This window comes from Salvelinus namaycush, chromosome 11 (genome assembly GCF_016432855.1).
Source record: "Salvelinus namaycush isolate Seneca chromosome 11, SaNama_1.0, whole genome shotgun sequence".
Taxonomy (NCBI): domain Eukaryota; kingdom Metazoa; phylum Chordata; class Actinopteri; order Salmoniformes; family Salmonidae; genus Salvelinus; species Salvelinus namaycush.
The window spans coordinates 22,009,406-22,144,843 of record NC_052317.1 but is presented as its reverse complement, the minus strand read 5'-3'; the positions used below and the strand labels follow the sequence as shown (position 1 = coordinate 22,144,843).

Here is a 135,438-nt window from a genome sequence, read left to right as displayed (position 1 = left end):
AGAGTCGATAGCTCCGCAAAAGGTCAAACTGTCCTCGAAAATGTCTTCTGCCACAAACAGTGGCATTGTAACACCTTGTGACTGGTGGCACCTTGGATGAGAGCCAGCCATTGTGATTCAGAATCACTGAGGGTGCGACCCAAATTGTGCCCTATTCCTTATGTAGTGCACTACTAGGCCCTGGTCAAAAATAGTGCACCACATAGGGAATAGGTTTGCCATTTGGGACGCATTCGCTGAAACACGGATGTCACATAAGTGGAGGCTTAGTATTAGGAAATGGGCTGTCAGGTTTGGCACTCTTACTGACACATTGTTTCTGACCCGATGTAACCTGGAGAAAGGAGCAAGAAGGAAGAGGGGATGGAGAGAGAGAGGGATGGAGAGAGAGGATGAAGAGAGGGGGATGGAGAGAGGGGGATGGCGAGAAAGGGATGGAGAGAGGGGGATGGAGAGAGAGGGATGGAGAGAGGGAGAGGGGATGTAGAGAGGGGGATAGAGAGAGGGGATGGAGAGAGGGAGAGGGGATGCAGAGAGGGGGACAGAGAGAGAGGGGGATGGAGAGAGGGGGATTGAGAGAGAGGATGGAGAGAGGGGGGTGGAGAGAGGGATAGAGAGAGGGAGAGGGGATTGAGAGAGGGGGATGGCGAGAGAGGGATGGAGAGAGGTGATGGAGAGAGAGGGATGGAGAGAGGGGGACGGAGAGATGGGGATGGAGAGAGGGATGAAGAGAGAGGGGGATGGAGAGAGGGGATGGCGAGAGGGGGATGGAGAGAGTGGATGGAGAGAGGGGGATGGAGAGAGAGGGGATTGAGAGAGGGGGATGGAGAGATGGAGAGGGGATGCAGAGAGGGGATGGAGAGAGGGCACGTTGCGGAAACACTCCTGTCAACACGGCTGTGGTAAAATCAAAGTGACTCGGTGTGGTCAAATTGATTTATTCTCGTTGGTCTCAGTGATATAAAGGACTAGTATGATATAAATAGTCAGATCTCCTACCTATTTTGAACAAATGTGTTGGTTGCTTCAGGGGTATGAACACCATACAGTTAGTGCATCTAAAATGGCACCCTATTCCCTACACTTCTTTTGACCAGAACACTAAGTATATAGGGAAGAGGGTGCCATTTGGGATGCACACAGTTTACAGTTTTTCTTATTGCTTTGGTACTATTTTCACAAGTATGTGGTAAAATTTCACAACTCTTAGTACAAAACTCAAAACAGATAATCAAAACTGCAGTTTTTTCAAAACTTTAAGCACATTTTCAATTGACTTAGTACAACACAAAAAATCACACACAAAAAATTACTTTTTAATCAAATCTAATCAATGTTTCATCTAGAAATACCTTTCATGTGAAGTAATTGCCTTTCACAATGCAATGTTCACAATACTTACAATACAAGGGGCCCGTCAGAGAGGTGGGCATGGGCCCCGTCAAAGAGGTCAAAGAGCTGGGCATGAGCCCCGTCAAAGAGGTCAAAGAGCACTGTATCGAAGTGTTAGAGGCATCACTACAGATCCGGGTTCGATCCCAGGCTGTGTCGCAGCCGGCCACGACCAGGAGACCCAAATGGCCCAGTGTCTTCTAGGTTAGGGGAGGGTTTGGCCGGGCCGGGATGTCCTTCTCCCATCGCGCTCTAGCGACTCCTTGTGGTGGACCGGGCGCATGCACGCTGACTTCGGTCACCAGTTGTACAGTGTTTCCTCTGACACATTGGTGCGGCTGGTTTCTGGATTAAGTGAGCACTGTGTCAAGAAGTAGTGTGGCTTGGCAGGGTCGTGTTTCGGAGGATGCATGGCTCTCGACTTCCACCTCTCCGTACGGGAGTTGCATCGATGGGACAAGACTGTACCTACCAATTGGATATTACGAAATTGGGGAGAAAGAGTAGAAAAAAAATATTAATAACAATTTCAAAGAGGTGGACATCAGAGAGAGGGAGGCAGACGGCAGGGAACTGTTGTGTCTAATGAAGTCCGGGACATACCATGTCAGAGGCTGACAGATTAGTTCACCCCAATTTGAAAAGATCAACTTTCAATTTGATCATGAGAACTTTTCGCCAAGAAAACTGTTAAGTCTGCAGGATATGCAATATGCTTTACCATTACATTTACAGTAAAGGACATATTACAATGTATGTAAATTCACAAGTCATGTTACAGTCTTCTTACAGTATGAACATATTTCCCTGGTGCCTTTTGAGAGAAACAACAACCAGGTGAAACAACTGCAGGTCGAGTATGTTCAGGTACAGCACTATATACTATATCACTGTTACTGTTTGATGCACATGTTACTTGACACTATCATATTGGAACTGTACTGTAAAAATAACTAACCAAAATATATTTTTAGAGGGTGATGCTGCTTAATGCTACTGTGAACCATCACAAGTATATCTTTGTTGATATACTTCAACCTGCGGGCTTCAACCTGGCCAAAACTCGGCGCCGTGGGCAGAACCTCAATGGCCAACTGGCAACCGTCCAAGTGCCTGTGTAACGGATGTGAAATGGCTAGCTAGTTAGCGGTGGTGCGCGCTAGCAGCCTTTCAGTCGGTTACGTCACTTGCTCTGAAACCTAGAAGTAGTGGTTCCCCTTGCTCTGCAAGGGCCGCGGCTTTTGTGGAGCGATGGGTAACGACGCTTCGTGGGTGTCAGTTGTTGATGTGTGCAGAGGGTCCCTGGTTCGCGCCCGTGTCGGGGCGAGGGGACGGTCTAAAGTTATACTGTTACACCTGGACAACGTGGGGGAAACATCTCCATGTGCGCAGCTATCTCTGAAGATGGTGTGGTAGGACGTAGGCTGTTACTTGGACCCTACAATGCTGCACACCTCATTGTGTTTCTCAATTAAATTGAGCAGACCTGTCAAGGTGAAGGGGTCATATATGTCATTGTGTGGGACAATGTATAATAATATCACACAACGTACTTTACACTTACCCCAACGTTTTATGAGTCCATGTTTGCTGTGCTGTTAGGAAAGGTGTTTCAGAAGACATCTTGGTCCTTTGTTGAATTTTCTTAGAATGTTTGTGGATCTGGATTTTATTGCCCTTTCGTATAATGGAGCAAAAAGTATTTCAGCTTGGACTTTTCCGGTTTGTTATAGAATACATGATATAGCCCTGGATCAAGATAGCAAGCTGAATGTGGCCATATCCTGCCCCTACTGGTCAAGCCTGGCACTTCAAAGGGACTTCTGGCCAGTGGGGTCAGCCAGGGTTCCTGGTCTGAAGGGCCCTGTCCAGTAAAAGGGGTTTGTACTGATGTGACGTGAAATTGCTTTGTCCTCTGTATTAATCTACTGCTTCTCTCAGTGATCCTATCCCTCCTCAGTTGACTCTGTGAGTAATCACTTAGTGTGAGGAGAACTCCAAAAGCATTACATTCAGATCACAGTCACTGTCTTAGGTGGTCTGTCAATGAGCAATAGAAAGAAGTGAGCATATCAATCTGCTCCTCTTTCAGAGGAGGGATTGTATCCAATCGTTTTTAGAAAATAGGGTGGAAAATGCTAGTGTTGACGAGAAAACATTTTTTTTTTTGAATTCATGGCTTTTAGGAAAGTTAGATGCACATTTTCATGGAATGTCAGAGATGTTTAAATGAAATATCTGTCAACTTAAATTGTCAACATCACAAGACATAATTAGCTCTAAAAGGTTTTGAGTCATTAACTTTGTCCGTGAAAAATCATTGGAACAATTTAAGGTTATGCTGGGTAATAGAGGATTTCTATCAGATGATAAAGTATGGACAATATTGAGAAATGGAGAATTACAAATAGTATTTTCTGGAAGACAATAACAGCATTTTTCCTTGCATATCTTAACATTGTTTATAACTTTAGATTACTATCATATAAATGTATCATGCAGGCCATGTCTAGCAGAATCTGGAAGTATTGGTGGTTAACAATTCTTCACAAACAGTCATGGGGGTTTGGCAACAATTCAGCAATTATTATGTCCCCGGGAGCCATATACCACACATTTTAGCCATTAGAATAAAGGTTCTCAGCTAGTAGGACCCCATCAAGGCTGGCTGACCCTATATAGTGCACTACTACTGCTCAGGGCCAATAGGGCTCTGGTCAAAAGTAGTGCACTATATAGGGAACATGGTGCCATTTTGGGACAGTCATAGAGGGAACACCTCCCTCTTTTTGGCTTTGTGCTGTACTTGCTAATTGTCAGGACAACTCTCTGAAATGCCATTATGCACAAATGTAGCATTTCCTTGCCTGCCAGCCTACAATTCTAAGACTGTTGCCCATAAAGAATGCAAGAACCTACAGAACCTTAATTGTGAAAACCATGCAGGAATAAACATGTATTCTCATACAAATGAACACCTGTATCTCATCGCTTTTGCATATCAATGGAGGTGTGCATGTACTGTATGCATATATTTTCTTATCAGATGTACAAAGCACTGTTTCAGCTATAAGCGTTGCACATTTGATGGCAGTGATCGTGTACTGGGCCGTGCGTGTGTGTGTGCGGTGTGTGTTTGCTGCAAGCACCAGCTCTCTCTTAACACCACTATTTTAGACAGGCCAGTAATTGGTGTAACATTAAACAGACAATGGCAAATCTGCTGTCCTTCCCTCATTAAATAATTGTACTTCTAATTCAGTTGCCAACTTCAAGACTTGTTGACAGTATTCTGTGTGTCTTTTTAGAATATGTTTCATTATGAAGTAACAGCAGTTACATGAGAAGGCTTGGATTTATTATTTTTGTAGTTTTGATTGATATACAGAAAGTGTTCAGGGTATTGGCAGATGGACACAATGGAAAGTGGCCCAGAGGCTATGTTTTGTCCAGCCCCGAGACCCAGAGGCTATGTTTTGTCCAGCCCCGAGACCCAGAGGCTATGTTTTGTCCAGCCCCGAGACCCAGAGGCTATGTTTTGTCCAGCCCCGAGACCCAGAGGCTATGTTTTGTCCAGCCCCGAGACCCAGAGGCTATGTTTTGTCCAGCCCCGAGACCCAGAGGCTATGTTTTGTCCAGCCCCGAGACCCAGAGGCTATGTTTTGTCCAGCCCCGAGACCCAGAGGCTATGTTTTGTCCAGCCCCGAGACCCAGAGGCTATGTTTTGTCCAGCCCCGAGACCCAGAGGCTATGTTTTGTCCAGCCCCGAGACCCAGAGGCTATGTTTTGTCCAGCCCCGAGACCCAGAGGCTATGTTTTGTCCAGCCCCGAGACCCAGAGGCTATGTTTTGTCCAGCCCCGAGACCCAGAGGCTATGTTTTGTCCAGCCCCGAGACCCAGAGGCTATGTTTTGTCCAGCCCCGAGACCCAGAGGCTATGTTTTGTCCAGCCCCGAGACCCAGAGGCTATGTTTTGTCCAGCCCCGAGACCCAGAGGCTATGTTTTGTCCAGCCCCGAGACCCAGAGGCTATGTTTTGTCCAGCCCCGCAAAGCAAGAAGGCTCGGATTGAATTAAAAACCAAACTTTGTCATCGTCACTGTCTGAGTCACATTGACTAGAGAATTTATTTGGACCAAAATGTCCTGTAATGTCCTGGAAATAGTGAATAGACTCAATGTAACGGCTGTCCTCCTCCTCTTCGGATGAAGAGGAGGAGTAGGGATTGGACCAAAGCGCAGCGTGATAATTTGACATAATGATTTTATTTAAACAAACGACGAAACACGAAATAACACTTAAACAAACTACAAAATAACAAACAAACGTAGACTGACCTAAAACTTGTGAACTTACATATAACGAAGAACGCACGAACAGGTACAGACTACAAACAAACGATACAGTCCCGTGTGGTAACATATACGGACACAGGAGACAATCACCCACAAACAAACAGTGTGAACAGCCTACCTTTATATGGTTCTCAATCAGAGGAAACGTCAAACACCTGTCCCTGATTGAGAACCATATAAGGCTAATTACATCTGACCTAAACATAGAAACACAAAACATAGAATGCCCACCCCAACTCACGCCCTGACCAACTAAACACATACAAAATTAACAGAAAACAGGTCAGGAACGTGACAGAACCCCCCCCTCAAGGTGCGAACTCCGGACGCACCACCAAAAGTCTAGGGGAGGGTCTGGGTGGGCATCTGTCCACGGTGGTGGCTCAGGCTCTGGGCGTGGTCCCCATCCCACCATAGTCAATCCCCGCTTTCGTATCCCCCTCTCAATGACCACCCTCCAAATAACCCCACCTAAATTAAGGGGCATCACCGGGATAAGGAGCAGCACCGGGATAAGGGGCAGCTCCGGACTGAGGGACGGCAGCTCCGGACTGAGGGACGGCAGCTCCGGACTGAGGGACGGCAGCTCCGGACTGAGGGACGGCAGCTCCGGACTGAGGGACGGCAGCTCCGGACTGGATGGCGGATCCTGGCTGGCTGGCTCTGGCGGATCCTGGCTGGATGACGGCTCTGGCGGATCCTGGCTGGATGACGGCTCTGGCTGGTCACGGCTGGATGACGGCTCTGGCTGGTCACGGCTGGATGACGGCTCTGGCTGGTCACGGCTGGATGACGGCTCTGGCGGATCCTGGCTGGATGACGGCTCTGGCTGGTCATGGCTGGATGACGGCTCTGGCTGGTCATGGCTGGATGACGGCTCTGGCTGGTCATGGCTGGATGACGGCTCTGGCTGGTCATGGCTCGCTGACGGCTCTGGCTGGTCATGGCTCGCTGACGGCTCTGGCTGGTCATGGCTCGCTGACGGCTCTGGCTGGTCATGTCTGGCGGAAGGCTCTGGCTGATCCTGTCTGGCGGAAGGCTCTGGCTGATCCTGTCTGGCGGAAGGCTCTGGCTGATCCTGTCTGGCGGAAGGCTCTGGCTGATCCTGTCTGGCGGAAGGCTCTGGCTGATCCTGTCTGGCGGAAGGCTTTGGCTGCTCCTGTCTGGCGGAAGGCTTTGGCTGCTCCTGTCTGGCGGAAGGCTCTAGCGGCTCCTGTCTGGCGGAAGGCTCTAGCGGCTCCTGTCTGGCGGAAGGCTCTAGCGGCTCCTGTCTGGCGGAAGGCTCTGAAGGCTCATGGCAGACGGGCGGCTTTGCAGGCTCATGGCAGACGGGCGGCTTTGAAGGCTCAGTACCGACGGGCAGTTCATGCGACGCTTGGCAGACGGACAGTTCAGACGGCGTTGGGCAGACGGGCAGTTCAGGCGCCGCTTGGCAGACGGGCAGTTCAGGCGCCGCTGGGCAGACGGCAGACTCTGGCTGGCTGAGACGCACTGTAGGCCTGGTGCGTGGTGCCGGAACTGGAGGTACCGGGCTAAGGACACGCACCCTCAGGCTAGTGCGGGGAACAGGGCACACTGGACTCTCAAGGCATACTATAGGCCTGGTGCGTGGTACCGGCACTGGTGTTACCGGGCTGAGGGCACGCACATCAGGGCGAGTACGGGGAGAAGGAACAGTGCGTACAGGGCTCTGGATACGCACAGGAGGCTTGGTGCGTGGTGTAGGCACTGGTGGTACTGGGCTGGAGACACGCACCATAGGGCTAGTGCGTGGAGGAGGAACAGGGCTCTGGAGACGCACTGGAAGCCTGGTGCGTGGTGTAGGCACTGGTGGTACTGGGCTGGAGCGGGGAGGTGGCGCCGGAAATACCGGACCGTGCAGGCGTACTGGCTCCCTTGAGCACTGAGCCTGCCCAACCTTACCTGGTTGTATGCTCCCCGTCGCCCGACCAGTGCGGGGAGGTGGAATAACCCGCACCGGGCTATGTAGGCGAACCGGGGACACCATGCGTAAGGCTGGTGCCATGTAAGCCGGCCCGAGGAGACGTACTGGTGGCCAGATATGTAGGGCCGGCTTCATGACATCCGGCTCAATACTCAATCTAGCCCTGCCAGTGCGGGGAGGTGGAATAACCCGCACCGGGCTATGCACACTACAGGAGACACCATGCGCTCTACTGCGTAACACGGTATCTGCCCGTACTCTCGCTCTCCACGGTAAGTACAGGGAGTGGGCGCAGGTCTCCTACCTGACTTCGCCACTCTCCCTTTTAGCCCCCCCCCAATACATTTTTGGGGTTTACTCACAGGCTTCCTACCGCGTCGTCGTGCTGCCTCCATTCGCCGGTATCCCTCCTCGCACTGCGCCAGAGAATCCCAGGCGGGCTCCGGCACTCGCCCTGGGTTGATCGCCCACCTGTCGATCTCCTCCCACGTAGTGTAGCCCAGATCCTTCTCCTGCTTCCGAGCTAGCTCCTCGAAACGCCGCCTCTCTGCTTTCGCTGCCTCCAGCTCAGCTTTGGGGCGGCGATATTCTCCTGGTTGAGCCTAGGGTCCCTTTCCGTCCAATATTTCCTCCCAAGTCCACGAGTCCTGGTTCTTTGGCCGCTGCTGCTGGTTCCTCTCACGCTGCTTGCTCCATGGTAGGTGGGTGATTCTGTAACGGCTGTCCTCCTCCTCTTCGGATGAAGAGGAGGAGTAGGGATTGGACCAAAGCGCAGCGTGATAATTTGACATAATGATTTTATTTAAACAAACGACGAAACACGAAATAACACTTAAACAAACTACAAAATAACAAACGAACGTAGACTGACCTAAAACTTGTGAACTTACATATAACGAAGAACGCACGAACAGGTACAGACTACAAACAAACGATACAGTCCCGTGTGGTAACATATACGGACACAGGAGACAATCACCCACAAACAAACAGTGTGAACAGCCTACCTTTATATGGTTCTCAATCAGAGGAAACGTCAAACACCTGTCCCTGATTGAGAACCATATAAGGCTAATTACACCTGACCTAAACATAGAAACACAAAACATAGAATGCCCACCCCAACTCACGCCCTGACCAACTAAACACATACAAAATTAACAGAAAACAGGTCAGGAACGTGACACTCAAGAAATTGATAAGTCTGACACTCTCATGTTTCCTTATGTAGTGGATGGTCACTCTTGGCGTTGACGGTGGTATTGACAGTGATCTTGATGGTGATTTTTGAGTGCTTCTTGAGTACCTTGTGTTTCAGTGTGGAGGGTTGTGTATCTGTCGTTGCAACACTTCCACTCTGTCACAGTGGAGCACATGAGAATCAGGAGGTCAAAGGGAGATGGATGTAGCGGATGAATCGCTACCTAGAAATAGACCTACAAGACTTCCCTCTGGAAATGTTTCCCCATAGACTGTTTAGTCCAAAACAGTGTGATGACCCCTGGCAACGATGACGCATGCAGGGGCCTTTCTGTGAATGCCGTGAGCAAGGCAGAGCTTTGCCTTTAATATTCCCTACGTCATGGCAACCTCTAACGAGCGGAAATGTGACAAGATTTTCCTGTATGTGAGTTGCAATTACAATAAGGTGAGGTCAGCGGGAAGAATTCTGATTAATTTGAGATTTATTTCTGTGGGGCGAATGATGATTGGAAAAGGAAAAGAGGTCCCTACTTGATTTGAGGGTCACTGAGGAGGAGATCAGATGCCTCCATTCCACCACCTGAGACTTAATAGTGTATTACTCAGAGTGTGCATCCCAAATGGCACCTTATTCCCTATTCAGTACACTACTTTTGACCAGGACCCAAAAATGGCACCCTATTGCCTAGTAGTACACTATATCAAATCAAATCAAATGTAATTTTTCACATGCTTTGTAAACAACAAGTGTGGACTAATAGTGAAATGTTACTTACAGAACCTCCCCAACAATACAGAGAGAAAGATTAGCTGTGAGGTAATTGAGGTAATTACAATCTGCACATATAACTAGGAATAAAGTGACAGATGGTAAACAGTAGCAGCAGCGTATGTGATGAGTCAAAAAAAGTTTGTGCAAAAAGGGTCAATGCATATAATCTGGGTAGCAATTTGGTTAACTATTTAGCAGTCTTATGGCTTGAGTTTAAAAGCTGTTCAGGATCCTGTTGGTTCCAGACTTGGTGCATCGATACTGCTTGCTGTACAGTAGCAGAGAGAACAGTCTGTGACTTGGGTGGCTGGAGTCTCTGACAATTGTTAGGGCCTTCCTCTGACACTGCCTGATATAGAGGTCCTGGATGGCAGGGAGCTCAGCCCCAGTGATGTACTGGGCCGTACGCACTACCCTCTGTAGCGAATAGGGTGCCATTTGGGACACATCCCGAGCCTGTTGGACAGACAGAGTGACAATGCCAGCGAGGTCAACATCAGCATTCCCACTGATCAATAGAGTGACACACAACATGTGACCTTCCATGTCACTCTGTGTGTGTGTGTGTGTGTGTGTGTGTGTGTGTGTGTGTGTGTGTGTGTGTGTGCGTGTGTGCGTGTGTGCGTGCGTGCGTGCGTGCGTGCGTGCGTGCGTGCGTGCGTGCGTGCGTGCGTGCGTGTATACCAGAACATCGCCAGGAGGTCAGTGACAGAGAAATAAACAGTCTTCTCTCACCACTAACGTTAACTGTCAGGGTGCCTCCTGGCTACATCGTTAGCTGGTTCCACACTTAGGATTCGGCTCGGAGGGTACCAATCCCTGGTGAAGACGTGCACATCTATTTTTATGGACGTGGTCAAAAGTAGTGCACTACATAGGGAATAGGGTGCCTTTCGGGATTCACCCTATGTTTTCCCCTGACATTGCCACCGCCACCTTTGGAACTGCAATTATGAGCAACAAATAAATAAGAAAAGGGTATGAAACAAATATGAACCATAATCACAGCAATGGCTGGGCTTTGTAAGACTTACTGCAATTATCTTACATTTTGAGACATGTCACTTGACTTAGCTAATATTAAAGAATGTTCCGGAGAAATCATTTTTGTTATTACCCACCGTGTTGAGGTGCTGGTGGATAACTGTATGTAAGATAATTGCAGTAAGTCTTACAAAATTATTTATCCCCTTAGGTGTTTTTACTATTTTGTTGCATTACAACCTGTAATTTAAATTAATTTTTATTTGGATTTCATGTAATGGACATACATAAAATAGTCCAAATTGGTGAAGTGAAATTGAAAAAATAACTTGTTTAAAAAAAAAACTTTAAAAAATACTAAATAAAAGTGGTGCATGCATATGTATTCACTCCCTTTGCTATGAAGCCCCTAAATAAGATCTGGTGGAACCAATTACCCTCAGAAGTCACATAATTAGTTAAATAAAGTCCACCTGTGTGCAATCTAAGAGTCACATGATCTGTCACATGATCTCAATATATATACACCCATTCTGAAAGGCCCCAGTGTCTGCAACACCACTAAGCAAGTGGCACCACCAAGCAAGCGGAACCATGAAGACCAAGGAGCTCTCCAAACAGGTCAGGGACAAAGTTGTGGCGAAATACAGATCAGGGTTGGGTTATAAAAAAATATCCCAAACTTTGAACATCCCACGGAGCACCATTAAATCCATTATTAATTTTTTTTAAGAATATTGCACCACAACAAACCTGCCAAGAGAGGGCTGCCCACCAAAACTCACGGACCAGGCAAGGAGGGCATTAATCAGAGAGGCAACAAAGAGACCTAAGATAACTCTGAAGGAGCTGCAAAGCTCCACAGCGGAGATTGGAGTATCTGTCCATAGGACCACTTTAAACTGTACACTCCACAGAGCTGGGCTTTACGGAAGATTGTCCAGAAAAAAAGCCATTGCTTAAAGAAAAAAATAAGCAAACACGTTTGGTGTTCGGCAAAAGGCATGTGGGAGACTCCACAAACATATGGAAGTAGGGGTACTCTGGTCAGATGAGACTAAAACGCTATGTCTGTCACGTTCCTGACCTGTTTTCTGTTGTTTTGTATGTGTTTAGTTGGTCAGGACGTGAGCTGGGTGGGAATTCTATGTTGTGTGTCTAGTTTGTCTGTTTCTATGTCCAGCCTAATAGGGTTCTCAATCAGAGGCAGATGGTAGTCGTTGTCCCTGATTGAGAATCATATATAGGAGGCTTGTTTGGTGTTGGGATTTTGTGGGTGTTTGTTTCCTGTCTCTGTGTTTGTGTTCTGCACCAGATAGGACTGTCTCGACTTTCACATTTGTTGTTTTGTATTGTTGTAAGTGTTCACCGTTTATGTTCAAATTAAACATGTTGAACACTAACCGCGCTGCATTTTGGTCCTCTCCTTCATCCCAGGAAGAAAGTCGTTACAGAAACACCCACCAAACCCGGACCAAGCAGCGTGGCAACGGGCAGCAGCAGCGGTACCAGGAGGAATGGTCATGGGAGCAGATTATGAACGGAGAAGGACCCTGGGCTAAGGTTGGAAAGGATCACCTCCCATGGGAACAGCTGGAGGCAACCGGAGAGAGGAACTGGTGTTATGAAGGTACACGGCTAGCACGCAAACCCGCGAAGAAATCCCAAAAATTTCTTGGGGGGGGGGCTAAAGGGAAGTGTGGCGAAGCCGGGTTGGATACCTGAGCCAACTCCCCGGGCTTACCGTGGAGTGAGAGGGCGTCGTACTGGTCAGACACCGTGTTATGCGGTAAAGCGCACGGTGTCCCCAGTACGCGTGCTTAGCCCAGTGCGGGCTATTCCACCTTGCCGCACTGGGAGCGCTAGGTTGGGCATCGAGCCGGATGTCATGAAGCCGGCCCAACGTATCTGGCCTCCAGTACGTCTCCTCGGGCCGGCGTACATGGCACCAGCCTTACAGGTGGTGTCCCCGGTTCGCCTGCATAGCCCAGTGCGGGTTATTCCACCTCGCCGCACTGGCAGGGCTACGGGGACCATTCAACCTGGTAAGGTTGGAGAGGCTCGGTGCTCAAGAGCGCGTGTCCTCCTTCACGGTCCGGTATATCCGGCGCCACCTTCCCGCCCCAGACCCGTACCACCAGTGCCTACACCACGCACCAGGCTTCCAGTGCATCTCCAGAGCCCTGTTCCTCCTCCCCGCACTCGCCCTGAGGTGCGTGCCCTCAGCCCGGTACCTCCAGTTCCGGCACCACGCACCAGGCCTACTGTGCGCCTCAGCAGGTCAGAGTCGGCCGTCTGCTCAACGCCGCCTGCACTGCCTGTCTGCCCAGCGCCGTCTGAGCCATCCGTCTGCCCAGCGCCGTCTGAGCCATCCGTCTGCCCAGCGCCGTCTGAGCCATCCGTCTGCCCAGCGCCGTCTGAGCCATCCGTCTGCCCAGCGCCGTCTGAGCCATCCGTCTGCCCAGCGCCATCTGAGTCATCCGTCTGCCACGAGCCATTAGAGCCGCCCGTCTGTCCCGAGCCATTAGAGCCGTCCGTCAGTCAGGAGCCGCTAGAGCCGTCCGTCAGTCAGGAGCTGCCAGAGACGCCAGCCAGTCAGGAGCTGCCAGAGACGCCAGCCAGTCAGGAGCTGCCAGAGACGCCAGCCAGTCAGGAGCTGCCAGAGACGCCAGCCAGTCAGGAGCTGCCAGAGACGCCAGCCAGTCAGGAGCTGCCAGAGACGCCAGCCAGTCAGGAGCTGCCAGAGACGCCAGCCAGTCAGGAGCTGCCAGAGCTGCCTTACAGTCATGAGCTGCCCTACAGTCATGAGCTGCCCTACAGTCATGAGCTGCCCTACAGTCATGAGCTGCCCTACAGTCATGAGCTGCCCTACAGTCATGAGCTGCCCTCCAGTCATGAGCTGCCCTCCAGTCATGAGCTGCCCTCCAGTCATGAGCTGCCCTCCAGTCATGAGCTGCCCTACAGTCCGGAGCTGCCCTACAGTCCGGAGCTGCCACTCAGTCCGGAGCTGCCATTAGTCCGGAGTTGCCCCTCTGTCCTGAGCTACCTCTCTGTCCTGAGCTACCTCTCTGTCCTGAGCTACCTCTCTGTCCTGAGCTACCTCCTAAATCATGTGGGGGCCTTGGGGAGGATTCTTAGGCCAAGGTCGTGGGCGAGGGTCGCCACTCAAAGGACGCTAAGGAGGGGGACAAAGACAGTGGTGGAGTGGTGTCCTCGTCCTGCGCCGGAGCCGCCACCGCGGACAGATGCCCACCCAGACCCTCCCCTTGAGTTTTAGGGGTGCGCCCGGAGTTCGCACCTTGAGGGGGGGGTTCTGTCACGTTCCTGACCTGTTTTCTGTTGTTTTGTATGTGTTTAGTTGGTCAGGACGTGAGCTGGGTGGGAATTCTATGTTGTGTGTCTAGTTTGTCTGTTTCTATGTCCAGCCTAATAGGGTTCTCAATCAGAGGCAGATGGTAGTCGTTGTCCCTGATTGAGAATCATATATAGGAGGCTTGTTTGGTGTTGGGATTTTGTGGGTGTTTGTTTCCTGTCTCTGTGTTTGTGTTCTGCACCAGATAGGACTGTCTCGACTTTCACATTTGTTGTTTTGTATTGTTGTAAGTGTTCACCGTTTATGTTCAAATTAAACATGTTGAACACTAACCGCGCTGCATTTTGGTCCTCTCCTTCATCCCAGGAAGAAAGTCGTTACAATGTCTGGCACAAACCCAACACCTCTCATCACCCAGAGAATACCATCCCCACAGTGAAGCATGGTGGTGGCAGCATCATGCTGTGGGGATATTTTTAATCGGCAAGGACTGGGAAACTGGTCAGAATTGAAGGAATGATGGATGGCACTAAATACAGGGAAATTTCTTAAGGGAAACCTGTTTCAGTCTTCCTGAGATTTGAGACTGGGACGGAGGTTCACCTTCCAGCAGAACAAGGACCCTAAGCATACTTCTGAAGCAACACTCGAGTGGTTTAAGGGGAAACATTTAAACGTCTTGGAATAGCCTAGTCAAAGACCAGACCTCAATCCAATTGAGAATCTGTGGTATGACTTAAAGATTGCTGTACCCCAGGGAACCCATCCAACTTGAAGGAGCTGGAGCAGTTTTGCCTTGAAGAATGGGCAAAAATCCCAGTGGCTAGATGTGCCAAGCTTATAGAGACATACCCCAAGAGACTTGCAGCTGTAATTGCTGCAAAAGGTGGCTCTACAAAGTATTGACTTTGGGGGGGGTGAATAGTTATGCATGCTCAAGTTTTCTGTTTTTGTGTCTTATTTCTTGTTTGTTTCACAAGAAAAAATATTTTGCATCTTCAAAGTGGTAGGCATGTTGTGTAAATCAAATGATACAAACCCCCCCCCCAAAATGTATGTTAATTCCAGGTTGTAAGGCAACAAAATAGGAAAAATGTCAAGGGGGTGAATAATTTTGCAAGCCACTGTATGTCTTATGAAGGGACCTGTGCATCAATTTACCAACATCAGGAACCTGTGGTTGTGTTAATCTAAATTAGACTCCTGGCTTAAAGGTCAAGGTTAAAGGTCAAAGGTTGTAAGACAAGGGGTTTGGTTTAATACACCTTTCTGAGACGTCCTAATTTATCCATTGAAAAAAATAAACGTGTTTGAATGCAGAAAGAATGAATGTCTTAGATTGTTAAAACATTTATGATGCTCAGTAAAGTGGGTACTGCTTAGCATTATTTTACATATTGCTGTAGCCTACACTGAGAATACCAAACATCCGGAACACCTTCCTAATACTGAGTTGCACCCCATTTTTCCCTCAACAGCATCAATTTGTCAAGGCATGGACTCTACAAGGTGTCAAAAGCGTTCCACAGGGATGCTGGCCCATGTTGACTCCAATGCTTCCCACAGTTGTGTCAAGTTGGCTGGATGTCCATTGGGATGGACCATCCTTCTTTAACCTGTCTCCTCCCCTTCATTTACACCAGGGATTCCCAAAGGTTTCGGCCCGCGACCCCATTTTGATGTCTTAAAATTCTCATGACCCCAACCATGTGAAAAAAACATGTAATTAACAGCCAATGCTTACATTTTTAATTGGGGATATGGCAGTCAATTGCAAAACATTCAAACAGTATTTATGATTGTTTTCTCAACTCACCATCATATATTTGTACTGTGGGCCTATGACAGTCAATTGCAAATGAATTTGACATATTTTCTCTTATCGAACCACTACTAATGAGATGGTTGTGCTTGATGCATGTCGCATCAGAACTTCTCAAAGTCAGGGGGCGGGGTCGACAGTGTGCACCTCATCTCTCCTGTCACATCCAACCTGGATCCATATTTGTTTTTTATGCAGACGAAAGCACTGTATCAGTGTAGCATGAGTTTTAATGCTCGGAGGGAGACAGTACAGTATTCCCTTTGAGTCAGGAACCAAAACTCCTCCATAGTGACATTGTCTGCAGCATTAGGGGACAGCTCGATCAGCTGTTCAGGTTCACTTGCCGGCATGCCAACTAAGTCAGGATCACAGTCAAATGTATTTCACTGATTCGGTCACTCATCTGTATAATATTTTTGTATTTCCCCTGCATGCTTGCGTTCAGTTCGTTCAGGTTCCCAAATATGTCTGTTTACATAGGCAAGGAGACACATTTTCTTTTCATTAAACAGAAAGTCAACAAAGTCTGTTTTTTTTTACTTCCATTGCGAATGACAACAGTTCCTCTCTCAATTTGAAAAATCTTTCCAACACTCCCCCTCGATAACATTGTCATGCTCTGATCCCATATCTCAACACAGTGCATTTGGAAAGTATTCAGACCCCTTCCCTTTGTCCATCTTTTGTTACGTTACAGCCTTATTCTAAAATGGATTCAATTATTATTTTTCCTCATTAATCTAAACACAATACCCCGTAATGAAAAAGCGAAAACAGGTTTTTGCTAATTTATACAATTTAAAAACAGAAATACCTTATTTGCATAAGTATTCTAACCTTGATTGGAGTCCACCTGGGGAAATTCAATTGATCAGACATGATATAAGGTCCCACAGTTGGAAGTGCATGTCAGAGAAAAAAACAAGCCATGAGATAGAAACAATCCAAGGCAGGATTGTGTCGAGCACAGATCTGGTGATGGGTACCAAAAAATGTCTGCAGCATTGAAGGTCCCTAAGAACACAGTGGTCTCCATCATTCTTAAATGGAAACAGTTTGTAACCACCAAGACTCTTCCTAGAGCTGGCCACCAGGCCAAACTGAGCAATCGGGGGAGAAGGGCCTTGGTGAGGGAGGTGAACAAGAACCTGATGGTCACTCTGACAGAGCTCTAGAGTTCCTCTGTGGAGATGGTAGAACCTTCCAGAAGGACAACCATCTCTGCAGCACTCCACCAATCAGGCCTTTATGGTAGAGTGGCCAGACAGAAGCCACTCCTCAGTAAAAGGTACATGACAAAACGCTCAGAGTTTGCCAAAAGGCACCTAAAGGACTCTCAGACCATGAGAAACAAGATGATCTGATCTGATGAAACTACGATTGAACTCTTTGGCCTGAATGCCAAGCGTTGCGTCTGGAGGAAACCTGGCACCATCCCTACGGTGAAGCATGGTGGTGACAGCATCATGCTATGGGGATGTTTTTCAGTGGCAGGGACTGGGAGACTAGTCAGGATGGGGCAAAGGTTGACCTTCCAACAGGACAACGACCCTAAGCACACAGCCAAGACAACGCAGGAGGGCTTCGGGACAAGTCTCTGAATGTTCTTGAGTGGCCCAGCCAGAGCCCGGACTTGAACCCGATCGAACATCTCTGGAGAGACCTGAAAATAGCTGTGCAGTGACGTTCCCCATCCAACCTGACAGAGCTTGAGAGGATCTGCAGAGAAGAATGAGAGAAACTCCCCAAATACAGGTGTGCCAACCTTATAGCGTCATACTGAAGAAGACTCGAGGGTGTAATCGCTGCCGAAGGTGCTTCAACAAAGTACTGAGAAAAGGATCTGAAAACGTATGTAAATGTGATATTTCTGTTTATTTTAAAAAATTGGGCAAAAAAATGTTAACACCTGTTTTTGCTTTGTAATTATGGGGTATTGTGTGTAGATTGGTGATGGAAAAAACCCAATTGAATACATTTTAGAATAAAGCTGGTGCGTAACAAAATGTGGAAAAAGTCAAGGGGTCTGAATGCTTTCCGAATGCACTGTAGTTTTGCGAACAGTAGTTTACAATCGAAGTTACCTGTTGTTTATCTCCGAGTTCTGCTCTCAACTCTTTTGCCGCCAGTTGCTCTCTGTGTCTCTAATATAGAACAGTGTATGTATCATTCCGTACGTCCATATGGCAGAGGGAGACACATTCATAACATTCATACCCGAAACGTTTGACCCACGTTAAACAATTTAAAGGCAATGCTACCAAATACTAATTGAGTGTATGTTAACTTCTGACCCACTGGGAATGTGATGAAAGAAATAAAAGCTGAAATAAATCATTCTCTCTGCTATTATTCTGATATTTCACATTCTTAAAATAAAGTGGTGATCCTAACTGACCTAAGACAGGGAATTTTTACTAGGATTAAATGTCAGGAATTATGAAAAACGAAGTTTAAATGTATTTGGCTAAGGTGTATGTAAACTTCCGACTTCAACTGTATATATATATATATATAAACATTTTTTTACCAGGATTTTGGAAATTCTCCCGTTACCCTGTTTTCATATCAGGCAACCCCCACATGGGGTCTTGACCCCTAGTTTGGGAACCCCTGATCTACTCTGATTGAAGTGGATTTAACAAGTTACATCAATAAGGGACCATAGCTTTCACTTTGATTCACCTGGTCAGTCTAAGTCATGGAAAGAGCTTGTCTTCTTAATGTTTTATACGTTCTGTATATTCTCCTTTAATTTTACATTTCCCATCAGTAGTTTCAGATTCATTCTATATGTTGTTCTGAATACTTTAGTGTATATTATATGTATTCCATAGGGGAACTCTGTTAATACATGTGTATGGTGTATTCTGTATGGCAAAGTCTGTCCTCAGTTACAAGTGCACGAATGCCTGTATTGCATTTCAAGTGATGTCTTTGATCACCCAATCGTGGAGCTATTTAAGCTTGTGAGGTCCATTACAATTAGCATTATCAAATCAATGAGAGCGAGCTTGGGCGTTTTGTCATCATCAGTCACTCATTGGCCGATAAAGGTCAAAGAGTGGCAGGGATAAGGCAGCACACCACACACAGCATCAGACACAGGAGAGGGAAAGGGCAGAAAGCATTGATTTGTTTTTACCATCATTAAAATCTGATCATGAAATAAACGGACAAATTATTCATAGGCCGATTCATAAAGGCCTATTCATGCAATCACTATACCTTGTTTACCCTAAATAGCTATATTTATGCAAACATAGGATATGTCACAAATGGCTATGGGCCCTGGGTCACAAGAAGTGCACTAATTAGGGAATATAAGGTGCCGTTTTGGACGTAGTCTGGAAGTTCACCATACAGATGAGCTCCACTAATGACCTCTTCAGGGACTTAGGGGTTCATCCATTTTCCTACCAGCAGCTGTTGATGTATATGTATGTTTCGTCATTAACAACACAATTATGATTCCGACCGCATGTAAATTATTGAAATTAAAGCCACAAAAATAAAGTCTTCAATAAAACATTATGTATACTGCCTGTGGATAAATCGCACAACTGAAAAGTTGATGAGGAACATACAAAAGATGAATTGACCACAATATTTTCTATATTCTGACCATGCCCGTAAACATTGCATAAAATCAATATTTATTCACACATTATAGTACAAAGAAAAAAAAGGACACATTTCCATATATTGTTGAATCTCTCAATATCAAACAGGTGTTTTAAAAGCTGTTTGTTAATCTTGTGAGAGGATTAGAAATACCCAAATACATGTCTTATCTATGTTGTAATCATCACTAGGCTAGCTACACATACAGTGCCTTCGGGAAGTATTCAGACCCCTTGACTTTTTCCACATTTTGGTAGGTTACAGCCTAATTCTAAAATTGATGAAATTGTTTTTCCCCCCTCATCAATCTACACACAATACCCCATAATGACAAAGCAAAAACAGGATTTTATAATTTTTTTACATAAGCATTCAGACCCTTTACTCAGTACTTTGTTGAAGCACCTTTAGCAGCGATTACATCCTCGAGTCTTCTTGGGCATGATGCTAAAAGCTTGGCACACCTGTATTTGGGGAGTTTCTCCCATTCTTGCTGCACAGCTATTTTCAGGTCTCTCCAAAGATTTTAGATCGGGTTGAAGTCCGGGCTCTGGCTGGGCCACTCAAGGACATTCAGAGACTTGTCTCGAAGTCACTGCTGCGTTGTGTGCTTAGGGTCATTGTCCTGTCCTCTGGAGCAGGTTTTCATCAAGGATCTCTCTGTACTTTGCTCCGTTCATCTTTGCCTCGATCCTGACTAGTCTTCCAATCCCTGCCGCTGAAAAACATCCCCACAGCATGATGCTGCCACCACCATGGTTTACCGTAGGGATGGTGCCAGGTTTCCTCCAGAAGCGACGCTTGGCATTCAAGCCAAAGAGTTTCATCTTGGTTTCATCAGACCACGGAATCTTGTTTCTCATGGTCAGAGTCCTTTAGGTGCCCTTTGGCAAACTCCAAGCGGGCTGTCATGTGCCTTCCATCTGGCCACTCTACCACAAAGGCCTGATTGGTGGAGTGACCTCTCAGAGGTATGTGTGCGTGCATGCCTGTGTGCATCCTCCTCCTAACCCTGTCCGACAGGAATGCATTTCAAAGACTATAACCTCAATATACTGTCCCTATAAAATTCCTCCCATCATGGTTCATTCATTGGATAATTCTGGGAAAATGGGAACAGAACTGTATAATGAGCTTGCTCTGGAGATGGATTGGTAGAGCAACTTAACTCCATCTTGTATCTTGATGAGCTTTTGAAAATAGACCAATGTTACTTGTGATTCAGATTTTGCCAAAATGTGAATGAAGCTGACGGCATTGTTTTATTTTTGTAGTTATGAGAAAGTTCAAAGATCTCACTTAGAATATTCACTGTGGACCAAAGGCATGACCCCCTAAAACCGTGGGAGTGTAACAGACAAATCCCAGAGGATGTGTCCTGCATTCCCTTAAGTTATTTCAAATACATGTACAATAGACACACATTTGATTCCAAGATCATATGTTGGTGAATCATCATAACGCATCTTCTGTCTTTTTAGAGGCATTGAATTAAATTCACATCTTGATGAATTGGCTGAGTGGAGAAAGCAGAGATGATGAATTAGAAACACTCCTAGTCATTTACTGACTTAATTAGACAGCCATCGGACTGCTGAACACCTGAACCGGGACCGACCACCTGCACACCAACAATCTCCTCCCACTTGGCACAGATGTCATTCAACAACTATTCCACGTTGGTTCAACGTAATTTCATTGATTAAAACAGTGTGTGCCCAGTGGGCTTGCGCTGACACTTTGCACCTTAGCAAACATGCACTCGCTCACACATTCACTCACACATCCTCCTCCATATCCTCCCCTCCCTGGCACATGTGTAAATATCCTACTGTGCATTTATTTGAGTGACTTTCTTGAATTTAAATTCTGCTAAATGTACTCTATTTTTATTCCATTGAGCTTATTTATTTTCTTGTTATGTTGCGTTGTTGAGAGGTGAACCTGCAAGTAAGCATTTCATTGTACTGGTTACCATGTGTATCCTGTGCTTATGACGAATACACTTGCCTTGACTAATGATATTCCTGTCTATTTCCATTCCTGGACCCAGTGGAACATTTTGTTTGAACAACTGTTTGTATCTCTAGTCATTTTCCCAATTAATCTTTAATATGACTGTAACTGCTGAATCAATAGTCTGTAGTCAATAGTCATGGTAAATATTTTCTTAACTACATTTTTTAAAACTGCATTGTTGGTTAATTAAGGGCTTGTAAGTAAGCATTTCATGATATGGTCTACTACACCTGTTGTATTCAGCGCATGTGACAAATACAATTTTATATGATATATTTTATTTTATTTGATAGAACATGGATATCCAGATCCCGATCAAAAGAAGTATAGATAATAAGGTGTCGTTTGGGACGCACCCTGGACTTATTTATTGTAGGAAGAGAAACATTTAACAGCTCTAATTATGATCTTAGTGAAACTTGGCCCTTGAAGGGATGTATGACCTAATTTTTTTATAACATAATTCTTAGTGAAAAAGTGTGTTACATAGCCTGAGCTCAAATAATGTTTCTTATGTAAGCATGAAAACGGTTTGCCATGCTCTCCCACTTCTACAGTCCAGTGGACTGTTCATTCAAATGTCAACTTCATACACCTACACTTTGTGCATTATTGGCATAATGCCAGGGTTTTAGGCTGACCTAAACCCATAACCAGGCATGTGCACAGATAAAGCGCTAGGGGTTCTGGAGCACCTTCCCGTTTGCCCTCCTATTAAAAAAGTGCTCTTTTGAACTAATTAGGCAACTTTTATTTTTATTTTTAGTCTCAATTCTCTCTTGTAACGTTAAATGCATTGAATTGCCTATCAAACTAGATCATTTCTCAAGAACTTATTCATCTTGAAAAAAGTACCCTCCTCCTCCCTTCTTCCACCACAAGCACAGCAGTGCGCAGACGACTGGACAAGCATCAAATCAAACTTTATTTGTCACATGCGCCAAATACAACAGGTGTAGACATTACGGTGAAATGCTTACTTACAGCAGTGCATGCCCTTACAACAGAAATGCCCTTAACCAACAGTGCAGTTCAAGAAGAGTAAAGAAAATATTTACCAAATAAACTAAAGTAAAAAATAATATAAAGTAACACAATAAAATAACAATAAAGAGGCTATATACAGGGGGTACTCGTACAGAGTCAGTGTGCGGGGGTACAGGGGTGAAGTGACTATGCATAGATAATAAACAGCGAGTAGCAGCAGTGGTAGGGGTCCCTGACTGTTTTGTCTCACAGTTGGGGACAGGGAAAGGGGCAACTGCAGTTTGACTGTTTGTCAGTAAATACTATAGTAGTTAGCTATTTGATTAATTGTTCAGCAGTCTTATGTCTTGGGGGTAGAAGCTGTTGATGAGCGTTTTGGTCCCAGACTTGGCTCGAGGCGGTGAGTTGGAAATGAATAACACCAGTAGGTTACTTTGAATTGTTAGAATGTTTTGTCTCACAGTCAGGGACAGGGAAGTGGGCAACTGCAGGTTGACTGTTTGTCAGTAAATACTATAGTAGTTAGCCTGTTTTGACAGCATAGCCTAGCTAACTCGCTGTTTACCCTACATTAGCAATGATCAGCTGATATAGCCTAACCCCAGTAGCTGTTCTTCTAGCAAAGAAGTAGGCCTAGTGCTTTTTTCTAACTCTCTTTTATCTGTGGTTCTAGCTTTCTTAGGTGGTTTTCTTTGCAGTTTTTTTGCAGAAAAAAAACAAGAGTGAATTTGGCTATAGGAGCAGTTGGCTACAGGAGCGGCCTGGCCATACCTTTATAATGCCTTGGATGTTGCTCATCTCTTCTCTGTGTATGTGCAGTCAGGTAAACATACAGATGTGAACAGATTGAGACCTAGGCTATAAGGTCATATATTTCATTATATATGAATCAACTATATTTATAACCTACTCTTTAATAGGCGATAATATGATTCAGTGAAATACTTAGGTAATTGCTTTATTTTCTCCCTCAAACGCAACTTCTACCTCGTAATCTGTTCTGATATTTCAGGTTGTCCTGTGTGAAATGTTAATGATTCAATCCAAATAATTTCAGTTGGAAAAGGCCACAAGGGTCTGTATTCTATAAGTGCAAGCCACCCACCTCGCTTGCCAGCTTGGCAGGCTGGTAGGTGTACCTGGACCTTTGCCGTTGCATTGACCCCTGCCAAATCGAATCACCTGTTTTAAATATACTGAACAAAAATATCAAATCAAATCAAATGTATTTATATAGCCCTTCGTACATCAGCTGATATCTCAAAGTGCTGTACAGAAACCCAGCCTAAAACCCCAAACAGCAAGCAATGCAGGTGTAGAAGCACGGTGGCTAGGAAAAACTCCCTAGAAAGGCCAAAACCTAATATAAACGCAACATGCAACAATTTTAACAATTTTAACAATTTTAACAATTTTACTGAGTTACAGTTCATATAAGGAAATCAGTCAATTGAAATAAGTTCATTGTGCCCTAATCATTGGATTTCACATGACTGGGCAGGGGCGCAGCCATGGGTGGGCCTGGGAGGGCATAGGACATTCCTGCAGTCAGCATGCCAATTGCACGCTCCCTCAACTTGAGACATCTATAGCATTGTTTTGTGTGACAAAACTGCACATTTTAGATTGGCCTTTTATTGCCCCCACCACAAGGTTTGTGCACAAGCACAAGGTCTGTGTAAGGATCATGCTGTTTATCAGCTTCTTGATATGCCACACCTGTCAGGTGGATGGATTATCTTGGCAAAGGAGTAATGCTCACTAGCAGGGATGTAAACAAATTTGTGCACATAATTAAAGAGAAATTTGCTTTTTGTGCATATGGAACATTTTGGGATCTTTTATTTCTGCTCATGAAACATGTTGCATTTGTTCAGTATGTAATACTTTGCATCCACTTTGGAACAAACAGTATTGAGTCATTCAAAACGAATTCCTTGCTTTGTTATGGGTAAAAATCTGTATCAGAAATATGGTGGTGGTGGTGGTGATAATGGTGGTGGTGAAGATGATGATTGCATTTTACTATTAACCCTGTACCACTGTCCATATCATTCATTTTTTCATTCATTCAGGAGCAAGGCCACATCCATAGTTAGTTGAACAATGGCACTCTAGAAAACAACACATCCCAATTACTTTATGACTCATCTGATATTAACCCCATTGTGGGACCATTGTGGACTGAGGGATGCTCCCCATTCATATTCAGGTGTTGCCTTGACTTCTTTACATTAGCGCTTGCGCAGACCATCATGATTCATGTCAGAGCGCGATGATGGCCTCAGGTCTATGATATATAAGTCTTGTTTCGATGCTGTTTTGAAAACGCACTGTTGCAGGTTCATTGGAAGGCACAATTATTGTAGAAGAGATATCCTTTTCATAACAACTTCACAGAAACATCTTCTGTCACAGTTAAACTCAGGTATTTGACAACCACTTCATTTTTTTGTTTAATTTAAGGAAATAGTTGTGGTGTTGTGTGCAGATCATTTAATTATTGATGGAAATGTAGCCTATTTACCATAAAATGCAGTACTTAATACTTGTATACAGTATTAAATAATATTATTCGATGAGGTGGACATAGTTAACATAAAAGGGAATTGAAAAGTAATTAAATAACATATTATAGTTAAATAAGCAATTACAACATAAGCAACTGCTTTTATTTTTTTCAATGCAAATAAAATACATGTAAAATACAAAATCAGTCTTTGTGGCATATGAAAATACAAGTTTTTGTCAAAGGGACACTCCCAGCCTAGGCTACTTAACATGCATCTTCACTTTAATTAATTAAATAGTGATTATGCACATGATAAAAATGAGCCTACATTTAATTCTCAGATTCCTCCCAATCTCCTGAGATGAAGGTGAATGTCTTCGTTTTCGCCGTGGCTCTACTTGGTGCCTTCCAACCTCGCTATGAATGTAGAGCTATTGAAACCCCCCGGGCGGTCCATCCATCCCACAATCTACAGGCGGAGCTGCAACAGCAACTCCCTATTCTTCTGCGACTAGGAGAGGAGTACTTCATTCGGCTAGACAACTCCAATCAAAATTCGCTCCAGTCCTCCTCGCCGAACACAGCTCCTGGAGCTGCTGCGCCCTCAACAACGGTCAACAGGGCTTTACAACTTCAGCTCACGCAGCGCCTTCTACAAGGTAAAGTCGGTGACATCAATCGGTTTCTGAACAGCTACGCTAACCAGATGGGTGATTCCATGGAAATAGGAAAGAGGTCCGGGCCGGGCGAAGAGCCACCGATCTCTTTGGACCTGACGTTCCACCTGCTGAGGGAAGTTCTAGAAATGGCTCGAGCCGAGCAATTAGCACAGCAGGCAAATAGTAACCGAAAAATGATGGACATATTCGGGAAATGAAAGTGTTAGAAACACATTTGCCAAATAATTTGTTTACATCTTGCAAAGTGTACGGTACTATTCCATTTCTGTATTACTCTTTAATTGGTTAACGTTCGTTATTTTATTTATAATTTGTATTTATTTAAACGAGAGCTGTAAAATCGAGTTGTAATTCCCTGTATATTTATTACATTGTTTGATGAGAAGCAAACATAGCAAACATGCTGAAACTGAACAAATATCCTTTGTCTTAATTTATATTCAAGCATAACATGTTTTGTATATACTGTTAGTCACACATTCATCCTCTCTTTCTGAAATTCCCTCTCATTGTACAACTGGTTAAAGTTTGATAATAAAATACAATATGAGCAACCAATCACATTTGTTGTGCAAGAGAATGTCTAATATTTATATTTGTAATAAAAAAGTTGAAAAGTTACATTTATTGCTTGCTGTGTAGCCTAAATTGAGTGTATAAATTCATTCCGGCTGTTCTTCTGACTGGCGCGTAAATCTATTGCGCAAAGGTGTGCCAAATTACGCACAGTTTTCTCAAGTCAGAGATCAGCCCAATGACGTTTGTTTTCACAGTATGACGAATATACTGTAAGTGCTAGAGAGCATTTACAGATAAATTACGGTTATTCAACGGTAACAGAGTACTTATTTAAACCGTTCCTGCAGCAGGATGCTGACTCAATCAAAACAATGGAGTATTACAACAATTTCAGTATAGTCTTGAGGTAAGATGATAATCTACTTCTGGTTGTTCAGCCAAGAAAAGGAGAAGACGTGTTTGGGTCCATCTTTGTCATCTGTGTTTTGCTGACTTGATCCCGTATCAGAGGACATCTGTGAAAAACAGAGCAAAACCATTAGATGTCCCTTGTGTCACTGAACTATTGCGAAGCTACTCAAATTATAAATAGTAAATTGTTCAGAATGGGGTTTCTAAATGGGATCAAATTACTCGCAATGCATACTGAACAAGTAAAGTCTTATTTGGACAGAGTACATAGACATATTTCTGATATCTATAAAATGTCGGCATGTCCATGCAAATGAACTAAAACAAAGGAACAATTCTGACATTCTGAGTGGAAAATATTGTTTTTTTTCATAATCCAAAGCACTAATTTAACACAATTTTCATTAAGGAAATCAAATATTTTGTAGTCTAAAGAGCTACTATGAGATACGAAATACAAATTCGTATCTCAAATACGAATACAAATATATATTTATCTCACCACACAAATAGCCACCCACAACCACGCCCACATGATTTCCTGTATCAATCAACATGATGTCCTGAATTACCATAATCATACCAATACAATAACCTCAGAGTACACAATAGCAGACAGCAATTTGACCTGATAAAAGAACATTGCACGGAATTGAAGCTTCTCATGTTTTCAATCTAAAGGTAACCTTTTAAGTGTTATAGATTGACTGCTTAAGTATTAGTGAGTGCCCAAATGAAGAAACAAACATATCCGACACAAACGCTCAATAATTGTAGACTTCATCAGTCTCCAAAACTGATGCAGTACAATAAACAAAGCCGCAACTGTGACATAGACAAATACTTCCTGTGAAGAAACAAAACAACCCAGCTTTATTTATTCAGGATTATTAGTGTTCTTGTATGCAACATGAGGTGATGATTTTAGGTTATGCAGACACACACACACACACACACACACACACACACACACACACACACACACACACACACACACACACACACACACACACACACACACACACACACACACACACACGCACACGCACACGCACACACACACACAAAGACCCTTTATGATAATCGCCTCTATCAAGCAGTAGGCCATCCGAGCCAATTCTTTTCCCCTCTGGAATGAATACAAACTGTTCCAGGTGGCTTTTCACTTCTAATTTGAATCCACCTGATTATGTTGGTGTGAACTATATGCTCATTCAAATTAGCACTCCACATGTAAATGAACTCAATGGTGATGACATGTAACAGAGTGGCTGATAATTATCCCAATGAAAACAGCAGCCTCCCCCTCCCTACATCACCCCTCACACGCAGTGCCCCGGCAACCAGAGAGCAGGCAGGTGTCTCATCATTAAAGCCTCCTGCTGAGGTGAAAGCCACTTCTGTAACACAGGCCAGGTTCCATGCAGGCTAACTCAGAGCTGAGCAGAGCACAGCTGCTTTAAACAATGACTGGAATATTCTGATACAGACTGGTTATTGACTGGTTTCAACAACCATTTCTTCCTCGTACAGAGGGCAAGAGATTAAAGTCAAGCAATATTAATTTTAGATTTTCTTTAGCAGACACTCTTATCCAGAGCAATTAGGGTTAAGTGCTTTGCTCAAGGGCACATCGGCAGATTTGTTTACCTACTTGGCTCGGGGATTCAAACCAGTGACCTTTCGGTTACTGACCCAACGCTCTTAACCACTAGACTACCTGCCGCCCAATAACCATACGGTTAGTGAACTCAAATGTGACATCGACTGTCAGTGCCGAGGGGTTTACTTGAGAAATACACACTCTCTTTAAAGGCCCTTACAAGACGGCTGCTGGAATGGAGTTAGCCACGGCTCATGTATTGTTATTATTATATAATTTATTATGTTGAGACATTTACAGTAAATCTCCCGGCTAGGCTGTAGTTGTTTCACAAATGTTTCTCTCACCTGTGTCGGTGGCTCTGATGATGGGAAGTTGACCGGGGTTGTGTTTGGGAACTGGACTGGGGTTGTGGTTGAAGTTGGGAAGTGGACTGGGGTTGTGGCGCGGGCCTGTGCGCTGGCAGTTGGGGTTGGGTTTAAGGATGGGAATTGTACCAGGGTTGTTACATGGGCAGGGGCCTGTGGGGTGGCCAGTGTAGCGGTGTCGCCTAGGGTTTCAGTAGGTCTCTGAGGCAGGGGTGGGGGTGATGTCAGCTGGGGCTTTGGAGGGTTGGCCCCAACCGTTGCCGCCACTGCAGCAGTAGGAGACACCTCTGTACGGGTCACCCCTGTCACCCCACTCACTTCTACTTCCTCTTCTCCATCTTCAAACTCATCATCATCATCTTCATCATCTGAACAATAATTAGATTTCAAAACAAGATTTGTTTTTATTGTATAATTGGAAAGTGCTTCTACTGAGTTTTTATTTGATCTTGTTCTTGTTATTTACTGTATGTCATCAGTTAACACAGTCTCTATGGCACTGGAAGAAGTGATTTTGGTCACATTGTGAAAGAACATTGAAATGCCAAGGGAGGTGAAGAGAGTGTACCGGCGGTGGTGTACTCATAATACTCATTATACTCCCTACCTTTCACAAAGTCTATGGTGAGCAGTGCCCTCCTCTCCCGCTCAAAGTTGGCTGCGTAGTGATCCATGTTGTCATAGCCACGCTCCAATTTGTCCAGGTTGGAGATGTTAGTACCTGCAACGAGCCTGGTGGACAAAGAGAGATCAAAGGTACACTGTTCTACAGATCAGCCCTACAGACTAAAACTGGCAAACGTGTATGTGTACTCACTTTTGTAGAAGAGGCTTTGCAGTCTGTGGGAGCAAAGATGAGAAAGGAATAATGTTCTCAGAAAGCTCTGATGCGAAACATTAGAATACATTGCACAACATGTTTTCTGGGAAGAAATCTCAGAAGACATCTCAGAAGACAACATGTTTGTAATAGCATGTTAACACTTTTTATTTAGACATGGTATATAACTTTATATAATATTGATATGTCACTGATGCAGAATTTCAGATGCCTATTTTATGTGGTAGTAATTTGTTATCTTTGTAGATAAAGGCCATTCTTGTCCCTTCTGGACAAAAAAAAAGTGTGTCATCACCTGCAGGAAAGTAGCCATCTCTGACTCCTCCATTGTATGTATCCCTGTCTCCACGATCTTTGCCATGTTCTCCAGGTGCTCTCTATACTTCCTCATGAGGCTGTTTATATAGTCCAGTTTCTCCTGTTGCTCTGCGTTGATCTTCAGGGTCATGTCCCCTTTCCGCTCCTCCAGGATGGCATAAAGGTGATCAAAACTTTCACACACCTTGGATTTCTGCCTCCTGCCATTCTCCTGGAAGACAGCCATGATTGTACTGTAAGGTCAAGCCGACAGATAACTGGGTCATAGATATTGTCAGAAGTCAAAATTAGGGTGAATAAAAATAAACAATACATTTTTCCCATCAATATTATTGCAGTTTTATACAATGTGTAAATGCTGTTATAGATGAAACATAAGAAAGGAGAAAAGGTTGAAGGCTTCACCTCAACGGTCTTACAGGTCTCATCCAGTTGACTCATGATGCCTTGAATCCTGTCATTGTTCCCCACTAGCATGGCTATACAGTCAGTCAACTCAGTCTGGAACACACACACAGAGGAGGTTCATCATTATTTTACAAAGAAGGTCGTTGTATGTACAAACTATGATACTCTTCATTTTTTTTCTATCTAGAACCTAAAAGGGCTCTTCAGCTGTCCTCATAGCGGAACCATTTGAAGAACCATTTTTGGTTCCAGGTAGAACTCTTTTGGGTTCCATGTAGAACCCTATATGTAAAGGGTTCTACATGGAACTCAAAAGGGTTCTACCTAGATTCTAAATAGAAAAAACAGTGCTAAGAGTGTATACCTGTAAAGCATCGTTATTAAAAAGGAGATAGACAGTACATGTAAAATAAATAAGTTAACCTTTTGCTTATTGAACACAGTGTTGAGTGGGGCCACATCACAGTCTTTGTGGGCTCCGAACACCTTGCAGAGAGAGCAGGTGGGCACGCCACACGTCACACAGTAGATGTTTATCTTCTCCTCCTCATGCTCCTCACACATGGGCTGGTCACACCTGGCAGGCTCAGGCTCAGGCTTGCTGCTGCAGATTGAACCAGAGGGCTACAGTACAGGTTACAGTCATACTTAGGGGATCCCGTTTAATACACTCTTAGAAAAAAAAGAGTTCTACCTGGAACCAAAAAGGATTCTACCCGGAACCAAAAAGGGTTCTCCTATGGGGACAGCCGGCGAACCCTTTTGGAACCCTTTTTTCTAAGACTGTAACACTACACATTTGGTAAAGACTTCCCTGTGACCTTTTTAAAAACTCAACAGCCCTGGTTTAACCGAGTTAACCGGGGTTTGTGAGCGAGGAAGCTATACTGTTAAACAAGCAGAGTAACGTCCGTCACACTGGAAAGTCACAAAAACGATGTCTTTGAGACTCAAAGACTAAGTGTCTCTCTTTAAGCCATAATAATGTCACTTAAAAGTAAATAAAACAATGTAGTACAGACAGACTTTCTCCTTGTGGAATGTTGGCAAGTCAGAATAGCCATTACTTTGTCATTTATGTTTATTTGGCAACCAAGAGTATGTTAACATTTGGAATAACTGTTTTTAATAGCACACTTGTGTTATGTAAACCATGGTTAATTGATTACCACACTGTTGGTACCCAGAGCTGTGCTTTTCACACCGATTCAAACAACGTGTCCATGTGAAAATTGTATTAATTTTGTCGCTGCAATATACTCAATAACATGACATTGATTACGCAAAAATAGCAAGAGCAGATGACGTCTTTCCAGAGACTATCATTAATGTAGTTACAGTAAGTAAATTACATGTAGATACTGTAGATACATATTCTGTAGGGAATCTACAGTGTATATTTAGTGACAGAAGTTGTATTTTGAAAACATACACCGCCGTTCAAAAGTTTGGGGTCACTTAGAAATGTCCTTGTTTTGAAAGAAAAGCAAAAAAATGTGTCCATTAAAATAACATCAAATTGATCAGAAATACAGTGTAGACATTGTTAATGTTGTAATTGACTATTGTAGCTGGAAACGGCAGATTTTTTATGGAATATCTACATATGCGTACAGAGGCCCATTATCAGCAACCATCACTCCTGTGTTCCAATGGCACATTGTGTTAGCTAATCCAAGTTTATCATTTTAAAAGGCTAATTGATCATTAGAAAACCCTTTTGCAATTATGTTAGCGCAGCTGAAAACTGTTGTCCTGATTAAAGAAGCAATACAACTGGCCTTCTTTAGACTAGTTGAGTATCCCGGAGTCGCCGCTTCGCTGTTGAGAGTGAGACTGGTGTTTTGCGGGTACTATTTTTTCTTGGCAATTTCTTGGCAATTTCTCACATGGAATAGCCTTAATTTCTCAGAACAAGAATAGACTGACGAGTTTCAGAAGAAAGTTCTTTGTTTCTGGCCATTTTGAGCCTGTTATCGAACCCACAAATGCTGATGCTCCAGATACTCAACTAGTCTAAAGAAGGCCAGTTTTATTGCTTCTTTAATCAGGACAACAGTTGTCAGCTGTGCTAACATAATTGCAAAAGGTCAACTATTTTTGTGAAGTACTTGTGTGTCTATCCCTCCTAAAAGCAGAAGATATACTATATTGACGTTTAGAAAATGTAGTACGGCTCAAAGTGCAATAAAAATAGGCCTCTCTTAACTGACTGCTGCCTCACTGGCCTACATTATAAAAATAGTTCAAACTAACAGGCTACTTGTCCAGCCACCCATGAGTCAAACCTGATTTCACAATAGTGCTCTACAAAAACAAATATACACTGCATGTACAAAACATTAGGAACACCTTCCTAATATTGAGTTGCATCCTCTTTTGCCCTCAGAACAGCTTCGATTTGTTGGGGTGTGGACTCTACAAGGTGTTGAAAGCGTTCCACAGGGATGCTGGCCCATGTGGATTCCAATGCTTCCCACAGTTGTGTCAAGTTGGCTGGATGTCCTTTGGGTGGTAGACCCTTCTTGATACACCAGCAGTGTTGCAGTTCTTTTTGCAGATAGACTGTAGCTTCCATCAATGTAATTGTCTGCATCACTTCCAATCCCCAATACATTTGTTTGCACATACATACATACATACATACATACATACATACATACATACATACATACATACATACATACATACATACATACATACATACATACATACATACATACATACGTAAATACATACATATAGAGTTGAAGTCGGAAGTTTACATACAACTTAGCCAAATACATTTAAACTCAGTTTTAAAGCCCTGATCTCAATCCTATAGAAAATTTGTGGGCAGAACTGAAAAAGCGTGTGCGAGCAAGGAGGCCTACAAACCTGACTCAGTTACACCAGCTCTGTCAGGAGGAATGGGACAAAATTCACTCAACTTATTGTGGGAAGCTTGTGGAAGGCTACCCGAAACGTTTGACCCAAGTTAAACAATTTAAAGGCAATGCTACCAAATACTGATTGAGTCTATGTAAACTTCTGACCCATTGGGAATGTGATGAAAGATATAAAAGCTGAAATAAATCATTCTCTTTACTATTATTCTGACATTTCACATTCTTAAAATGAAGTGGTGATCCTAACTGACCTAAAACAGGGATTTTTTACTAGGATTAAATGTCAGGAATTGTGAAAAACTGAGTTTAAATGTTTTTGGCTAAGTTGTATGTAAACTTCCGACTTCAACTGTATATGGCACAGCTGTCAATTTTTTGGTCCTTAAATGAAACTGGTATGCTTTTTTATTTATCACAATTTTCTGTAACCAATTATGGTCTTTAATGCAGGGCCGACAGACAAGTTCCCTACTTTTTCCCCCTTCCACTTTCCTCTTCCATTTTTGCCCTAATGCTGCAATTAGTTAGTTGTAATTTTGGGTAGAGCAGACATTTCCATATGGTAGCTGCATGTGTGACTTAACTCCACCAGTCCTATTCATGATATCATTTACAAAATTGTTCCTTTAAAAAAAAAAAGTGAATAAAAAATGTATGCTTTTTAAAAAATATATTAGTATTAGTTTAACCACAATATTTGTTGTATTATTTGTTCAGTTTTTTTCTGGTGGATTAAACTGAAATTGACCATTCTTGATACACAGGGGAAACTGTTGAGCGTGAAAACCCCAGCAGCGTTGCAGTTCTTGACGCAAACCGGTGTGCCCGTCACCTACTACCTACCAGGCACTTAAAACATTTGTCTTGCCCATTCATCCTCTGAATAGCATACATACACAATCCATGTCTCAATTGTCTCAAGGCTTAAAAAACTATTCTTTAACCCGTCTCCTCCCCTTCATCTACACTTATTGAAGTGGATTTTAACAAGTGACATCAATAAGGGATCACAGTTTTCACCTGGATTCAGCTATGTCATGGAAAGAGCAGGTGTTCTTAATGTTTTGTGCATTCTGTATATTCTCCTTTCATTTTCCATTTCCCATCAGTAGTATTCATATTCATTCTATATGTTGTTTTGGATAATATGTAGTCTTCTTGATGTCCAGATTTGTTGGTGTGGTGGTTTGCTGTATGTCTAATGGGCCAGACATACATGGGACTACTACTGAGTGCCTTTGACTAGATTGTCTGCCGCAATCATTTTAAATAGGCATGCAGTGTCTAACCTTGAGGACTGCTGTATATATCAATGATATTCTGCCTGTCTTAGGCCCATTGTTTTAGACCCATTGTTTTAGGCCCATTTTTTAGACCCATTTTTTAGACCCATTGTCTTCTCTTATGAGGCCTTTATTTCCTCACCTTGAGGACTCCTGTTCCTGTTTGTACATATCAATGATATTCTCCACCAGCAGGTTCCTCTGGAGGCCATAGACACCATGCCTGTCCAGGACCACCTCATGTCTGCAGGATGGGCAGCGGAAACGCCCCCCTGAAGTCACAGTGGTTCCTCTGGTCGATAGATAAGGGTTTGAGGCCTACACAGATCAGGACAGCAGTAATGGCGTTAGATAAAGCCGGTCATGGATTTTTTTTAAATATAGGCCTAATGTTGTCTGATATAGGTTAGTAGTATTTGCATTGGTTACTGAACTTATGTGCTAGATGAATCGGGAAATGGCATGGGTCAAGAGGTATACATGTTGACAAAACACTTTTTGTTTATTTTCAACATTACCAAATAAGTGGTAATTAAACAGTGACAATTGAAGGATGAGCAATACCTTCACTACAATTTCAGAATGCTGTACATGTATATGAATGGTTTTTGACAGAGATAAACCTGTAACTTTACATAGCCCATCAAAAGACAGCAGTAAAGGTTAAAAGTGAATAGTTCAGCTGTATAATAACCAACCTACCTGGAAAATATCTTGAGCACATTTTCGACAAAGGTTGTGTTGACAAGGGAGAATGACCACCGGTTTGGTAAACATCTCCAAACAGATAGGGCAAATGAGCTGTTTCTCCAAGCTGTCCATGGTGCTGTTTTGCTTTGTGGAATGTGAATACCCCAGAGAGATACTCATTGCACAGTGGAAAAACAAAAACACTACTGGTCTTTAGGGATACCAACAAATGGTCCCCCAATGGTCCCCCAATCCCTAAAGAACTGACTTGGCAAATATCAAAGATGTCTACTCCTTTTGAACAATGCAGAGTCACTGGGCCTGCTCAGGCGCTCGTTGCGGTCCTCAAAGTTTCTTCTAACGGATCGCGTTGCTCCCTAGCTGGCAATCCACTGAGTGTCACAGGCTGTTTTTAGAAACCCCCACGTCAAGGGTTGTCATGCTTACTTGCCCATATATGAAAATGTCATGAGAAGGGTTAGGGAGTCCAGCTGTTACCACCTCTGAAACAGGAAGGGGTAGGCCCATACCTCCACTAAACAGAGTAGGCTGAAATAGCCGCTAGCCGCTGATCTTGCGTCAGTTTTGCATTTCCCCCTCTAATGGTTAAGGTTAGGATTGGGGGAGGGGGAAATGATCCTAGAGCTGTGTCTAGACTTCACCCCGGGTGGAGCCTTTCTAACAAACACAGGCAAGACTGTTGAATAGCGGTCTATAACTTCATTTTATGTTTAGAGTTGTCAATCTGAAAAAACTGCACTATAATGCAAGAATGCTTTTGTGGAAAACATGCAAGTTAGCCTACATCTACGAAATGATTGAAATCAATGTTAAAAGACTCCAGTCCACCTGCCAATGACAAACATGATCTATTGCGGAACACTGGTCGCCTAATTTTAAAAATAAATTAAGTAATTACACTACGCTGATACTGTAAGTAATACCGCAGTCCCACTGACTCAGAACCTTTCCTCAGGATGAAGACTTAAAACAAATATATACCACACTCATACCAAAATAATCAGATACCATTTCATGTTGACTGTATAGATAGATAAAATCATACATTTAATTTCGACCAAATACTTTAGTTGTGTTTTATACATACACGTAATCTTTCCACACTGAGCTGTCTGTAGTGTACTGTAGGTGACAAGTCAAACCAATGCACTCCAGAGTGTTTAGTTCAGTGAATGGAGATGGTGGATTGGTTTTCCAGGGGAACAATGGCATCAACTACATCCAATGAAAACCCCAAAACTGAAATCAAGAAAAGTGAATAAAAACAACCAAAAGCACTGACAATGCAATTGGGTTTGAGTGTGGGAACAGCCATTGACATAGAAATAGGCTGTGTAGTGTTTATGTAGTCTAGTGCCGCTACTGTTTATAGACATCCAAGTTCAGGTGTAGCTTCGGTGCCCATCCCCAATCAACTGTGTCTTCTCACTGGAATTAGTTGGCTGGTGCACAACCGGAGTGTCCACATCTAGGATTAGACAACAGTGTGAATAACGACACAGAAAATCCCTACAATATCAGATGATCAGCATAGATACATTTGTCCTTCTTATTGTGGTATTTTCTCTCATTCTGTTCAGGGATACACTGATGTTAAACTTTGCTATTTAACGGTATGTTTAGTTTGTTTGTTGTTTGCAGAAGATGTAAAGGTATGTTTAGAAATGATTTGTTCATCTATTATTTTCCTAAGAGGTTATAGGAAATGGTTCTGACTGGCGCAAGAAGGATGTATCGCATCAACACAAATCTAGCTCATCTACTTGTTGTTGAAACCGCGGAGACATTTACACATTGTACATAATTGCTCCTTCACTTCCCATAATTTATGAGTTGTCGAAAATAATTAGCTATTTATCTGGCTACACTGCTTCCCATACATTTTTGAACATGTCATAAACTAACATTCACAGTGAGAATTGTAATTTATAAACAGGGATTTTTTTCTCCATCAGCTTACCTAAATGGATGTTATATGAATATTGTGCTGTTGAAATCGTAGCGGCAAGGGTAGCTGTGAGTTTCTTAAGTCTGGTCACACATTGTTGTGTATGTGGGAGGTAGTCATGAACTTTCACTTCCCTCCATGTTGGTGTAAAGTAAGCTCACCTTACCATGTGGGCATTGGTCATCAGTTCCTTCTTGTGAAGTGTGTTAGTGGTGTGACGGGACCATCTGTCTACTGGTGCTTGCAAGCCGTACACTTTAACTATATGAGTTGTTGTTCCCTTTGCCTCTTGCCCTCCTCAAGTGTGAAATGCTTGTGTGTGTGAGCCTGTGTGTGCTTATGGGTGTATGTGTGTGTGTGTGTGTGCATGTGTGTGTGTTCCCTCACCAGTCTCCATGTCGTACTGGATCTCCTCCTCCAGGTCTTCAGGGGAAACATAGCTGTCTGTTCCCTCTGCGGGGTGCATGGGCTTCAGCTTCCCACAGCAGCAGTTACAGCAGCAGCACAGGCAGCAGCAGCAGTAGCACCCCGTTATCACGCCACACAGGGCAAAGAGACCCTGAACGGAGAGAGATATAGGTTAACACAACACAAACAAACCAACATGCCATCATGAACTAATGCACACACAGACATACACACAGACATACACACACACATGCAGGGACTCACAGCAAATCATCCAGGGACTCTTTATGATTGTGAAGGCTCACCTTAGCCCACCAGGTAGAGAGCATGAAGTAGGTGTTGACATTCTCCTCTCCAAACTGCTGGGCCACGTAAAGGCCAAGGGAGCCGTAGCTGTCATAGATGTTTCTCTTTGTGACGTCTGACAGAATGGAATTGGCGCTGTTGAGCTCCTTGAATTTCTCTGCCGTCTCTGGGTTGTCAGGGTTCTTGTCCGGGTGGTACCTCAGAGCTAATTTCCTGAAAGACATTCAAAAGTAAATCAATGAACACACAATAATATCAAAAATCAGGGTAGAAAATGGACAGCAGAACTTGGTGAACCTCTCGCTTGTGGTTTCAGAAACTGGATGAGAGATAATGTGCAAAGATAGAGGCTCTATGCCCGCTCTCTGGCTGGTATTTCATTGACATATCTAGACACACTTGTTTGTATAGGTTAGTTAATGTACCATTTGATCCACTGCCCCCATCTAGTGTCTGGTAGAAGACAACACAGAGGAGATGTGGTGTCTGATGAGGTGAGCGAACATGCTCTGAAAATGTATTTTTTTGTATTATAAACTACTTCAGAGATAGTGATGTTCATAAAAATGGCTAATTCATTCAAGATATAGTTCAGAGAATATAAAACATGAATATCATTAGGGGTTATTCGTGTCTGCATTTAATAATGGCATGTCAGCAACCATTTCCAACAAAATAGGTCATAGGGGCATAACACATACACTCCCCTGTGTATTTATTTGGACAGTGAAGATAACACTTTTAATTTGGCTCTATACTCCAGCATTTTTTATGAAGCGACATCACAGAATGTCAACTTTAATTTGAGGGTATGTTCGTACATATCGGTTTTACCGTTTAGAAATGAAAGAACTTTATGTATATAGACCCCAATTTGAAGTTGTCATAAGTATTTGGACAATTTCACTTACAGTGTACTACATTTAGTTAAAAGTGTAATATTTGGTTCCATATTCCTAGCACTGCAATGGAAAATGTGATTCATCCTGGTACAAGTGTCTACAGTATAACATAATTTCTTCCCAACATCTCATGTGGAATACAGTATATGATACATATACACTGAGTGTACAAAACATTAAGAACACCTTCCTAATATTCAGTTGCAACCCCCCTTTTGCCCTAAGAACAGCCTCAATTCGTTGGGGCATGGACTTTACAAGGTGTCGACAGCATTCCACAGGGAAGCTGGCCCATGTTGACTCCAATGATTCCCACAGTTGTGTCAAGTTGGCTGGATGTCCTTTGGGTGGTGGACCTTTCTTGATTCACACGGGAAACTGTTGAGCGTGAAAAACCCAGCAGCGTTGCAGTTATTGACACAAACCGGTGCGCTTGGCACCTACTACCAAAAAATGTTCAATGGTGCTTACATCTTTCTGTCTATTCACATTCACACAATCCATGTCTATTGTCTCAGGGCTTAAAAACCCTTCTTTAATCTGTCTCCTCCTCCTAATCTACATTGATTGAAGAGGATTTAACAAGTGACATCAATAAGGGATCATAGATTTCACCTGGATTCACCTGGTCAGTCTGTCATGGAAAGAACAGGTGTTCTTAATACTCAGTGTAGATGTGATAGTTTATTGGGTACACCCTAGGTTGGACCCCCTTTTGCCTCCAGAACAACCAGAATTCTTTGTGGGATGGAAAAGTTGCTCAATTGGTATCAAGGGACCTAACGTGTGCCAGGAATACATGAACCACACCATTACATCACCGCCACCAGCCTGTACCGTTGACACCAGGCAGGATGGGGCCATGGACTTATGCAACTTACACCAAATCCTGACTCTGCCATCAGCTTGACGCAACAGAAAATGAGATTCGTTGGACTAGGCAATGTTTTTCCACTCCTCAATTGTCCAGTGTTGGTGATCGAGTGCCCACTGGAGCTGCTTCTTTTTGTTTTTATCTGATAGGAGTGGATCCTAGTGTGTTCGTCTGCTGCAGTAGCCCATCTTCGACAAGGACCGACGAGTTGTGCGCTTCGAGATGCCGTTCTGCACACCACTGTTATTTGCCTGTTTGTGGCCTGCTTGTTGTCTTGCACGATTCTTGCCATTCTTCTTCGATCTCTCATCACCAAGCTGTATTCGCCCAACAGGACTGCCGCTGACTGGATGTTTTTTGTTTGTCTCACCATTCTCTGTAAACCCTAGACACTGTCGTGCGAGAAAAGCCCAGGAGGCCGGACGTTTCTGAGATAATGGAAGCAGCACGCCTGGCACCGATGATCATACCACGCTCAAAGTCGCTTAGGTCACTCATTTTGAGCATTTTAACGTTCAATCTTACAGAAACTGAATGCTTGTCTGCCTGTTTTGCATAGCAAGCCACAGCCATGTGACTCACTGTCTGTAGAAGCTAACCATTTTCGTGAACAGGGTGGTGTACCTAATACACTGGCCACTGAGTGTCGATGTCATAGTGATAGATTTAGATGTGATAGATATGATAGTGAAAGATAGTGATATGATAGTGATAGACATAGATGTGATAGATAGTGATTGTGGACTACAGGAAAAGGAGGGCCGAACGCGCCCCCATTCACATCGACGGGGCTGTAGTGGACCGGGTCGAGAGTTTCAAGTTTCTTGGCGTCCACATCACCAACAAACTATCATGGTCCAAACACACCAAGACAGTCGTGAAGAGGGAACAACAACACCTTTTCCCCCTCAGGAGACTGAAAAGATTTGGCATGGGTCCCCAGATCCTCAAAAAGTTCTACAGCTGCACCACCTGGTTGCATCACCACCTGGTATGGCAACTGCTCGGCATCCGACCAGAAGGCGCTACACAGGGTAATGAGTACGGCCCAGTACATCGCTGGGGCCAAGCTTCCTGCCATCCAGGACCTGTAAACTAGGCAGTGTCAGAGGAAGGCTCATAAAATTGTCAAAGACTACAGCCACCCTAGTCATAGACTGTTCTCTCTGCTACCGCACAGCAAGCGGTACCGGAGCGCCAAGTCTAGGTCCAAAAGGCTCCTTAACAGCTTCTACCCCCAAGCCATAAGACCGCTGAACAATTAATCAAATGGCCACCCGGACTATTTAATTACCCTAACCCCCATAGTCACTTTACCCCTACCTACATGTACAAATTACCTCGACTAATCTGTAACCCCGCACATTGACTCGGTACCGGTACCCTCTGTATATAGCCTCGTTATTGTTATTTTATTGTGTTACTTTTAATTTGATTCTTTACCTTTGTTTATTTAGTAAATATTTTCTTGACTCTATTTCTTGAACTGCATTGTTGGTTAAACGCTTGTAAGTAAGCATTTAATTTTAAGGTCGACACCTGTTGTATTCGACGCATGTGACAAATGTTATTTTATTTTCTTCTTAATGCTTTGTACAGTCAGTGTAGATGTGATATAGATAGATAGATAGATAGATAGATAGATAGATAGATAGATAGATAGATAGATAGATAGATAGATAGATAGATAGATAGATAGATAGATAGATAGATAGATAGATAGATAGATAGATAGATTGATTGATCATTGTGAACTGCTGGTGCCTTTGTTGTCAATTCCCACCTGTAGGACTTCTTGATGTCATCATGGTTACAGCCTTTCTCTAGCCCCAGAACTTGATACAGAGACTCCCCTGAGGTGGACAGAGAGCGCTGCCTTGGTTCAGACATCCTACAACCATTACCTGCTGGAGAAAGAGGGTCAATTAGATTCAAACCAATACAACTATTTAAAAAATACACTCAGTCAAACCATGGAACTCATATTTGACAGCAAAGAAATGCACAATCAAGAAATTATCATCCAAAGGCACAAAATAGATACCTGGCTTCCTTGTTCTAATAGTATGCTGCAGTAGCCATCTTATTTCGTTACAGTATTAAAGTCCTCAGTTAAAGTCCTCTGTCTACCTGGTGAGGTGTATGGTAATGATGGAGTTGCAGTGGACTGCTAGCTACTGTTTGTCAGACTAAACCTGAGACGCGGTGAAATAAAACATTCAGAAACTAGAGGGCTTGAGTTTCACAGGCCACCAATGGGCCTGCTATACACTCCTGTGTAGCCTTGATCAGGTTTCAGCCAACACAGTCTGCTGCTTGAATTGTGTGACTGAATGTAGGCATGACAACTCCTGGGTAGGGGTCTGAGAGAACAGAGGGCAAGATGCTGGAGAGGGCTCTTCTTTAGAATCACTATGACTAGGGACTGGGGGTCGAGAATCAATATGGAGAGATGACTTCATAGTTTCTGTATCTGGTTGATAAAACAAGAGGTTTATGTTGACATGAAGTTCACATGACAGGTTTACTTTTCAAGTTATCATCTCAAGTTGAACAGGTGTTTTGACCACCCAAAGATCACACCATCAAGTGATTATGTGTACAATGGTTATTTATGATGTAGTGAACAAATTTGTAACTCTTATTGAGGAAAAATATTGTGATTTCTGTTCAAAATGAAAATATTTTAAGGTAGGGCCTACATTCACAATATCATAGGAAATAGTGCCACATACAGTAGTTCATGGAAATGGGTAGGGGAGGATAGTTGTGAATACAACTTCTTTCCAGTTTGCAAAGGTTTGTTGTAGCTTACTGTCACTGTTTTATGTAATAGCATATTTTCATCGCAGGGTGGTGACAAACTCACAGGAATGTTTCGTGTATTGTTACAGTACTGCAGTCTGGAGGCACTGAAGAACTTGGATTTTTTAAAATTGTAATGCCATATAACGTTGTACATATAATGCAATGCCAGTTACATCTTAACAGCTTCTACCCCAAAACCATAAGACTGCTGAACAATTACTCAAATAGCTACCCAGACTATTTGCATTGACGCTGCTGCTACTCTCTGTTTATTATCTATGCATAGTCACTTTACCCCTCCCTACATGTACATATTACCTCAATTACCTGGACTAACCTGTAACCCCACACATTGACTCAGTCCTGGTACCCCAGTTGTTGTTATTGTTGTTTTATTGTGTAACTTATTTACTTTAGTTTATTTTGTACTTTTTTGTCTTAACTCTTATTTTTCTTAAAACTGCATTGTTTTTAAGGGCTTGTAAGTAAGCATTTCACGGTATTCTGCACATGTGACAAATAAGATGTGTTTTGATTTGATTTGACATATAAAGTATCAGATTTGATGAGAACACATATGGCTGATAAAGTGAACATATGGCAGGAGGAGTGAATAGTTAGTCCTTCCTGTTTTATGAACTGTCCTCTGACAGTTTGGGAGAAAAAAAACCCTGTCATTGATTCTGATTAGAGGTCACCTCTGCTAATCTCTGAGACATAATTGTTATTTGGACTCCTCCCTGTGGGATGACATGTGATGGTGGTGACTGAGCATTCAGTACAGACACACACAGACAGACAGACAGACAGACAGACAGACAGACAGACAGACAGACAGACAGACAGACAGACAGACAGACAGACAGACAGACAGACAGACAGACAGACAGACAGACAGACAGACAGACAGACAGACAGACAGACAGACAGACAGACACAGACAGACAGACACAAACAAACACACGAGTGTGGGCCTCCTGGGAAACACCCAGATGGAAGACTCACCTGTGCTGTATTAGTCGCTTCCTGGCTGGCTCCTCAAGGGTCCCGCTGACGAAAAGCATGTCTACGCTGGGACTAGTCTGTGGTGAAAACACTGTGTTGGGGAAGTCATTAATTGAAATGAATACCCTTTTACTTGGCCGTTGGAATAATAGGTGTAGTAAAGCTTCAGTTACAATCATAGAGAACATGAAATGATGTAGAAAAGTGTATTAGTGTAAACACATCTTACATCCATTTAAAGAATCCTTAAAAATGTGCAACAACATTTTGCTTGTGAAATGGAGTACCTACAAGGTTGGTGTTATTTTTCTCTTTGATTACTCTATCTGTCTTGATACAAGCTAGCTGCCATAAGGTCTGTACTGTATATGGTGAGTTCATGTTGCAGCATCAGCACTGTACCTTAGTTTAGCTGCAGATGTAAATCCTTGCCCCATAGCTTGCCTTTGCTGGCCTGGAGCTCCCATGCATGACTAGCACAACGTTACTTTACCAAATAACACCTCCCTTGTCCTATCATGAGCTCATGGTTTGATGAGGCTTTTTCTCTCTCTCAAAGTCCAGGGGTCAGAAGTAGTACACTATATAGGAGATAGGGTGCCATTTAGGAAGGGGACAACGTGTTTAATGTTCTGTCAGGCATGTTTCCTGTGTTAAGGGCTTCAGTCAAATTACTCTCTGCAAATTACATATTTGTTTAAAGGGCCAATCTGCAGTTGCCACATCCATGTCTGGATTTATGAATTTATTATATATACTCATTGATTTTTTTGTTTATTTATTTAACCTTTATTTATCTAGGCAAGTCAGTTAAGGACACATTCTTATTTACAATGACGGCCTACCCCGGCCAAACCCGGACGATGCTGGGCCAATTGTGCCCTATGGGACTCTCAATCAAGGCCGGTTGTGATACAGCCTGGAATCTAACCAGGGTCTGCAGTGACGCCTCTAGCACTGAGATGCAGTGCCATAGACCGCTACGCCACTCGGGAATCTTGAAAAATATAACTTATACATGACTCATGAGCTTAGTTCAACTGTCGTACCCCATCAGAACCCTAAATATAAGCTTGTTTTACTCCAATGTTTGTAAACAATTTAAATGTAAACAAACCCTGTATAGCCTCAACACATTTAAAACTATAATTTTGATATATTGGATGGTCAGTCCTTGCATCAATAGCTCTGTCTATGAATTTAAGAATGGTTACATTTCTCCAGGCTCATCCCTCAGCTTTTTACCAAAACAGAGGTGGGGTGTCCGCTTTGTTATTGATTAATCTGCGGATTGCCCCTTTAAGAAGGTTTGCCTATACTCCTCACCCCTACTCCATCTAGGCTGTCCTCTAGACTTCCTTTAGAATCTGAACAATGTAGAACAACAATGCAATAAAGATACACATCAAGTAAAAACAATAGTTTTCAACTAAAATGTGTCCAGACTAACATGTAACTGATTTAGATTTCTTCCAAAGTAGGTCTATACATATCATGACAAAGTAAGCCACATTTACATTCTGTTCTCCATTGATACAGCAGTTATCTCTGCAATAATCCACTAATCATGTTACCTGTAGTTTAGGGCTGTGCACAATTGGCTCAGCGTCGTCCTGAATAGGGTTTGGCCAGGGTAGGCAGTCATTGTAAATAAGAATTTGTTCTTAACTGACGTGCCTGGTTAAATAAAGGTTAAATAAATAAATAGTTTACACTGTACAATTGGTATTTTAATATAAGAAAACCTATGTAGCGTATAAATGCATTATATCTGTGACAGGGTCATCTGGGGATAGGATAATCTGTGATAGTAAGTAAACAAACAAGACCTACACAATCAAATACGGGGTCCGAGTACCCCTGGTTGGGAACCACCGTACTACAGTGACAAAATGGGACGAGAGAGCGCTGCGCTTTTCATGCTGCCAATAGACTTCTATGTATTATACGAGCCGTTCCTATACATCCAATCACAAAGAGGGTAACATCCCATAGATAAATCCAATTGGACGTTTCAGACAGGGCGTATTAGATAGTCGACAGCTCCACCTACCTCTGGTGGGAATTTATGTTTGGGAAGAGGGTAGAGTCAGCGAAAGGAAATACACGGACTCCGGTGGCGTTGTAGCCTTTGTTGTTACTGTTAATTATTGGACCCATGGTAAATTATTTGTTTCGGAGTGTACGGTCATGAAGAACCCATATTAACCCCGTGTTGCTACATGGACAGTCTGTGCGCTACGGTAATCTATGCCAGCAACGCGGTGAAAATGGACTGAATGCGTGCAGAATACTTTCTCTACCACCACTTCAAGCAGGGACAGAATAAATACACATTTAGTTGTACATATCCTTTTTATATAACATTGTAGATGAAGGCTCTTATTTTCGGAATACTTTTTCCGTCTACGTTTTCATCGTCTGGTTTTGATTGCTTTGGCGTGCACAGTCCCCATTAAACAAGGATATATATTTATTGTTAAATATGAGGAAGCAATTTATTACAGAGATACCAAAAAGAAAGAGGCCTTTCCGTTTTCAGGCCCGGATTTGAGTTCAGTAGGGGAATAATGGTGAAAAATCCAAATGGATAAAATATGGATATTGGAACACAATATTAGAGCAGTTGGATTGCTATCGATAACGTGACGTGCAAGTTTGATGCATAAAAACAGAGAACAACCCATTTCTTCTACACTCAATAAATCTATTCGACTCAAATAAAGGGAAGTGGAACTGTTATTGGAATTACCACATTTTCAGTTGTGCCAGCAGCTTATATGCACATTTTTATATGCGTTTTATGTTGCTTTTTTATTGCAATTTGAGCTGGACCGAGCATTGACTGTTCAATGGAAGTATGTTATCAGTTACCGGTTTTGCCTCTAGACAGGCCGGTTCCTAAACATGTTCTCAGCCGCAGGGGAGCCATTAGCTTCAGCTCCAATTCTTATTTTTTTGGTGGACCTGCCCCAAGACAGCTGGCCAAGGTAAGAGCAAGGGAAATAGCAATCTGGGGAATAAACAAAAACAATTTGATGCTTTCATTTTCAGCTATCAAATCAAGATTGGGGTTGTGCTTACTGCCAGGAAATATTTGTATAGTTATATATTTTGATGGAAACAAAGAAGCCATATTCCTTTATCTGTTTACATTTTTAGTGGCCCACCAAATTAATTGTTATCACAATTGTTATCGCATCATATTGATCAAGTTGACCCTTCCACAGGAATGCTCACAGTGGACTGATCTGTCATCTTTATAAATCTTTATCATAGTCTCTTAGATCAGTGAGATGCCTGACTTGACCTGGGTAAAACAACCCTCAGCCCTAATAATGGGACCAATGAAAACATTACCGTGATATTATTGTACTAATGTTTTAAGCTCTCCTTATCTGTATTGCAAAGAGGTTTTGATCCATTAAAGCTGATTGAAGTGAACCAAAACAGCTCATCTGTCTCAAAGTGAACCACAATATTCCATGTATTCTGGTCTGGGCTGTTGACAACATTGCACAGTAGAGGCCTTGTTTTTCATGCCATGCGTTCAAGACAGTTTTTGACAAGTGTTTCTGTATGGCTCCAACAGCTCTGGATAACTTGTAAAGATGGCAAAGTAAACTTTTTAACTAGTCCAAATCAAATTTTATTGGTCACATACACATGGTTAGCAGATGTTATTGCGGATGTAGCGAAATGCTTATGCTTCTAGATCCGACAGTGCATCAGTATCTAACAACTTCACAACAAAACCAAATATCTAACAAATTCCACAACAAAACCTAATACACACAATCTAGAAAAGGAATGGGATGAGAATATATAAGTATAAAATATATGGATGACCAGTGACAGAGCGGCTAAGATGCAATAGACAGTATATACAATAGAATAGATATTGAAGGATACAGTATATACAGTCGGAAGTTTACGTACACTTAGGTTGGAGTCATTAAAACTTGTTTTTCAACCACTCCATAAATTTCATCTTAACAAGCTATAGTTTTGGAAAGTCGGTTAGGACATCTACTTTGTGCATAACACAAGTAATTTTTCCAACAATTGTTTACAGACAGATTATTTCACTTATATGTTTCACAATTCCAGTGTGTCAGAAGTTTACATACACTAAGCTGACTGTGCCTTTAAACAGCTTGGAAAATTCCAGAAAATGATGTCATGGCTTTAGAAGCTTCTGATAGGCTAATTGACATAATTTGAGTCAATTGGAGGTGTATCTGTGGATGTATTTCAAGGCCTACCTTCAAACTCAGTGCCTCTTTGCTTGACATCATGGGAAAATCAAAAGAAATCAGCCAAGACCTCAGAACAAATGTGTAGACCTCCACAAGTCTGGTTCAGCCTTGGGAGCAATTTCCAAATGCCTGAAGGTACCACGTTCATCTGTACAAACAATAGTATGCAAGTATAAACACCGTGGCACCACGCAGCCATCATACCGCTCAGGAAGGAGATGCGTTTTGTCTCCTAGAGATGAACGTATTTTGGTGCAAAAAGTGCAAATCAATCCCAGAACAACAGCAAAGGACCTTGTGAAGATGCTGGAGGAAACAGGTACAAAGGTATCTATATCCACAGTAAAACGAGTTCTATATCGACATAACCTGAGAGGCCGCTCAGCAAGGAAGAAGCCACTGCTCCAAAACTGCCATAAAAATCCAGACTACGGTTTGCAACTGCACATGGGGACAAAGATTGTACTTTTTGGGGAAATGTCCTCTGGTCTGATGAAACAAAAATAGAACTGTTTGGCCATAATGACCATTGTTATTTTTGGAAGAAAAAGGGGGATGCATGCAAGCCGAAAAACACCATCCTAACTGTGAAGCACGGTGGTGGCAGCATCATGTTGTGGGGGTGCTTTGCTGCAGGAGCTACTGGTGCACTTCACAAAATAGATGGCATCATGAGGTAGGAAAATTATGTAGATATATTGAAGCAACATCTCAAGACATCAGTCAGGAAGTTAGAGCTTGGGTCTTCCAAATGGACAATGACCCCAAGCATACTTTCAAAGTTGTGGCAAAATGGCTTAAGGACAACAAAGTCAAGGTATTGGAGTGGCCATCACAAGCCCTGACTTCAATCCTATAGAAAATTTGTGGGCAGAACTGAAAAAGCGTGTGCGAGCAAGGATGCCTACAAACCTGACTCAGTTACACCAGCTCTGTCAGGAGGAATGGGCCAAAATTCACCCAACTTATTGTGGGAAGCTTGTGGAAGGCTAACTGAAACATTTGACCCAAGTTAAACAATTTAAAGGCAATGCTACCAAATACTAATTGAGTGTATGTAAACTTCTGACCCACTGGGAATGCGATGAAAGAAATAAAAGCTGAAATACATCATTCTCTCTGCTATTATTCTGACATTTCATATTCTTAAAATGAAGTGGTGATCCTAACTGACCTAAAACAGGGAATTTTTACTAGGATTAAATGTCAGGAATTGTGAAAAACGGAGTTTAAATGTATTTGTCTAAGGTGTATGTAAACTTCCGACTTCAACTGTACATATGAGATGAGTCATGCAAGATATTTAAACATTCTTAAAGTGGCATTATAAAAGTGACTAGTGATCCATTTATTAAAGTGGCCATTGATATCAAGTCTGTAGGTAGGCAGCCACCTCTCTGTGCTAGTGGTGGCTGTTTAACAATCTGATGGCCTTGAGATAGAAGTTGTTTTTCAATCTCTCTGTCCCAGCTTTGATGCACCTGTGCTGACCTTCTGGATGGAAGCGGGGTGAACAGGTAGTGGCTCGGGTGGTTATTGTCCTTGATTATCTTTTTTGCCTTCCTGTGATATCAGGTGTTGTAGGTGTCCTGCAGGGCAGGTAGTTTGCCCATGGTGATGCGTTGTGCAGAACGCACCACCCTCTGGAGAGCCCTGTGGTTGTGTGCGGTGCAGTTGCCGTACCAGGCGGTGATACATCCCGAAAGGATGCTCTCAATTGTATAAGTTAGTGAGGGTTTTCGGTGACAAGCCACATTTTTGAAGAGGCGCTGTTGTGCCTTCTTCACCACACGGTCTGTGTGCGTGGATCATTTCAGTTTGTCGGTGATATGTACACCGAGGAACTTAAGACGTTCCACCTTCTACACTGCTGTCCTGTTGATGTGGATAGGGGGGTGCTTCCTTTGCTTTTTCCTGAAGTCCATGATCATTTATTTTGTTTTGCTGACATTGAGTGAGAGGTTATTTTCTGGACACCACACTCCGAGGGCCTCACCTCCTCCATGTAGGCTGTCTTATCGTTGTTGGTAATCAAGCCTACTACTGTAGAGTCGTCTGCAAACTTGATGATTGAGTTGGAGGCGTGCATGGCCACGCAGTCATGGGTGAACAGGGAGTACAGAAGAGGGCTGCGAAGGCACCCTTGTGGGGCCTTAGTGTTGAGGATCAGCGGAGTGGAGATTTTGTTTCCTACCTTCACCACCTGGGAGCGACCCAGGGGGTCGAGACTAGAGGTCGACCGATTAATCGGAATGGCCGATTAATTAGGTCCGATTTCAAGTTTTCATAACAATCGGAAATCGGTATTTTTGGACACCGGTTTGGCCGATTAAAAAAATAATATATATATTTTTACACCTTTATTTAATCTTCATTTAACTAGGCAAGTCAGTTAAGAACACATTCTTATTTTCAATGACGGCCTAGGAACGGTGGGTTAACTGCCTCGTTCAGGGGCAAAACGACAGATTTTTACCATGTCAGCTCGGGGGATTCAATCTTGCAACCTTACAGTTAACTAGTCCAACGCTCTAACCACCTGATTACATTGCACTCCACGAGGAGCCTGCCTGTTACGCGAATGCAGTAGAAGCCAAGGTAAGTTGCTAGCTAGCATTAAACTTATCTTATAAAAAACAATCAATCAATCAATCATAATCACTAGTTAACTACACATGGTTGATGATATTACTAGTTTATCTAGCGTGTCCTGCGTTGCATATAATCGATGCGGTGCGTATCGTTGCTCCAATGTGTACCTAACCATAAACATCAATGCCTTTCTTAAAATCAGTACACAGAAGTATATATTTTTAAACCTGCTTATTTAGCTAAAAGAAATCCAGGTTAGCAGGCAATATTAACCAGGTGAAATTGTGTCACTTCTCTTGCGTTCATTGCACGCAGAGTCAGTGTATATGCAACAGTTTGGGCCGCCTAATTTGCCAGAATTTTACATAATTATGACATAACATTGAAGGTTGTGCAATGTAACAGGAATATTTAGACTTATGGATGCCACCCGTTAGATAAAATACGGAACGGTTCTGTATTTCACTGAAAGAATAAACGTCTTGTTTTCGAGATAATAGTTTCCGGATTCGACCATATTAATGACCTAAAGCTCGTATTTCTGTGTGTTATTATGTTATAACTAAGTCTATGATTTGATAGAGCAGTCTGACTGAGCGGTGGTAGGCAGCAGCAGGCTCGTAAGCATTCATTCAAACAGCACTTTTCTGCGTTTTGCCAGAAGCTCTTCGCTGTGCTTCAAGCCTATCAACTCCCAAGATTAGGCTGGTGTAACCGATGTGAAATGGCTAGCTAGTTAGCGGGGTGCGCGCTAATAGCGTTTCAAACGTCACTCGCTCTGAGACTTGGAGTAGTTATTCCCCTTGCTCTGCATGGGTAACGCTGCTTCGAGGGTGGCTGTTGTCGTTGTGTTCCTGGTTCGTGCCCAGGTAGGAGCGAGGAGAGGGATGGAAGCTATACTGTTACACTGGCAATACTAAAGTGCCTATTAGAACATCCAATAGTCAAAGGTTAATGAAATACAAATGGTATAGAGAGTGAATGCTAGTGGTTCCTTTAAACATGAGAATTCAATATTCCCAGTTAAGAAGTTTTAGGTTGTAGTTATTATAGGAATTATAGGACTATTTCTCTCTATACCATTTGTATTTCATATACCTTTGACCAGGGGTTCTTAAACATTTTCAGCCTGGGACCCAAATGAGAAATTCTGTGTTTTCCTGGGACCCAAGCTTAGGAAAATATGCAACTATACGTAAATATTGGTACATTTCATTGCCCTTATGCTTAAAAAAATGCAATATAGACAAAAACAAATAACACTGAAATACCCATAAATCTTTTCATGTTTATTTTTCCCCATTAAAAACACTCTTACATACCTGTCTAGGTTGGAACTGTTGCTGTTAAACTACAATAAATAATTTAATTCTGAACTGGAATAAACGGATTGATCACATCACACAGATGTTTAACAACACATACACACAAGGCTTTTTGATCGTGCAACCCTAGGTAACTACAGATAAAAAATGATCAGGCCTACTGTACATCTTACTGTATACATTATTGTTGATAGAAAGTCTAGGTTGGAACTATTGCTGTTAAAATACATATTTTTTATTCTGAACTGGAATAAACTGATTGATCACATCACACAGATGTAGACCAGAAAACACACACATACACACAGTCCTAATGAGAGGTGTGTGGCTGGTTGAAGTTTTCAACAAGCATGTCTATTCTGGGCTCAGTTAGTGACAGTGCAACACTGATGTAATGCTCAGCATTGACGCTTTTTCTGTACTTGAGAACCCTGACTTATGAGGGTGGTGCCAAACTGGATCAGAACATCTACTGCTTTCTCAGTCAGGCAGGAGACCACTTCCTGCTGCAGATGAGCAACCCAGAACTGTGTGAGTGTTTATCTCAAAAAGCATCTTGCTTCAATCAGTATATTCCAGTTCAGAATACAAATATTTACTTGTAACAGCAACAGTTCCAACCTAGACTTGTTTTCAACAATAATGTATACAGTAAAATGTACAGTAGGCCTGATAATTTTCATCTTCATCTGTACTGTTTCTTAGGGTTGCACTATCAGTAGCTAGTTAGCTTGCTCTGGCTAACATTAGCTATTAGCTGTGTAACGTTACAAGGCCAGGGGTTTGTTTGAAAGAGAAACTCACATCTACTACTATGAGAGATAGTACTCCCTTATTTCTGCCTATCATCACCTGTTATAAAATGACAACAATGCCTTGTTAGTTACTTTTCATCTTTCGAAGCACTGTTTCCTGAAGCATTCTGCCCTGTTTTGAAATAACTAACTGTGTTTACTGTCATGTTGTGCCTGGATGTTTGGTCAGGATGTGTTGTTTTATTAATTTGTTCGTTTTGAGAGACTCGTTATTAAGCACTTCCCCACACAAAACACATTGTGGGCGCTCCTTGTTTTTTCTCAAAGTTTGTATGAAAGAGACAAAAAGTCATCACTGTATTTGCGTTTCATGACGATTGAGCTCAGTCAGAACTTGTGGCTAGCATGAGTCCATTTCATGACAGCGGTGAGTGATGGCGAGTGGGAATAACAAGTCAGTGGCTTGAACAATAGCGCTGTAGCGTGTGGGTCACAGAGTGATCTTCAAGAAAACTGCAGAAAAAAGATCAGGTAAACCGCGAAGCACACAGGCATCTCCCTCTCCCAGCTACCAAACTGAGCAGAGACCGCTGGTAAACAGAGAGCGCACTGAACCGAGAGCGCAGTTGCACTTGGCCAAATCAATTCCAGTAATTAATGAAATAATTATACATTTACGTCGCGAGCCACCATTAACAGGTCCACGACCCATACTTTAAGAAACTCTGCCTTTGACTATTGGATGTTCTTATAGGCACTATAGTACTGCCAGCCTAATCTCGGGAGTTGATAGGCTTGAAGTCATAAACAGCGCTGTGCTGCTGGCAAACGCAGGAAAGTGCTGTTTGAATGAATGCTTATGAGCCTGCTGCTGCCAACCACCGCTCAGTTGGACTGCTCTATCAAATATCAAATCATAGACTTAATTATAATATAATAAACACACAGAAATACGAGCCTTAGGTCATTAATATGGTCAAATCCGGAAACTATCATTTCGAAATGATTTCAGTGAAATACGGAACCGTTCCGTATATTATCGAACGGGTGGCAACCCTAAGTCTAAATATTGCTGTTACATTGCACAACCTTCAATGTCATGCCATAATGATGTAAAATTCTGGCAAATGAATTACGGTCTTTGTTAGGAAGAAATGGTCTTCACACAGTTCGCAACGAGCCAGGCGGCCCAAACTGCTGCGTATGCCCTGACTCTGCTTGCAGTGAACGCAAGAGAAGTGACACAATTTCCCTAGTTAATATTGCCTGCTAACATTAATTTATTTTAACTAAATATGCAGGTTAAAAAAAATATACTTGTGTATTGATTTTAAGAAAGGCATTGATGTTCATGGTAAGGTGCAACGAGTGTGCTTTTTTCGCGAAAGCACTTTTGTTAAATCATCATCCATTTGGCGAAGTAGGCTGTGATTCGATGATAAATTAACAGGCACCACATTGATTATATGCAACGCAGGACAAGCTAGTTAAACTAGTAATGTCATCAACCATGTGTAGTTAACTAGTGATTATGTTAAGATTGATTGTTTTTTATAAGTTTAATGCTAGCTAGCAACTTACCTTGGCTCCTTGCTGCACTCTTGTAACAGGTGGTCAGCCTGCCATGCAGTCTCCTCGTGGATTGCAATGTAATCAACCATAATCGGCGACCAAAAATGCAGATTAATGATTGTTATGAAAACTTGAAATTGGCCCTAATTAATCGGCCGTGCCGATTAATCGGTCGACATCTAGTTTAGTTTATAAGTAGTTAATACACTTAATTATTAGGTAAAATGTAGTTGAAAAGTCATTAACAAGCAGTTGTTTTACTACTTTTATTGAAAGAAAACCGTAGACTATACTTGATTTGTTTCTTTCCTAGAGTTAGCATCTGCTAACATGCAGATACCCATAGACTTCCTGTCGATACCCATAGACTTCCTGTCATTGCGCTAATGCTAGCGCTAATGCTAAACTACCTCTAACTTCCTTCATACTGGACACAGAGACATAAAAATGGTATCCACAAGTTAATTTGACTCTGGTGAAGTAGATAAAGGGCTTCATGGCCAAAATCCCGAAGTATCCCTTTAAAAGTTTCTGAGGGGTTTCATTCTTTTAGTTGAGACATCATCATTGTATAAAGTTGTTTTCTGTTATTAGAGCTATTCTCTTCATATTCATACTCGATCAAAGTGAGGTTAAATTGTTATATGTTTACATAATAAGATTGCAAATGGAACTATTCATGAGGTAGATATGACATGATGGTCCTTACCTCACACTTCACCTCCAACTCCCCTGCAGGCTTAACAGCCCTGCATCACTCTGTGTTCTGTGAGAGGCCAGTAAGGGTCTGTGATTAGTTTATGAACCCCTCACAATGCTCCAGTCCAGACTGTTTGTCTTTCCCCTATATTGCTGATTGTCTTTTATGGCCCTCCATGAGCCAGACCTCATGGTCTGTTCCATTAAGAGAAGGGCCCATCCAGTGCAGACACACACACACACACCCTCTGAAGTTGGATTTACTACAGGTAACGCACTGGAAGGAATGTGGAGATACTCAGGCTGCTTTCCACACTGAAGTGCCACAATTCATGGGGATACTTTGAATTTGTGAAGCACCTTAGAACAGTTTTAGCTCTTGTTTCTTTTACAGTTTAGAGACCGCATGTGTTTTGGGGACAGGCCACACAAAAGCTAAGGGGGAGTTCATCTGTCCTGTACTTTCCTCCTCTTTTAGCTTCATTTTTTTTGTTACATCGCTGGAGTCAGCCAGCCCACTAGAACTGATATGGGATAAACCTGAGCAATGCAAGGTTTACTTGCCCTAGAGTAATAGCCCAGACTAATAAACCTGATTGGTCTGTCTGCTTGATTGATGGATACAATTCAGATTTTAAATGTCAAGGCACCTCAAACACCGAGTCGTTCGCTGCAATGGACTTACTGTACAGCTACAGCATAATGAAGATTACAGTCCAGGTATTTCCTGAGTCGCTCAGTGACGCAGATGCTATGCATTTTTTCAGAAGCACGCCAGAATGTCATCTGCTGTGGAAGTGAATAATCTGTTTTAGCTGTCTAGTCATGTAGCCAGCCAGCCGGGCTACTCATCAGACTAGCTTGTAGTTAATAGATATGGCTGTCTAAGGTGTGTGCATACTAAACTTTGCTCAGATATTTAGACCTTATGAATAATACAGGATGATGCAGATGGAGATAAGGAGACTGCTGTTGAATGGGCCAGTGACGTCAAGAGGTGTCATGATGCTGTATGAGTGATGCGGGTAGGACTAGAGAGCCTGTTTAAACATGACAGCCAAAGCCCCTGTGACTGTGTGATTGTGTGTCCATAGTTGAACCACATCAAAGGCATCTGATCTGACTGAAAAACAGTCATCTGAACATGTACATTGCATTGTCTGTCCTCTGCAGCAACAACATAGTATTAGATTGCAGGTACTGTCTCTAGCTAAGTCAGGGATGGGCAACCTTGAGAGAAAGAGAAAAACTGCTGATTCACAACCAAATTTTGAAATTGAGACCCTGACTGAGTCCCCCCCCCAAAAAATATATCTACAGTACAAGTCAAAAGTTTGGACACACCTACTCATTCCATGTGTTTTTAAAAAACTATTTTCTACATTGTGGAATAACAGTGAAGACATCACAATTCTGAAATGACACATATGGAATCATGTAGTAACCAAAAAAGTGTTAAACAAATCAAAATATATTTTATATTTGAGATTCTTCAAAGTAGCCACCATTTGCCTTGATGACAGCTTTGCACACTCTTGGCGTTTTCTCAACCAGCTTCATGAGGTAGTCACTGGAATGCATTTCAATTAGCAGGTGTGCCTTGATAAAGTTAATTTGTGGAATTTCTTTCCTCCTTAAAACTTCTTGTCAATAGGGGGGCGCTGTTTTCACTTTGGGAAAAATCGTGCCCAAATGAAACGGCCTCGTACTCTTTTCTAGATCATACAATATGCATATTATTATTACTATTGGATAGACAACACTCAGAAGTTTCTAAAACTGTTTGAATTATGTCTGTGAGTAAAACAGAACTCATTTTGCAGCAAACTTCCATGCAGGAAGTGAAAAATCTGAAAACGAGGCTCTGTTTCAGGGCCTGCCTATTCAATTGCCTTATATTTATCGATATGCATGCACTTCATACGCCTTCCACTAGATGTCAACAGGCAGTGGAAGGTGAATGGGGTGTCTAGCTTGATCTGAGGTCGAACAAGAGCTTTTGGAGTGGCAGGTCAGGAATTTCCTTTGTCTACCAAGGAGCGAGAAGCACCTCGATATTGTCTTCTGATAAGCGTTCGGTTTACACGGCGAATATCTCCGGCTCTGATTTTATTTGATACATGTGATAATAACATCGTAAAGTAGGTTTTTTCAACCGAGTTTTATCAGATTATTCAACGTTTATTGGGACTTTTGGAGTTTTCCGTTCTTTGCGTCGAGAGAAAATGGGAACGTTATCAACATTGGCTAGCATTGTGGCGCGAATTCGACAGAAGAAAATGACATTCTAAAACCAAACAACGATTTATTCTGGACCAAGGACTCCTTGTACAAGATTCTGATGGAAACTCAAAAGTAAGAACAATTTCTGATGTTATTTTGTATTTCTGTGGAAAATGTTGATTCCTATTCTCCGCCGTTTTGGCGAGCGCTGTCTCGCAATAACGCAAGCTGTTTGTTATGGTAAAGTTATTTTTAAAAATCTAACACGGCGGTTGCATTAAGAACCAGTGTATCTTTCATTTGCCATACAACAAGTATTTTTATGTAAAGTTTATGATGAGTTCTTTGGTCAGATTAGGTGAGTGTCCAAAATAGCTCCGGACATTCTGGGGAAATGTTGCTACATATTCAAAATGTATAACCACGGTTTGCAGCTCTAAATATGAACATTTTTGAACAAAACATAAGTGTATTGTATAACCTGATGTTATAAGACTGTCATCTGATGAAGTTGTTCAAGGTTAGTGATTAATTTTATATCTTTTGCTGGTTTTTGCGATAGCTACCTTTTGCGGTGAATAAAAGCATTTGTGTGTTTGGCTATTGTGGTAAGCTAATATAATTCTATATTGTGTTTTCGCTGTAAAACACTTAAAAATATTCAATACAAGTTCATATTGTGGCAAGAACAGCTCAAATAAGCAAAGAGAAACGACAGTCCATCATTACTTCAAGACATGAAGGTCAGTCAATCCGGAAAATGTCAAGAACTTTGACAGTTTCTTCAAGTGCAGTCCCAAAAACCATCAAGCACTGTGATGAAACTGGCTCTCGTGAGGACCCCCACAGGAAAGGAAGACCCAGAGTTACCTCTGCTGCAGAGGATAAGTTCATTTGATTTAACTGCACCTCAGATTGCAGCCCAAATAAATGCTTCACAGAGTTCAAGTAAGAGACACATCTCAACATCAACTGTTCAGAGGAGACTGCTTGAATCAGGCCTTCGTGGTCACATTTTCTTCTTTACATTTAACCAGGCAATTCAGTTAAGAACAAATTCTTAACAGTGGGTTAACTGCCTTATTCAGGGGCAGAACGACAGATTTTTACCTTGTCACCTCAGGGATTCGATCCAGGAACCTTTCAGTTACTGGCCTAAAGCTCTAACCACTAGGCTACCTGCCAAATTGCTACAGAGAAACCACTACTAAAGGACACCAATAATAAGAAGAGACTTGCTTGGGCCAATGAGTCTGATGAGTCCAAATTTGAGATTTTTGGTTCCAACCGTGTCTTTGTGAGACGCCGAGTCGGTGAACAAAACCCAATAATGTGTAGGAAAAATGGCGCCAGAAGAAATGGCAGCAGTTTTACGGAGCCCAACCAATTGTGTTATTATGTGTTTTTTTTTGCGTTATTTTTAACTTAATTTGTACATAATGTTTCTGCAACCGTATCTTACGGCAAAAAATAACTTCTGGATATCAGGACAGCGATCACTCACCTCGGATTAGACAAAGATTTTTTCTACAACAAGGAGGATGCACAAGACATTCTCCAAACACCCCACATGGCCGACATCCCCGTTATTTGCAAGAGGAAGCGACGCATGTACAGAGGACAAAGAGCCGGATGCCTGGTCAGGACCTGGAGAAGGCGAGTGGAAACCTGCCGTTACCGTCAATACGTGCAATCATTGGACAATAAATTAGACGAGGTACGATCACGAATATCCTACCAACAGGACATCAAACACTGTAATATCCTATCTTTCACGGAATCGTGGCTGAATGACGACATGGATATTCAGCTAGCGGGATCTACGCTGCACCAGCAAGATAGAACAGCACACTCCGGTAAGACGAGGGGGGCGGTCTGTGCATATTTGTAAACAACAGCTGGTGCACTAAATCTAAGGAAGTCTCTAGATTTTGCTTGCCTGAAGTAGAGTATATTGTGATAAATTGCAGGCCACTACTTGCCTAGAGAGTTTTCAGCTATACTTTTCGTGGTTGTTTATTTACCACCACAGACAGATGCTGGCACTAAGACCACACTCAGTCAGCTGTATAAGGAAATAAGCAAACAGGAAACCACTCACCCAGAGGCGGTGCTCCTAATGGCCGAAGACTTTAATGCAGGGAAACTTAAATCAGTTCTACCAAATTTCTATCAACATGTTAAATGTGCAACCAGAGGGAAAAAAAATCTAGATCACCTGTACTCCACACACAGAGACGCGTACAAAGCTCTCCCTCGCCCTCCATTTGGTAAATCCGAACACAACTCTAGCCTCCTGATTCCTGCTTACAAGCAAAAATTAAAGCAGGAAGCACCAGTGACTCGGTCTATAAAAAAGTGGTCAGATGAAGCAGATGCTAAACTACAGGACTGCTTTGCTGTCACAGACTGGAAAATGTTCCGGGATTCTTCCGATGGCAATGTGGAGTACACATCAGTCACTGGCTTTATCAATAAGTGCATCGGGGACGTCGTCCCCACAGTGACTGTACGTACATACCCCATCCAGAAGCCATGGATTACAGGCAACATTCGCACTGAGCTAAATGGTAGAGCTGCCACTTTCAAAGCTTACAAGAAATCCTGCTATGCCCTGCGACGAACCATCAAACAGGCAAAGCGTCAATACAGGGCTAAGATTGAATCATACTACACCGGCTCCGATGCTTGTCTTATGTGGCATGGCTTGCAAACTATTACAGACTACAAAGGGAAGCACAGCCGCGAGCTGCCCAGTGACACGAGCCTACCAGACGAGCAAAATCACTTCTATGCTCGCTTCGAGGCAAGCAACACTGAGGCATGCATGAGAGCATCAGCTGTTCCGGACGCCTGTGTGATCACGCTCTCTGTAGCCGACGTGAGTAAGACCTTTAAACAGGTCAACATACACAAGGCTGCGGGGCCAGATGGATTACCAGGACGTGTGCTCCGGGCATCTGCTGACCAACTGGCAGGTGTCTTCACTGACATTTTCAACATGTTCCTGATTGAGTCTGTAATACCAACATGTTTCAAGCAGACCACCATAGTCCCTGTGCCCAAGAACACAAAGGCAACCTGCCTAAATGACTACAGACCCGTAGCACTCACGTCCCTGGCCATGAAGTGCTTTGAAAGGTTGATAATGGCTCACATCAACACCATTATCCCAGAAACCCTAGACCCACTCCAATTTCCATACCGCCCAAACATATCCATAGATGATGCAATCTCTATTGCACTCCACACTGCCCTTTCCCACCTGGACAAAAGGAACACCTATGTGAGAACGTTATTCATTGACTACAGCTCAGCGTTCAACACTATAGTACTCTCAAAGCTCATCACTAAGCTAAGGATCCTGTGACTAAACACCTCCCTCTGCAACTGGATCCTGGACTTCCTGACAGGCCGCCCCCAGGAGGTGAGGGTAGGTAGTAACACATCTGCCATGCTGATCCTCAACACTGGAGCTCCCCAGGGGTGTGTGCTCAGTCCCCTCCTGTACTCCCTGTTCACCCACGACTGCATGGCCAGGCACGACTCCAACACCATCATTAAGTTTACAGACGACACAACAGTGGTAGGCCTGATCACCGACAAAGGCGAGACAGCCTATAGGGAGAAGGTCAGAGACCTGGCCGGATGGTGCCAGAATAACAACCTATCCCTCAACGTAGCCAAGACTAAGGAGATGATTGTGGACTACAGGAAAAGGAGGACCGAGCACGCCCCCATTCTCATGTAGTGGAGCAGCTTCAAGCTCCTTGGTGTCCACATCAACAACGAACTAGAATGGTCCAAACACACCAAGACAGTCGTGAAGAGGGCACCACAAAGCCTATTCCCCCTCAGGACCTTAAAAAGATTTGGCATGGGTCCTGAGATCCTCAAAAGGTTCTATAGCTGCAACATCGAGAGCATCCTGACTGGTTGCATCACTGCCTGGTACGGCAATTGCTCGGCCTCTGACCGCGAGGCACTACAGAGGGTAGTGCATACGGCCCAGTACGTCATTGGGGCTAAGCTGCCTGCCATCCAGGACCTCTACACCAGGCGGTGTCAGAGGAAGGCCCTAAAAATAGTCAAAGACCCCATCCACCCCAGTCATAGACTGTTCTCTCTACTGCCGCACGGCAAGCGGTACCGGAGTGCCAAGTCTAGGACAAAAAGTCTTTTCAACAGTTTTTACCCCCAAGCCATAAGACTCCTGAACAGGTAATCAAATGGCTACCTGGACTATTTGCATTGTGTGCCTCCCCCCAACCCCTCGTTTTACGCTGCTGCTACTCTCTGTTTATCATATATGCATAGTCACTTTAACTATACATTCATGTACATACTACCTCAATTGGGCCGACCAACCAGTGCTCCCGCGCATTGGCTAATCGGGCTATCTGCATTGTGTCCCGCCACCCACCAACCCCTCTTTTACGCTACTGCTACTCTCTGTTCATCATATATGCATAGTCACTGTTTGGGGTTTTAGGCTGGGTTTCTGTACAGCACTTAGAGATATCAGCTGATGTAAGAAGATTTTACATTTGATTTGAATTGATTTGACCTCCAAGCTGTGTAAGGGCTATTTCTTCAAGAAGGAGAGTGATGGGAGTGCTGCATCAGATGACCTGGCCTCCACAATCAACCGACCTCAAACCAATTGAGATGGTTTGTGATGAGTTGGACCGCAGAGTGAAGGAAAAGCAGCCAACAAGTGCTCGGCATATGTGGGAACTCCTTCAAGACTGTTGGCAAAGCATTCCTCATGAAGCTGGTTGAGAGAATGACAAGAGTGTTCAAAGCTGTCATCAAGGCAAAGGGTGGCTACTTTGAAGAATCTCATATATAAAATATATTTTGATATAACACTTTTTTTGTTACTACATGATTCCATATGTGTTATTTCATAGTTTTGATGTCTTCACTATTATTCTACAATGAGTAGGTGTGTCCAAACTTTTGACTGATACAGTTGAAGTCGGAAGTTTACATATACCTTAGCCAAATACAATTAAACTCAGTTTTTCACAATTCCTGCTTGGGGTCATTGTCCATTTGGAAGACCCGTTTGCGACCAAGCTTTAACTTCCTGACTGATGTCTTGAGATGTTGCTTCAATATATCCACATAATTTTCCTACCTCATGATGTCATCGATTTTGTGAATTGCACCAGGCCCTCCTGCAGCAAAGCACCCCCACAACATGATGCTGCCACCCCCGTACTTCACGTTTGGGATGGTGTTCTTCGACTTGCAAGCCTCCCCCTTTATCCTCCAAACATAACGATGGTCATTATGGCCAAACAGTTCTATTTTTGTTTCATCAGACCAGAGGACAAAAAATACGATCTTTGTCCCCATGTGCAGTGTCAAACCGTAGTCTGGCTTTTTATGGTGGTTTTTGGAGCAGTGGCTTCTTCCTTGCTGAGCGGCTTCTCAGATTATGTCGATGTAGGACTCGTTTTACTGTCGAAATAGATACTTTTGTACCTGTTTCCTCCAACATCTTCACAAGGTCCTTTGCTGTTGTTCTGGGATTGATTTGCACTTTTTGCACCAAAGTTCGTTCATCTCTAGGAGATGGAACGCGTCTCCTTCCTGAGCGGTATGACGGCTGCGTGGTCCCATGGTGTTTATACTTGCGTATTATTGTTTGTACAGATGAACGTGGTAGCTTCAGGCATTTGGAAATTGCTCCCAAGGATGAACCAGACTTGTGGAGGTCTACAATTTTTTTTCTGAGGTCTTGGCTGATTTCTTTTGATTTCAAGCAAAGAGGCACTGAGTTTGAAGGTAGGCCTTGAAATACAGGTACAAAATACAGAAATACAGTGTAGACATTGTTGTAAATGACTATTGTAGCTGGAAATGGCATATTTTTTATGGAATATCTACATATGCGTACAGAGGCCCATTATCAGCAACCATCCCTCCTGTGTTCCAATGGCACGTTGTGTTAGCTAATCCAAGTTTATAATTTTAAAAGGCTAGTTGATCATTAGAAAACCCTTTTGCATTTGTGCTAGCACAGTTGACAACTGTTGTTCTGATTTAAAGAAGCAATAAAACTGGCCTTCTTTAGACTAGTTGAGTATCTGGAGCATCAGCATTTGTGGGTTCGATTAAAGACTCAAATTGGCCAGATACAAAGACTTTCTTCTGAACTCGTCAGTCTATTCTTGTTCTGAGAAATGAAAGCTATTCCATGTGAGAATTTGCCAAGAAACTGAAGATCTGGTACAATGCTGTGTACTATTCCCTTTCACAGAACAGCACCAGCTGGTTCTAACCAGAGTAGAAAGAGGAGTAGGAGTCCCCGGTGCACAATTGAGCAAGAGGACAATTACATTTGAGTGTCTAGTTTGAGAAACAGATGCCTCACAAGTTCTCAACTGGCAGCTTCATTAAATAGTACCTGCAAAACACCAGTCTCAACGACAACAGTGAAGAGGCAACTCCGGGATGCTGGCCTTCTAGGCAAGAGTTCCTCTGTCCAGTGTCTGTGTTCTTTTTCCCATCTTAATCTTTAATTTTTATTGGCTAGTCTGAGAAATGGCTTTTTCTTTGCAACTCTGCCTAGAAGAGTTAAATAAATAAACAAACAAACATATGGTTGGAAATGTGTCCGCGGGCCAACACCCTAGGGTCGCCAGTTACCCATCCCAGAGCTAAGTTCTTCTGAAAATATACATTGATATTGGTCATTTCAGCTTTTGCATAGGCTATTTCACCTTTCAGTGCAATTGTCATTTTAGTTTTGTCGGCCTACACCCTAAGGTTCTATGCAAAATAGGGGGGAGATTACAGTACGCTACATGTTACAGTATGCATTCCACGGGCTTGTGCTTGATAGGATAGCCTTGTTCGAGCTTCAGGTAAATTTACCTGTCATACTGTTTGTGGACGAGTGTCCTGTCAGATTTGAATATATGGTCAACTTTAGTTTGCATGAAGTCTGAATTTGCATATTTTGACAGCTTTGAGGCCTAAGAGCTGATACTAAACACAAGCCCAGGTTTCGTCCTAATAATCTGTCCTTTGATAAAGAAATGTTTGTCTTCTGACCTTTTTTTCCAACCAGTTTCATTTGCTTGTTTGTGTCATGCCAAACCTGGATTACAGTTCAAACTAGTCTTCTTTCAATCCAGCTCACACATGCTTTCAAACTAGTCTTCTCTTCAAAGCTCACAGGTGATTTCAGAAAGAAATGCCTTGTAAATCCTTGAATGGGAGGGCCTAGGACACATCTTAATATCTTATTGTAGCTCTCCCCAACCTGCCAGAAACATGATGAGCTGGAAAAACAAATAAAAAACTGAAATACCTTATTTATATATGTATTCAGACCCTTTGCTATGAGACTCGAAATTGAGCTCAGGTGCATCCTGTTTCCATTGATCATCCTTGAGATGTTTCTATGACTTGATTGGAATCCACCTGTGGTAAATTCAATTGATTGGACAGGATTTGGACATGAAAGGCACACACCTGTCTATATAAGGTCCCACAGTTGACACTGCATGTCAGAGCAAAAACCAAGCCATGAGGTCAAAGGAATTGTCCGTAGAGCTCCAACACAGGATTGTGTTGAGGCACAGATCTGGGGAAGGGTACCAAAAGATTTCTGCAGCATTGAAGGTCCCCAAGAACACAGTGGCCTCCATTTTTAAATGGAAGAAGTTTGGAACCACCAAGACTCTTCCTAGAGCTGGCCGCATAGCCAAACTGAGCAATCGGGGAGAAGGGCCTTGGTCAGGGAGGTGACCAAGAACCCGATGGTCACTGACAGCTCCAGAGTTCCTCTGTGGAGATGGCAGAACCTTCCAGAAGGACAACCATCTCTGCAGCACTCCACCAATCAGGCCTTTATGGTAGAGTGGCCAGACGGCAGCCACTCCTCAATAAAAGGCACATGACAGCCCGCTTGGAGTTTGCCAAAAGGCACCTAAAGGACTCTCAGACCATGAGAAACAATATTCTCAGGTCTTATGAAACCAAGATTAAACTCTTTGGCCTGAACGCCAAGCGTCACGTCTGGAGGAAACCAGGCATCATCCCTACGGTGAAGCATGGTGGCGGCAGCATCATGCTGTGGGGATGTTTTTCAGTGGCAGTTACTGGGAGACTAGTCATGATCGAGGGAAAGATGAACAGAGCAAAGTACAGAGAGATTGTTGATGAAAACCTGCTCCAGAGTACTCAGGACCTCACTGGGGCAAAGGTTCACCTTCCAACAGGACAACAACCCTAAGCACACAGCCAAGACAACGCAGGAGTGGCTTCAGGATAAGTCTCTGAATGTCCTTGAGTGGCCTAGTGTAACAGATGTGAAATGGCTAGCTAGTTAGCGGGTACGCGCTACTAGCGTTTCAATCAGTTACGTCACTTGCTCTGAAACCTAGAAGTAGTGTTGCCCCTTGCTCTGCAAGGGCCGTGGCCTTTGTGAAGCGATGGGTAACGATGCTTCTTGGGCGACCGTTGTTGATGTGTGCAGAGGGTCCCTGGTTCGCGCCCGTGTCGGGGTGAGGGGACAACGTAAAGTTATACTGTTACATTGATGCTGTTGACCCGGATCACTGGTTGCTGCGGAAAAGGAGGAGGTTGAAAGGGGGGTGAGTGTAACGGATGTGAAATGGCTAGCTAGTTAGCGGGTACGCGCTACTAGCGTTTCAATCAGTTACGTCACTTGCTCTGAAACCTAGAAGTAGTGTTGCCCCTTGCTCTGCAAGGGCCACGGCTTTTGTGGAGCGATGGGTAACGACGCTTCGTGGGTGTCAGTTGTTGATGTGTGCAGAGGGTCCCTGGTTCGCGCCCGAGGTCGGGGCGAGGGGACGTACTAGAATAAGGCTGTAACGTAACAATGTGGAAAAAGTCAAGGGGTCTAAATATTTTCTGAATCCGCTGTATCTCTTAAATGGATTATCTATGAAAGAGCTTATTTTACACAGTCGCTCTGCATGTACCTGTTTTTGTAGGACACTGCACATTTAGTTTTTATATTCCCATTTCCACCAAATGGAAAAGGAGGAAGTTAACTCTACAACTGACATTTGGTTGATATTTAGGCCTGCTTTCAAATGTCTGCAATCTTTTTTAATAAAAAAATTCTAGTAACTAACCTTTTGAAATATGTCATGTTTAACACTGAGGTCTGATGTTTGTCATTTTAATATTTTCTAGGAGTAGGCATTTATCGTAGAGAAATCGAAACTGTCTTCACCACTAGTGTATTAGTGGCCCCTCAATGACACTGAAGTCGAGGGAATAATCAGGAAACATCCCAAGTGTCCTGTTAGCTAGATTTTAGAGTGGAATTATTTGCGTAGCTGTCCTTGCAGGAACTCTGTTGATGCATGGAGGATGACAATTTCCCAAGCCGTGTGTGTTGAGTTCACAAGACTTCCTGTGCCATTGGTTTGAGGCCCTTGCCTGATGATGGTGTGTGATGGTGGTCTATTTCTGGTCCCCGTTCACCACACTTATCAGCTGTGATGTCGACGTATGTTGAGGGTCTAATTCGGGCTGTGCGCTGCCTGAGTATGAGGGCATACCTAACCCCTTTTGGGACAGCATTTATTCAAGGCTACAGACCCAGAGCGTCTCAGAGAAACTTTTCCCTTTGTCTCTCTTCCTACAACAATCTGCCAGACTGACTTGTATTGTGTAAGATTGTAACTTATGTTAATGGTATAACTGAATCTTTCTCTAAGTTTATGTAGCGAAAGGAGCCACATTGTTCTGATGACGTTAAGTGCATAGTAGAACAGAGACTTGGGAACGTCAGTGATCTCATTCCCCTCATGTTTAATTTGGGCTTATTATCAGAGATCATTTCTCATAGTATAAACCTTTTGTCTTCATCTTGGCAGCAGAACCCACGTTTTTACATTGTAGGACTCGTGTTGCTGTGGCAAACTCAAATATATGTACCTTAAGTGCAGGGAAAGAACACTGGTATGATCCTCTGCTGGGAGGTCCAATGGGAATTGTACCGATCTGGTCCTTGGTTGTGATTCTAACAAGGGGGATTTCCTAGAAGGTAGGTCATTTGACCCCAGCACACAGTCCGTTTGGACTACTAGGTATCACTGCCTTTTTATCAACACAGTTGATTTGACTAAAAGGATATCTCTGTCAGTGTGTGTCCCATGTTTCATATTGACAATTCATATGTACTGTATGCCAACTCCCCAAACCGCCATGCCTTTAGCAAGGAACACATACTGTTGAAGCCAGGCTATGCAGTCATCTCCTTCTGACCTTTTTGGTTTCTCAAACCCCTACGTCATGAATAACGTGACATTGAGGTGTAGTAATGTTGGTACACCTTGTCCCCTCTACCCCCCCTTCTCTGTGTCAGAGTGTTTATGATGGTGTTTGGCCGTTGCCACAGTGCAACACCATCCGTCCATATGGGGCTGAAGGGAGAGAGCGTGGTGTGTGCCCCTCACACCAGCCCTTCGGTCGACTGGCAGTCAGTCAGCCAGTCCAGCCAGTCAGTCTGTCAGGCAGTCCCAGGAGTGTTAGGACTGGGCAGTCAGTCAGGTGATAGGTAGCTAGCGCTGGAGCTAAGACAGCTGCACAAGGCTCTGCTTACTCTCTGTCCGTCCCCTCCTGCCTGCCTGTGCCTTGAGCTGTCCTTCGTCTGCCTGTCTGCTAATATTTATCCGGGCTGGACCCACGACACAGAAACACGCATGTACATCCAGGGAGAGGGAGTATGATCCTCAGCCACACGGTCCAATGGGAATTGTACTGATCTGGTCCTTAGTTATGATTCTAACAAGGTGGATTTCCCACAAGGTAGGTCCTCTGACACTAGCAGACAGTCAGTTTGGACTACTAGGTAAACTGCCTCTTTATCAACACTGAGTTGATTTGACTTTGAAAAGGATATCTCTAGCGCAGACAGATGACTGTGTGTCTGTTTACTGCCTTACAAGGAAAGGAGGTGTGGTGAGTTACTATGAGCTCACATTGTGATGGTGTGTACAGTATGTCTGCTATTTTCAGGGACTGATAGTTTGAGGGTGTTTTTATTTTGACTGGTTTCATCAGGGACAGTTAAGACTTGGTAATGATACAGCATAAGCAGAATACCACATTGGATTGAAGTAAAATATTGTTATGAGTAGTTTTTGTTGTTTATTGTTTAGGACACCAGTGGGGACCTGTTCAGGTTCCATCATTTGAGTCTTTAATGATAAAAGCTCTGTCCAAAATCATTGAGGCGTCTTTGGGTGGTGGGAAAGTGAGTGGTGCCATTGGAGTGGTTCTCTTTGCTCAATGTGGTTTGTGTGATTTTCCCAGTGGCCAATACTGAAACCCATCCTGTTGCTGCTAATTAGACAGCATTCTCTGGGTGAGCAATTTCCCACAGGCCAGCTGTGTTTAGCTTCATTAGCTGAAACTGAGCTTGGGCAAGGGTTTGGACAACAGTACTGGGAATCTATCACAGATCCCTTTAAATACCATTAACTACGTACTTTACCAAGAAGAGGCACATTTAATTGTGAGTTTGTATTGAGAGTTTGACTACCATCTTAATTATAGGTCAAAGTTAAAGACAGGGATTTTTGTGTATGTAAGAAGTGGTAGTTATAGTTGTTGTAGTAGGGTAAATCCATATGAATTCAATTACTTTTTGACAGCATCCTTTTGATTTAAACAAACATTTCCATGCATGTTTGCCCATGGAAGAAGTGGTCAGAAAGTAACTTTTGGACCTGAACGCCAAAACATTCAGGAGATAAAGGTGCTCAAAGTTGACCCATTTTGCATACCAAATTGCAGTGGTCTGAAGGGATAGGTCCATTCTATGGATTATATTTCTATGATTGAAATGACACCCACCCTGTTTTCAAGAGCATGTTATGTCTCAACTGATGGTGGGCACAAAACGAAAACCTCAGATTATATAAAATAGGGTCTAAGCTACAATTTATGAGAATATGAAAAATGGGACTTTACGCATTTTTTGATAATTGACAATTAAGCTTAATAAATGACATAAATTGTATAAGAACAGTTTGACAACCCTGTTTGTAAGCGTTTAAATTATATCAATCTCAATAGTTTCTATTTTCCAGTGATGAAGACATGGATGTCTCGTGGTATGGTGGGGTATGCAAAATGGGTCAACTTTAAACACCTTTATCTCTTGAATGTTTTGGCAAACTCACTTTCTGACCACTTCTTCCATGGGAAATCAAATATGGAAAGTTTTGTTTAAATCAAAAGGGATGCTGTGAAGGTGTTATTGAATTCAAATGGATTTACCATATTGTAATATTAGTAGCAGAAATAGTAGTTGGTTTATAGGTTTATTGATTTAGCAGTAGAGTAGAATCATAAACATATCATCCATTTCACAAGACATAACATATACTGCACATAGTGTACATTGCACAGTTATGTTTTGGCTTATTTTATTGGTGGCTTAAAATATGAGGTCTTGATAGCAGAGGCCATGTGTAGCTTATCTTAGGAGTTTTGTGATGGATAACTGAATTGGGACAACAGAGTTTAAATAAAATATCTGAATGTAATGTTGAGTTGGAAGAAATTATGGGTAACAAGGAATACTATTGCATTTCTGTTCATTCACCAAACTTGCTGGGTTTTCACAACACTGTACCACTGTGTGATGTTTTAAAGGATGTTCAATACCAAATGTCTGATTTAATTTTGACAACCATGGAATCAATCACAATGACGTACTGAGATTTACTGAATTATGAAGCCAGTCCACTTGCATTGAAGATTGCATTGAGAGCAATCGTCTGAGCAGAAAATATTTTACTCCTACTCTTATGGGTAAAAATAAAAGCTATGCATGAAGCCTCTTTGGTCATAAGAGTCCCACCTAGTCGACAGATATTTAGGAGACCTCATGGGGTGTCCTAACCAGTTAAGAGTTAACAGCGAATGTCTTGATAATAGAAAAAGGCAGTGTGTCAGTGGTTACTGTGTCACATGCAGTTGCTTTAGAATTGTTGAAAGAATGTTTTGATATTTATATTTGATCAATCCATATATAATCTCGACCTACATGCTTTTGAAAATGATTTCACACTAGCCCTATTTCACATGATATGCCTAAATACTTATAACCACATATGGTAATAAATCATGTCATTTTTCTTTCAATTATTTAATTAACCGACATGTTATTTCATTCACAAGTGAACATACGTTATGCCTTTGGAGCGCAATAACAGGTTGTTAAAAAATATGCCTAGAAGTTGGGCAATTAAAAGCGTCTAAGGCCAATGTTAACTTTGTGTTGAATTAAAATTATAGACCCTTCAAATGTTTTATGCAACATTATCGTCAAGTTTTTGGATGCCAAACTGTGCCAAAGCGTTGTTAAATGGTAGTGACGAGTGTGTTGATTTAACGGTAATATTATAGGACCTTTTCTGAGATGGTTTGTGGATACGGGCCCAGAATCGTGAGCACCAGTCATGTGTTGACTTGTGAATGTAGCATTGAATGTCAAGCATTTTAACAGGAGCGAGTGGCATGAGGGATGGAGGCATATGTCCGTCCCAGCCTGACAGACGCCACAGTGTTTGGAGTGCAGCGAGGCAAGCCGGTAGTGACGCACGCTGGGCCTGACACAGCCCACATAGCGCCATGTGAAGGGAGATGCCAGTTGCTTGTCTGGATAGCTTGTGTGAAGCACATATGGGCATGGCAAGGTTGGTTGTCTAACAGCCCCCGTCCCTGTGAGAGCCTGATATACCCCGGCTCTGGCTGCCATAAACAGAACTGATTTGTGCGAACACTGGCGTTGTTGGTGTAAACACTGGCGCCTTCAAACCAAGGTTTTTATATACTGCTTTGCCTGTTTAGTTCATATTAGATTAGCTTTTTTAAACAAAAGCCTAGGCTGTATGTAATGTAGTAGTATTGTGTCTGCCCATAAACTACAACCCTGTTGTTTGTGCAATTGCCAGTATCTGGCTTGAATTGAGGATGATAAACTAGAGATAGGATGAGTCGGACATCCACGTCTCGCTCCCAGACAAATTAAACAACTTCTTTGCGCGCTTTGAGGACAATACAGTGCCACCGACACGGCCCGCTACCAAAGACTGTGGGCTCTACTGCAACGCGGCTGACGTGAGTAAAACATTTAAACGTGCTGGCCCAGATGGCATCCCTAGCCGCGTCCTCAGAGCATGCGCAGACCAGCTGGCTGGTGCGTTTATGGACATATTCAATCAATCCCTATTCCAGTCTGCTGTCCCCACATGCTTCAAGATGGCCACCATTGTTCCTGTTCCCAAGAAAGCTAAGGTAACTAAACTAAATGACTAAAAACAACAAAACCAACAAACGAACGAAATGTGAAGCTATACGACTAGTGCAGACAGGCAACTAAACATAGACAAGATCACACAACACAAACAAGGAAAATGGCTACCTAAATATGATCCCCAATCAGAGACAACGATAAACAACTGTCTCTGATTGGGAACCATATCAGGCCAACATAAACATACAATACACCTAGATGACAACACCTCTAGACATACAAAAACCCTAGACATACAAAAATAGCGTGCCCAAAACTAGCGTGCCCACCCCTGACCTAACCAAAATATAAAGAAAAACAGAGATATCTAAGGTCAGGACATGACATGAAGTGCTTTGAGAGAATAGTCAAGGATCATATCACCTCCACCCTATCTGATACCCTGGACCCACTCCAATTTGCTTACCGCCCCAATAGGTCCACAGACGATGCAATCGTTGTAACACTGCACACTGCCCTATCCCATCTGGACAGGAGGAATAACTATGTAAGAATGCTGTTCATTGACTACAGCTCAGCATTTAACACCATAGTACCCTCCAAACTCATCATTAAGCTTGAGACTTAAGCCTGGGCTTGAGCTTGAGCTTAAGCCTGGGTCTCGACACGGCCCTGTGCAACTGGGTCCTGGACTTCCTGACAGGCCACTCCCAGGTGGTGAAGGTAGGAAACAACATCTCCACCCCGCTGATCCTCAACACTGGGGCCCCACAAGGGTGCGTTCTCAGCCCTCTCCTGTACTCCCTGTTCACCCATGACTGCGTGGCCATGCACGCCTCCAACTCAATCATCAAGTTTGCAGATGACACTACAGTAGTAGGCTTGATTACCAACAACGACAAGACAGCCTACAGGGAGGAGGTGAAGGCCCTCGGAGTGTGGTGTCAGGAAAATAACCTCTCACTCAACGTCAACAAAACAAAGGAGATGATCGTGGACTTCAGGAAACAGCAGAGGGAGCACCCCCCTATCCGAATCGACGGGACAGTACTGGAGAAGGTGGAACGTTTTAAGTTCCTCGGTGTACACATCATGGACAAACTGAAATGGTCCACCCACACAGACAGCGTGGTGAAGAAGGCGCAGCAGCGCCTCTTCAACCTCAGGAGGCTGAAGAAATTTGACTTGTCAACTAAAACCCTCACAAACTTCTACAGATGCACAATCGAGAGCATCCTGTCGGGCTGTATCACCGCCTGGTACGGCAACTTCACCGCCCTCAACCGCAAGGCTCTCCAGAGGGTGGTGCAGTCTGCACAACGCATCACCGGGGACAAACTACCTGCCCTCCATGACACCTACAGCACCCGATGTCACAGGAAGGCCAAAAGATTATCAAGGACAACAACCCCCCGAGCCACTGCCTGTTAACCCTGCTATCATCCAGTACAGGTGCATCAAAGCTGGGACCAAGAGACTGAAAAACAGCTTCTATCTCAATGCCATCAGACTGTTAAACAGCCATCACTAACATAGAGAGGCTGCTGCCAACATAGACTCAAATCACTGGCTGCTTTAATAAATTTATTTAATAATGGTATCACTAGTCACTTTAAATAATGCCACTTTAATAATGTTTACATATCCTACATTACTTATCTCATGTGTATATACTGTATTTTATTTAATCTATTGCGTTTTGCCTATGCCGCACGGCCATTACACATCCATATATTTATATGTACATATTCTTATTCCATCCCCTTGCATTGTGTGTGTGTGTATATAAGGTAGTCGTTGTGAATTTGTTAGATTACTTGTTAGATATTACTGCAATGTCGGAACTAGAAGCACAAGCATTTAGCTACACTCGCATTAGCATCTGCTAACCATGTGCATGTGACAAATAATTTGATTTGATTTGACACTGATTCAGCCCCATACAGTATGATGGAATATATTACTTTCACTCTGTACTACTTCACTATTCTTTTACTATGTCCAATCTGTGTCAGCATACTATATCATTAGCTGCCACATAAACACAATAGGATAACACTCTGCTAACAGACACTGGGAGCAGCCAGTATTAACAATAACACTGTCAAACTTTGGCAAGGCTTCTCTTCTCAAAGATAATCAAGCGGAATAGACGTGCTTTGATGTGTCAACAAAATCTTTGGCACGTTTTCTTGTCTCATAGTTCATACAACTGACTGTTTAACCCTTTACACTGCTACCCGTATACGGGTTTAAAATGGCAGATTTGGGTACTAAGTGGAATGTAGTGGCTGTACAGTAACATGTATACGCTGTATGGGTTTTGACTGACATCCGTTCTGATTTGCCCCCATGCCTCCTTAATTTGACAACTTTTACTAATATTTTGTTGTCTGAATGAGGGAAATGCTATAAATTAAGATCACTATGTATTTTGTAAGATGAGACGTTGAGGTTTGAATACCGCTTTGATGCAAGCAAGCAAGCCAAACATCCATGACTCAAAATGTGCACTTCACATTTCATATCATAAAACTCATGTCATATACAGTGTCAACGTTTATGATCACTATGTGTGACGTACAGTTACAAGATGACATGGCGTCATAGATACCATGGGTTGTTGTGAAGAAAATTTGCCGCGGCACAACTGAATGCACTCATGACCCCTTTCTATGCACACCATAATTATGATCTGTTTATCAGAATTGCCTTTTGAAAGCCTAACACTGTAAGATTGTATTTTATAACTTAACTAGTCATGTTAGCAATAGAACAAGCTTTCAATTCATGCCCACCTGACACAGATTGCAATTTATAATGGGCTGCTTTTGGATTGCATGAAAAACAGTAGTTGTGTGATGGCGAGGATGCAGGGTTGTGCTCCAAAGGAAGCAACTACAAATGTGCTTGCGCTAGTTCATCAATGTCACAGCCAGGAGAGCTAAACAAAATAATTGTGTGTGTGTGTGTGTGTGTGTGTGTGTGTGTGTGTAAAAGTGCAATATGTGCCATGTAAAAAAGCTAATGTTTAAGTTCCTTGCTCAGAACATATGAAAGCTGGTGCTTCAATATTCCCAGTTAAGATGTTTTAGGTTGTAGTTATTATAGGAATTATGACGCGTCGACTATTTCTCTCTATACATTTGTATTTCATAAACCTTTGACTATTGGATGTTCTTATAGGCACTTTAGTATTGCCAGCCTAATCTTGGGAGCTGATAAGCTTGAAGTCATAAACAGCGCTGTGAATCAGGCATTGCTAAGAGCTGCTGGCAAACGTAATAAAGTGCTGTTTGAATGAATGCTTACAAGCATGCTGCTGCCTACCACCGCTCAGTCAGACTGCTCTATCAAATATCAAATCATAGACTTAATTATAATATAATAAATACAGAAATACGAGCCTTTGGTCACTAATATGGTCAAATCCAGAAACTATCATTTCGAAAACAAAAGGTTTATTCTTTCAGTGAAATACGGAACCGTTCCTTTTTTTATCAAACAGGTGGCAACCCTAAGTCTAGATGTTACTGTTACATTGCACAACCTTCAATGTATCTCATAATTATGTAAAATTTGGGCAAACTAATTACGGTCACACAGTTCGCAATGAGCCAGGCGACCCAAACTGTTGCATATACCTTGACTCTGCTTGCACTGAACGCAAGAGAAGTGATACAATTTCCCGAGTTAATTTTGCCTGCTAACATGAATTTCTTTTAACTAAATATGCAGGTTTAAAAAAATATACTTCTGTGTATTGATTTTAAGAAAGGCATTGATGTTTATGGTTAGGTACATTTGTGCAACGATTGTGCTTTTTTTGCGAATGCGCTTTTGTTAAATCACCACCCGTTTGATGAAGTTGAAGTTATTCGATGATAAATTAACAGGCACCGCATTGATTGTATGCAACGCAGGACAAGCTAGTTAACCTAGTAATATCAACAACCATGTGCTGTTAACTAGTGATTACGTGAAGATTGTTTTTTATAAGATAAATTTAATGCTAGCTAGCAACTTACCTTGGCTCCTTGCAGCCACAAAGTCCTTTTGACGCTGCACTCGCGTAACAGGTGGTCAGCCTGCCACGCAGTTTCCTCGTGGATTGCAATGTAATTGGCCATAATCGGCATCCAAAAAGGCAGATTACCGATTGTTATGAAAACTTGAAATCTAGTTAATCAGCCATGCCGATCAATCGGTCGACCTCTAATATAGATGTACACACACACACACACACACACACACACACACACACACACACACACACACACACACACACACACACACACACACACACACACACACAGTGCCTTCGGAAAGTATTCAGACCCTTCGACTTTCTCAGCATTTTGTTACGTTACAGCCTTATTATAAAATGTATTAAATACATGTTTTTCCTCATCAATCTACACACAGTAACTCATAATGACAAAGCAAAAACAAGTTTTTGAAATGTTAGAAAATGTATTAAAAGTAAAACTGAAATACCTTATTTACATAAGTATTCAGACCCTTTTCTATGACACTTGAAATTGAGCTCAGGTGCATCCTGTTTCCATTGATCATACTTGAGATGTTTCTACAACTTGATTGGTCCACCTGTGGTAAATTCAATTGATTGGACATGATTTGGAAAGGAACACACCAGTCTATATAAGGTCCCGCAGTTGACAGTGCCTGTCAGAGCAACAACCAAGCCATGAGGTCGAAGGAATTGTCCATAGAGCTCCGAGACAGGATTGTGTCGAGGCACAGATCTGGGGAAGGGTACCAAAAACGTGTTGCAGCATTGAAGGTCCCCAAGAACACAGTGGCCTCCATTATTCTTAAATTGAATACGTTTGGATCCACCAAGACTCTTCCTAGAGCTGGCCGACCGGCCAAACTGAGCAATCGGGGAAGAAGGGCCTTGGTCAGGGAGGTGACAAAGAATGCGATGGTCACTCTGACAAAGCTCTAGAGTTCTTCTGTGGAGATGGGAGAACCTTCCAGAAGGACAACCATCTCTGCAGCACTTCACCAATCAGGCCTTCATAGTCAAAAGGCACCTAAAGGACTCTGACCATGAGAAACAATATTCTCAGGTCTGATGAAAACAAGATTGAAGTCTTTGGCCTGAATGTCAAGCGTCATGTCTGGAGGAAACCTGGCACCATCCCATGGTGGTGGCAAAATCATACATTGGGGATGTTTTTCAGTGGCAGGGACTGGGAGACTAGTCAGGATTAAGGGAAAGATGAACGGAGCAAAGTACAGATAAATCCTTGATGAAAACCTGCTCCAGAGCGCTCAGGACCTCAGTCTGGGGCGAAGGTTCATCTTCCAACAGGACAACAACCCTAAGCACACAGCCAAGACAATGCAGGAGTGGCTTCGGGAAAGTCTCAATGTCCTTGAGTGGCCCAGCCAGAGCCCGATCGAACATCTCTGGAGAGACCTGAAAATAGCTGTGCATTGACACTCTCCATCTAACCTTGCGGAGCTTGAGAGGATCTGCAGAGAAGAATGAGAGAAACTCCCCAAATACAGGTGTGCCAAGCTTGTAGTGTCATAGCCAAGACGACTGGAGGCTGTAATCGCTGCCAAAGGTGCTTCAACAAAGTACTGAGTAAAGGCTCTGAATACTTATTGTAAATAAGGTATTTCAGTTTTTATGTTTTGCACAAAATTCAAGAAACAGTTTTTGCTTTGTCATCCTGGGGTATTGTGTGTAGATTGATGAAGGAAAAAAAACTATTTAATCAATTTTAGAGTAAGGCTGTAACGTAACAAAATGTGGAAAAGGTCAAGGGGTCTGAATTCTTTCCAAATACACTCTGTGTGTGGTGTGTGGTGTGTGGTGTGTGTGTGTGTGTGTGTGTGTGTGTGTGTGTGTGTGTGTGTGTGTGTGTGTGTGTGTACACATACATACATACATACATACATACATACATACATACATACATACATACATACAGTACCAGTCAAAAGTTTGGACACACCTACTCATTCAAGGGTTTTTCTTTAGTTTCACTATTTTCTACAATGAAGAATAATAGTGAAGACATCAAAACTATGAAATAACACATATGGAATCATGTAGTAATTCAAAAAGTGTTCAACAAATCAAAATATATTTTATATTTGATGACAGCTTTGCACACTCTTGGCATTCTCTCAACCAGCTTCATGAGGTACTTTTCAATTAACAGGTGTGCCTTGTTGAAAGTTAATTTGTGGATTTTCTTTCCTTAATGTGTTTGAGACAATCAGTTGTGTTGTGACAAGGTAGGGGGTGGTATACAGAAGATAGCCCTATTTGGTAAAATATAGTTGAAGACTTTTCTTTGTGTCATAAAAATGTATTTAAATTGCTTAGGAACTTAGCACACTCCAACCCTTGTCATTTTTTTGTCTTATCCTGCACCTACCCCACATTTTCCATGAGTAGTCTTATCGTGTTACTGAATGTATCCAGAGTATTCTCAGATTTCGTTATCAACAAAGTACAGTAAATGTAAAATGCACATAAAATCAACAGTTTAATGTTTGGATTCAGTCTTGTGTCAGTTGAACTGTTGTGTTCTCACCTTTTGATCTAATAATTTCCCCATTATCTCCAAACTGTTGCCTTTTAATTGCTACCATGGTTATGCATATACTTTTCATACTTTCAATTTAGCCCTATCCATATAGGCCAATTCCCACGAGTAATAACTATTGAGAAATAACAAATGAAAGTTGGGAAATGCGATTTTGGCCTTATCCAGGCCTTCTTTAAGACACTACAATGATGAGTCTGTAGATGCTACAAAACCAGTCTTTGGTGTCATTTGAAACTTACTGTGTGCTCTGAACTGTAAGTACTGTTTAGATAAAGAATACAATTTCTGTACATTAATTTATGGATACCAAAAAATATATGTAAATATCTTTAAAGTACCCTTTTGGATTTTGTTCATTTTTCTCCATATTTTTTAAACAATGTACTTTACACACAATGTTCCCTCTAAGCTGCACACCGGCTCCCCCGGGACTGCTGCGCAGAAGAAATATCAGCCGCTCTGCACAAGATTGAACTTCACTCAACCTTCTAAATTTCCCCTTTAGTTAACACTAACAACGTTTCCTTCTACTGTGGGAATTGCCAATATTAGCCACTTTCAATAAAACATACAGAAACAAAATTAACTATGCAAGACTTAGTATGCAAGGGATTTTCTTGTAGGCTGAACGCAGCGGAGAGGGATTCTATTGCATTGACAGGCATGATTCTACAGACCAGGGCGGCATAACCAATCAGAGCTGCAGTATCTCTATATGCAAATAGACCATTGCCATACAGTATATGGATCTGTGCCATTCCTTTGAACTGGACTGTGTTTACAGCATGAGTGGTCGCAAGTAGATGCGCTTGTTTTGAGATCTGCATGTAGCCACGTGTGCACATTTGTTTATATTCTTTGCTAGTAAGTGAGTTAGTAGCCCAGTTATAGATCATTTTTAGTCATAAATGGGGGAGTGGTTGCTTCCGAACAGAGCACTTAACGTGTGCATTTCTAGCCATCTTTAAAAAGCGAGTCAGGTAAAGAAATGCTTTTCTGTCTTAAAGGGGCAGTGTTGTATTTTGAGACAGGCTTGAATAAGCTAAGTAGCCAATAGGCAGAGGGTAGCATAGTTTGTCTGATTCACTGTAATAATGGTATGGGAATAATAATAATAATAACTTTATTTTGTAAAGTGGTTTCTTTCATCAAACAACAAATCTTCAGTCACTTCCTTGTCTAAAAGACAAGTGGATAAACAGGTTGTCAAGCCCTGCATATTTTTTCCAAAAGTCTCACGGAATCGAGGCCTACATTGAACACCACACATTGGCTGCTACCGTAGGCTGAATGATTGAACAGCTATTTCCATGTTAAAATGTTATGGGATGCATTTTCTCCATTGTTTATGTTAGGGCACTCTGATAGGCCTACATTATGATCCAATAGCCACAGTAGTCTACTTGGCCACGGTTATAACTGTAACTTAAAGCGGGTACAGTCTGTGTTCACAAAAAACGCACGCCAGAAGTTGCACAGAATTTTTACAACCTTCACGTTTGCATTCAGCAGACTTGAATTGTTCTCAGTGCTGAAAAAAATGAGGGAACATTGTCTACAAGTACCACACATTTCAGGTCTTGTAATCTAAACTCAGTGCAAAGTCACATGCAAGACTATAAGTACAGCCCTAGCGCTTATGCGGCTAGGGCTTGGCTGATGGAGGAATATCAATTATGCAAATATGTTGAGCAGATTGACGTCATAGTTCGAATTGTATGCCATCTGGGGACACCCCGGTGAGCTGAGAGAGCATTTGCATCAGAGGGCGAGGGGAGGAGCAGAAAAAGAGAGGGGGAGGAGCATAAATAAATACTGTTAGAAGTTTTGTCAAATGTTGTAGTTTTTGTTGTTTATTGTTTAGGACACCAGTGGGGACCTGTTCAGGTTCCATCATTTGAGTCTTTAATGATAAAAGCTCTGTCCAAAATCATTGAGTCATCTTTGGGTGGTGGGAAAGTGAGTGAGTGGTGACATTTGAGTGGTTCGCTTTGCTCCATGTGGTTTGTGTGATTTCCCAGCGGCCAATACTGAAACCCATCCTGTTGCTGCTAATTAGACAGCATTCTCTGGGTTAGCAATTTCCCACAGGCCAGCTGTGTTTTAGCTTCATTACCTGAAACTGAGCTTGGGCAAGGGTTTGGACAACAGTACTGGGAATCTATCACAGATCCCTTTAAATCCCATGATCTACTTTACCAAGAAGATGCACATTTAATTGTGAGTTTGTCTTGAGAGTTTGACGAGATGGATTACTGTATTGGGACAACACAGAGTTGAAATAAAATATCTGAATGTTTTGTTGAGTTGGAAGAAATAGTAACAAGGAATAACAGTGCATTTCTGTTCATTTACCAAACTTGCTGGTTTTTGGAAGAAACTGTGTGCTCCAGGGTCCTCTCTCTCGCTGCAGGGAGCTCTGCATGACCCCTGAAGTGTAAAGAATGACTGGGTCCTGCAGAGGGCTTTAATGTCCTCCACTGTCACATGGCTACAGCTGCATGTGACACAGCAGAAGGGCACCCCTCACCTCCCCTGACTGTTACAGTAGAAGTGCCGCAGAGCAGTCACTAGGGGAGGAGAGGCGGTTCGTTCAATGTTTCTGGTTTTACTGCGTATTATGTTACCAACTCTGTGAAATGTGCGTCGTAAATGCTTTTGTAAGACCACCCACTGTAGACGTCTGAATGCGAAATTCTTCACACGATTCTACATGTAAAATCGGTGCGCACTCGGCCAGCACACTCTATTGGTGTGTCTGAGGCCTTAATGATCCCTTCCTTGTGTCCTTGCAGAGACGAGGGGCGATCTCTTATGACAGTGAGAATCAAACAGCTCTCTACATTCGGATGCTCGGTACGTATGGTATGATATTCACTTGATTTTTCTCAATCCATATATATTGAAACATATCGTATGGCCATTTTCACCACCCATATGAATATTGATGATTTAAGTAATGTTTTGATGCATGTTTGTTAATTAGTAGATAAGCAATAGCTCTACTGCTGTTCCATGTCTAATCTTGTTAGTACATCTATGGGTAATCTTACCCAGCAAGGTGGCTGGTAACCTAGTGGTTAGAGCGTTGGGCCAGTAACTGAAAGGTTGCTGGTTAGAATCCCCGAGCCGACAAGGCTCTGTCGATGTGCCCTTGAGCAAGGCACTTAACCCTAATTGCTCCCGAAAGTTGCTCTGGATAAGAGCGTCTTCTAAAAATGTAAATATAAGGTCTAATAGTACTTTAGACATACGGACTAAGAAAGGGTATGTGTTTCTGTTTTACGATCCTGTCTCTTATGAATACAGGATCTTTAACACGTACTCTTTCTTAGTCAGTATGGCTAACAGTTCTTAAGATGTTTTATATCACAGGCGAGGAATGTAAGATGTCTCCCAACTAGATAACTACCTAACTCTATCTAATATAACTGCAGAGTCTGTTTTGATCTAGTCTGAATAGAGAAGCCTGCCTCTTCTCCAGCTCACTGACACCAGTGTGAATACTAATGTGTCACAGCCATGCTTCCTCTTCAGCTGTGTCTGTGTTGCCTCAGCCTTTGCCTCCCAAAGGGCACCCTATACCCTATGTTGTGCACTACTTTTGACCAGAGCCCTATGGGTCATGGTCAAAAGTAGTGCACTACATAGGGAATAAGGAGCTATTTGAGGCGCTGCCTCAGTCTCTGCAGGCCCAATGCTTTATTAAATGAAACACCTCTTTATTGCCAGTACCTTGAGGACCGTGTTTTCCCATTCCTTCTAGGAGATGTGAGAGTCAGAAGCCAAGTGGGGTTTGAACCGGAACTAAGAGGGTCCCATCCTTACTTGTATGTCGATTTCCGAACTTTGCACTGTAAGTATGAACCAAAAACTCCCATTCATTGTGTGACCACCCCTTAAAACCCCTTCTATCAATAAAGAAGCTGAACCATTTTACAACCCATGATTTGTTGCTTGTAGCTCTTATGATTGATGTAACTCTGTATGATAACTTGACTTATGAACTAAATGGCAGATGTGAAGTGGACACTCAACAATCCCTCATCTAAATGTAGGCAAGATACACATCCACATACTGTAGTGGATAGGATTATATCATTTCAACTGATAAGACATTTAAACGGTCATGTGCTTGAATTAATGAAATTAAAGCATTTGATATTATTCACTTGTCAAATTGGATCTTCTGAAAAGGTCTATGAAAAGACCATTGTACAAAGTCTCTCCAACAAATTGATCAATGGAAGCCATCCAGCTGGCTGTCCTATTGACGTGATCGTATGTGTTGTGTTTGCTGACTGTGTAAAACTTTCCAGCAATCAATATTGCATTTTAGAATGTTTTGGGACCATCACCTATTAGACATTAGACATTAATCCTGGCTTTGTTTGTTAATGCCTTGATCTTTCCAAGAGTTTTCTAGAATGCAGGTTTGCTGCAAAAGGCCATTTGAGGCTTGCTAGTCTGCAATGGTTGGTGAGTGTGCGTTGACAATGCAGTACTCAGATTGGTGGGCTGCCAGCTGGCTGGAAAATGGGCTGCTGTGTCAGCAGCATGTCTGCACACTCACACCTCTTTGCACTAGTCACAGTGGTGGGGGTGGCCACGGCATGGCGGGCTCAAATCCCCTCTTGTGTTTGTCCTCTGTCAATGCTAGTCACTGTTTGAATTGACTTGGGACTCTTAACACTACCCTCGTCTTTTCAAAAGGTTTCACAGTTAACAGGTTATTATTCTAACTTTCGTGAAATGCATCTTGTTCTATATTGAGGTTATTACGGTACAGTACAGTATTAACCCAAATGTTATTGACTTTTTGACGTGTTTTTTTACTTTGTCCTGAATGATATGCTGTGCTCTGCTTTTAGTACAGAGTGTAGATTAGAGTTGTGTGCACATACGGAGAATGGAATTCTGTAATAGAACTGTTTGAAAACCTTTCAGTGTTCTAGAGCTCCAAAAGCCAACTGATGGTGTTTTTTTTAATTTAATTTAAATCATAACACCAACGCATGTGAAGTAGTTAGCTAGCCAACTGCAACTTGAAACATTACTTAGCTATGGGAAAAAAAGGTGGTAAGCGAACTTCTGGCGTTTGTGGAGATGGACATCTCTTGAAAGCTACTTAAAAAATAATGCAACAAAGCATCATGTTACTCTTACCTGGAAATGAATGAAGTTGTTAGCTATATAAACTTGGCTTAGCTTTAGAGCAAAGTGAGTACATTTCAACCATAGCTAATCATCCTGTGCTTTTGTTTCCACAGCCCCACCCCAGTCTGCGGGACCTGTGTCTGCCAGGAATGTCCGCAGGCTGCTGAGCTTTCAGAGGTACCTCCACTCGTCACGGTTCATCCGCGGCATCCCAGCCTCCAACCCACTAGGCTACATCCTTGACGATGACTACACAGGTCAAGCCAAGGTTAGTGGCAATCTATCCAGCAACAATACTTCCTAAATATGTAAGTATTGTAGTATCACTGAGTAAAAATTGGTCAGGTGATAATTGTAACCCAATATAATTCTTCATGTATTTCAGTTAATGCTGGAGAAGGTTGGAAACTGGAACTTTGACATGTTCCTTTTTGATAGACTTACAAACGGTAAGGTGTATTCCTAGGTGATTGTTGCCCTCTACTGTTTAAGAATTGCAAATGCAATGCATGCCTGCTTTATTTTCTCACCCTGACATGTATTGCTCTCTATTTTCATTTGGAAAATGTTCAATCACATAATAGTTTTCTATAAATGTGGATGGAGAATGACATGTGATTTTATTGTGGATGGCGTTTTGCTAGTAATTTTGTTGTGGATGGCGTTTTGCTAGTGATTTTGTTGTGGATGGCGTTTTGCTAGTGATTTTGTTGTGGATGGCGTTTTGCTAGTCAGACTAAGTAGATGTGGTTAGAGTTGAGTTTTAGATTAAGGAGTAGGACTATTACATCATGTGTCCCTTCCCTTGTCTGTTATTACAAACTGCAGTGTTATTATGTATTTGTTGATTCATTGTTTCTGTTCTGCTTACTTACAGGGAACAGCCTCGTCAACCTGACCTTTCACTTATTCAACAGTTATGGGTTAATTGAGCTCTTTCAGTTGGACATGGTTAAACTTAGAAGATTTTTAGGTATTGAAATTAAATTAAATACACCGTATTGCACTGGGACATGGGTTTATTTAAACCCAATATTGTCTACTTGAATGAAGTGGTGATGCATAGTTGAAACTCTCCCCAAATGAAATGAATACGTAATGTTGTTGTTGTTGTTGTTAGTCATGATTCAAGAGGACTACCGCAGCCAGAACCCCTACCACAATGCAGTCCACGCTGCGGACGTGACTCAGGCCATGTATTGTTACCTGCAGGAGCCCAAGGTGAGAGGAAATTACACTGTTAACCACTAACAAATAACTCATCTACAACTGAATGTCCTCAAAACAGATCAATACTCTTAAGGTTTTCACATTTCTTTGAAAATGTGTTTATTTTTTGTAGTGTTTTATTTTGTAGAAGGATGTGTAGGTTTTTGTAAGTGCTGTAGCCTTCAAAATGTCCAAAAAAAGAATAACCTACAAGTACACCTGGAGAAGTTTGTTCCAACTGTACCTCTTCATGAGGAGTCTGATGAGGAGGGTTCTGTGTTTTGCAGCTCGCTGAGACGATGACTTCCTGTGATCTCCTGCTGGGTCTGCTGGCTGCTGCCACCCATGATCTGGACCATCCAGGTGTCAACCAGCCTTTCCTCATAAAAACAAACCATTATCTAGCAGCACTGTACAAGGTAAGGCCCTATACTGAAAATAGCCTCTGGGCTCAATGTTGATGCTTGTGGTGATAAAACCAATTTTCCAAACTGGGATCAATAACGTACTACTCCACTTTCTCTACAAGCGCTGTCGACCGAGAGTTGTCCTGTTCTTTCGACCAATCGATTGGTCTATATATTTAAACTTATTTTTCCATATATAGACAGATGCGTTGAGCTTGTCTGACGCTTTAAGCACACTGTTTAATTAAATAATTAAGACACGCAAATGACTCAAGAAAGAGCCCGATGGTCACGCTGTGTTAGGCAATAATTGGGCTACACTGATAACTTGAGCTTGGTTCCCAAGTTTCAAACCATACCAAACCATCTTTGGTATACAGTAGTGTCGCAATAATATTTGAATTGAGGAAGTTGTTCATAATCATTAGGATATTTTAGCGATCCGCAGTAAACGTCCAAAATGCCCCCCAGCCTACAGCACTTGAGATGTGTTCTAAGGCTATGGATGAGAAAGTGAACTTATCATTTCCAAAAGTTTAGATCAGTTGTATGCTGCTTTGCGATCAATTAACAGCAAGGGTTACATTAAATAGGCGCAATATTTTTTACTGATACATTTGGCAATATTCAATTCATACGCGCAAAACATATAAACAAAAGCATTCACTGTGAACGTTGATACATGTAGGCCCTTCCTATATAGGCTATATACAGCACTACGTTCAATTTATGAAATCAGTTATTGTTTTCTTGCTCAAACCGTGAGCAACACACAGGGATGTTGATTCACACGGGACTAGTATTATTAGTGGACCTTGGAGTTCGCCAAAAAACAGTAGGTTATTCTGGTTGGAATTGTTACTCTCCTACCATGTACAAATTACTGTCATGGCAGATTCGGCGGGTCTAAAATAACAGATGTTTTGTGCTTGTGCACATAATTACATTACCTGACCAACCCCAGTAAAACTAATCCTGTCCGAATAGGGTTTAAGGCAAGGGCTGTTTCCTCGCCTCTGCTGCTGCTACCCCTGCTGCATTGTTCTCAATCCCAATATGCTTGTTAATTTTTGCTGTTATGCACATAGCAACATAGGGAAAGGTGCCAATTCTACAGCGCACTAAAGATTCTGTTTCAGAACGGTGGACAGCTACCATATCCAACGCGGAAGAAAGTGCATTTTTATAAAATAATATTAGATTTAGATTGCACCATTATTTTTACATAAACATATACAATTGCAGTATCACATGTCTTAGAGTGATGGACTGTGCCATCCCCGTGGCCTCCGCAATTTATTAGACCACTGACACGGGTGCGAATCAGACAGGTGTCTTGTGCACCATGAAAAAAATGTATTAATTGTGACTGCTCGACTAAAGAAATCTCGGTCGACCATCAGCCTATCGACTAAACAATCGACCAGTCAACTAAATGTGGTTAGCCCTACTCTCTACTCATCATTATTTTAGTCTCTTTGATGGATAAAATGCTGATATAGTTGTCCATAAAATGTTGAATGACTTTAAAATACATGTTAATGGTTGGCATCAGACATCATCTAGCCCATGTACAATATAATTACCTCTTTAATACTCTGAGTATTTTTTGGGTTGTGTTTTCCATTGTAGAATATCTCAGTTTTGGAGAATCACCACTGGAAGTCTGCTGTGGGCCTGCTCCGAGAGTCAGCACTCTTGTCCCACCTTCCCACTGAAGACCGGTCAGTTCAGAGACAGGGCATCTTCTATAACAACTTTATTTGTGCCCTCAGGGCAATTCCATACAGTGCCTTCGGAAAGTATTCAGACCCTTTGACTTTTTCCACATTTTGTTAGGTTACAGCCTTATTCTACAATTGACTAAATCATATTTTTCCCTCATCAATCTACACACAATACCCCATAATAACAAAGCAAAAACAGGTTTTTAGAAATGTTTGCTAATTTTATAAAATAAAAAAAACTGATATCGCATTTACATAAGTATTCAGAGCCTTTACTCAGTACTTTGTTGAAGTACCTTTGGCAGCGATTAAAGCCTCAAGTCTTCTTGGGTATAACACGCTACATGCTTGGACAAGGAAGATGGCGCCGACAGACATGGCAACACTGCTTCTTGCTCCTAAGCAATTTTGCAGCATTTTTTTCTTACAATATTAGCACAGAACATTTTTTTGTGTTATTACATAAAGCCGGAAATGTAAATGTATTTAAAAAAAAAATTAAATTTTTAGGCAAGTCAGTTAAGAACAAATTCTTATCAATTCTTATTTATAATGACAGCCTACACGGGCCAAATACAGATGAGGCTGGGCCAATTGTGCGCTGCCCTATGGGACTTCCAATCACGGCCGGTTGTGATACAGCCTGGAATCGAACCAGGGTGTCTGTAGTGACGCCTCTTGCACTGAGATGCAGTGCCTTAGACCGCTGCGCCACTCGGGAACCCAAAAAGAACTGTTGGATATCAGAACGGTAGTAACTCACCAGCATTATGACCAGGAATACGACTTTTCCGAATTTGATCCTTTGTTCGTAGCCCCCAGGGCAATTGAACTTATCCCAGACGCTGCTCCAAGACACCACCAGCGGAGAAGAGGTATTTGGAGTGGACTTCTAGTCAGACTCAGGAGGCGTGCACACCATCCACCGCTTCCGAGTATATTACTTGCTAATGTTCAGTCTCTGAACAATAAAGTAGATGAGCTCAGGGCGAGGATCTCCTTCCAGGGAGACATCAGGGACTGTAACATACTCTGTTTAATGGAATCATGGCTCTCTCAGGGCATACTGTCCCCGTCCATATAGCCAGCTGGGTTCTCAGTACATCGCGCAGACAGGAATAAAGAACTCTCCGGGAAGAAGAAAGGCCAGGGTGTCTGTATGTATCATGATTAACTACTCATGGTGTGATTGTGATAACATACAGAAACTCAAGTCCTTTAGTTCACCTGACCTAGAGTACCTCACAATCAAATGCCGACCGTATTACCTCCCAAGAGAATTCTCTTTGGTTATAGTCACAGCCGTGTATATTTTCCCTCAAGCCGATACCACGATGGCCCTCAAGGAACTACACTGGATTTTATGCAAACTGGAAACCACATATCCTGAGGCCGCATTTATTGTAGCTGGGGATTTTAACAAAGCAAATTTGAGGAAAGCCCTACCGAAGTTTTATCAACACATTGACTGTAGTACCTGCTCTGAAAAAATACTCGACCACTGCTACTCCCCCTTTCGAGATGCCTACAAGGCCCTCCCCCGCCCTCCCTTCGGAAAATCAGATCACGACTCCATTTTGCTCTATAGGCAGACACTCAAACAGGAAGTACTCGTGCTAGGGTCTATTTAACACTGGTCTGATCAATCAGAATGCATTTTGTTCACGCAAGATATGTTATGGGTAGCCTCTGAGAATAACATTGACTTATACATAGACAAGGTGACTGAGTTCATCAGGAAGTGTATGGGGATGTTCCCAATGTGACTATGAAAACCTACCCGAACCAGAAATCATGGATAGATGGCAGCATTCGTGCAAAACTGAAAGTGTGAACCACCACATTTAACCATGGCAAGGTGACTGGGAATATGATTGAATACAAACAGTGTAGTTATTCCCTCTGTAAGGCAATCAATCAGGCAAAACGTCAATACAGAGACAAAGTAGAGTCGCAATTCAACGGCTCAGACACGAGACGTATGTAGTAGGGTCTACAGACAATCACGGATTACAAAGGGGAAACCAGCCACGTCACGGACATAGATGTCATGCTCTTTTTCACCCTGAGGATAACACAGTGCCACCGACGCAGCCCACTCCCAGGACTGTGGGCTCTCGTTCTCCATTGCCGATGTGAGTAAGACATTTAAGCGTTAACCCTCACAAGGCTGTTGGCCCATCCTTAGCTGCGTCCTCAGAGCATGCACAGACCAGCTGGTTGGAGTGTTTACAGATATATTCAATCTCTCCCTATCCCAGTCTGCTGTCCCCACTTGCTTCAAGATGTCAACCACTGTTCCTGTACCCAAGAAAGCAAAGGTAACTGAACTAAATGACTATTGCCCTGTAACACTCACTTCTGTCATCATGAAGTGGGTTGAGAGGCTAGTTAAGGATCATATCACCTCTACCTTACCTGACACTCTAGACCCATAGTACCCTCCAAGCCAATCTTAAAGTTTGGGGCCCTGGGCCTGAACCCCGCCCCGTGTAACTGGGTCTTGGACTTCCTGACGGGCCGCCCCCAGGCAGTGAAGGTAGGAAACAACACCTCCACTTTGCTGATCCTCAACACTGGCGCCCCACAAGGACGAGTGCTCAGCCCCCTCCTGTAGTCCCTGTTCACCCATGACAGCGTGGCCATGCACGCCTCCAAATCAATAATCAAGTTTGCAGACGACACAACAGTAGTAGGCCTGATTACCAACAATGACGAGACAGCCTACAGGGAGGAGGTGAAGGCTCTGACAGAGTGGTGCCAGGAAAATAACCTTTCTCTCAACATCAACAAAACAAAGGAGCTGATGGTGAACTTCAGGAAACAGCAGAGGGAACACGCCCCTATCCACATCGACGGCACCGAAGGGGAGAAGTTCCTCAGCGTACACATCGCTAACAATCTGAAATGGTCCACCCATACAGACAGTTTGTTGAAGAAGGCGCAACAGCCCCTCTTCAACCTCAAGAGGCTGAAGAAATTTGGCTTGTCACCTAAAACCCTCACAAACTTTTACAGATGCACAATTGAGAGCATCCTGTCGGGCTGTATCATCGCCTGGAATGGCAACTGCAAATGCATCGCCAGCAACCTGCAGGGCTTTCCAGAGGGTGGTGCGGTCAGCCCAACGCCTCACCGGGGGCACACTGCCTGCCTTCCAGGACACCTACAGCACCCGAAGTCACAGGAAGGCCAAAAAGATCATCAAGGACATCAACCGCTCGAGCCACAGCCTGTCCACCCTCTTATCATCCAGAAGGCGAGGTCAGTACAGGTGCGTCAAAGCTTGGATCGAGAGACTGAAAAACAGCTTCTATCTCAAGGCCATCGGACTGTTAAATAGCCATCACAAGCCGGCTACCACCCGGTTACTCAACCCTGCACCTTTGAAGCTGCTGCCCTATATACATAGACATGGAATCACTGGCCATTTTAATAATGGAACACTAGTCACTTTAATAATGTTTACATACTGCTTTACTCAACTCATATGTATATATTGTATTATATTCTACTGTATTTTAGTCCAATGCCACTCCGACACGGCTCATCCTAATATTTATATATTTCTTCAATTCCATTAATTTACTTTTAGATTTGTGTGTATTGTTGTGAATTGTTAGACACTACTGCACTGTTGGAGCTAGGAACCCAAGAATTTCTCTACACTCGCAATTACATCTGCTAAATACAGTACCAAACAAAAGTTTGGACACACCTACTCATTCAAGGGTTTTTCTTTATTTTTACTATTTTCTACATTGTAGAATAATAGTGAAGACATCAAAACTATGAAATAACACATATGGAATCATGTAGTAACCAAAAAAGTGTTAAACAAATCAAAATATATTTTATATTTGAGATTCTTCAAAGTAACCACCCTTTACCTTGATGACAGCTTTGCACACTCTTGGCATTCTCTCAACCAGCTTCATGAGGTAGTCACCTGGAATGCATTTCAATTAACAGGTGTGCCTTGTTAAAAGATAATTTGTGGAATTTCTTTCCTTAATGCGTTTGAGCAAATCAGTTGTGTTGTGACGAGGTAGGGGTGGTATACAGAATATCGCATTATTTGGTAAAAGACAAATCGATTTGACAACATCCGGTGAATTGTCAGAGCGCCAAATTCAAATTAAATTACTATAAATATTAAACTTTCATGAAAGCACACATGCAATACACCAAATTAAAGCTACACTTGTTGTTAATCCAGAGGCAGTGTCAGATTTCAAAAAGGCTTTACGGCGAAAGTAAACCGTGCTATTTTCTGAGGACAGCACCCCATCAAACAAAGACAGACAATCATAATTCAACCCGCCAGGTGCGACACAAAACTCAGAAATAAAGATATAATTCATGCCTTACCTTTGACGAGCTTCATCTGTTGGAACTCCAATATGTCCCATAAACATCACAAATGGTCCTTTTGTTTGATTAATTCTGTCGTTATATATCCAAAATGTCCATTTATTTGGCGCGTTTGATCCAGAAAAACACCGGTTCCAACTCACGCTACATGACTACAAAATCTCTCATAAGTTACCTGTAATCTTTGTCCAAACATTTCAAACAACTTTCGTAATACATCTTTAGGTATTTTTTAACGTAAATAATCGATCAAATTTAAGATGGGATAAACTGTGTTCAATACCAGACGAAAACAAAGAAAGCATGTTCCAGGTCGTGCGCACCAAATCATTAGAGTGCACCTGGAGTGACACAGGAAAATAACAGGACTACTTCTTCATTTCTCTAAAGAAAAACATCAACCAATTTCTAAAGACTGTTGACATCTAGTGGAAGCTATAGGAACTGCAAGCATATTTCTATTAAAACGGCCTTGACTTAAAAAACCAATGGAAAACAGATTGACCTCAAAAAAAAAATCCCAGTAGTAGGCAGTTTACTTTGGGCACACTTTTTATCTGGACGTGAAAATAGCGCCCCCAAGCCATAAGAAGTTAAGACATGGCGTTTAGTCAATACGGAACATTTCAAGAACTTTGAAAGTTTCTTCAAGTGCAGTCACAAAACCATCAAGCGCTATGATGAAATTGGCTCTCATGAGGACTGCCATAGGAAAGGAAGACCCAGAGTTACCTCTGCTGCAGAGGATAAGTTCATTAGTGTTACCAGCCTCAGAATTTGCAGTTCAAGTCAATCAATTGTCATGACGTGGCACTTTTTGGGTATAGCTAGTAGCTTCCCCCTCTCTCTCCCATACACCCAGGTTATGTTATATCAGGTCGTAAATTCCTGGAGGAGACTCTCTCCTCTTGGCCATGCAGAAAGAGACACATAGAGAGAACAAAGGATTTCACATGGCGAACTACTAAATCCCCAAAATGAGGATTTGATACAAAATGTCCACTTGTGAAGATGGGAATGGTCCGTGGACACTTAAGGGATGGGTATGATGAGTGTGTTTCATTTGGTGACCTCAGAGAGGACAGGAAACACACATGACTATATCTCCGAATATGTATATTTCTCAATTTTTGGGTTTGCATCTAATTCTTGTATAAAATGAATGAGTAAAGACAAAACTATTTGTGAAATGATGTAAGGTGATGTTAAACCTTCAATGAAAGAATTGTATTCCCTTTCAAGTTTAACTAAGTCATTGGCCCGCCCCCGTGAGCACAGACATGATCTGGCATCATGGAACTGCCCTTTTCTACTGTTATGAATAAAAACCCCTCCTGAGGAAATCCTCTTTAGACCACGCGTACCTCGATGGACAAAGGTTGAGTTCAGACCACGCGTACCTCGGTCAGCTGAGGGGGCAAAGGTTTGAGTAGAGACCACAAAAACCTCAGTGTCCGCTAAGGTTACAATGGTTGTTGAATTCCTAACCATACCACGTGGAGCATTGGCTACACGGGTGGAAATGGTTCAACTCTGAGACTATCAATCCCGACAGAATAAGAGCAAGTCTTAGATACTAATTACTATTCTGCAGCTAGAAATTATGTCAACCTGGGATGCAAAGACCGACAACCGCCGAAACATCTATTCTATGAGAACATTTCTGAATGGTACTGAAGACTTCAGGGAAGCAGAGAGAGAGACGCTCGGATGAACTCTCCAACAGAAGGACTGACGATTCCAACAGAGATTACGAAGACACACTGGGTGTAAATACAGTTGAAGTCGGAAGTTTACATACACTTAGGTTGGAGTCATTAATAAATTCTTGAGGCTTGCAAGCCGAAGAACACCATCCCAACCGTGAAGCACGGGGGTGGCAGCATCATGTTGTGGGGGTGCTTTGCTGCAGGAGGGTCTGGTGCACTTCAAAAAATAGATGGCATCATGAGGATGCAAAATTATTATATTGAAGCAACATCTCAAGATATCAGTCAGGAAGTTAATGCTTGGTCGCAAATGGGTCTTCCAAATGGACAATGACCCCAAGCATACTTCCAAAGTTGTGGCAAAATGGCTTAAGGACAACAAAGTCAAGGTATTGGAGTGGCCATCACAAAGCCCTGACCTCAAGCCTATAGAAAGGATTGAGTGGGCAGAACTGAAAAAGCTTGTGTGAGCAAGGAGGCCTACAAACCTGACTCAGTTACACCAGCTCTGTCAGGAGGAATGGGCCAAAATTCACCCAACTTATTGTAGGAAGCTTGTGGAAGGCTACCCAAAACGTTTGACCCAAGTTAAACAATTTAAAGGCAATGCTACCAAATACTAATTGAGTGTATGTAAACTTCTGACCCACTGGGAATGTGATGAAATAAATAAAAGCTGAAATAAATAATTCTCTAAACTATTATTTTGAAATTTCACATTCTTAAAATGAAGTGGTGATCCTAAAACAGGGACTTTTTACTAGGATTAAATATCAGGAATTGTGAAAAACTGAGTTTTTAAATGTATTTGGCTAAGGTATATGTAAATTTCTGACTTCAACTGTATTTTCATCAATGTGTCAAGAGATGTAGTATTAAAAAACTTGAGTGTCTCCCTTGATCCTGGGTCCTGGCAGTGTTGTGCAGACTCAGGACAACTGAGCTTTGGAGAAATATGTAGATTTAAAGAGGAGTCCGTAATTTGCCTTCTAATGATCATGATCTTTTCTTCAAATTAGTAAATTAATTTATCACTGCTGAAGTGAAAGCCATCCTCTCTTGGGGAATGCTGCTTTTTAGTTAGCTTTGCGACAGTATCAAAAATACATTTAGGATTGTTCTTATTTTTCTCAATTAAGTTGGAAAAATAGGATGATCGAGCAGCAGTGAGGGCTCTTCGATACTGGACGGTACTGTCCTTCCAAGCTAGTCGGAAGACTTCCAGTTTGGTGTCGCTCCATTTCCGTTCCAATTTTCTGGAACCTTGCTTCAGGGCTCGGGTATTTTCTGTATACCATGGAGCTAGTTTCTTATGACAAATGTTTTTAGGGGTGAGACTGCATCTAGGGTATTATGCAAGGTTAAACGTCCTTGGGTAGGTGGAGGGAGTCTGGAAGGGCATCTAGGAATCTTTTGGGTTGTCCGAGAATTTATAGCACGGCCTTTGATTGGTTGGGGTCTGAGCAGATTATTTGTTGCGATTGCAAACGTAATAGAATGGTGGTCCGATAGTCCAGGATTATGAGGAAAAACATTAAGATCCACAATATTTATTCAACGGGACAAAACTAGGTATGGCTGTGGCAGGTGAGTAGGTCGGAGACATGTTGAACAAAACCCACTGAGTCGTTGATGGGTCTGTGGACTTTTCCATGTGAATATTAAAGTCAACATACATGTGAATATTATCTGCCATGACTACAAGATCCGATAGGAATTCAGGGAACTCAGTGAGGAACGCTGTATACGACCCAGGAGGCCTGTAAACAGTAGCTATAAAAAGTGATTGAGTAGGCTGCATAGATTTCATGACTAGAAGTTCAAAAGACGAAAATGCAGTCGTTTTTTTTTTGTAAATTGAAATTTGCTATCGTAAATGTTAGCAACATCTCCGCCTTTGCGGGATGCGCGGGGATATGGTCACTAGTATAACCAGGAGGAGAGGCCTCATTTAACACAGTAAACTCATCAGGCTTAACCTCTTTGGGCTGCAGGGGCAGTATTGAGTAGCCTGGATAAAAGGTGCCCATTTCAAACGGCCTCGTACTCAATTCTTGCTCGTACAATATGCATATTATTATTACTATTGGATAGAAAACACTCTCTAGTTTCTAAAACCGTTTGAATTATATCTGTGAGTAAAACAGAACTCATTTTTCAGCAAACTTCCTGACAGGAAGTGGAAAATCTGAAATCGATGCTCTGTTCTAGGCCCTGCCTATAAATGTGCTTGATATTTATTAGTATACATGCACTTCATACGCCTTCCACTAGATGTCAACAGGCAGTGAGAGAAGAAATGGAGTGTATAACATGATCTGAGGTCGAATAAAAGCTCTTGGCATGACGTGACCCCAATTTCCTGTTTTCTGGAACGCGCGAGAAGTGACCTGGTATTGCCTTCTGTAAAGCTGTCGTTATAGACGACTAATATCTCCGGCTTTGATTTTATTTGATACATGTGACAATATCATCGTAAAGTATGTTTTTTCAATATAGTTTTATTAGATTATTGAAATTTTTTCGCGACGTTAGGCGTGTTGCTTTGTCTGCGTATGTTCAGGAAGGAGAGCTTCGCGCCACTTTGCTAGCTTTCCGTGCTAATTGACTGGAGAAGAGGACATTCTAAATCCAAACAACGATTGTTCTGGACAAAGGACCCCTTGTACAACATTCTGATGGAAGATCATCAAAAGTAGGACCCATTTTATGATGCTATTTCATATATCTGTCGAACATGTGAACTAGTAGTTTGCGCCCAGATTTTGGGCACGCTCTCGCCATAACGTAAACTGCATGTCGTAATGAAGTTATTTTTAGAATTCTAACACGGCGATTGCATTAAGAACTAGTGTATCTATCATTTCCTATACAACATGTATTTTTTAGTAATGTTTATGAATAGTTATTTGGTCAGAATATGTGAGTGTCAGAAAAATATCCGGACGTTGTGGGAAAAAGATGCTACGTTAGCACAATGTATAACCACTGATTTCAGCTCTAAATATGCACATTTTCAAACAAAACATAAGTGTATGTATAACCTGATGTTATAGGACTGTCATCTGATGAAGCTTATCAAGGTTAGTCAAAAATTATATATCTTTTGCTGGTTTGTTACGATCGCTAACTTTTGCTGCTGGTAAATGGCTTGTGTTTCTGGCTATTGTGGTAAGCTAATATAATGCTATATTGTGTTTTCGCTGTAAAACACTTAAGAAATCGGAAATATTGGCTGGAATCACAAGATGCCTGTCTTTCATTTGCTGTACACCATGTATTTTTGTTTTATGATGAGTATTTAGGTATTTGACGTTGGTGTCTGTAATTACTCTGGCTGCTTCGGTGCTATTTCTGACGGTAGCTGTGATGGTAGCTGCAATGTAAAACTGATTTATACCTCAAATATGCAAATTTTTCGAACAAAACAGATTTATTGAATAACATGTTATAAGACTGTCATCTGATGAAGTTGTTTCTTGGTTAGTTTGGTTGGTTCTTGGTTAGTTAGGTTGGTTTTGTGCATGCTACCTGTGCTGTGAAAAATGTCTGTCCTTTTTTGTATTTGGTGGTGAGCTAACATACGTGGTGTTTTCGCTGTAAAACATTTTAAAAATCGGACATGTTGGCTGGATTCACAAGATGTTTATCTTTCATTTGCTGTATTGGACTTGTTAATGTGTGAAAGTTAAATATTTCTAAAAAATATATTTTGAATTTCGCGCCCTGCACTTGAAGTGGCTGTTGTCATATTGTGCCCGGCTTCGGGCTTGCAGCCCAAAGAAGTTAAGCCATGTTTCAGTCAGGCCAATCACATCAAGATTATGATCAGTGATTGGTTCATTGACTATAACTGCCTTGGAAGTGAAGGATCTGACATTAAGTAGCCCTATTTTGAGATGTGAGATATCACAATCTCTTTCAATAATGACAGGAATGGAGGGGGTCTTTATTCCAGTGAGATTGCTAAGGCGAACACCGCCATGTTTAGTTTTGCCCCACCTAAATAGAGGCACAGCCACGGTCTCAATGGGGATAGCTGAGCTGACTACACTGACTGTGCTAGTGGCAGACTCCGCTAAGCTGACAGGCTGGCTAACAGCCTGCTGCCTGGCATGCACCCTATCTCATTATTTCAAGTAACAGACACATCTCAACATCAACTGTTCAGAGGAGGCCGCTTGAATCAGGCCTTCATGGTCGAATTTCTGCAAAGAAACCACTACTAAAGGACACCAATAAAAAGACTTGCTTGTGCCAAGAAACACGAGCAATGGACCTGTCATCCAGGCAAAGGGAGGCTACTTTGAAGAGTTTAAAATATAAAATATATTTTGATTTGTTGAATACTTTTTTGTGTTATTTCATAGTTTTGATGTCTTCACTATTATTCTACAATGTAGAAAACAGTAAAAATAAAGAAAAATCATTGAATGAGTAGGTGTGTCCAAACTTTTGACTGGTACTGTATGTGTACGTGACCAATAAAATTGCATTTGATTTATTTGGGAATTTGTCCCATTCTTCTCTGGAGATCCTCTCAATGTTTGTCAGGTTAAATGGGGAACGTTGCTGCACAGCAATTTTCAGGTCTCTCCAGAGATGTTCGGTCGTGTTCAAGTCCGGGCTCTGGCTGGGCAACTCAAGGACATTCCGAGACTTGTCCCGAAGCCACTCCTGCAATGTCTTGGCTGTGTGCTTAGGGTTGTTGTCCTGTTGGAAGGTGGACCTTTGCTCCAATCTGAGGTCCTGAGCTCTCTGGAGCAGGTTTTCATCAATGATCTCTCTGTACTTTGCTCCGTTCATCTTTCCCTCGATCCTGACTAGTCTCCCAGTCCCTGCTGCTGAAAAACATCCCCACAGCATGATGCTGACACCACCATGCTTCACCATAGGGATGGTGCCAGGTTTCCTCCAGACGTGACGCTTGGTAATTCAAGCCAAAGAGTTCAATCTTGGTTTCATCAGACCAGAGAATATTGTTTATCATGGTCTGAGAGTCTTTAGGTGCCTTTTGGCAAACTCCAAGCAGGCTGTCATGTGCTTTTTACTGAGGAGTGGCTTCAATCTGGTCACTCTACCATAAAGGCCTGATTGGTGGAGTGCTGCAGAGATGGTTGTCCTTCTAGAATATTCTCCCATCTCCACAGAGGAACTCTAGAGCTCTGTCAGAGTGACCATCAGGTTCTTGGTCACCTCCCTGACCAAGGCCCTTCTCCCCCGATTGCTCAGTTTGGCTGTGCGGCCAGCTCTAGGAAGAGTCTTGGTGTTTCCGAACTTCTTCCATTTAAGAATGATGGAGGCCACTTCGTTCTTGGGGACCCACAGTCCTGTATCTGAGGTCTACGGACAATTCTTTCGACCTCATGGCTTGGTTTTTCCTCTGACATGCACTGTCAACTGTGGGACCGTATCTAGACAGCTGTGTGCCTTTCCAAAGTATTTCTAATCGAATGAATTTACCACAGGTGAACTCCAATCAAGTTGTAGAAACATCTCAAGGATGATCAATGGAAACATGATACATCTGAGCTCAATTTTGAGTGTCATAGCAAAGGGTCTGAATACTTATGTAAAAGGTATTTCTGTTTTTATTTTTAATACATTTGGAAACATTTCTAAAAATCTGTTTTCGCTATGTCATTATGTGGTATTGTGTGTAGATTTCTGAGGATTTTTATTTCATTTAATACATTTTAGAATAAGGCTGTAACGTAACAAAATGTGTAAAAAGTCAATGGGTCTGAATACCTTCCGAAAGCACTGTATATATTGCACCTGTAGGAGAGATGTTTTTGTTTTGTTATTGGAGACAGAGAATGACAGGACATCCTCTGTGACTCTGAATTGTTTTGTTGCATGCCATGAAATCATTTTCATTGGATTAGGATCTTTATGTAATTTGGTTGATTTTTGTTTTATCAGATCCATGTGATTACTGCTAGCATAGACTTATTGTTGTGTTCGGTACTTCTTGCAGCAGTTCATTTGCCACAACTTGGTAGAAAAATATGAATAGGTTTAAGCCCTTGGAGTTTTTCATAATGTTTTCTTTAACTTTATTAAATGTATTTTATCTAGTGAGCTATATTAGTGAAGAGCTAGGGTTCTTTCCAAAGTATAATTTCATCCATTCATTAGGCATAACCCTTGTTGGCTGTCAGATATAGTCTATATTTAACTACATCTACATCCACTAAGACATTTAGTTTATGAAATACTAACTATGGAGTCCCCCGATTTAGCTAATTTAAATGTATCTTCAGACTTCAGTGTAATCACCCATTGCCATTGGAAAATTGCAGTAAAAAAAAGGCTTTACCTTTATGTTTATGAAAATGACTCTGCTTCATTAGTATGTGCTAATGAATATTGATTGGATGCTGTTGTCATTAAGATTGAACATGGAGGAGCGGCTTGGATCTCTGATTCTGGCCACGGACATCAGCAGGCAGAATAACTATCTGTCAGAGTTCAGGACACACTTGGACAAGAGAGATCTCTGCCTCACTAATGGAGGACATCGACACTTTATCCTTCAGGTGAGCAATGTGTACCAAATAACAAAAAGAGCATTAATAACTGTATTATCCATCGCCCTTTTCCACTGTTGTGGCATTAAGAGATCATCTCAGAGGCAATGAAGTGTTGCTAAAAGTGAATTGTCCATGCGGTTGAGGCTGATGGAGGAAAGGGAGAGAGCGAGACAGACTGAGCGATATGTTGTCCTTTTCCTGAGTCTCCGCTTTGTTTTCCCCATTGACCCTGTAAAGATAGCTCTGAAGTGTGCGGACATCTGCAACCCCTGCCGACCGTGGAAACTCAGCAAACTGTGGAGCGAGAAAGTGACAGAGGAGTTCTTCCACCAAGGTACTATATCATGAAACCCTGTACTGGGCTAATCCCCTTTAATATTAATCCAGGTGTTTATTAAGATTGCACCCATGTGTGACAGTATGGTTTATATAATGAGTATTAACCAATCCTTCTTTTCATCAGGTGACATTGAGAGGAAACATCATCTTGAAGTAACCCCACTCTGTGACAGGCAATCCAACTCAGTTGCCAATATACAGATTGGTAAAGTTACCCCTCTTAATCTAAGTCCGCTATAAGCATATGATTAATTTAGATTTTATTATGATTTGGTGTCCTGTCCAGGGTGTGTACGTCAAGCTGCCTCACGCTACAGAAACAATAGATCCTCCTGCCCTCTGGGCCATTCTGGCTCGGACAAGGCTATTTACTGTACTTGTAATGATTTAAAATGTGTCCTACTTAATATTTGTACATTTGCTTGTGGTTGGGGTTTTCTTATCCTGACTTTAGCAGCATTGTGTGATTTATTAGTCAGAACTTGCTCTGAATGAGAGATGTCTCCTTCCCCTGCAGGCTTTATGACGTACGTGGTGGAGCCTCTGTTTGTGGAATGGTCACGCTTCTCTGACACACGGCTGTCCCAGACCATGATGGGCCACCTGAGCCTGAACAAGCAAGGCTGGAAGGAGGGTAGGGACAAGCAGGAGGCTAGCACTAGTAGGGCCTCAAAAGAACAGAGGACTTCTGCTGTCAAGGACTCAAACTCCAAAGAATTACCTCAGGGAAGTAAACGGTCATGACTCGCCAAGAGAGTGAAGTGTCAGGAAGCGAAGAGAATTTCCTCACCGGACAAAAACTACATTACCCATCACTCCCTGCACCACAGCACCTCAGCCACATGCTCCCCATCTAGGTTAACCACTGTTTTTGTTTTTCACATAATTTAACTTAATTTATTGCATTTTTACCCTTTACTTTAACAACATAGAGCAATACATAGATACCTCATGTTGCTTCTGCTGTATTTCGTTTTTTATTTCATATTTTATTTATTTTTACTGTAGTTCTGCTCTGACATCACTAATTTGACATGCCACCCTTTGAATAGAGACCTGAAGGGAATTATTTTAAAAAGACCCTTCTGATTAAAGTGCCATCTGCAAACAATTTGTTTTAATGTTTTTAAAGTGAGGAAACCTTGTATTCAGAGAGAGGTTCATGTTGAGTGATTGAGACAAGCTTCTGTGGGTTTCTCTATTTCAGACTTAGTAATACTTCCTCGTACAATAAATAATGTGAAGAGCCCACTTCACTGCTGCCTCTTTACAAGCATCTACTTTGTGTTGTATTTTACAAATTAAACATTGGTTCTGTAAAAAAAATAGTACATACTGTATGTGAATAACCACTCACATGAAATAGTTGTCCTGTACATACTGAACAAACATCTGATTGCAGATCAACACACCAAATGCCCTGAAACGACTGTTTTGGTCCGTTTGTTGCTACTTGCACTGTGAACTATAACATGTCTTATGACCCAAGACTCAGTCAGCTCAGAGACTAATTGTGTGAAAAAAAGTATATTGGATGTGGTATGAAATCAATTTCTTTACCTGTATGGTGTTGGGGATTTAACCATAGTCTGATGTTTTGTTAGGGGGGAAAGGGGGCATACGTGTGGCCTTAACCATAGAAATAGAATATAGATTCTATTTCTATGACCTTAACATTCTTTCAACACTTGAATAACCACTCTTCCATATTAGTAACGGATGACCAGAGTTAAGTGTGTTGAAGGTATAAACAGCATGACTACTTATTAAGAGAAATTGGGAGGTCTGCCTCTGGTAGAGCTGCGCCATGACATACAATGTTATTTTAGAGAGTTGAAGCCCTTTCTAGAATGCAAACAGGCAACATTTAAGACTGGCAACGGATGCCTTTAAGCTATGCACAAAACTAAGTGACCAAACCAGTTGTTTTTTAATAAGGTGGATCATGTATTCTCAATGCATTGTCCGACTGTTTGCCTCTGATGTGGAAGGAAATTACTAGGCATTAGTAGATTGGTCAGTGACTCAGTCAACATAAAACATTCCATATTTAATTTATTTTTGGTATTGTTTTTTGATTCTATACACAAGGCACGGTCGTGTCTCTGGTTGGACGTTCAGTACATTGAATGAAAACCGGTGCTTTTCATTATGGCAAAACAAATGTATTTTCTGGTAACTGAAAGACTGTTTGATATAACTGTTTACCATTTTAATGTAAGTCGTTTTTGGCTAGAAACTTGCGTGGCAAACTATTTTGTGAAAAGCTTTGCCAAATTGATATTTTGATACTTGCCAGTTGCAGTTACATTTTCATTAAAACAACTTGTCACACGTGCTTGCTTTCTTTTCCTCTCTTTTAAGCAGTCTCAGTCATTCTTTACAGTTCTACAAATAATGTTCTATTCTCTGTGGTGTTTTGCAAATTCGAGAAAATATTTATTTAATGTTTTATTAAAGATGCTGGGGCGTATTCATTAGGCCAATTATGTTACAAAACGTTTCTTAAACTAAATCAAACGGAACGAAACGGGGAGGGACCGAGACAGAATTAAATGTTAGTAATTTAACAGGATATCTATGGGACCTACCTGAATTTGTCCAAAAAGAAACTCGTTATAGTTGAGAACGTTTTGCAACTATTTGGACTAATGATTACATCACAGATAACTAAGCTTTCTCTTTGATCTGTGTTTTGTTTAAAAATATTACTTTGTATAGCGGTCTGACATTAATACAGATCTAGGATCAGTGCATTGAGGATCCGTGTTACAATATAAACCGTAAAACTGATCTTAAATCAGCATGCCGGGGCATCATCTGACACCACGCAAGAACAATGCAGCTGAATGGCTTGTGAAGTGGGCATGTCGCCCCCAACGTCCAATCGGAGACGTTTATATTGCAGAGTGGCCGCTTGGAACAGTCCTGTCGAGTTTGTCGGTAACTGAATACCACATTTTGTAATGTAATAATAACAGAAAATAAAAGCGTCTGGCTACATTTGTGTTATTTTACCCGTTGGATTTTGTTCATGCTGTCTTTCTTGGACGCTGTGTGCACATTGTGCAGGTCTGAAGAGGCATTTATTTGAAGGTAAACGGCTGTGTTGCTAGCTTATGTCAGTTAACTAGCATACGCTAACTAGCGAGGTTGTGTCAAATGTGTCATGAGTTGAGCCATTGTTTTGCTAAATACTTTTGTATTTGCCCGCCAAACCTAATTGTGTATCTATATTTCAAGCTTTGCAGCTAACATAAAAAGTATTCAGTTAGAAACATTAACTAGAGCGAACACATTCACCCAATCCCACCAGTATAGAGTTTGCTTATTTACTACGTTAGCTAGTTAACTATCATCCACCTTGGCTCTAGCGTAAAAACGAACTCACATATTCTCCTACTGACAAACACGTCAGCTAGCTAGATAGGTAACTAAGTAAAAACCTAGTTATCTATATCTACTAAACACATGTTATATTGGAGCACAGAATGTTGCCCTGCGGGATGTAATTTAACTATCTAACGTTAGCTACATACTGTGTTTACAGTATAATATTGAACTTACTATTGAGCTAGCTAATACATTTAATAGCAAAAGTTGATGACTTGTTTCTGAATGTCAGCCCCTCCATATCTTCTCTCTCTCTGTCGATTCAGACTTGTATGGGTCTGTAAGAGGCATCATGAGTAGGGAGCCAGACGCTTTGGCTGTGGTGAACCAGTTGAGGGATCTTGCTGCAGATCCTATGAACAGAAGAGCTATTGTTCAAGACCAAGGTTGCTTACCCGGACTCATCCTTTTTCTGGACCATCCCAATCCCCAGGTTGTCTACTCAGCACTCCTGGTAAGCCCCCCTGTAGTGGATGCATTGCATTCTAAAAGTCAATGCACCTGGTTACTGAAGTGACTGGGCTGCTTTGAAGTCTGTGTACTAGCTACTTACACCCAACAATAAATAAATGGTTGTTGGGTGTCTAATTGTAATCTTAATTCAAATACCATGCTCCTTAACCTTGTAAGTGGGAATGTCATTTTGCTGTGGGTGAATGTATTCTCTTGTGTTTCTTGTGTCCCCTTCAGGCTGTGCGCTACCTCGCAGAATGTCGTCAAAACAGGGAGAAAATGAAGGGGGAGCTGGGGATGATGTTAAGTCTTCAGAATGTCATGCAAAAGTGAGTATTTCACCCTTGCGAAAGCCCAGATCATGATTGTGTAGTCTCACTCATCTTGTCTGTTGATATCTTTGTCAAATAGAAAATATTTGGTATTCTTTGCAACTGTTCTTTTTCCCTGTGAGACCCAAGGTTGCAAAAATCCAACTAGTCCTAAACTCATGTCAAACACTACATAGCTCATCTTCTTAGACCCAGTTGGGTTGCTACCATGCTGTGTTGTCATGTGTTGCTGCCACGCTATGTTGTCATCTTAGGTCTCTCTTTATGTAGCGTTGTGGTGTCACTCTTGTCGTGATGTGTTTTGTCCTATATATATATTTTTAATCCCGACCCCGCAGGAGGCCTTTTGCTTTTTGGTAGGCCGTCATTATAAATAAGAATTTGTTCTTAACTGAATTGCCTAGTTAAATAAAGGTTAAATAAATAATAAGTAGAGAAACAAACATTCTGAGCCACAGCTAGAAGGTATTTTTGTAAGTGCTGCAAAACTGTATTTGTAATTTTACTTGGGTCTCACAATTCAGAGCCTGTACATTAATACTGTTGAAACTAAAGATTTTAGTCATCTAAAATCTATCTTTTTCCCCCCCTTAGGACAACCACCCCAGGAGAGACTAAGCTGCTGGCCTCAGAAATCTATGAACTCCTCCAGGCTTCTAACGGTGAGGATGCAGACAAGCCTGAGGAGGGCCCCTCTTGCAGACGTAAGGCCCAGTTCTTCCTGGGCTCCACCAACAAGCGGGCCAAAACAGTGGTCCTCCACATACATGGCTTGGATGACTCTGTGAGTGCCCCCATACTGACCAATAAGTGTATCAATAAGGACACTGTCATGTTAGCTCCAGTAACATCTTTACTAAGATAAAACCGGATATGTTACACAGAGCATTATGGGTTCTGTAATACATCATGCCTCAATAAATAGCTATTAGCTCAGGTGACAGTTCTTGTAGTCCACTATAAGAGGTAAAGTGAGTTTATACAGTTATTCCCATTAATCTCCTCCAGTGCCGGAGGAGCCTTTGTGAAGAGTCCTTGTTGAAGATCCGAGGCGTCATCAGCTTTACATTCCAGATGGGCGTTAAGAGGTGCATCGTCAGAATCCGCTCAGACCTGAAGGCAGAGGTGAGTCGCATCCTGTCTGTCCAGTAGCCAACAGCATGTTCTAGGGAGGCAATGGAGGCCAGAGGCGACTCTGTCTAATCTCGGCAACCCAGAACCAAAATCTCGCAGCTACTCTATTAGGTTCTGGGGGGAGAGGTACGAAGGCACATCACTGCATTCTGTATCAGAAAGTAGGCTCACCCTCCTTGAAGTCACGTAGATCGATGCATTGTACCCTTTTTGTTTATAAAGCCCTTCGGCATGAACTTCCGCCGTACCTTACTTCATTGTTAACTTATAGACGTACGAGATACCAGAACCAGTCTCAGGGATGGCTAACTCTGGAGATCCCTTCGAACTCCACTGAGTTAGGTAAATCTGCTTTTAGATTTTCTGCACCTTACTTATGGAAAAATCTTTAAGGCTCTCTAAAATTGGATGAGTTGGTGCTTCTAGGGCAATTCAACAAGACTGATGGAGGACCTTTTTACTGAAGAATGTTTGTGTTTTGCTTTTAGTCTATTAATGTATATATTGATGTGCACAGGGTATATAGATGTTTTGATGTGTATACAGAGCTCATCTGAGAAAGAGACCTTGGTCTCAGCATGACTCCCTGTCGAAATAAATGTTCAATAAAAAATACATAAACCTAGAGTGAGTGGCAGAACCAGAATGGATCCCCTTTGGTAGGTCAACCCAACTCTCTCTGCAAGTCTTGGGCAGGTGTCTGGGCCAAAAGTCCCCTTCTGGAAGATGCCAGGTGTAGGTTCACACCCGCAAAGTCTTGATTTGTCCAAATTATATATCCAGCAGTTGCTCCTCGTAAAACGCCTGTCCACGAGCACCCTCAGCGTGCTCGGAAACCTGACACATCTGGTTTTCAGGGGAAATGAAAGAGAGCCTGTGATGTGCCTTCTGCTTTTGGACATTAACCAGTATTTCTGCGTTAATAAGGCGACACTCCATCTTAACTCCTCCACATTTACTGGATTGTTGAACAGTGCAGAAGAGAATCTCCCCCGACAGTTATTTTTCTCTCGCCAGGACCAGTAAGAAGTCAACTTTGCTGATGCGTTTCTTTTACGCCTGCCTCGTTAGATTATTCCACGAGAGATTAAGGTGGCAGACAACCTGCTGTCCTGATAGAACATTCTGGAGAGGGGATAATGGCTGATGTGTTGTTGGTATTCATTTAAACCTCTGCCTCCTCTGTAGATTCTGGGTTCTGCCATCGCCTCAACTGAAGTAATGAAAGCTCAACAGGTGGTCAGGGGAGAGGATGGAGAAGAGGTTTGTGTTTATGAATGAACTCCCAGTGTTTTGTGTCTGTTGTCTTAACAACAGCCTTGGTTGAATCAATGTTTTATATACTTTCTGTTGCAATTGATTTCCCCGAGAAGGTCTATTTTGGTCTACAAATATTATCAAGGAATTATCTTATCTCAAGGATAAAGCTGACAGAACGGAGTTGGGTATCTAATTCGAAACTAAATTCAAATACAATGCTCCTTGACCTTGTATGCAGGAATGTCATCTACCTTATGCTGCACATTGAATTTAACACTTCCTTTTGCTGTTCAGGTAATCATCCCATTCCCGGAGGATGGTTCGGTAGCGGTGGAGCAGAATGTGGCTCTTCCAGACTACCTTCCAGAGGAGGAGAGCCCGTCCCAGGAGCCAGACAAGGCTGTGACCCTCGTGGGCACAGGGCAGGATGGAGCAGGCTGGCTAGGCACTGCAGCTAACTTCCTGTCCCGCTCGTTCTACTGGTGACACTCCCAGACCACCCACACCTCTTCAGATACTACAGATACAGAATCAGGCTCCCAGCTGCCAAAGAGCTGGACTGCCAACGGCAATGTGTAACAACAAACTATTCCAATGCGTACAGTACACACATGCACCCACAATCTCACACCCACCTTGCACCATACAGAATCACCAAGCCATTAAGGGACAGGACTGGCTTCCGGAATTGATTCTTATTTCTTATCTTTAGGGTTCTGATTGAGAGCTAGACTATTCTTTCTGCACATGTAAATGTTTTGAAAACCAAATTGTCTTGTTGTGAGGAGCATTATTGTGGCAGCATTAGGACTTGATCCATCAGAAAGGGTCGAAACTTTACCACAAAATTAATTTCCTGTAGTTAGAGCACTTTTTTTAAGCATCTGAAAGCGTGTTTGCATTAAGGGTCTTTTTCTCCCTACCTTTTTATCTGACTTTTTAGACCAAGAACTGACCCATCCTCCTCTTTTTTGGCAATGGGTGTTCTAGAATATGCAGTAATCAACATGTGTTCAGTTATCGTGCCTTTCATTTCATTCTGTTTACATGGAGACCCTTGTGACTGACTGTCAGCTTTAGTTCTGAAATGTATTCTGCCTGTAAGGCTCTCCTTTGATATATTCCAAAGGTTACTGATGTAGACACTGGATAAACTCCAATCTAGGTACTCTTCAATTCCAATACCTACTGAAATCATTAATGGAATCTGTCGTGAGTTATGAGAAATGTTTACAGGACTGGGTGGCTGGTTGAGACTGTTTTCTCTCCAGAAACAGCATGGAGATTTTAGTCTGACCACTGTGGTATTCTCTAACAACGTGGTGTCATGCATTATTAGCTTGTTTTATGTTAAGTATTACTCATTCGAAGGACAATATTAGAATATCTTTCCTAAGGAAGAGCATTGTTCCTCTTTCAGGGACAGCCTCTGCCATTTCCCCAATGTCTTGCATGATTTAACACAGTTAAAAATAATACAAGGCTAAACGTAAATCTCTCGTGGACAGACTACATAAACGGTTAAGCATCTGACCAAATTACGTGAGATTTGAGTTCTGGTTTAACCAAGATTAGGCTAAACCGAACATTAATAATCTCTGAATATATGTTGATGGAAACAAACATTGTTAGATTTCATTGGAGATGGATTGGCCAGCCGTGTCCTTAACCTCTGGTTAAAGGGAGCTCAAGTGGGTGCTGCCTTAGTTTTGGGTTATCTGTAAGTATAGAATTCTGAATATTTTGGCTGGTTCAGTCAATATAGTGGATCAATTGCCCAGCCTCTGAAATAGCTATGCTATCAGTGCATGTTAGTGTATGAATGGGAAATGTTTGTGCTGAGTTTATTACTGTTCAAAGTAAATCTCAGCATAATAAGTATTCAGTTTGTACCACCTATTTTACAGGTAACAACCTCTGTGGGAGAACTTTCAAAAGAGGTTATCTTTTGAAAGTGTGTCTTGAAAGTCAATATCTGTCTGGAGGGGGAAAAATCCTTGTATAGAATTGTCAAGCAATGTCCTGTTGTCCACTCATGTATTTGTTTTTCATCCTGTAAAGACTCCCATCTCGTACAATCACACCTGACTAGATTGTGTTTATCATGCCAGGGCAGCATGCATCTTATTTGCGAATACTGTATAGTTCACACTCATCAATACTGTGCATTGGTTGCCAATGAAGTCATTCACAAAGAAATATGTAAATATCTTTGTCTTGTCATTGACATGCTTTTTGTTCAGAAACCATTATTAGGTCAACTATCATGATTTAAGTCAGCCTTTTGTTTGTCATCTTTATTTGACTCAGGTGACATTTCTATCACATAATCCACATACAAATCACTCATGTATTTTAAATTAACCCCCAAACATTAAATATTTCCTTTCCCTCCTGACTATTAAGGGGCAATTCCACTACTTTTCAACCTCATTTTCATTATCTCCAGCACAATACCAGTGTCTACCGGCAATAAAATACCCTCCCTCTGGCTAGAAACTCATTGCAGATTTTGAAAATCACTTTTTTTTGTTACTTTTTATCCTACACTGTGATGTCACAAAGAAGCATTTTAAAGGACCTTATCTTTTTAACCACAGATAATAGAAACACTGTTTTCAGATATGTAGACACTGGTTTGGTGCTGGAGATAATGAATGAGGTTGAAAAGTGAATTGCTCTTTTAACATTACAACCTATTTATGCTTGAGTTGTGTTTCTTTCCACCAATACAGAATGAACACCTATCGCACAGGAATGTTATGTACAGTATGTATGTGCATCACAGGTATATTTGCTGCCTGTCAGTTTGTCTGTAGTGTTGTGGGCCATTGTGTTTTTGATGTGAGTTATGATTCCTAAGAGTTACATAAAATAATATTAAAAGCCAATGTTATTCTATGAAATATGAAATTGTTCATTTTATTGACACTGATGGGATAGGGTACTGCCTCAAATGGAGGACATGACAGTTTATTCAACATAATAAATGATGAAAGATGTTGACCATGTTTGGTTTCAATGAATGAAATGTCCCTTTTACTGACAACTGGTGTCCTTCTCTGAGAGGTGTCTATCACTTTCATTTAGTTTCAATGTTCTGTATAGTAGATAACTAATGCCCTTATTAGTATCGAAAGAGAGTCAAACCAACTGACTTGGCTTCCCTCTAATGTACTGTACAGTATAATTCACTTGTGATTGCATTCCCATAAAAGTGGGGAGAAACAGAATGTTGGTCCCCTGGGACATTACAAAAGGGCCTTGTCTTAGAGCTCCTTCCCATAATGCATGTTCTTCTTGCTATTACTTTGGACCCAATAGGCTTGGCAAATGTCCAACCTCCCACATCTGAAACTAGTGGGGCCTTGGAGAGGAGAACAGAACTGAGGATTATGCTATTGTCTATCTTAGCCAAGGGCCTCATTTATAGGTTTAGACTACAGCTCTCGCCACTGACTTGCTGCAAACCCAGCGCTCATGGAAGCTGCTCAACTGCAACCTGCTCAACTGGAAGACAAACGTGTTTCAACTTGCACTTTCAGACAGCTATGTCCACACAACAAGTTTAGATTTTGTTGGGTTGGTAGTTAATTGAAGTAGATGTGAAACAGTTGCAAGACAGACAGAAAAGAGCAACGCCATCGTCGTCTTGGCAGACTGTAACTGACTGACAATCCCAATGAAAATGCAGAGGAAGCAAAGCCCCATGTGACATCATCAATGGGATTCCCTTTGGGAATCTGCCTGCTGTCGTCCCCATAGCGACCCTTTTATTCACATTGCAACAATGGGCAAACTATTCAGCAGCACACTCCATGCATACTGTAAGAACAATCAAAAAGGAAGCCTCTGCTTTTTACCCTTGTATTCAGGACCTTACCTCTTCGTCTGAAATACAATGAAGTAGACATAAGGTGTCAGTGTTGCATCACCACTGCAGTTTGCCACCAAGCCGCTTGAGGTGATGAACTGAGAAATGCTTGATCATATAGACTGTGCCTATATATATTCTCTTATTTTGTAATGTTAATAGGTTTTGTTTTAAAAGTCATACAAAATTATCAATCAATTACAGTAGAATATAATACTTCAGTTAATCTTGTGATATTACAGTAAAAATAGCAGAAAGAAACATGCAGAGCCATGATATGTTAAAAAAGGTGGTAATTTACCCCCTGACAATAGCTATTCCCATACAATACAATATGTTGTGTGCATGAATGCTGTTATGTATTAGGCTTCCTTTAGGTACCCTCTATTCGTAGTTACTAGATGAGAAGACTTTTGTCGTCAGAGGGGCATAAGAGACCTTGTGCCAAGACCTACTGAAAGCTGTTACCTAGCAACACAGAAACTACGACAGGGGGGTTTTAGGGACAAGAGGGAGGTGGCATGAGAGAGGCCACAGGACGTTGATATAGCTATGCTAAATAGAAGAGTACTTACCGTGCATGCAACATTATTTTGAATGAGAACCACTAACACCATTATTGGTATTAACTCTCAGAGCCTGTCTGAACTTGCTGTGGGTGGAACAAGCAAATGATAATAGCCATACTGAAATCTCAATAGAGGTTGTAGATGATTTGTTGCTGTCACAGCAAGTGTGTCCTTCAAGAGGGGCTAGAGTATGGGGAGCACATAGCTCAGAGTATTTAAATAATATATCACCATGCAAATATGAGAGGGGGTGGAGTAGCCTAAAATTTGAAATATTTATGTTTTAACAATGCTATGAATGCCATCATAGCCCTGACCTGCACTTCCTGAAATTACCTTGTTTATCCCCTTTCCCTGTTTGGTGGTATGCAATCAATCAAGATCAATTAACCAAAATGTTGAATCATTAAAGTCATTATCATTAGTTGAGGTAATTAGGTAATTATCGCTATTTGGAAAATGAATGGCTCATTAGCTTTGCTGTATATTTAATGTCCTGCGCTCCAGATTTGTTGTGATAAACCGTTTTTCAGAGTATTACATCTTTCCCCCTGAAGTTGATTCTTTACATCAACCATTTAGATCTGAGTGATAAGATCAACATGTGATCCTGTATCTGAACGTCAAGAGACAAAATGTCCAAATACTGAACACCGGCCTCTATTATGTTGGTCAAATTAATCCAAATTTACATACATGTCTTTTTTTGTAGCTTGTCTGTTGGATGCTAATGTTGTAAACTGAGGATCATGACACATTGAAGGTCATTCATGCCTGGTTTCATCTTGAGGGGAGCCTATGTAGAAGAAGCAGAGAGAACAGACCAATGAAGTCCCAACCCATATGGCACTCCTCCCACAACCAGCTGGGCTCGCCATGTGTGGCGGCAACACACTGCAACACACACACACACACACACACACACACACACACACACACACACACACACACACACACACACACACACACACACACACACACACACACACACACACACACACACACACACACACACACACACACACACACGATTACCATTCAGGTCTTGCAGAGTGTGTTTATTTAGTCATTACTATGTCTGAACCAAAGACAGTCAATAGGCTGTAGAGAGAGTGTGGACTCTGCTGAGGTGACTACAGTAAGTGTGTGTTAATGGACTATAGTACCATGCCATCATCCAGGTAGTTCATAGTTAACAGATTGGTATTGGCTTACTTAGAATAGCCTTAGTGAAGCTGATGCTTCATTTCCCCCAGAGTGCAATGGAATGCAAATATTTGCAGATGGTACTGTAAAACTGTGCATTACATTGCATCACTTGAATAAATTTACATTTTGTTCCAAGAGCTAGCCACCCCCCATGGCCATTTTACTAGAGGCCAGAATCTTTATACCTCTCAACCTCATCAATTTGGCCATAAGTGTCATTGGACCTGAGCCAAGCCAAGATGTAGTTTTGGGTGGGAGTCATTCGAAAGCAGGTTATTGTCAGTGATGACCAGCTGTTTTCTAACAGCCCGTGACTGACTAATAGAGGTGTAAAGGGATTTTTGACACTTTTCCAGGATTTTTGTATCTTTCCTTGGCCATTGTCAACATGATTCACATTCCAGAAAATAACTTCTATTTATACAGGGTGGGTCATCATTGAGACCAGGGTCTAACTTACAACATGAACTTACACAATAACATGTAATACAACAAAATGTAAAACAACAATATCAATACAACAAGATGAATCAAAACAAACACAACTCTCACATATCAACTCCCTTAAACTCTAAACTGTCCAATATGGTTTGTATTTGTATTTATTAAGGATCCCTATTATGTGTATTTATTATTTACTTTTATTTAACTAGGCAAGTCAGTTAAGAACCAATTCTTATTTACATTGACAGGCAGCAGCTACTCTTCCTGGGGTACAGCAACATTAAGGTAGTTGACTGACTAAACTCATAAAATCTCAAATTAATTAAGAACCAAAAATTCTAATCACACAAAAAGGCTAGGACTGTAATAAAAAAGGCGGACGTTAAATATGAATATCTTGGTCTTTTCACTCCCGAACACATTCCAACAGTGTAGGACATGATGAGCGGAGCGTTCTCCTATTGTGAAGGTATACACTGAGTGTACAAAACATTAAGAACACCTTCCTAACATCAAGAACACCTTCCTTCAAAACGTTAAGAACACCCTCCCTCCACAGGGATGCTGGCCCATGTTGACTCCAATGCTTCCCACAGTTGTGTCAAGTTGGCTGTATGTCCTTTGGGTGGTGGGCCATTCTTGATACACAAGGGAAACTGTTGAGTGTGAAAAACCCAGCAGTGTTGCAGTTCTTGACACAAACCTACTACCATACCCCGTTCAAAGGCACTTAAATCTTTTGTCTTGCCCATTCACCCTCTGAATGGCACACATGCACAATCCATGTATCAAATGTCTCAAGGCTTAAAAATTTATCTTTAACCCGTCTCCTCCCCTTCATCTACACTGATTGAAGTGGATTTAACAAGGGATGAATAAGGGATCATAGCTTTCACCTGGATTCACCTGGTCAGTCTATGTCATGGAAAGAGTAGGTGTTCATAATGTTTTGTACACTCAGTGTACATCTGTAGGTAGTAGTAAACAAGTCACAATCATTTACAATGATTTGAAACTCACATTAAATAAACAACAGATTAAATATTCAGTACATCCAGGCCTTGGGAGAAATGCAAAGCAAACAACAACGTTGATTATAGAGATGTGTGAATCATCTTTCATGGCAGAACCCATGCCAGCTAGGAGGCCTGTCTGTCTGTGTATGTAGGAGGAGGAACAGCTTGGGTGTACGGAGGAGTGAGGCTCCTACGGGGTATGGTTGTACACTCTAAAGACTCAAAATAAGCGAGTGTGTGTGCGTGTGTGTGCCCACCACCATCTGGCTCCGTGCATGTGGTCCGACTGGAGGCCAGAGCCCAATCTGTACCATCATGACTCTCCAGAGATGCCGGCTGCCATGCAATTATGGTGACAGATGGCAACGCTACTGCTTGCGGCCTCACCAAGGAGACCAAATTCACCTTCATTAAACTCTGACTGGCATCATGGGTCCTTGGCCCCCTTCAAAAGATGACTTTTTTTCTTCTTGTAGAAGGAATCGTGGGTGAGATGTGTGATCCACGGAAACCCGTTCCTGCCAACCCCCCCCCCCCCAAATAAAAATCTGAAAACGAGTTATGAGTACGGTGGTGTATTGCTGCCACTCAGATTATTATTTTATTACAAGATAAGATCACATTATTACAAAACAATTCAACAACTTGGTATAACAAAATAATCCATTACCTCGTTATTATGAGAAAGATCGAGAAAGTTATTATTATTACTAAATAATCCGTTATGATGAGAAATATCCTTTATTACGATGAAACGTTAGCAAAGGCTGCTTGGCTTCCTCTCATGCACAGGTTGACATTATGGCCAGTCTGCTTGAGTTGATCAAATTTAATTTTCTCCTCAGTTTAATAAGGCATTGGGAGATATTAGTGTCATTGAGCAATATAAATGGTGTTGTCATTAGTTTACGTACATTGCAGAGAATTCTGTGTTCTTCAAGGCTCTACGAATCAGACCTCCTTGACATAGTGTTATTCCTTATTGATCAATTGGGCTGACATGGGAAGCTTCATGGATACAAACTAATGCATCTTAAATGCATCCAAGCAGGATTTTTGGTGACCCAAAATACAGTCGGGCGTTTACTTCATAAAATTCTAGACCCCTATGGAGTGGGATCGAGATTAGCTAGCTAGCTACCTTACCTTCACAACCAATAGGACTTGTAATTTTGACTTGTAATTTCACCTTTGGAAGGTCCATTGAAACAATTAACGAGCATGGTTATACAATTTCTTTTTTTGTCCTTTTACCCCTTTTTCTTGGTATCCAATTGGTAGTCACAGTCTTGTCCCATCGCTGCAACTCTCCTATGGACTCGGGAGAGGCGAAGGTCGAGAGCCACGCGTCCTCCGAAACACAACCCTGCCAAGCCGCACTGCTTCTTGACACACTGCTCGCTTAACCCAGAAGTCAGCCGCACCAATGTGTCGGAGGAAACACCGTCCAGCTGGCGACCGGCCAATTTTCCCCGCTTGGTGGGGGGGGGGGGGGGGGGGGGGGGTCCCCTCCTCCTCCAACCAAATCTCGCTTTGGGTCCCCAAAAAGCTAGAGCTGGCCCTTTGTATGTGTCTGTCTGCCAGCCTGTCTTTCTTGGAGTTCCAGATGTGGCTGGAGGAATAGTGGTGGCCACTGGATGGCAACTTTAATACTGGAGCGCATGTAGGAGCTCATGGTCATGAAATGAATCTATAACAGTTAATACAAGTATCCTATATTAGGTACTACTACAATGCTAGCTAGCTAGTACATGTACATATGGATTTACAGTACTAATAATATTTTATTAATATACAGGGTCCACTTTGACCCAAGAGAACAATCCAGACTAAGAATTTGCAAAAGGTAAGATCATAATGAATACTACAATACTATTATATAGACAGAGTGGACCTGATCCTAGATCAGCACTCCTACTCTGATGGCAAATTATCTCTCCCCCTCATCCTTTCTATAACTTCAGATTGACCCACTGGTCTATGATTAGTAGATGTGGGTGATTGGACATACATATTTGGGACTAGCCTAGCAACATAAGCTCTTCTCAACTATTGGCAAGGATTTATTTGACATCCAATCACCATGAAAGATGCTTTATTCTGTATTCAACACTTCTATTGTAGGATGGGTGAGCACCTATCAGATCCCTCTGCTCTCCTTCACCTCTTGGGGCAACCATTGCTGAGGCCAGGAAGAAGTCTGCCAGCCAAAGTAGAAGCCAAGTTAATCGCAATGCAATGCTCGACTGACCAAGGTAGACTATGCTTTAAAGGGATACTTTAAACTACGTTAACTACTTCCCCAGAGTCAGATGAAGTTGTGGATGCATTTTTGTCTCAGTGTTAAGTATGAAGAAAGTTAGAGGTAGTTTCGCTAGCCAATGCTAACTAACGTTAGCTTCCAGTCATTGCGCTAACGTTAGTTAGCAATTGCGCTAGCTAGCAACTTCCTTCAAACTGCAGGCAAAGACATAAAAGTGGTATCCACGAGTTCATCTGACTCTGGGGAAGTTGATAAAGGGCCCCACTGCCAAAATCCCAAAGTATCCCTTTAAGTAGCAACTGGGTGCAATGTGGTCTCCCATCTCCTTCATTGTAAAACTGCATTACATTGCATCACAGTGGCCTCAGCTGGACCCCATCGCATATTTATTTAATTTTTTTATTTCACCTTTATTTAACCAGGTAGGCAAATTGAGAACACGTTCTCATTTACAATTGCGACCTGGCCAAGATAAAGCAAAGCAGTTCGACACATACAACAACACATAGTTACACATGGAGTAAAACAAACATACAGTCAATAATACAGTGAAAAATAAGTCTATATACAATGTGAGCAAGTGAGGTGAGATAAGGGAGGTGAAGGCAAACAAAATATATATATAAATAAAAATATTTTAAAAAAGGCCATGGTGGCGAAGTAAATACAATATAGCAAGTAAAAAACACTGGAATGGTTGGTTTGCAGTGGAAGAAAGTGCAAAGTAGAGATAGAAATAATGGGGTGCAAAGGAGCAAAATAAATAAATAAATACAGTAGGTAAAGAGGTAGTTGTTTGGGCTAAATTATAGATGGGCTATGTACAGGTGCAGTAATCTATGAGCTGCTCTGACAGCTGGTGCTTAAAGCTAGTGAGGGAGATAAGTGTTTCCAGTTTCAGAGATTTTTGTAGTTCGTTCCAGTCATTGGCAGCAGAGAACTGGAAGGAGAGGCGGCCAAAGGAAGAATTGGTTTTGGGGGTGACCAGAGAGATATACCTGCTGGAGCGCGTGCTACAGGTAGGTGCTGCTATGGTGACCAGCGAGCTGAGATAAGGGGGGACTTTACCTAGCAGGGTTTTGTAGATGACCTGGAGCCAGTGGGTTTGGCGACGAGTATGAAGCGAGGGCCAGCCAACGAGAGTGTACAGGTCGCAGTGGTGGGTAGTATATGGGGCTTTGGTGACAAAACGGATGGCACTGTGATAGACTGCATCCAATTTATTGAGTAGGGTTTTGGAGGCTATTTTGTAAATGACATCACCGAAGTCGAGGATTGGTAGGATGGTCAGTTTTACAAGGGTATGTTTGGCAGCATGAGTGAAGGATGCTTTGTTGCGGAATAGGAAGCCAATTCTAGATTTAACTTTGGATTGGAGATGTTTGATGTGAGTCTGGAAGAAGAGTTTACAGTCTATCCAGACACCTAGGTATTTGTAGTTGTCCACATATTCTAAGTCAGAGCCGTCCAGAGTAGTGATGTTGGACAGGCGGGCAGGTGTAGGCAGCGATTGGTTGAAGAGCATGCATTTAGTTTTACTTGTATTTAAGAGCAATTGGAGGCCACGGAAGGAGAGTTGTATGGCAACTCTTTTGGTTACTACATGATTTCATATATGTCATTTCATAGTTTTGATGTCTTCAATATTATTCTACAATGTAGTAAAACTAAAGAAAAACCCTTGAATGAGTAGGTGTGTCCAAACTTTTGACTGGTGCTGTATATTAAATAACATATATGTTCAAATGTTCAAACTAATACTCATTGGGAAGGCAGCTAAAGCGTTTTTATCTAAAGCAATCACTTTTGCATGTGAAAACACAGAATCCTACTCAATACTCCACATGCTTAATTTAGCCTTGGCTAAGTCACTTGTGTTTTGAGCCAACTTTGCAGTGGGCTTTGAATGGGGCACCTGGCTCACGTCCAAGAGCCAATTCCAAAAGAAATGCAATCACTTTTCACCCGGTGCAAACTCTCCCCATCGGGGTAACCCTGGCCAGATAATCAAATCCCCTCAATTCCTGACTGCATTTTAAGCCCCGCCCACCCAAACATGTGATTTGTTAGGAGAGTTGTCTGTCTGAGGAGGACCCTCCCCGGAACAATTTTTTGAAGTTACCAAAAGAGTCCGTCATTAATCCCAAACCTAATCACTGCTGTTGCCTTGGTCTGATTTTCCAAGACTACCCAGATGGTGGCTTGCGCTTCACTCAATCAATACTTGAAATAGCTTAGAATACAAAGCATTAAGTCGTTTTTTTCAACTCTTCTATTGAATCTGACAATTAATCTTGATGGTTGTAAAGTCGTCTCAAATAAAACTGTGAAGGACCTCGGCGTTACTCTGGACCCTGATCTCTCTTTTGACGAACATATCAAGACTGTTTCAAGGACAGCTTTTTTCCATCTACGTAACATTGCAAAAATCAGAAACTTTCTGTCCAAAAATGATGCAGAAAAATTTATCCATGCTTTTGTTACTTCTAGGTTAGACTACTGCAATGCTCTCCTTTCCGGCTACCCGGATAAAGCACTAAATAAACTTCAGTTAGTGCTAAATACGGCTGCTAGAATCCTGACTAGAACCCCAAAATTTGATCATATTACTCCAGTGCTAGCCTCCCTACACTGGCTTCCTGTTAAGGCAAGGGCTGATTTCAAGGTTTTACTGCTAACCTACAAAGCATTACATGGGCTTGCTCCTACCTATCTTTCCGATTTGGTCCTGCCGTACATACCTACACGTACGCTACGGTCACAAGACGCAGGCCTCCTAATTGTCCCTAGAATTTCTAAGCAAACAGCTGGAGAAAGGGCTTTCTCCTATAGAGCTCCATTTTTATGGAATGGTCTGCCTACCCATGTGAGAGACGCAGACTCGGTCTCAACTTTTAAGTTTTTACTGAAGACTCATCTCTTCAGTGGGTCATATGATTGAGTGTAGTCTGGCCCAGGAGTGTGAAGGTGAACGGAAAGGCTCTGGAGCAACGAACCGCCCTTGCTGTCTCTGCCTGGCCGGTTCCCCTCTCTCCACTGGGATTCTCTGCCTCTAACCCTATTACAGGGGCTGAGTCACTGGCTTACTGGTGCTCTTTCATGCCGTCCCTAGGAGGGGTGCGTCACTTGAGTGGGTTGAGTCACTGACGTGATCTTCCTGTCTGGGTTGGCGCCCCCCCCTTGGGTTGTGCAGTGGCGGAGATCTTTGTGGGCTATACTCGGCCTTGTCTCAGGATGGTAAGTTGGTGGTTGAAGATATCCCTCTTGTGGTGAGGGGGCTGTGCTTTGGAAAAGTGGGTGGGGTTATATCCTTCCTGTTTGGCCCTGTCTGGGGGTATCATCGGATGGGGCCACAGTGTCTCCTGACCCCTCCTGTCTCAGCCTCCAGTATTTATGCTGCAGTAGTTTGTGTCGGGGGGCTAGGGTCAGTTTGTTATATCTGGAGTACTTCTCCTGTCTTATCTGGTGTCCTGTGTGAATTTAAGTATGCTCTCTCTAATTCTCTCTTTCTCTCTTTCTTTCTCTCTCTCGGAGGACCTGAGCCCTAGAACCATGCCTCAGGACTACCTGGCCTGATGACTCCTTGCTGTCCCCAGTCCACCTGGCCGTGCTGCTGCTCCAGTTTCAACTGTTCTGCCTGCGGCTATGGAACCCTGACCTGTTCACCGGACGTGCTACCTGTCCCAGACCTGCTGTTTTCAACTCTCTAGAGAGCAGGAGCGGTAGAGATACTCTTAATGATCGGCTATGAAAAGCCAACTGACATTTACTCCTGAGGTGCTGACTTGCTACACCCTCGACAACTACTGTGATTATTATTATTTGACCACGCTGGTCATTCATGAACATTTGAACATCTTGGCCATGTTCTGTTATAATCTCCACCCGGCACAGCGAGAAGAGGACTGGCCACCCCTCATAGCCTGGTTCCTCTCTAGGTTTCTTCCTAGGTTTTGGCCTTTCATGGGAGTTTTTCCTAGCCACCGTGCTTCTACACCTGCATTGCTTGCTGTTTGGGGTTTTAGGCTGGGTTTCTGTACAGCACTTTGAGATATCAGCTGATGTAAGAAGGGCAATATAAATAAATTTGATTTGATTTGATTAAGTTACTTTACTTACATTTCATAATCATAATAAATACCTTACCGAAGTCACCATCACATCAAGCATGGGGAAGCACATGGAGTAGTGCTTGGGGCAAAAACTACAAAAACAACGATAGCCGACAACCATGAATGCAGGGCGAACTATATTAGGACAGATGCAAGATTGTAGCTAGCTCCAACCAGAGCTCTGCAGCTCAGACATTTGCAGTTTGGACCGACAGCTTTTTTCTTGGACCCAAGTGCCATGGTCACGTTCCTGCTCCCCGCACTGCCCTAACACCCCTCTTCGAAGGACACATATCTTTTTTTGTTTTTACAGCTTTTCAGCTACATATACATACTTTGACATATATGTTACTTTTATATACAGCAATCACATAACAATAATACATTACCAAACATAAGATCTTTAATCCCACCCCTCAGACACTCTCAGCCCATCCCACCTATCACCATAGACCACCCTCATTTGGTTTCCATATTTTCAATTGTGCTGTGATGTTTTACATTTTTAAACTTTCTAAATCGCATAGAATCCACAGATTGTGAGCTAAAGATGAAAACCTTTCCTATGAGTATTATTATATTATTGATTGATTGACTATGGCTTTCCAAATCGCCCAACACTGCTATTGGTAAGGTTAATTTTATTTTATTTTATTTTTTTAACCATTCCTGAACCTGTGACCAGAAACAAGCTACATAGGGTCAGTACCAGAATAGATTATCTAGTGATTCTGTTTCTTCACAGCACAATCTACAAAGCTGAGATTGTTGTATGCCCCATATATATAGCATTCTGTTGGTGCCAAGAATTTGGTATAATAATTTAAAATTGAAAAACTCTAAGTGTTGAATCAAGTGTTGTTTTTTTGTATCAGGTCAGTAACCATGTGCATGGAATCGGTACATCAAAAATCTCTTCACATGTATTTTGCTACCTGTATGGAGCAGCTGTCAACATCTTTGTCCTCAAATGAAACTGGATATATTTTTCTATTTATGCCAATCTTTTTCAGCCTGTTTTGGTGTTTAATATATGGCAGACAAACAAATTCCCTACCTTCTCCCTCTTCCACTTGCCTCCTCCATTTTTGTGGTAATGCTGCAGTCAGTTGGTTGTAAGTTTGAATTGAGCAGACTTTCCCATATATTTTCGATAGCTGCATATGTGACACAACTCCCAACGTTTCGATTCATAATATCATTAATGACTATAATAAAAAAAAATATCCATAAAGAATGTTTTTTTAATTAATCAGTATATTTGAGTTTAACCATACTATTTGTTGTAATATTTGTTATATTTCTTCTGGAAGATAAAACTGAAATTGTGACCAGCTTTTTATGGTTTGTTTAAGTAAGGTCGATACTTTAAATAAAATTTCATTTTCAATTAGTCGGAAATGAGCAGTTGTTATCTGTATAAAGACAAAAAGGCATTTTTTAAACAAAGGATGAACCTTTCTTAATAATCTACTGGAGAACCATTTTGGGTTTAAGTATAACTTATGTATGAGTGACGCTTTTAGTGAGAGGTTTAATACTTTAATATGTAATCATTTTAGCCCCCCAAACTCACATTCATGATATAAATAGGCATGTTTGAGTTTGTCAGGCTTAGCATTCTAAATAAAGTGAAATGTTTTGCTCATATGATTTAAAAAATGAGTCGTCTGGAGTAGGCAGTGCCATTAGTAAGTAAACTGTGATAGGACCAAAGAGATAATCAATGTGATTTTTGCATAAATAGGCAAGTACTTACCTCTCCATGGTTGCATAATCTTATCTATTTTTGCAAACTTTCTATTGAAATTGATTGTAGTAAGTTAATTTATCAATATTTTTACTATGAATACCAAGTATGTCTGTATGTTTTTCCAGACTGAAAATATTTAATTGCCTCAAAAAGTTCCTCCTCTGTAAGTTGGCCTTCACACAGGTCTTTCTGTAAATGTGTTCATTTTACATTATTATTATTAGGAAATAAATCCTTACAGTTAACATCATTCAGTGGAGATGGAGGAGACTGAAAATAATACATATGTTTGAAATATTTTGCTTCCTCTTTCAAAATATAATTTGGTGAACCATGGATGACTGTCATTTGTAACTAGTTTCTGTACATTTCTGGTAGCATTTCTGTTTATTTAAGAAGAATTTAGTGCATTTTTCACAATTTTCCATCCAATTCGCTCTATTTAAAAAAAAAATACATTACACTTGATCGTTCTTGTATAAGTTCCTGCAATCCTTTTTGTTTTTCCTCTAACCTATTCTGTGCCTCTATAGTACAGTTTCCATGACCATCTACCTGCACTGTTATTTCCTCTATTTCCTTTATTAGTCTAATCTCCTTTGACCTAAATTGCTTTTGTTTTAAAGATGAGTATTTCATTGCATGGCCTCTAAAGGCACATTTAAAAGTGTCACATACAATACGGGGATTTGCTGTACCTATGTTATACAGAAGAAAGTCAATTATTAATTATTTTGTCTTAGTTAAGAACAAATCGACATCCAGTAGGCTTTGATTAAATTTCCAATATCCCCATCCATGTGGAAATTCTGTAAGAGTTACATGGAGGCCAATTAGATGGTGGTCTGATCGCATTCGGTCTCCTATTAATACTCATAAACTTTTGATGCCAGTAAGAATGAGGTACTTAAAATCATATTATAATCTCCCACCATAATAATAGATTAATTTGTTGCTTGTGAGCTCAATAGATTATTATATATATTTTCAAAGAAGTGTGGATCGTCATTATTTGGCCCATATACAGATTAATTAGCCAGATCTGTTTTTGGTCCAATAGCATATTTAAAAGGATCCATCTTCCTTGAGGATCTGTTTGCACAGTTTCCACAATTGGATTAAAATAGTCGCTAATTAATATAATCACCCCTTTTGAGTTTCCTTGCCCATGACAGAAATATATTTCTCACTCTCAGTCCTTTTTCTACCCAACTTCATCTATTTATATATAGTGAGTTTCCTGTAAACAATATATATATATTCCTTCTCTTTTAGCTAGGTAAAAATTGATATTTTTTTATGATCCGCTAAGCCATTACAATTGTAACTGGCTATTCTTATTTCACCACTTACCATAATGATACCCAAGTTGATACCCAACCTACCATCAAAAAGCACCATGATGATTAATTGTCCACATAGCTGTACCATAATATTTTCACTGTTAAACATACTGTAGCTGCAACTGTGTAAACCTCCAATTGTCCTAATATCTAGGTCTGTTGTCACTAAGCCCATCAAACCATCTCCCTGACTCATGATGCACACTTGCTTCCTAAGGTAAACCCTTGGCTGCCAGTTGGCGCAGGCCAGAGGGAAATATGGGCAGTCCCATGATAACATAATTAAGTACTGCCACCACACATTCAAAGCCCCATAGGTCTATTGCATATCTATGGGGGTGCTTTTTAAGAGAGAACCAACCAAATAACATGGAAAACAGTCAGATTTTTTAAAATATTAACAACAATAATATATAATATTAAAGGAAATAATAACAGCACAATATTATAAATTCATGCTCATTTAAGAAATGAAAAGAAAAATACCTATAAATATCGCCAGACCAGTTATTTTTGTCCATTACAGAGAGACATATTTGTCCTATCGGCAGAGAGACATATTTCATCTAGTGCTCATTATATCCTGTTTTATTCCGACAAAAAGGAAGAAGGAAAAAGGAACATACATTCTTACGGCTGCTAATGACTGCCAGTAAAAATTTGTAATTTTTAATTGTACTCTTCTCATGCACAAATAGCTTGAACCTGACACTACTTTCAAACTCTAAATATATAAAAACAATATATTCATATATTCAATATATTCAAGAGGATCGAATGATAATCTACTGTACAAATAGCAAACAGAGAGAGATGTAAATTGAATCTGCACAATTTATGCTTGTACAGTAAATACATAAAACAGTAATACAAAACTGTAATTTACAATCTATCAGGTGCCACAACAGCCCTTCCTTTCCATGGGAGAGCAGACTCACCTGGCTAACAGTGGACCGTCCCAGCAGGATCTAAAAGACAGGATAGGTCTGCGGAGCACCTAGAGGAGCTGCCGGAGTTAACCACACACAGAAATTGCGTTGGTCAGGTGGCCCACTCCCTTCTCATAGTCTCCTGAGGGTTGGAAAACAAAATAGATTTGTTGAAAAGGAACACTGTCAGGTCGGAATTAGGTGAACCCTAAACTAATAGAAAATAATATAGAAAATAATATATATTAAAAATAACTTATGAAAACTTCTAATCAGGCAACAGCCCCCTTACAGTCTCTGGTACTATCCCCTGAGATAATTGAATACTTCACTATTGTAAGTCATCCAACCATGATAAAATGTAAAAGGACCTGCAGGACTTTTCAATGTGCATGATCCAGACTTACTATGTAATAATTATGATTTACATATCTCATAATTATGACTTATAACTCGTAGTCAGATAATTTTTGGGGTGGAGGGAACGGGCTTCCACATTCCATAGTGATCAAAACATAGCACTGTGTTAGAGAGGAAGAGGCAAAGTGAGAGGGCTCACTCTCGCCAAAATCTCTCAAGAATAAGCCCAATGCATTTCTATTGGCTTAATATGCAGACCTAAGCTTGTCGCCTGCCTTCCCGTCTTTGGGAAAACGACTCCCATTGTTATGGCGGAGACATGAGCATCTTGTCATTATACACAGATCTCTGACTGAGTGAAATTTTGTAATCAGAATAATCTGAAGTCTGGCGTCAAAACTGTGAGCTTCATGTAGCTTTCAATAATGCCTGAAGATGTGAGGAGCAAATTATACTGTTTGATTTCAGATATTCTGTATATGAGATCACATACATTTATGGGTTGGTTTACACATACAAACACTGGTACCCAAAGTAATACTAAATAAGCAATGGTATCCCCTCTGAATGTTGTTATACTTTTTGGATAAGATATTTAGGAGCCAGAAGCCTCATGTGGTTCTAGACACTATGACAGTGTGGACTTGGCTGGTGAACAAGACTATGAAGCCACGCCCACTTCTAGTGACTTTAGTGAACAACATATAGGGGTATCAGGACAGAATGTTCTAAGGTAAAGATGTGACATGTTCTGAAAGATATGATCATCTTTGGAGACAACCATTTTTACTTTCATTTTACTACCCTCTCACTAATCTCGGTGACCCAAAAGTAAAATTATCTGGAGAAAGTTTGTCATTTCCTTTGCAAAGGAATGAAGCAAAGTCTCCTCCGTGGCAAATGGAAACCCCTCCCTTCCGCTAATTTCACCATGTTTATCATGGACAAAAAGGACATTTTTGCATTCATACATTTTTACGATATAGCTAATTTTGACATTGTGGCTGTGGAATCTAGTGGAAACTGTTCATCATCCGCACATGGTCTTGAAAATCATAGCACCAGATTAAGCACCGCCTTCTCCCAATCCTTATTCGTCCAAATACTCAATTAAGTAAACCCCAAACTAGGAACTACTGCTGCACGTAAACACATAATTCTGTGAGCCTTTTAAATTATATATATATTTTTATTAACAACAAATCAATATAGGAAGTACATGTGGGAACACAAGTATATATATACAAGTATGTATTTTTGTTTTGTTGTTGCTGCAGATGCGGAGCCCCATTGGGCCTTCACGACTGACTGCCGACATTATCTGCCCGAGGGAGTTATCCAACTGGCACCTCCGTCGCAACGTTACCTGAACGCTCATCTGGGGCCCGCTAATCGTTAGCTGTCTTATCGGCTGCTATCTGAATAAGTATATCGGACAATTTTTCTTGGGTCACTATATCTATTTTGCCAATTGGATTGATCCCCTCTACTACACGGAACCCCACTAATCTACCGACGGAAACGCACGAGGTGTCTAAAAAAAATAATAATAAATAGACTTCCATCCTATGCTATCTTACTACCGATAGCCATCTACCCGGCCAGCTGTCTGGATCGCCGTGACCCCAACCAACCTCTACTCACTGGACCCTTATGATCACTCGATTAAGCATGCCTCTCCTTAATGTAAATATGCCTTGTCCATTGCTGTTCTGTTTAGTGTTTATTGGCTTATTTCACTGTAGAGCCTCTAGCCCTGTTCACTATACCATATCCAACCTTTCAGTTCCACCACCCACATATGCGATGACATCACCTGGTTTCAATGATGTTTCTAGAGACAATATCTCTCTCATCATCACTCAATACCTAGGTTTACCTCCACTGTATTCACATCCTGCCATACCTTTGTCTGTACATTATTCCTTGAAGCTATTTTATCGCTCCCAGAAACTTCCTTTTACTCTCTGTTCTAGACGTTCTAGACGACCAATTCTCATAGCTTTTAGCCGTACCCTTATCCTACTCCTCCTCTGTTCCTCTGGTGATGTAGAGGTGAACCCAGGCCCTGCAGTACCTAGCTCCACTCCTATTCCCCAGGCGCTCTCTTTTGATGACTTCTGTAACCGTAATAGCCTTGGTTTCATGCATGTTAACATTAGAAGCCTCCTCCCTAAGTTTGTTTTGTTCACTGCTTTAGCACACTCTGCCAACCCGGATGTTTTAGCCGTGTCTGAATCCTGGCTTAGGAAGACCACCAAAAATTCTGACATTTTCATCCCTAATTACAACATTTTCAGACAAGATAGAACGGCCAAAGGGGGCGGTGTTGCAATCTACTGCAAAGATTGCCTGCAGAGTTCTGTTTTACTATCCAGGTCTGTTCCCAAACAATTTGAACTTCTACTTTTAAAAATCCACCTCTCTAAAAACAAGTCTCTCACCGTTGCCGCCTGCTATAGACCACCCTCTGCCCCCAGCTGTGCTCTGGACACCATATGTGAACTGATTGCCCCCCATCTATCTTCAGAGCTCGTGCTGCTAGGCGACCTAAATTGGAACATGCTTAACACCCCAGCCATCCTACAATCTAAGCTTGATGCCCTCAATCTCACACAAATTATCAATGAACCTACCAGGTACCACCCCAATTCCGTAAACACGGGTACCCTCATAGATATCATCCTAACCAACTTGCCCTCCAAATACACCTCTGCTGTTTTCAACCAAGATCTCAGCGATCACTGCCTCATTGCCTGCATCCGTAATGGGTCAGCGGTCAAACGACCTCCACTCATCACTGTCAAACGCTCCCTGAAACACTTCAGCGAGCAGGCCTTTCTAATCGACCTGGCCGAGGTATCCTGGAAGGATATTGATCTTATCCCGTCAGTAGAGGATGCCTGGATATTTTTTAAAAATGCCTTCCTCACCATCTTGAATAAGCATGCCCCATTCAAGAAATTTAGAACCAGGAACAGATATAGCCCTTGGTTCTCTCCTGACCTGACTGCCCTTAACCAACAGAAAAACATCCTATGGCGTTCTGCATTAGCATCGAACAGCCCCCGTGATATGCAACTTTTCAGGGAAGCTAGGAACCAATATACACAGGCAGTTAGAAAAGCCAAGGCTAGCTTTTTCAAGCAGAAATTTGCTTCCTGCAACACAAACTCAAAAAAGTTCTGGGACACTGTAAAGTCCATGGAGAATAAGAACACCTCCTCCCAGCTTCCAACTGCACTGAAGATAGGAAACACTGTCACCACCGACAAATCCACTATAATTGAGAATTTCAATAAGCATTTTTCTACGGCTGGTCATGCTTTCCACCTGGCTACCCCTACCCCGGTCAACAGCACTGCACCCCCCACAGCAACTCGCCCAAGCCTTCCCCATTTCTCTTTCTCCCAAATACAGTCAGCTGATGTTCTGAAAGAGCTGCAAAATCTGGACCCTTACAAATCAGCCGGGCTAGATAATCTGGACCCTTTCTTTCTAAAACTATCTGCTGAAATTGTTGCCACCCCTATTACTAGCCTTTTCAACCTCTCTTTCGTGTCGTCTGAGATTCCCAAAGATTGGAAAGCAGCTGCGGTTATCCCCCTCTTCAAAGGGGGGGACACTCTTAACCCAAACAGCTACAGACCCATATCTATCCTACCCTGCCTTTCTAAGGTCTTCGAAAGCCAAGTTAACAAACAGATTACCGACCATTTCGAATCCCACCATACCTTCTCCGCTATGCAATCTGGTTTCAGAGCTGGTCATGGGTGCACCTCAGCCACGCTCAAGGTCATAAACGATATCTTAACCGCCATCGATAGGAAACAATACTGTGCAGCCGTATTCATTGACCTGGCCAAGGCTTTTGACTCTGTCAATCACCACATCCTCATCGGCAGACTCGACAGCCTTGGTTTCTCTAATGATTGCCTCGCCTGGTTCACCAACTACTTCTCTGATCGAGTTCAGTGTGTCAAATCGGAGGGTCTGTTGTCCGGGCCTCTGGCAGTCTCTATGGGGGTGCCACAGGGTTCAATTCTTGGACCGACTCTCTTCTCTGTATACATCAATGATGTCGCTCTTGCTGCTGGTGAGTCTCTGATCCACCTCTACGCAGACGACACTATTCTGTATACTTCTGGCCCTTCTTTTGACACTGTGTTAACAACCCTCCAGGCGAGCTTCAATGCCATACAACTCTCCTTCCGTGGCCTCCAATTGCTCTTAAATACAAGTAAAACTAAATGCATGCTCTTCAACCGATCGCTGCCTGCACCTGCCCGCCTGTCCAACATCACTACTCTAGACGGCTTTGACTTAGAATATGTGGACAACTACAAATACCTAGGTGTCTGGTTAGACTGTAAACTCTCCTTCCAGACTCACATCAAACATCTCCAATCCAAAGTTAAATCTAGAATTGGCTTCCTATTCCGCAACAAAGCATCCTTCACTCATGCTGCCAAACATACCCTTGTAAAACTGACCATCCTACCAATCCTCGACTTCGGTGATGTCATTTACAAAATAGCCTCCAATACCCTACTCAATAAATTGGATGCAGTCTATCACAGTGCCATCCGTTTTGTCACCAAAGCCCCTTACACTACCCACCACTGCGACCTGTACACTCTCGTTGGCTGGCCCTCGCTTCATACTCGTCGCCAAACCCACTGGCTCCAGGTCATCTACAAGACCCTGCTAGGTAAAGTCCCCCCTTATCTCAGCTCGCTGGTCACCATAGCAGCACCTACCTGTAGCACGCGCTCCAGCAGGTATATCTCTCTGGTCACCCCCAAAACCAATTCTTCCTTTGGCCGCCTCTCCTTCCAGTTCTCTGCTGCCAATGACTGGAACGAACTACAAAAATCTCTGAAACTGGAAACACTTATCTCCCTCACTAGCTTTAAGCACCAGCTGTCAGAGCAGCTCATAGATTACTGCACCTGTACATAGCCTATCTATAATTTAGCCCAAACAACTACCTCTTTACCTACTGTATTCATTTATTTATTTTTGCTCCTTTGCACCCCATTATTTCTATCTCTACTTTGCACTTTCTTCCACTGCAAACCAACCATTCCAGTGTTTTTTTTACTTGCTATATTGTATTTACTTCGCCACCATGGCCTTTTTATATTTTTATTTATTTTTATATATATTTTGTTTGCCTTCACCTCCCTTATCTCACCTCACTTGCTCACATTGTATATAGACTTATTTTTTCACTGTATTATTGACTGTATGTTTGTTCTACTCCATGTGTAACTATGTGTTGTTGTATGTATCGAACTGCTTTGCTTTATCTTGGCCAGGTCGCAATTGTAAATGAGAACGTGTTCTCAATTTGCCTACCTGGTTAAATAAAGGTGAAATAAATAAATAAATAAATAAATAAATATATAAATAATATACAAAAGACAATTGAGCTAGGGGGTACAATATCACATTACACAAGGACCTTAAGGGACATACATACACTTATTATTCTAACAGCTTTTTTGTTAGTAGAGTATTTAATTGTCTTAAAATACAGTTCAATTTCCCTTTGTAAGGTAAGAAAATGTGGTGTTTGTAAATTTACATTTGTGAATATGAAATTTGGCCAAAAGAATAATGAAATTAATTACATAAAAATGTTTCAGCTTATTTCTATCGTAGGTAAAGAATCCAAGCAGTACATCTCTCCACAATAGTGTAAGATCTTCATAAATGTGTTCAATTATAAATCTACTGATGTCTTGCCACAGTTTTCTTACATGAATACAATGCCAAAAAAGATGCAACACTGTTTCTGGGTGGTCATTACAAAAGGAGCAATTAGAGTTGATGTTTTCCTTAAACTTCTTCATATAGTGGTTGGCAGGATAATATTTATGAATAATTTTAAAGGAAACTTCCTTAATTTTGTTAACAAGTAGGTATGTGTGTGGCAACATCGAAACTTTTTTCCAACAGATATTATCAATAAATCCAATCCAATAAGGCATGACATAGATACAACATCCTGCTGAAACAAGGTTCATATCGCTCTGTTGTTGAATGGACCAAAAGAGAAACAAATCTTTCCCTGATGAGTCAGCAGGGTCAACGGAAGGTAGGCTCTGAGGGTCAGGTCTTGACACGTTCCTGAATAATAACACGTTCCTGAATAATAAAGCAACACCTGAGGGAATTGCATCTAAAACAATTGCAAAATCTTTCGGTGTTACAGGGACCTTGTAAAGTGATAAGAATTCCTGAGTATATAACTGAGTAAAAGACCCTCTGCATTTACCAGTTGGCTCACCAATAGGATATTATTTCGGAACCAATATTCTAAAAACAAAGAAGTATTTTTATACAATATATCCCGATTATTCCATATATAATATCTGTGTGGAGAAAAATTATTCTTATAAATTAAGGACCATGATAAGAAAACCTGCCAATGAAAAGCAGAAAGTTTCACTGGATCTTTGTCAATATTATAATTGCAAACAAACATGACGTTAAGGCCACCAAAAGTAGAGAAGACATGATGAGGAATAAAATTCCACATAGAAGTGGGTCTTCTTAGGAATTGTTTTATCCAATTGATCTTAAAAGTATTATTTAAGGTAGTAAAGTCCAGAAAATGTAGCCCACCATTCTCATAAGTGTTCATTACAACAGTTTTCCTAATGTAATGGGTACGGTTTCTCCACAGAAAGTTGAAAAGCATCTGGTATATCTCCTTGCTTATTTTACTGTCAAGATATAAAGATAGAGCGCCACATGTTAGTCTAGAGATACCTTCAGCCTTGGTTATTAGGACTCTTCCTTTTAAAGATAAGTCCCTCTGTAGCCATTGATTTAACTTCTTCTGGGATTTTGTAAATAAGAGGGTTAAAATTTAGTAAGCCTCTAGATTTCTGATCCTTTGTAATGGTTATGCCTAATGTCACGTTCCTGACCTGTTTTCTCCTGTGTCTTTCGTGTCTGTGTATGTGCACCACACGGGACTGTTTTGGCTGTTCATTCGTTTGATGTAGTCTGTTCCTGTCCGTGAGTTCTGCGTGTAGTTATGTAAGTTCCATGTTCAGGTTTCGTCTACGTCGTTTTCTTATTTTGTAATTTTCCAAGTGTTTTCGTGTTCGTGTTCGTCTTTCAATAAATTACATTATGTCATCATACCTTGCTGCGTATTGGTCCACCGATCCTTCTCTCCTCTCCTCGTCCGAGGAGGAGGAGGAATTAGAGTTCCGTTACAGAATCACCCACCAAACTAGGACCAAGCGGCGGGGGAGAGCTCAACAGAGCAACCAGGACTTGTGGACTTGGGAGGACGAGTTGAACGGAGAAGGACCCTGGGCACAGGCTGGGGAGTATCGCCGCCCCAAAGCTGAGCTGGAGGAAGCGAAAGCTGAGCGGCGGCGATATGAGGAGGCAGCACCGCAGCGGGACAGGTACGAGAGGCAACCCCAGAATTTTTTTTGGGGGGGGCTAGAGAGGAGTGTGGCTAAGCCAGGTAGCAGACCTGAGCGCACTCCTCGTGCTTATTATAAGCAACGCGTCACTGGTCAGGCACCGTGTTATGCGGTTAAGCGCACGGTGTCGCCAGTGCGTGCCCATAGCCCGGTGCGCTATAGGGCAGCCCCCCGAAAGTGTCAAGTGAGTGTGGGCATCCAGCCGGGGCGTATTGTGCCTGCTCAGCGCGTCTGGTCTCCGGTACGCAGTTTCGGTCCAGGGTATCCTGCGCCGGCTCTGCGTGCTGTGTCTCCGGGGCGCTGGGAGGGTGCAGTGCGTCCTATGCCTACGCTCCGCTCGTACCGGGCAAATGTGGGAGTGGAGCCTAAGGGAGAAGTGCGCGTAGTAGGCACTAGATCTCCAGTGCTCATCCACAGCCCGGTTCAACCTGTGCCTGCACTCTGGAGGGTACGGGCTGGAGTAGTATGCCAGCCTGGGGGAGTGGTGCCAAGGCTGCGCACCAGAGCTCCAGTGCTCCCCCACAGCCCGGTCCTTCAGGTGCCTTTTAACATCAAGCCTCCTGTAGGTCTCTCCAGCCTGGTGGGTCCTGTGGCAGCCCCACGCACCAGGCTGTCTCTCCGTCTCCTCCCTACAGGTGTGCCCGTCTGCCCAGCGGCGCCTGAACTGCCCGTCTGCCATGAGCCTACAGAGCCGTCCAGCCAGGACCAGCCAGAGCCGTCCAGCCAGGACCAGCCAGAGCCATCCAGCCAGGACCAGCCAGAGCCGTCCAGCCAGGACCTGCCAGAGCCGTCCAGCCAGGACCTGCCAGAGCCATCCAGCCAGGACCTGCCAGAGCCGTCCAGCCAGGACCTGCCAGAGCCGTCCAGCCAGGACCTGCCAGAGTCCCTCAGCCAGGACCTGCCAGAGTCCCTCAGCCAGGACCTGCCAGAGTCCCTCAGCCAGGACCTGCCAGAGTCCCTCAGCCAGGACCTGCCAGAGTCCCTCAGCCAGGATCTGCCAGAGTTCCTCAGCCCGGAGCTGCCGCCCCTTATCCCGGAGCTGCCCCTTATCCCGGTGCTGCCCCTTATCCCGGTGCTGGCCCTTATCCCGGTGCTGCCCCTTCATTTAGGTGGGTTTAGTTGGAGGGTGGTCATTGGGAGGGGGATACAGAAGCGGGGAGTGACTATGGTGGTGTGGGGACAGCGTCCGGAGCCTGAGCCACCACCGTGGTCAGATGCCCACCCAGACCCTCCCCTAGACTTTGTGCTGGTGCGCCCGGCGTTCGCACCTTAAGGGGGGGGTTATGTCACGTTCCTGACCTGTTTTCTCCTGTGTCTTTCGTGTCTGTGTATGTGCACCACACGGGACTGTTTTGGCTGTTCATTCGTTTGATGTAGTCTGTTCCTGTCCGTGAGTTCTGCGTGTAGTTATGTAAGTTCCATGTTCAGGTTTCGTCTACGTCGTTTTCTTATTTTGTAATTTTCCAAGTGTTTTCGTGTTCGTGTTCGTCTTTCAATAAATTACATTATGTCATCATACCTTGCTGCGTATTGGTCCACCGATCCTTCTCTCCTCTCCTCGTCCGAGGAGGAGGAGGAATTAGAGTTCCGTTACACCTAAATATGCAAGTTCTTCTTTTACTGGAATACCATAATATGAAGGTGTCACACAATCTTTGACAGCCATGAGTTCACATTTATTAATGTTAAGATATAGACCAGATGCTTTGGAAAAGGATTGTATCACATTTATCGATATGGGAATTTGGTTAGCATCTTTCAGAAAAAGTGTAGTATCGTCAGCCAGCTGACTTATAATAATTTCTTTACCAGCTATGGAAATACCTTGTACTATTATTTATTTAAAGAATTTATCTATTATTTAAAGAATTTGTAAGAAGTTGGGTGATTAATAAAAACAGGTACGGAGAGATAGGACAACCTTGCCTAATTCCTCTCTTTAACTCAAATCTAGGTGAGGTGCCATATTTCAATTTGATAGAGCTGTTACCATTTGTATAGAGAGTCTTAATAGCCTTACAGAAAAAATCCCCAAAGCCAAGTCTCTTGAGGGAGTGGAAGAGGAACTGATGCTCTACTGTGTCAAATGCTTTATAAAAATCTAAAAATAATATGAAGCTATCCTCGGTTATTAGGTAGTCAAGTATATCTAATACTAGTCTGATATTGTTAGAAATATGTTTGTTCCTCATAAAGCCAGACTGTGTTTCATCAATGATTGCATCCAGGACTTCTTTAATTATTATCTTATAATAATGAAATGATCTTATAGTCATTAAGAAGAAAAATTGGATACCAGTTATCGATAAGCAGCACCTCTTTTTTAGGCTTAGGTATCAGTGTTATTAACACCTGACTCATTTTAGGAGGGAGAACATTGTGTTTAATACTCTCTAAAAAGACTTCAAATTCTATGTGAGCCTTGACAGACTGGGACATACTCTTTTCACGCCACTTCGATACAGCTACGTCCGGAAGTGATTTTCGTAGCAGATTTGGAGAGCATTTTCGCTAACCCTAATAACACCGTACCCAAACCGGCCACACGCGTGCGCCATCGTGCGCAAATAGATTTTGTCCCCCAACACCAAACTCGATCATGACGCGCAGGTTGAAATATCAAAACAAACTCTGAACCAATTATATTAATTTGGGGACAGGTCAAAAAGCATTAAACATTTATGGCAATTTAGCTAGCTTGCTTGCAGTTGCTAGCTAATTTGTCTTGGGATATAAACGTTGAGTTGTTATTTTACCAGAAACGCACAAGGTCCTCTACTTGACAATTAATCCACACATAAAACGGTCAACCGAATCGTTTCTAGTCATCTCTCCTCCTTCCAGGCTTTTTCTTCTTTGGACTTTATATGGTGATTGGCATCTAACTTTCATAGTTACCATGACAACTGACCGAACTCAGTTCATCTTTCAATCACCCACGTGGGTATAACCAATGAGGAGATGGCACGTGGGTATCTGCTTCTATAAACCAATGAGGAGATGGGAGAGGCAGGACTTGCACCGCATTCAGTGTCACAAATAGAACTGACTTCTATTTTAGCGCATGGCAACGCAAAGCTCGTTGGCACGACGCGAGCAGTGTGGTCAGCATGTTAACTCTATTCCTAACCTTAACCTAATTCTCCTAACCTGCCATGATAAAGTAACTTTGTCATAGCAGTATTGAAGTTGTGTGAAAATAGTGTTTTTCTTGACGGATTCTTGCCATTTCACTGGCAACGAGAATTTGTTCACGAGACGAGAGATTACTACTCACTAACAACATGAACAGTGTTTGAATGTGTTCTGATTTGTCATGTTGTTTGCCAGGACATGTTCCCTGCTATTCTTTTATTAACTTAATCTACTGTACAAATGGCAAACAGAGAGAGATATCAATTGAATCTGCACAATTTTTTACGTTTGTACAGGACTATTATTGGAGAATTTATATTTAGAGAGACGAGATCACTGCAGATTGTAATGAGGAGAAATGTATTCTTATAAGAAATAAACCATCAACACTGCTCCTCACCACCCTCAGCACAGAGGACACTTTCCTGGAAACTAGAAACAGCATGATAAGAGGGACACAAAGTGCAGAGCCCTAGTCAAAAGTAGTGAACTACAAATGGAATAGGTTGCCATTTGGGACACAAGCAATGTTAACTCTAATAAGACTATATAAATGCACATGGTCTGAAATCGATGCTCTTCATTATAATGCTAATAGAGTGCCTGTAGGGCAGACTGGGTATCTGGATTAGGGTTGCAATTTGTTTTTCAATAAATTCCCTGGATTTCCAGAATTAGGACGGAATAAACTGGAAATCCTGAATCTTTCAACCATGATTTCTTGGAAACCAGTGAATTTCTTTATTGCAAAATATTTGCAACCTTAATCTGAATTATATTAATCATATGAGGTGTGCTGATGACATACTTCCTGCCCTGATTAGTTGCAGTAGTTAGTAGGCCAAATTAGTAGGCCTAATAATCCTAATAATCTGTATCTAGGTGTTTGTTTGAGACAATGGAGAACAGGCTCTTTTGATATGTGTACATTTCCGGCACTGAAAGCATTCTTTCTCAGGTTTTCAACGATGTTTGTCTAGACATGGTGTTACAGAGAAGCATTTCAGGAAGGTGTGGACTTTGTTAAAATTAACAGTATATGCCCTTACAGTTTACCATGGCCTTTAGTCAGTTGGAGCTTCATCATACATTGAACTGTATGATGTTGGCATCACTTCTGTATTCTCTGTAATTCTTTCTTCATAGAGAAATGGATATTACAATTTTACATGCAGCACAACACAACATACTTAGACATCAATGATGAGATACTGCACAGTATGTGGTGAATCAATGGTAGTAGTTGAAGGGTTGAAGCCTGTATAAACTCTTGTGGACAGATCTGACCAAACTAGGCAATATTTTAGTTCTGGGTTAAACGAGAGTAAAGCCTATATAAAGTTAAGATTCATCTGAGTCAAACGGAAGGGACATTTTCATCAGATAGCAAGCCTCCAGTAACTGTGCATTGATGGTGACATGTCTATTATGTCTCATTTTTGTATTTGTTTAC

The 135,438-nt window shown here is 42.2% G+C and overlaps 5 protein-coding genes across 6 annotated transcripts; 3 read left to right on the top strand and 2 right to left on the bottom strand.

The window, feature by feature from the left end:
- Window positions 1-25,182: 25,182 nt before the first annotated feature.
- On the top strand, window positions 25,183-26,156 carry LOC120055914 (corticoliberin-1-like). The gene has a single exon (XM_039003961.1). The coding sequence runs from the start codon at window positions 25,291-25,293 to the stop codon at window positions 25,804-25,806; it is 516 nt and encodes a 171-aa protein (XP_038859889.1). The 5' UTR covers window positions 25,183-25,290; the 3' UTR covers window positions 25,807-26,156.
- Window positions 25,950-35,434, bottom strand: LOC120055912 (E3 ubiquitin-protein ligase TRIM63-like). The gene is made up of 9 exons (XM_039003958.1): window positions 34,951-35,434; window positions 34,391-34,566; window positions 30,501-30,681; window positions 30,075-30,170; window positions 29,647-29,880; window positions 29,328-29,350; window positions 29,118-29,242; window positions 28,490-28,878; window positions 25,950-26,643 (listed from the first exon to the last, which is right to left on the bottom strand). The coding sequence occupies exons 1-9, from the start codon at window positions 35,116-35,118 to the stop codon at window positions 26,548-26,550; spliced, it is 1,488 nt and encodes a 495-aa protein (XP_038859886.1). The 5' UTR covers window positions 35,119-35,434; the 3' UTR covers window positions 25,950-26,547.
- A 605-nt stretch (window positions 35,435-36,039) lies between these two features.
- Window positions 36,040-41,298, bottom strand: LOC120055913 (dnaJ homolog subfamily C member 5B-like). The gene is made up of 4 exons (XM_039003960.1): window positions 41,181-41,298; window positions 37,621-37,834; window positions 37,295-37,466; window positions 36,040-36,427 (listed from the first exon to the last, which is right to left on the bottom strand). Exons 1-4 carry the CDS (start codon window positions 41,285-41,287, stop codon window positions 36,342-36,344), a joined length of 579 nt encoding a protein of 192 aa, XP_038859888.1. The 5' UTR covers window positions 41,288-41,298; the 3' UTR covers window positions 36,040-36,341.
- A 3,999-nt stretch (window positions 41,299-45,297) lies between these two features.
- LOC120055910 (high affinity cAMP-specific 3',5'-cyclic phosphodiesterase 7A-like) lies at window positions 45,298-101,286 on the top strand. Of its 2 annotated transcripts, none has more exons than XM_039003956.1 (13): window positions 45,298-46,200; window positions 80,290-80,350; window positions 81,264-81,350; window positions 82,765-82,919; window positions 83,037-83,100; window positions 83,529-83,624; window positions 83,772-83,872; window positions 84,148-84,279; window positions 85,900-85,991; window positions 98,475-98,619; window positions 98,851-98,947; window positions 99,077-99,157; window positions 99,470-101,286. In XM_039003956.1, exons 1-13 carry the CDS (start codon window positions 46,063-46,065, stop codon window positions 99,694-99,696), a joined length of 1,476 nt encoding a protein of 491 aa, XP_038859884.1. In that variant the 5' UTR covers window positions 45,298-46,062; the 3' UTR covers window positions 99,697-101,286. The 2 variants fall into 2 exon arrangements, with proteins under 2 accessions (XP_038859884.1, XP_038859883.1); XM_039003955.1 differs by having other exon boundaries at window positions 81,261-81,350.
- A 104-nt stretch (window positions 101,287-101,390) lies between these two features.
- Window positions 101,391-108,432, top strand: LOC120055911 (armadillo repeat-containing protein 1-like). The gene is made up of 7 exons (XM_039003957.1): window positions 101,391-102,048; window positions 102,612-102,799; window positions 103,036-103,127; window positions 103,725-103,914; window positions 104,139-104,255; window positions 105,453-105,527; window positions 105,819-108,432. The coding sequence occupies exons 2-7, from the start codon at window positions 102,638-102,640 to the stop codon at window positions 106,008-106,010; spliced, it is 828 nt and encodes a 275-aa protein (XP_038859885.1). The 5' UTR covers window positions 101,391-102,048; window positions 102,612-102,637; the 3' UTR covers window positions 106,011-108,432.
- Window positions 108,433-135,438: the final 27,006 nt, after the last annotated feature.

Excerpts from the sequence above, each read along its gene's own strand:
- LOC120055911 (XM_039003957.1), top strand. The coding sequence starts at position 102,638 with ATGAGTAGGGAGCCAGACGCTTTGGCTGTGGTGAACCAGTTGAGGGAT. Across the intron at positions 103,915-104,138 it reads TACATGGCTTGGATGACTCT|TGCCGGAGGAGCCTTTGTGA; the intron begins GTGAGTGCCCCC and ends AATCTCCTCCAG. Across the intron at positions 104,256-105,452 it reads GCTCAGACCTGAAGGCAGAG|ATTCTGGGTTCTGCCATCGC; the intron begins GTGAGTCGCATC and ends CCTCCTCTGTAG.
- LOC120055912 (XM_039003958.1), bottom strand. The coding sequence starts at position 35,118 with ATGAGTATCTCTCTGGGGTATTCACATTCCACAAAGCAAAACAGCACC. Across the intron at positions 29,243-29,327 it reads GCAAAGCCTCTTCTACAAAA|GCTCGTTGCAGGTACTAACA; the intron begins GTGAGTACACAT and ends TTTGTCCACCAG. Across the intron at positions 28,879-29,117 it reads CACCATAGACTTTGTGAAAG|ATGATGAAGATGATGATGAT; the intron begins GTAGGGAGTATA and ends ATTATTGTTCAG.
- LOC120055914 (XM_039003961.1), top strand. The coding sequence starts at position 25,291 with ATGAAGGTGAATGTCTTCGTTTTCGCCGTGGCTCTACTTGGTGCCTTC.
- LOC120055913 (XM_039003960.1), bottom strand. The coding sequence starts at position 41,287 with ATGTCTGAACCAAGGCAGCGCTCTCTGTCCACCTCAGGGGAGTCTCTG. Across the intron at positions 37,467-37,620 it reads TCTCTACCTGGTGGGCTAAG|GGTCTCTTTGCCCTGTGTGG; the intron begins GTGAGCCTTCAC and ends CTCTCCGTTCAG. Across the intron at positions 36,428-37,294 it reads CCAGTACGACATGGAGACTG|ATGTGGACACTCCGGTTGTG; the intron begins GTGAGGGAACAC and ends GTCTAATCCTAG.
- LOC120055910 (XM_039003955.1), top strand. The coding sequence starts at position 46,063 with ATGGAAGTATGTTATCAGTTACCGGTTTTGCCTCTAGACAGGCCGGTT. Across the intron at positions 80,351-81,260 it reads TCTCTACATTCGGATGCTCG|GAGATGTGAGAGTCAGAAGC; the intron begins GTACGTATGGTA and ends CATTCCTTCTAG. Across the intron at positions 81,351-82,764 it reads CGATTTCCGAACTTTGCACT|CCCCACCCCAGTCTGCGGGA; the intron begins GTAAGTATGAAC and ends TTGTTTCCACAG.